Below are 120,895 nucleotides of genomic sequence, written 5' to 3'. Positions count from 1 at the left end.
ACCAGGGCTGCAGCCTCGCCCCCTCTGGAGGTCCTGAGGCCCTGGCCACTCCCTGTCCCTATGTCCGGTCCCAGCCCTCATGTCTTGCCACCCAGCTGCCTCCAGCTCACATGTGAGGGCATTTCAAGGCCACCCCTCGCCACACCGGGAGGTGGGCTGCTGGGGAGGCTCCTATGGCTGTACCCTCCCCTGAGCTCACCCCCACACCTGCTCATTAGGGCCAGCTGAGTGCTTGCCCCCTAATGTGTCCCCACTCTGGCCACACAGTGAGGTTGCTGCTGGCCACAGTGGCGACCTCAGGTGTGGGGTCACTTCCTCCAGGTGCAGCTGACAGGGTGCATCCCCCCCCCCAGCCCTGCTCACCATGGCTGTCAGGTACTGGGGGCCCAGGGTAGTGGTGTTGCTGGCAGGCTCAGAGGCCGGGTGTGTGCCAGCCCCTTGGAGGGGGCCGAGCCCCGCTGGTGGGTCTGGGGTGGGTGGTGCCGTCTTTGCTCACATGCTCTGGGAGTGGGCGGGACACCTGCCACTGGCCCTGCCCAGCTGCGCCCACTGTCCTTGACCTCCAGGCTCCTCTCTCTGGGCTCCAACTTCCTGCAGCTCCAGCTCTGTCCACCATGGCGTCCAGCCTGGCTCCACTGGGGCCTGCCCCTGAGGCACGCCTGGGCAGCTTCCACTGCCAGGGCCCTGGGCGGCCCCGGTCAGCGCCCTTAGACCCAGGGCCTCAGCTAAACAGCACCCTCACCGGGGCTGCACCACCTGCACAGAGGGAGGGGAGGCAAGCAAGGGGGCCCCATGCCCTCTGCCGCACCTGCCTGGGGGCAGAGGGGCTCTCGGAGGGGAGGTCCGAGGAAGGGCATCCCAGGGCACCCCGTGCAGGCTGTAGCCGCTGACAGCAGGCTCTGCCTTGGCCCAGCCTGTGGGGCCCAAGAGCACAATGTCTCCTACAGGGTGCGTGGTCCAGAGAGGTGTGGGCAGGTGTGGGAGGGGCGGGTGGGGGGAGGGGCAGGGGTGCTCTCACTGGGCCCTCACTGTGTCCCCACACAGGCTAGGGCTTGGGCACTGCTGTGCCAGGGGCACTGCTGCAGCTCCAGCAGGGCTAGGAGGGGCTGCCGAGCGCCAGGGCCCCTCCCCTCGCCCCCCACCCGCAGAGTCCCCACCAAGGAACGCTGGGGTGGGGGCGGGGGCAGTCACCTGCTGCAGAGTTCTGGTGCTGGGGACACTGAGGTGGTGGGAGGCGTGGAAATCCTGAGGTTGATTCCAGAAATCTGCCCCGGCCGCCCCGCCCCCACTTCCTTCCTCTTCACCCCCCCTCCCCCACCCGGTGTTCTCTACCTCCAGGGGACCCAGTACATACCCCACCCATGGTCATCCCTCTTCCCTAAGGACTCGGTGATGCCCCCAACTGCCCCAGGCACCTGTAACCCTGCTGCCCTGGCCACAGCCCCTTCTTGGTCACTGCCAGCCCCACCGGATCTACGTGGTGGCCCCCGGGTGGCCTTCAGCCCAGTACCCCATCAGGGGCTCCAGCTCTGCCCAGGACACTGCTGGGGGAGACAGGACCAGCTGGAGCCTGGCCTTGGCCGTGGCACCCTGGCCACCGTGCACCGTCTCTACAGTTCCTGCTGTCCACTCTACCGCCGGCGCTCCACTGGGGAGGGAGCCGGCATCGCCTCGGGCAGCCTGCGAGCAGGAGCCCAGCAGCTGCCCCTGCCCTGCAGGCTACGGGCTGCAGCCCGCCCGGGTGCAGTGGGGAGGCCTCTAGGGGAGGGACCCCCGAGGTGGGTCCTCGAGCCTTGACGCACACAGCTCCCTTCTGCAGGACACCCCCCCCCCCCCCGACAGCACTGTCAGCCCCGCGGCTGAGCTTGCTCCTCGGTGGCCCTGGAGGGGGCGGCCGGGGATCAGTGTGGACATCAGGGGCTGAGGGAGAGACATGGGCGTCGTGGGCAACGGGAGGAACCTTGGGCTGGAGGCCTGAGATTCGTCTGCAGCAAACCATGCAGGGGCAGGGCTGTGACGGTGACTCGAGCCCCCAGCAGCGTCCGCAGTGTGGACGGGCCAGGCTGAGTGAACGGCCAGTCTCCCTGGAGCAGCTGCCCGGGCCCAGCTGCCCCTCGGGGGAGCCCCAGCTGGGGACCAAGCCTCCGGGCACCAACTCCTCCCCACCGCGCCCCCTCGGCCTCACCCAGCTCCTGCCCCACTCTGCACAGCTCCGCCAAGCCACTGGCCTGTTGCAGCCCCTGCTCCACCTGCAGTGCCCGCTCCCCTGGTAGGTGCGGGAGCAGCAGCCAGGGCACACAGAGCTGGGCACAGGATAGAGGTGGCCCCTGCCCACTCTCCCACCACTGCCCCTCTCGGGGGGGTCACTGGCCATGGGGACATTAGCAGGTGCCTGCTTTGAGCTGGCTCCCCAGCCCCCGGCACTGCGCACCTTTGCCCCCGAGGCTGGGGTGCCACACCTGGGCTGGCCAGGCCTCACCTGCATGGCCTCCGTCACCGCTGTCTGTCACCTCCGAGGCACAAGAGTTCTGTAGTGGGAGCAGACCTGGGTGCTAGCCAGCGAGGCCTCCGAGCGGCTTCTCTCTCCCCGGGCAGGCCAACCTGGAGGCCAGGTTCCCATGGTGGACACAGCAAGCCCTACAGCGAGGGCAGGATACCAAGGGGCGCCTGCAGGGAGGGGCCCCAGGGGCCTGTCGCTCTGCGCGAGCCTGCTGGGGTCCCCGCTGTGGGTCCTGGCCTGGGCAGACCGGAGCTGGCCTGGAGCTCACCTGTGTCCACAGCCCTGAACCGGCCAGTCTCAGGCTATCGGCTGGAACACAGCCGGTCCTGCCAGTCGGCTCAGGGTCTTCCTCCGGATCTTTCCTGGGAGATGGGGGGGGGGGGCTGCAGCTCCTCGCCCCTCCTCCTCGGCTCCCACTGCCCACAAGCCCCGAGCAGCTCCCGGGCATTGCTGTTGGAGGAGGCCATGGTGGGAGGCCTGCTGGTAGTGCCACCAGGCCTGCCGTAGTGGAGAGGGGGCCCTTGCGTGCACCCTGGGATCAGGGTGGGGCCCATAGGCAGGCGCAGACCCCAGGACCCCGGCTGGCTTCCCCTCCTCCCACAGCCTCCATCTTCCTGTGCCCGCCCCACCCCCTTGGGGCTCAGTTACCTCCTGCCCCAGACTGGTCCCAGGAGCTTCCACACCTGGCCACACCTACCCCACCCAGGCCTGGAACGAGCCTGCTCCTCCTCCGGACGGGAAGCCCCCTCCTCCCAGGCCCGGGGGGAGGGGGAGGGGGCACCCATCCCCAAGGTGCATGGTGTGCTTTGTGGTCAGGTGGTCCTCTGCTGGGGGTCCTTGGTGGGGCAGGGGCAGGGAAGCCCAGGACCCGGCCTCCAGACGGGCTGGGGTGTGGACGGGTCCCTTGGCTGCCTGGCAATGGCTCCCCACCCTTCAGGCCCGCCTCCAGCCTGTGACCACCCGGCCCGCCCCTGCCCCGCTGGCCTGTTGCTCCGTCGCCCTGGGAACTATGCATCGGAAAATGCTGGGTGAGGTGGGCAGGAGGACAGGCCGGGGCAGGCTGTGGGTGCAGGGCGGATGCTGGGGGCAGACGCCTCTCCTGGGAGGGGTTTCTGTGTCCCACACCCTGTCCTGCCTGTTCCCTGCTCTCAGTCCCCACCCCAGGCCCAGGAACACCGAGTGTGGGGTCCCCACAGGGCCTCAGTGGGCGGGGAGACCCGCCCGCCCTGGCACCGACCTGTGCCCCGGTGCCCCAGCTGTGGGATACCCTCCCAGAGGTCCCAGGACCAGCGCCATGGCGGCCCCTGGCCTTCTTCCAGCCTGCATGCCCCCTCCCCACCCTGTCCTAGGCCTCCACCCTGGACAGGTCCTGCTGGGTCTGCCCGGGCTGTGGCCGCGAAGCAGAGGCCCCGTGAGACTCCAGCACTTTCAGTTCTCCTGCTGCCCCTGGCTCCTCCTGGACCCCTGCCCAGCAGGACCCTCAGGCCCTGTGGCCCCCTGCCCAAGAGCTCCTCCCATCCACAACTGGCAAGGTGGCCGCCCACGGCAGGCTAGGAGACAACAGTGCTGGGGCCTACAGCCGTGCAGCCCAGGCCACCTTCTCTGTGTCCACTCGTCTCAAGGTCAAGTGGACACACTGGGCACCCGTGCAGAGGCCCCACCTCACCTGGCGCCTCCCATCTTAGCTGAGGACCAGGGTCTGGCCCGGGTTCCCTCCTAGCCTGTAGTGGCCACGGCCCAGGGGGCCAGCGTCTGCGTCAGCACAGACGGAGCCAGACGGCAGCATCCCCATGGGAGTGACTCCCTGGTGGACACACAGTGGCCAAGGCCAGCCTGGCAGGGAGGGGCCCGGAGCGCCGTAGCAGGGCCGTGGCGCAGAGAAGGGAAGCACGCGGGCCCCGTCGGCAGGGAGACCCAGCCGCCCCAGCCTGTGCCTTGGCAACAGAGATCAGTGGGGCACCTGCCCCGCAGCCCCCTCGGGGAGGGGCCACAGAAACCGGCTCCCGCTGGCCTAGAACACGGAAAACAACCAGAGGACTGGGGGGGCACCTCGCGCCCCCTCCCCAGGTTCTAGAGCAGGCCGCCGGCTGTCCTGGCTCCGTTGTTGAGTGCCAGGCCCGGGACCTGCACCCGGAACTTCATTTGGCAACAGGGTTTCATGGCCCGGTGAGCCGCGGAGGAGCTGCCGCTGCAGGCAGGGCCGCCCAGGGCGGCTGCACCCGCCGGGGCTGGGAGAGGCGGCGAGGCGTCGCCGCGCGGCGGGGAGAGCAGCCCTGCCCTGGGCCCCTGCCACCGCCAGCTCGAGTTTCTGCTCTCAGAGACGCCCAGCATGGGGTCCTCTGCCAGGCCAGTGCCGGGGTCGGACCTGGGGGCCGGCAGTCTGATGCCCTGTGGTCTGGGGGAGGAGGGGCCGGCGGCCTGATGCCCTGTGGTATGGGGGAAGAGGGGGCCGGCTCAGCCCTGCGGGTGCGACCTGGGCAGGAGGGGCCCTCGGCAAGTGTCTGACGGTGCTGGCCTCGGGGGCCACCCGGTGGTCAGCCCAGGACCCCAGCTGTCAGGGCAGGTCCTCCTGCTTCTCCCTCACGGGGCTTTGCTTCTTAAAAACTTGCTGATCTTCATTTTATTTGAGGAGGGCGGGGGAGAGACTCTTCCACCCGCTGGTTCTCTCCCCAAACAGCCAGGGGTGCGCCAGGCCAAAGCCAGGAACGCAGAACTCCGGCCCCACCTCCCGAGTTGGCGGCAGGGACCCCAACACCTGAGCGATCAGCCACCACCACCCAGGGAGCCCGCTAGCAGGAAGCAGGGTCAGGTAGCAGAGCCAGACTGCCACAGGGCCCCGGGCGCCCCGAGCGGTGACATAACCTCTGCTCACTTCTCCCCACCACGGAAAATACCCCTCTCCATGACCTGGTTCACAGGGGGCCCCTGCCCTCAGCCTGTCCTCACCTGTCCCTGCCCTCACCCTGTCCTCACCTGTCCCTGCCCTCACCCTGTCCTCACCTGTCCCTGCCCTCACCTGCCCTCATCCGTCACAGGACCCCTGCCCTCACCCTGCCCTCACCTGTCACAGGACCCCTGCCCTCACCCTGTCCTCACCTGCCCTCACCTGTCCTCACCTGTCCCTGCCCTCACCCTGTCCTCACCTGTCCCTGCCCTCACCTGTCCTCAGCTGTCACAGGGGACCCCAGCGGTGCTCCCAGCCTCGTCAGCGGCCATCTCTCGGTGGCCCAGGCAGATGACCCCTCTCTCCCTCACGGGCATGAGCATGGATGAGAGCAGCCGGGTGACACCATGGGGGAGGGCGTGGCCGGTGTGACTGGGGTCGGAGGAGTGGGCTGTGCCCTGGGGAGCCTGTGGCCGTATCTCAGCAGGTGCCTGAGAGAGACGCCCGTGGCTCCCCCACCCCGTGCGCACAGGCAGTGTGTGGAGCGCCTCCTCGCGTGGGCCGCAGCCTGGTGATAGACAGCTTTGTCCCGCCCTGCTGGGCCCGGCTGAGCTCGGCTCTCCCGCCACACTGCGGCTCCCCTGCTCCCCCGCCCCGGCCAGCAGACGGGCACCGAGGTCTCAGCTCCAGCCTCTGGCCTGCCCGGGGCCCTTGGGGGCATCTGGGGACTGGACGAGAGGAGGGCAGCGCTCTGCCTCTCAGATAAGCTCTTCACACCCTGGAAGGGATTTGTTAAAACCACAGCTGCGGCTCGTGTCCCTGCCTGTGGTCCGAGGAGGCCCCGGCTGTGTGGCTGTGTGGCCGCGGACAGGACAGCCAGGAACTGCCCCCCGAGCGCCTGGTGGTGCCGCAGCTGCGATGCCAGTAGAAGCCACGCAGGCCACGTGTGCCGAGGGCCCAGCCCGGACCTCCGCCTCCTCCCCATGCTTTGTAAAACGTCTCATTTCCTAGAGGGCAGAGACAGACGGACAGACGGACAGATGGACGGACGGACTTCCCATCGCTGGCTCAGCCCTCCTCCTAAAGCCTGCAGCTCCGGGGCAGGAGGGGACACAGGGACCCCAGTCCTGCAGGACCTCTGCTGCCGCCCAGGGCGTGCAGGAGCAGGGAGCTGGAGTCTGGGACTCAGGGCGGGCACTGACCCCTGGAGGCGGCCACCTCAGCCCCCGGGCCCCACGCCCGCCGCTCTCTCCAAGCCCACTCCCCCGCCTCCGGCCGTCTGCTCCAGGCGACTCCCTCGGCACGTGACTCGGCACCTGGCTCAGCGCAGCCCTTCCTGGTGCCTGGGCAGCTTCCACGGCCACCGCTGGCGACAACCTCGGTGGCACCCTGGGGACAGCCGGGCTGCACAGCCCTGGGGTCGTCTCGCGGCAGAGACTGAACCTGCACTGTTACCCTCCCAGGAATGGGGGTCCCGTCTGCCCTCCCCCCGCGGCAATGCCAGGACACGAGAGGGATTTGCCACAGGGGCTCCCCATGGCGTAACCTAAACCACAGGCCTTGCTTCCGGTGGGGAAGGCGGTGGGGCGGGCGCACGGCTGGCTTCGGGTGCAGCAGGTTAAGCCGCCTTTTGGGACCCACACCCGTATCAGAGCAGGGGTTCCATCCCGGCTACGCCACTTTCCATGGGCGTCCTGCGTACACACCTGGGAGGCATCGGTGGTGGCCCGAGATGTCCCCACACCTGTGCTGTTCATGTGGGAGACCCGGATGGAGCTCCTGGCTCCTGGCTTCAGCCTGGCCCATTTGGGGAGTGCGCCAGCAGATGGACGCTCTCTGTGGAGCCGCCTGGTACAGCCACAGCTAAGGTGCCACCCTGGCAGTCACTCTGTAGGGTGGACATCGGTGGGTGGTGTTGTGTTCCCCATAGGGGAACCCCTGGGTCTGGGAGTGGAGGCAGCAGGCGGGAGACAGAGCTAGGGACCTTGTCCATAAAGCTTCAGGTACCAGCAGGTCACTGGGGACCTCTCGGGCCCGTGGACAGAGCATGAGGCCAGGCTGTGCGGGGCGGCTGTGGGAGCCGGCCAGCAGCCCCCAGGGCACCTGGCACCTGTTGCTGCTGCTGGGCCTGAGCAGTGCAGCCACCGCGAGGCCTGGCCGTCCTGAGAAGGGCGGGTGACCAGGGACCCAGACATGGAGGGGCGGGGTCACCCCGGACACGGCCGTCCTGAGAAGGGTGGGTGACCAGGGACCCAGACACCGAGGGGCGGGGTCACCCCGGACATGGCTGTCCTGAGAAGGGTGGGTAGCCAGGGACCCAGACACGGAGGGGCGGGGTCACCCCGGACACGGCCGTCCTGGAAGGGTGGGTGACCAGGGACCCAGACACCGAGGGGCGGGGTCACCCCGGACACGGCCGTCCTGAGAAGGGTGGGTGACCAGGGACCCAGACACCGAGGGGCGGGGTCACCCCGGACGCGGCCCGGGCTGGTGAGAAGGCCAGGGCGGGGCGGGGCGTTGGTGCGCAGGCCGGGCTGTGCCTGGGGAAAGGCAGCGGCAGCAGGGGCGGTGCTGTCCTTATCTTCCAGGAAACCTGGCAGCCGGGATGGGAGGAATCCGTGGAATGAGCTCAATGTGAGGAGTGAGCGCATCTGAGGGGCCTTGTGGGCCGTGGCAAAGGCCGTCCGGCCCCAGGGCCCTGGCCGCTCTGGCCACTCGGCACGCAGGCTCTGGGAGCCGCTGGGCCCGGGAACCCAGACAGACAAAAGCCGCTGCAGGTGAGGGGAGGACCCAGTGATCTGCCCCAGAGCAACACCCACATCCTGTGAGCCCTCCCCTCCCCTCCTCCCCTGCTTCCCCTCCCACGCCCTCTCACCAGATCAGGTGCACGCCGGTGGCGGGTAGGTCCTTGCCTCTGTCCAGACGAGAGCCAGGCACACAGCAGTCCAATCCAATCCAGGCGTGGCGGCCCCTGGACAAGAAGACCTGGGCCAGCTTCTCGTGGGGCTGCGGGCTCTGGCCTCCCTCCACCCACACCTGGGCTTCACCCTCAGGGGTGACCGGGCGCTCCCGGACCCATCAGGGCGGTGCCTGTGAGGACCCGCTCTGAGGATAGGCAACGGCGCCAGGCTGCTCCCGGCCAGACGGCCTGCGGAGGCTCGGGGGGCCCCGGCGCCGGCGTTTCCTGGCTGCTGCCCTCCTGCCTCTGGCCTCCCGAGCCCCCTCCGAGCCCCCTCCCAATCCCACAGGCCTTCCAGTCTTTTCCGACAGTCTCTGTAGCTTACAACCGGGCCCCACACCCCAGAGGCCCCGGCCGTGGCCGGTGCAGGGCATTGCTGGGGAGGTGGGGGTGAGTTAGAGCTGAGCCCCAGCCGTCAGTCATCGCGTTCGTCCCCTCCTTTGCCACTGGAAACCGAAAAACAAGACACAGACGTCAGGGGGGTGCCTGTCACAGCCCCCGTGTCCCCCAGCCCCGCCCCCACGCCCCAGGTGACAGGCAAGGTGTCCTCTGGCCTAGGCTCTCACACCTGGGTCTGTGCCAGCAGGTGCATTCTCGCAGCCCCCACCCCACCCCCAGCTGTTGCACACCTGCCCTGGCCTCCCACGTGTCTGACCATCCACCTAAGCACCGGCCGTCCCTGAGCAGCCCCCTCAGGGTCTGTGGACAGCAGGCAGGGGCCTGAGACGCTGGGGCTGGGCGCAGATCCCCCTGCCTCTCCGGGCCCCTCTGGCCGGGTGCAGAGCTGTCAGCAGCTGGGGCCGAGACCCGGGGGGTGGAGTCGTCTGCAGCCTCCCAGCTGCACCTGCTCCTGCCCGCAGCCCAGCCCTGGGCTCTGCTGGTGCCTGGCACCCACGCACACCTTCACGGCCAGCGAGTCGGTAACTCCCAGCTTCCCAGCCGTGTGGTTCGCCTCTACCAGGGCCCAGCAGCAGCCGCCCTGTGTCTAAAGGGTTCCGAGTCTGCGCAGATCCCTCCGCCCAGGGACCCGGAGCCGGCTGGGCCCAAGCTGCCTGCCCTGAGCCCCGTTCAGAGGAGCTGGCCTGAGAGGCTTCCAGGATGTCTGCCGTGCAGCCCAGGCTCGTGTGCGGGGGCAGGGCGCGGGGGCATTCTCTCCCCTAAATGGACCCTCGGCCAGTGGGCATTGGAGGCAAACTCGACGGACAGCTGTCCAAGACTCGGGCTCCGTCTGCTTCTGGTCTGACATTCTCAGCTTTGCTTCACCCCTCATGGCCACAGAAAGGCTGCCAGGGCAGCCGTGTGTCTGCAGTGTGCATGGCCGTGTGTCTGCAGTGTGCGTGGCCGTGTGTCTGCACCGCGCGTGGCCGTGTGTCTGTACCGTGCGTGGCCGTGTGTCTGCACCGTGCGTGGCCATGTGTCTGCACCGTGCGTGGCCGTGTGTCTGTACCGTGCGTGGCCGTGTGTCTGCACCGTGCGTGGCCGTGTGTCTGTACCGTGCGTGGCCGTGTGTCTGCACCGTGCGTGGCCGTGTGTCTGTACCGTGTGTGGCTGTGTGTCTGCACCGTGCGTGGCCGTGTGTCTGCACCGCGCGTGGCCGTGTGTCTGTACCGCGCGTGGCCGTGTGTCTGTACCATGCATGGCCGTGTGTCTGCACCGCGCATGGCCGTGTGTCTGCCGCGCACCTGCAGGCACCCGACACCTGGGGGTCTTCCTGAAGTGGTGTCACAGGTGCCCCCTGCCCTCACAGCAGGACACGGGGTCATCACCCCCACCCATGCCCGCTTCTCACCCAGTGCTGATGGGCGCACGTTATGTCCCCCAAGAGCTGTGCTGAAGCCTAGCTCTGCACCCCAGAATGCGACCTCGCACCGTGGCTGAGAGGAGGTCACAGTGGACGGGGGACAGGCCTGGCCGCTGGTGTCCTGGTGGACAGGGGCAGTGAGGACGCGCTGCAGGGGTCCACGCAAGCCCGGGGCACCCTAGGGAGCTGGCCGAGAGCCCACAGGGAACCAACGCGGTGACACGGTGATCTCGACAGCTGAGCAGCACGTGAGCCGGAAGCCGGGTGCTGAGGGGACACGAAGGACACGGGGAAGGAAGCCACGGGAGCCAGGGGACACCAGGCAAGGCCAAGAACTCCTGCCGGCCGGGCCTTGCTGCTGCTGGCGGCGGCTGGTGCTGCGGGGGTGGAGGGGAACAAAGCCCGCCAGTCAGGGGAGAAACAGAACCGGTTTCCCGGCACTGGGGGGCCGGGGGTGGCAGCCTGGCAGAAAGGGCTCAGAGGCGAGCGCCCAGGCTGGCGGCCCCACCGGCCGGGCTCCAGGGAGCAGCGCTGGCAGCAGCAGGACAATGGGGCATTGTTGTACGGCTGTGGGGGCCGCGGACTCCGCCGGGCCTGAGCTGCTCACCGGCTCCCCACGTCCCCGCGGAGGGGCCCGCCAGGACGCTCGGCCACAGCGAGCGAGAGGGGCAGAGAAGGCGCCCTGGGGCAGCAGAAATAACCCAGCCTGCTCTGCAGGAACACGGGCCGGGCACAGAGAGCAGGCAGGGTGCGAACAGCACAGGGGCCGGCGCTGTGGCGTAGATGGTAAGGCCGCCGCCTGCCGCACGGCATCCCATGTGGGCACCGGTTCGAGTCCCGGTTGCTCCACTTCTGATCCAGCTCTCTGCTGTGGCCCGGGAGTGCAGTGGAAGATGGCCCAAGCCCTTGGGCCCCTGTACCCACATGGGAGACCCGGAAGAAGCTCCTGGCTCCTGGCTTCGGATCGGCGCAGCTCTGGCCGGCCGTTGTGGCCATTTGGGGAGTGACCCAGCGGAAGGAAGACCCCCCCCCCATATATACGTATGTATGTGTATATATACATGGGGACGCGCTGCAGGGGTCCACGCGAGCTCTACGTAACTCTGCCTTTCAAATACATAAAAAATAAATCTTAAAAAAGGGGGAATCTAGGTGCGGCTTTCTCATAAAACGTATTTCCCACAGACTTTTTGAAGACCCCTTGTATCCATGGGCTTTAAAAAATGTTTTATGATTTATTTGTTTATTTGTTTATTTGAAAGGCAGAGTTACAGAGAGAGGTCTCCCATTCATTTGTTCACTCCCCAAATGCCACAATGGCCAGGGCTGGGCCAGGCCAAAGCCAGGAGCAGGAGCTCCATCCGGGTCTCCCAGGTACTTGGACCTCCTCCGCTGCGTTCCCAGGTGTGTTAGAGGGAGCCGGGTGGGAAGTGGAGCAGCCGGCACTCAAGCCGGTGCTCACACACGATGCCAGCGCCGCACACGGTGGTTGTGTCACAACGCCATTCCCTTCAAACAATTTGTTTAAGATTTATTTTTATTTGTTTGAGAGGCAGAGCTCCGGGGGTTGGGGGGGGGGGAGGTCTTCCAGCTGCTGGCTCACTCCCCAGATGGCTGCAATGACCAGGGCTGGGGCAGGGCGAGGCCAGGAGCCAGGAGCTTCCACATGGGTGCAGGGGCCCAAGCACTTGGTCCTTGCTCCACTGCTTTCCCGGGTGCGTTAGCAGGGAGCTGGATCGGAAGTAGAGCCGCCGGGACTTGAACCAGCACCCGTCCAGGATGCTGGCACTGCAGGCTGGGGCTTTAATCCACTGCACCACAGCACCAGTCCCCCTTTCAGAATGCTGCCTCAAGGTAAACCGATCTCTAATCTGCCATAACCCAGTGGAGCACCCTGGTCTACCCCGCCGGAGCCAGGGGGGCCGGGTGGGGCGGGATCCACTGCGGCCACATCTCACAGCGCACACGGCGCACAGGGAGCTCCGGGCTCGTTCGTGAGAGCAGGAGGAAGCCTCACGCAGACTCTGCTCCGAGCTCGCCGAGCGCGCTGCCTTACGTTCAGAAACCGCTAACAGCAGTCCCGGGAGGCTGCAGCTGCCTGCCGCCGGCGCTGCCCACCACGGTTCCCAGGGCTTGGCCGCAGGCACGGCCAGGGTGTTGTCCGGCCTTGCATTTTGCCTGCAGAGCCCAGGACCCTGCACAGCCTTAACTGGGCACCAGAATGGTGATGGTGCCTCCAGGGTGCACACAGGTGGGGAAGGGGCCGGCCCTGGTGAGCCCCAGGCGTCAGAACTCTGAAGCCAGCCATGGGCCACGCACACCGCACCGTCTGAGGTGCCCGGGCCCCGGACACTCAGCCCGGCTTGTGCACCGAGGCTGGAGGCGCTGGCTCCGTCTACACACGGAAACCCACGGATCCACCATCAAACGCCTGTTTCCTTCCCGGCACCTTACCCGGCGCTGACAGCCAACGGGAGAGCTGGGCAACTGTTCACAGCCGCGGCTCCCGGGCGTGGAAAGTTCTGGAAGGAAACACGGGACACGAAGGGGTGAAGGGCCCGAGGGAGGGGCGATGCCGGCCGACTGGGGGCGAGGGCTCCGGTGCTTGGGTTCCTGCGGCCGGGCCCTCTCTGTCTCCCTGCTTCTCAAATGCCAACAGAGCCCTGTGGGGAAAGAGACGGTGGCCTCGCTGTCCACCTGAGCAGCAACGGCTCCCCCCGAATGTCCCTGCAGTGCCCACACGGGCACGCGCTTACCACGCCCGCCGCGCGCCTTTCTGGAATTTTCCAGGCAGCTTTCGGAGCGCGACGGCACGGGCGGCGCTTTGTGCGTGTTCCAGAGACCAGAAAACCAACGGGCTTCCCGCAGCGCCCGGCCGCCCTGCTGTGTGGCCGCGCCCCTGTCCTGCCCCTCATCCCAGCACTTGGGTCACTTCGGGCCCTTTGATCTGTTCTCCTTGAGCCGTTTTGTTACTTGAAAGGATTTGCCAGGCGCCTGCCTAATCCGCCCGAGTTCAGCCATGGGTGTGCCGCCGCGCCCTGGCCAAACCCCTGACGGGCTGGGCTGCAGCGGGCCGCCTCCAGCGCCGTTCGCCCCTGCTGGTTGGGGCTGGCTCCCTCCCCCATCGCTCCTGCTTGCAAACCAGCCCGTTCTTGTCTGAGCATCTCGCTCGACATCACCCACATACCATGAGATTCACCCCTGTGAAGCGCACAGCGGGGCCACCGCCCGTGACACCGTATCCTCGGCTGTAGACCCAGCTCCCTGCTAACGCATGGGCCAAAGCCCTGGGTGCCTGCCACCCACCCCTGGCTCCTGGCTTCAGCCCGGCCCAGCCCTGGTGTAGAGGAAGTAGGGCCGCAACCGGAGACCAAGCGAGGGAAGCGGACCCCACGCTGACCGTGGGAGCCGGCTGCGCCCCGCGCTGTGGTGCCGCAGCTGCCGCGGTCACCCCAGGTGACTCCCTGCTCACGTCCAGGGAGGGGACGTCCCAGGCTCCGCTTTCCAAGCTCCAGTCCTAAATCCTCGAAACCTGCCCCGGGCGTCTCTGTCATGAGCACGCCGACCCCGACCACAGGAAGGCCGCCGCACAAACCGCCAGCGCTGTGACGGCTGAGGGATGCCGCCGAGGAGCCAGCGAGTGTCAGGTGGGAGCCAGAAATCAGCCTGCGGGCCGAGGAGAACCAGCTTCTACAGAGGGAGCGCAGCCCAGACCCTGATCACGCACAGGGGGCCCGGCCTCCCCAGGGGAGGCTGCCCGGGACAACCCTCTCTCGGCACCCACGGGTGGCCCCCAGGGGAGGCTGCCCGGGACAACCCTCTCTCGGCACCCACGGGTGGCCCCCAGGGGAGGCTGCCCGGGACAACCCTCTCTCGGCACCCACGGGTGGCCCCCAGGGGAGGCTCCCCGGGACAACCCTCTCTCGGCACCCACGGGTGGCCCCCAGGGGAGGCTGCCCGGGACAACCCTCTCTCGGCACCCACGGGTGGCCCCCAGGGGAGGCTGCCCGGGACAACCCTCTCTCGGCACCCACGGGTGGCCCCCAGGGGAGGCTGCCCGGGACAACCCTCTCTCGGCACCCACGGGTGGCCCCCAGGGGAGGCTGCCCGGGACAACCCTCTCTCGGCACCCACGGGTGGCCCGGCCTGACCACACGGAGCAATAAAACCGTCACGTCCTTCCTCCAGGGCGGCGCCCCAGGGAGGCTCCTCTGCCCGCCCAGGGGGCTCCCCGTGTGACAGCACTGAGCAGGGAACGCCGGGGAGGAATCCACTCACCGACACAGCACACCTCTGTCCTGGGGGGGGGGGGGGGGGGCACGGCGGGAAGACCTGGGCCCTTCCCTTGTCAGCCGCAGTCTGAGCACTGGGCGCTCGGCTCTGCCGCCCGCCCCGCCGGGGGCATCCTCTGCACTTACCCACGGGGCCTCGCCGTCCCCAGGCTGAGTGACGGGCGCTCTCTCTCAGGTTCTGCCCCCCCCCCCCCGTTCTGCCGGACCCCCGGCCCAGCACCCCTGCCACCCTGCTGACCGCCGCTCTCTGTCCCACCCTGAATTCTTTCTCGTGAGGAGCCTGCCCCTCCCGCCGCCGCCAACATAAAAATCGTAAGAAACTTGGTTTTGCTGCTCAGCCTCGGGAGATGGCTCCCGCTGGGCCGGCTGCGTCACCCAGCGGCTCGGTCCCGGGAACGAGGGCGGCTTCCCCGCCCCAGGCCCCAGGTCCAGGTTCCAACACCACTGTTGCTGTCCTTGGAGAGTGAACCAGCGGGCGGAAGGCGCTCGCTCTCACTCTGCCTTTCACAAAACCATCCATCTTCAAGAGCCTAAGGTGCGCAGGGTGGTGATTCTCGGCTACGTGGAGGGCCGCAGAGCCGTCACCCTGTCCAGCCTGTGTCTGTCTGCGCTCCTGCTGCTCCGGGCCGTGCGCGTCGGCAGACACGTGGCCGCGGGGCCTTCCGTGCCCACCGTGCTGGTGACGGCGTCGCCCTTTGTCAGCTGAAGGACATTCCACGGCATCAGGTGCCACACTCTCCCACGGAGCCAGGCCGAGCGAGGCCACAGCAGGGGTGTGCGAGCACTCGGCCGCACGGTGGACCCAGGAGGACCCAGGAGGACCGGGTTCCATTTTCCCAGGCGGGAACGCGCATGTCAGTTCCTCCACGTTCTCACTGTCGCTGCTTCTTCTGCCTCTTTAAAACGCAACTACCGGGGCCGGCGCTGTGGCATAGCAGGTAAAGCCACCGCCTGCGGTGCCGACATCCCACACGGGCGCCGGTTTGAGTCCTGGCCCCTCCACTTCCGATCCAGCTCTCTGCTGTGGCCTGGGATAGCAGTGGAGGATGGCCCACGTCTCTGGGCCCCTGCACCCACGTGGGAGACCAGGAAGAGGCTCCTGGCTCGGCGCAGCTCCGGCCATTGCAGCCATCTGGGGAGTGAACCAGCAGCTGGAAGACCTCTCTCTCTCTGCTTCTCCTCTCTCTGTGTAACTCTGGCTTTCAAATAAATAAATCTTAAAAAAACAAAAAGAAATGTGGACTTGGGAAGTCCTGAGACCAGCTCGCTCCCACGAGCTCAGGATAACCACCCCACAGAGAGAGAAAGAAAAGGAAAAGAAAAAAGAACTAAGAAGAGGAAAAGGGAAAGGTAGAAAAGAAAGAGAAGAGAATGGAAAAGCGGATCGTTCATTAAGTCGCTGGCTCCGTGCTGGCGACGCGCCGTGGGCTCCCGCGGGCGCCGCCACACCGCGTCTCCCTGCCTTGCCTGCACCCGGGCCCCTCAGGCGTGCTTGGGAAATGGAATTAAACAGTAAGTGTGCAGACAGCCTCAGTCCACAGGTGTCCCAAGACTCGCACGACCCACGGCTCCGAAGCACCCGCACCTCTCCCGTCCTCTGCCCTGAGGGCGTCCCCGGCGCTGATCCGCCCGGCGCTGGTTTCCGCCGGCCCCTCCAGCAGGGGCGTCTCTTCGTGAGGCGCCGAGTGTTCACGTTGACGTCCCGTTGGGCTGCTTCCGGAGCCACGTCTGGGAGATTACGGCAGCAAACACGGTGCCCGGTCCTGTGAGGGCAGCAGTTCCAGCTCTGGCCCCTGGGCCTCAGTCCAGGTCCCGTGCAGAGAGCCACTCGTCCAGTGCCGGGCCTGGCCTGCTGATGGCCTGGTCCTGGTCCCAGGCCGGCTGCGCCGGGACGGTCCTGCGCCGGTGCCAGGCTGTCTCCAGAACCGGAGCCGTGCCGTGAGACGTGGAGTGGGGAAGAGGGGCCCCGCGGCTCTCGTCTTTCGGGATTATTCGAGCTGTTCTGGAGCTCCTGGGATGTCAGCCTGGGGTCAGCTCGCCCCCTGCAAGCAGGGCAGCGGGGATTCTCACAGGAGCCCTGGTCTGCGGCTCCTCTGGGGACCCCGGCGTCTCCGTGCCACCAGCACTCACAGCTTCCGGCTTGTCCGCACACGGCGGGGGCGCTGGGCACCTTCACCACGGCTCCTGCCGGCCAAGCGGCGCCCTGGAAATGCTTCCTGTCCCACCAGACTGGACACAGGGACCAGGCGGTGCAGGCCCCCACCCCCCAGCTGCCGGGGCCCCCACCCAGGGGTCTGCAGTTCGTTCTCACGCCAAACGGCGAGAAACGCAGCGTGAGGGCTCTGGCGCCCAGCTACTGAATTTTGCTGTTTTCTGCCAACATAAAAGATTTGCCGCAGCCCACGTGTGCAGTGGCCTGAGCCCACATTCTGCCTGGCGGGGAGCCCACGGTGCGCCTACGGGGGAACAACTCGGACACCGAACACCTCTAGGGTTTCATTGCTATTTACCTACTTAATTAATGTGAAGGGCAGAGAGAGGGAGAGTTCCGATCTGCTGGCTCCATCCCCAGTGCCCACAGAGCTGGGGCGGGGCCTCCCCCGTGGGTGCGGGGGCCCAGGCGCCTGGGCCATCTGCTGCTGCTTTCCCAGGCCGTTAGCGGGGAGCTGGGCCAGAAGTGGGGCAGCCGGGACTGGAATCGTTGTTCAAACGGGATGCCGGTGCCGCAGGCGACTTCTCACACCGCCGCGCCCGTGCCGGCGCCTGCTCGGGTTTCCAGGCAGCTTCAGAGAAGAGTGCGTCTCAGAGACCCCCAGCCAGGTGCACGCAGGAATGCTTCATGCTGCTGTCCTCAGAAATCAGTAAAGGCTGCGGGGCCTCGGTGTGCGTCCCGTGGCTCGTGAGCCGCTCGTGTGAGGACGTGGGCTGTGCCGAGCTCTGGGCTGGCGAAGGCGCGGGGGCCTGGGGCTGCACCCAGCGGCCGCCTCAGAGCCCTCCTCTCAGTCACTCGCGCATTCCCTGTCCACAGAGGCTGAAATGAAAACAAAATCCAGGGGCCGGCACTCTGGCATAGCGGGTAAAGCCACCACCTGCGGTGCCGGCCTCCCACATGGGTGCTGGTTCCAGCCCCGGCTGCTCCTCTTCCGACCCAGCTCCCTGCTGTGGCCTGGGAAAGCAGCAGAAGACGGCCCAGGTGCCTGGGCCCCTGCACCTGCGTGGGAGACCCGGAAGAAGCTCCTGGCTCCTGGCTGCGGCCTGGCCCAGCCCTGGCTGTTGTGGCCATTTGGGGAGTGAGCCAGCGGATTGAGACCTCTCTTCTCTCTCTGCCTTTCTGTAACTATGCCTTTCAAATAAATAAAACATCTTTAAAAACCAAACCCAGAACCCTCGCACTCCGTCCACAAGGACGCGAACCGAGAAACCTTGTGCTGAGACGCGCTCACCTCTAACTCCGTTCTCCGTGAACGTTTTGGAGCCCTGTGTTCAGAACGTTTCCGAAACCTCCCACCCGGGGCCGCTGCTTGTGGGTTAGCCCTGGGGACGTCCCTGGGCGGCCTGGGCACGCCTCACGCTGGACGTCTCCACCAGGGCCTCACTCTTCTGGGATCAGGACAAAATGTCAGCGCCTTTGCTGCCACCTGCTGGGCACTCGCGAGACAGGACCGGGAAAAGAGGAGGTCGCCGTCGCAGCCCTGGAGGGCGCCAGCCACCCTCCTGCCCCTCACCTGGCCGGGCGGGCGCAGACACCGAGGGGCCACCCGCGGCCCATCGCAGGCTGTGCCGCAGGGCCCCCACCCGTCCCGTCCCCAGACGCCCTTTGCGGAGACGTTTTCAAATGAGCGTGCGGCCGGTGCTGCGGCCTGCGTCTGCCAGGTCAATCCCGGCAGCTCCCTGCTGTGCCCTGCGAGAGCGGCGAGGACGCCCAGGTGCCTGGGCCCTCCTGGGAGACACAGAAGACCTGGCTCCAGTCCGGCTGCGCCGGCGGTTGTAGCCACTTGAGGAGTGAACCAGCAATGGCAGACAGCTCGCTCACTCTCCCTCCGTCTGTACTCTGCCATTCAAATGAACAAGGATATCTCAACACAAACAAAGCTAACAAATAAGAAGCGTGCACCAATGCCCACGCCCCCACGTGCCCTCCCTCACAGATCCGTTCCCGCCCCCACGAGCCATCCGTCACCAGACTCGGGCGTTTCTTGTCTCGGGTGAAGGGAGCCCGCGTGATGGTTTGGGATGAGTCTCCCCCGCTCCTGGCCGTCGCTCTGCTGTCCTCTGCCGAGCCACACCCACCCACCATGGCACACGTGTGGGCGCTTTCTAGTGACTTCCGGGCCTGGCCTCCGCGCGGCCTCCTCTCTGGGCGGAGCTGGGCCCAGCCCTGAGCAGCGGCCACGGCAGTCCGTGGGAGTCGGCCCCGTGCCGCGTCCTCCGAGGACGGCCGGCGTGAGCGCCTGTCACCGCGGGGTCTCGGCTCCGCCGTGGCCGCGGCTCCTCGAGATGAGGCCTTGCTGGCCTGTGACTTACACGTTGCCCCCGTCTGGGGCCCGTCTTCTCGGTCCGCAGCAGTGTGCCCGGGAGCGAGGGCGGCCCGACCTGGGCTGGTTCAGGGCCCTGATGGCGCCTCCGAGCGAATGTCGGGTCCTCGCGTAACTGATGGATCACAGAGGGCCGGGCCCTTACCAGAGACCGGTGTTGTCTGAGGCAGGGCTCAGCGCCACCAGCAGCAAAGATCGTCCGGAAAACCCCCCAGCGCTTGGCAGCGGAACGCCAGGCTGCCAGATCGCTCATGGCGCTGCCGGGGCTACCAAGAGGGGAACCACCGCTCGGCTGCCGCGACCACGGGGATGGACCCAGCGCCCAGCCCCACGAGACCATGGGGTGGACCCAGCGCCGGCCCCGCGACACCACGGGATGGACCCAGCTCCAGCCCCACGAGACCACGGGGATGGACCCAGTGCCGCCCTGCGAGACCACGGGGATGGACCCCAGCGCCGCCCCGCGAGACCACAGGATGGACCCAGCGCCAGCCCCACAACACCATGGGATGGACCCCAGCGCCAGCCCGGCGGGACCACAGGATGGACCCCAGCGCCAGCCCGGCGGGACCATGGGGATGGACCCAGCACCGCCCCATGAGACCACGGGGATGGACCCCAGCGCTGCCCCGCGAGACCACGGGATGGACCCAGCACCGGCCCCGCGACACTATGGGGATGGACCTAGCACCGGCCCGGCGACACCACGTGATGGACCCAGCACCGCCCCACGAGACCATGGGATGGACCCAGCGCCGGCCCCGCGAGACCACGGGATGGACCCAGCGCCCGGCCCCGCGAGACCATGGGGTGGACCCAGCGCCGGCCCCGCGAGACCACAGGATGGACCCAGCGCCGGCCCCACAACACCATGGGATGGACCCCAGCGCCAGCCCGGCGGGACCACGGGATGGACCCCAGCGCCAGCCCGGTGGGACCACAGGGATGGACCCAGCGCCAGCCCCTCAACGCCACGGAATGGACCCAGTGCCGGCCCCGTGACACCACGGGGATGGACCCAGCACTGGCCCGGCGGGGCGCCGCCATGACACTGCTGACTGCACAGACGGAAGAGGAGTCCCAGGACAACCCGGCGCCAACAGACTCGGCAACCGAGGCAACTGGGACACGTTTCTGGGGAGACACCTGTCGCTGAGGCTCACGCACCCTGGAAGGGGTCCCGTGTGGAAGGCGCAGGTGCCCGCGTTGGGGAGGGCTCTGTGGATGCCAGCCCGGCCGGGAGGCCCCCCCCACTGGCGCTGTGTCCCCCGTTCCTGAAGCAGGGCTGCTGGGGCCTCCGGCTGCGGTGGCTCTGCCTGGCCCCGGGAACCTGAGCACAGATGCTGTGCCTCTCCGTGTTTAAGTGGGGGGGTGGGGGGGGCTGCTGCCTCTCTGTACCTCTCAGTGTTTAAGCAGGGTGGGGGTGGGGGGACATAGCACCCCGTGGGGTCTTGTTGCTTCTTTACGTCTCGGTGTTTAGGGAGGGGGTGTACCTAGCACCCCGCGGGGTCTTGCTTCTTCGCGGCTGCCCAGCCCCTGCCCGTTCACGCAGGGCCAGCCGTGTACAGCTCTGTGAGCGCGGTGCAGCCTGGCAGGCGCCGTGCGGCTTTGCAGTTTGCCGTCGGTTGTTTGTTTCTGCTGTCTCTGCATGACTCCGCCAGCTTCCGTTTTGCTCTGCGCTTGGCCCGGGAGCTGTCACTGCTGGTCGTGTCGCTCTGGTTGCTTCCCGTGGCGCCTGCCCAGCCCCCCGCCACGTCCTCCCGCCGCACAGGGGCCCCGCGAGGCTGCTCCCCCTCTCCCTGGCCTCGGGGCTGCTGTGGCCGTCCGCTCTCCGCAGCACGTTACAGAACCCACAGGAAGAAGCCAGACACGCACCCACTCACCGCCTTGCTCTCCTCCATCCGCTGCCTGGGACCAGCTCCCGGCCGCCGTGGCTCCGGCGTTGCTGATCCATTCTCTCCGCTTCCGACGGCGCAAACTCTATTTCATCCTCACTCCTCCATTTAAAAGCAGCGGCCGGGGGAGAGAGCAGAGAGCTGTCGCATCCGCTAGTCCACGCCCCAGATGCCCACATGGGCAGGGCCAAGGCCAGGAGACCAAGGGGGCAGGGGGTACCTAAGGCATCCCACGGTGGGCACCTGCGGAGCCTGACCACGGCGGGAAATGCCCCCCCCCCGTCCCCCTTTGCAAGCACCTCTGATGGACAGGCTTTGTCTTGACTCCTGACTGCACTGCGTCCGGCAGCGAACGCGCGGTCACCTTTGTCCCTGCTCCTCGTACAGAGTGCGTACTTCCACCTGGCGTCGCTGCCAGAGCCGCGGTGCCGGGACTCCGCGATCTAGGGTCTGGCTTTTGTTTCGTCCCCACCCCCTCGGGGGCAGAAGTGTGACAGCCACTCAGGCACCGCCTCCTCCTCACTGGGCTGTCTCACTTCTCCTTTTCGGTCCTCTGCGGCCCTTCACTGTCGGATCTTCCTTCCGCAGCGGCTGCCTGCGGTTGCCACACCCACGGCGCCCACGCCTCTGTGGTCTCAGACGCCCAGCTCCGCTTCTAAAAGCCCAGCCTGGTCCTCCTCGCGCTCGTCTACTTTACAGGAGAGGCAGGGAGGGGCAGAGCGAGAGAGAGCGAGAGAGCGAGCACGCACTTCCTTCTCCGGGTTGCCCCCCCCTCCCCCAGCCTGCCACAGCCAGGGCGGAGCCAGGCCAGGGCCTGGAACCACACCGCACCGGGTCTCCCAGCGAGGCAGGCCCCAGCCCCCCAGCGTGCACTGCGGCTGGGAGCAGCACTGGAAGCCAGGCAGGACGGACCCAGGTGTCCGACGGGGCGGGGAACCCCTAGGCGCGTCTCCCCAGCGCGGTTCCTTTTGGGTGGCTCCTGTCTGTACAGCAGGCTCGGGCTCTCTGGCTTCTTGAGATACGGGTGAAGCCGCACCGCTCTGTCGCCGCGTCCCCGCACTGACTTCCCTCTGCCCGCAGCTGACCGTGTCTTCCCGCCGGTTTGCCCTCTGCCAGGCACCCGGTGTTTTTCCTCGTTAGGTGCTAATACTCTGCTGCCTGCACCGCTCCGGCCTCGGCAACGTCTTGCCCTTGTCTGCCAGGCAGGACCCCTGGCCTCTGCCCGGAGCTCCGTGAACCCAGGGGGCGTCCATCCTGGCTGGTGGGAGTGGGCAGCCTGCTCCGCCCGCGGGGCCTCTGGTTGGCGCCTGGTCCAGAGCCATCTCCAGGCTCGGGTGGCTGCCTGCCCTCTGCTGAGCAGGGCCCAGCTCCGTCCTGAGGGCCTCGCCGTGCAGCCCCTTCCCCTGTGCAGGCCTCTGCCCTCCACTCCTGCCATCCCTGGACGCCCGCTGCCTTCCAGCCTGGGGTCTGCTGGGCCAAGGCAGGGCACCCGCTCCACGAGGCTCAGCTGGCTGGCGCCCTGCCAGTCCGCTGCTCCACTTCCTACCCTGCTGATGCTCCTGGGAAAGCAGCAGAAGATGCCCAAGTGCCTGGGCCCCTGCACCCACGTGGGAGACCCTGAGGAAGCTCCTGGCTCCTGGCTTGACCTGGCCCAGCCCCGGCTGCTGTGGCCATTTGAGGAGTGAACCAGTGAGCCGATGGAAGAGCTCTCTCTCTCTCTCTCTCTCTCTGCCTTTCAAATAAATAACAAATAAATAAATCTTTTTAAAAATTCTCTTATGCACTTTGCTTGGATGGTAAATTGGTCCCATCTTAGAAAAGTCCAGTTCCATCTTTTTTAACCTCCAAATTCAACATTATTGCTGCTGTTTTTTTTTAACTGTAGTAAAATAGAAATAAAATTACATATTTAAATTGTATTTTCCTCGAATTTTACTTATTTATTCTCATCTACTTGGAAGGCAGGGCATCAGAGACAGAGAGAGAGATTTTCCACCCGATGGTTCATACCCCAAGCGCTTACAACAGCCAGGGCTGGGCCAGGCATGGCCGGAGCCAGGAGCTCCACGCGGGTCTCCCACGTGGGTGCAGGGCCCCCAGTGCTCGGGCCTTCATTGCTGCCTCCCAGGTGCATTAGCAAGGCGCTGGGTTGGAAACGGAGGTGTGGGACTCTGGCACGGGCCGCCCGGGCCACAGCGCCGGCCCCGGATCCGCCATTTCTAAGTGTGCAGCTCTGGGCATCGAGCACTCTGGCCGTGTTGTACAGCCATCGTCACCGCCGTCTCCAGAACTCTCCATCTTGCAGCACCCAAACCCCACCCGCTCGGCAGAACCTCCCCAGCAGCCTCGCCGCACGTCCTGGCTCTCCCCCGCCTGCGTGGCGCCACGCACAGGCGCATCTGTGTCTGTCTGAAGGACAGCTCACTGCCACAGGGTTTCCCTTCGATAAGGCTGAGTAACGCGTGTCATCTGTGTGGCCGCCAGGACAAACGCCGATGCGTGTCCTCCGTGCAGAAGCCATGACGGATGGCCACGTGTGTCCTCTGTGCAGAAGCCATGATGGACGCCCACATGTGTCCTCTGTGTAGAAGCCATGACGGACGCCCACATGTGTCCTCCATGCAGAAGCCGTGACGGATGGCCACGTGTGTCCTCCGTGTAGAAGCCATGACGGACGCCCACATGTGTCCTCCATGTAGAAGCCGTGATGGACGCCCACATGTGTCCTCCGTGTAGAAGCCGTGATGGACGCCCACGTGTCCTCCGTGTAGAAGCCGTGATGGATGCCCACATGTGTCCTCCGTGTAGAAGCCATGACAGACACTGACCCGTGTCCATGTGGAAGCCATGATGGATGCCCACGAGTCCTCCGTGTAGAAGCCATGATGGACACTGACCCGTGTCCTCTGTGTGGAAGCCGTGACAGATGCTCACGCATGTCCTCCATGTAGAAGCCATGATGGACGCCCACACGTCTTCCGTGTAGAAGCCGTGACAGACACTGACCCGTGTCCTCCATGTGGAAGCCATGATGGATGCCCACGAGTCCTCCGTGTAGAAGCTATGATGGATGCCCACATGTGTCCTCCATGTAGAAGCCATGATGGACGCCCACACGTCTTCCGTGTAGAAGCCATGACAGACACTGACCCGTGTCCTCCGTGTGGAAGCCGCGACGGATGCTGACGTGTTTCTGCCGTGTAGCTGGTATGGATGATGCTGCAATAAACTCTCGTGCGGTCTTCTTGTCGGACACGTTTTCAGTTCTCCCGCGTGTGACACCTAGGAGCAGGCTCGGGGGCGCGGGCACCTCCCCACTTCACTTTTCGGGATCCCGGACGGTTTTCCACAGCAGCCTCAGCCGCGGGAGAGGGCTCCTGACGCCACATCCCCCCCCCCCACTGCTGTTGCTTTATGGCAGCCACCAGTGGGTGTGAAGTGGACCCGCTGTGGCGCTCCCCTCCCCTCCCCGACGGCTCACGGCTTGCGTTGCTGTACTGCGAAGTTGTGTCCCCACAAAATTCCTGCTGAAAGTTACTCACCAACCCAACACTTTTAAAAACGATTTGCTTATTTATTTGAAATGCAGAGTTACAGAGAGGGAGAGGGAGAGGGAGAGGGAGAGGGAGAGGGAGAGGGAGAGGGAGAGGGAGAGGGAGAGGGAGAGAGAGAGAGAGAGAGAGAGAGGTCTTCCACCCGCTGGTTCACTCCCCAGATGGCCGCCATGGCCGGAGCTGCACTGGTCCGAAGCCAGGAGCTTTCTGTGGGTCCCACGTGGGTGCAGGGGCCCAAGGACTTGAGCCATCCACCACTGCTTTCCCAGGCCACAGCAGAGAGCTGGCTTGGAAGAGGAGCAGCCGGACTCGAACTGGCGCCCATGTGGGATGCCGGTGCTGCAGGCGGAGGCTCTACCTGCTACGCCACAGCGCTGGCCCCAACACTGTTAAGAGGTGGGAGCAGAGCAGGTGGCCCAGCAGGTGCGGTGCCGACACCCACAGCAGAGTGCCCGGCTCAACTCCTGGTCTGCTCCTGACTCCAGCTCCTGCCAGTGCAGACCCAGGCAAGCAGCAGTGATGGCTCAAGTCCCTGTCCCTGTCCCCCGCACGAGGGAGACCTGGATGGAGCTCCCGGCTCCCAGCCTCGGCCTGGGCCAGCCCTGGCCCTTGCAGGATTTTAAGGAGTGAATCAACACATAGAAGCTCTCTTTCTCTTCCTACCTGTGTCTCTCTGCCTCTCAAATAAATCCAAAAATTTTTAAAAATATTTTTCCAAAGACAGGGTGGGGCCAAGACCTCACGGGTGGGTGAGTGACCTTATAGAAGGCCAGCCGGCCTGCAGCACTCCCTCTGCTATTGATGAGTGACCCAGCAGGGGTGCTTGGGCTGGGGCGGGGGCAGCCCCCCCCCCCCGTGTGCGTGTCCCCTCTGCATCTTCTTTGGACCGTCTATTCAGAACCTAAGCAGCGGGGGATACGGCAGGCTCTGATCGCTGGGTCTGTGGGGGCCCCAGGCTCCGCGCTTCCCAGCGTCCCTCAGCGCTGCCCCAGCTCCTGCCACAGCCGAGAAGCCCCTGCTGGCCTCCACGCCAGGCTCTGGGGGTAACTGGGCTTTTCTCCTGGCTGCTGTAAGTTGTTTGGCTTTGTTTCTGAGAGGCAGAGAGATGGAAAGACCCCCCCATCTTCTGGTTCAGTCCCCAGATGCCTGTAGCAGCTGGGGCGGAACCAGGCCACAGCTGGAAGCCAGGAATTCCACCCCGGTCTCCGCAGGTGGCAGATGCCCGGGTACCTGAGCCATCACCATGGCATCCCGGGACACACAGCAGCAGGAGCAGGACCGGGAATCAAACCCAGGCTGTCCGCCGCGGAGCACCGGCTTCGACACACCGGGAGGCCGCAGGTTGTGAACGCCCCCGGGGCCCAGACAGAAGCCCCAGCGTCCTCTGCCATCATCTGCCAGTCACGGGTTCTTCTAGGCTGGGCACAGCCTGTTGAGGCGCCAGATGCCGCAGAGGGGCCGTGCCGTGCGGGCCACGCCCCTGCCGCCTGTGCCCGAGGACCTGTGCAGACCCAAGGCTTTGGGCTCCCAGGGAAATCCCAGTCCATGGCTCACCCGGGCTTTCCTTTTCTGTTTTGCAACTTCAGGTGTGTGCGCCTGCGGGCCCGCTGCCAGGTTCTCCCTGGGGAACTGCCAACAGCACAGGCCACCTTGCTCTCCTGCTGGGACTGCTGGAGGCAGAGGGAGCCCCAGCTGGGGTCCCCACTGCTGTCATCCTTGCCCCTTCTGCAGTAGCTCGCCCTGGGATGCTGAGAGGGCTTACCCTGAGACGCCCCGCCCCTGAGACGCCCCGCCCCCGAGGGCCTTACCCTGAGACGCCCCACTCCCGAGGGCCTTATCCTGAGACGCCCCGCCCCCGAGGGCCTTACCCTGAGACGCCCCGCCCCCGAGGGCCTTACCCTGAGACGCCCCCGCCCCCGAGGGCTTTACCCTGAGACGCCCCACCCCTGAGGGCCTTACCCTGAGACGCCCCACGCCCGAGGGCTTTACCCTGAGACGCCCCACCCCTGAGGGCCTTACCCTGAGACGCCCCATGCCCGAGGGCTTTACCCTGAGACGCCCCGCCCCTGAGGGCCTAACCCTGAGACGCCCCACTCCCGAGGGCCTTACCCTGAGACGCCCCACGCCCAAGGGCTTTACCCTGAGACGCCCCACCCCCGAGGGCCTAACCCTGAGACGCCCCGCCCCCGAGGGCCTTACCCTGAGACGCCCCACGCCCGAGGGCCTTATCCTGAGACGCCCCATGCCCGAGGGCCTTACCCTGAGACGCCCCACCCCTGAGACGCCCCGCCCCCGAGGGCCATACCCTGAGACGCCCCACTCCCGAGGGCCTTACCCTGAGACGCCCCACTCCCGAGGGCCTTATCCTGAGACGCCCCGCCCCCGAGGGCCTTACCCTGAGACGCCCCGCCCCCGAGGGCCTTACCCTGAGACGCCCCGCCCCCGAGGGCCTTACCCTGAGATGCCCCGCCCCCGAGGGCCTTACCCTGAGACGCCCCGCCCCTGAGGGCCTAACCCTGAGACGCCCCACTCCCGAGGGCCTTCCCCTGCGATGCCCTACCCCCGAGGGCTTTACCCTGAGACGCCCCGCCCCTGAGACGCCCCACTCCCAAGGGCCTTACCCTGAGACACCCCATGCCCGAGGGCTTTACCCTGAGACGCCCCACTCCCGAGGGCTTTACCCTGAGACGCCCCACTCCCGAGGGCCTTCCCCTGAGATGTCCCACCCCCGAGGGCTTTACCCTGAGATGCCCTACCCCCCGAGGGCCTTACCCTGAGACGCCCCGCCCCCAAGGGCCTTACCCTGAGATGCCACACCCCCAAGGGCCTTACCCTGAGACGCCCGCCCCCAAGGGCTTTACCCTGAGATGCCCTACCCCCCGAGGGCCTAACCCTGAGACGCCTCACCCCTGAGGGCCTAACCCTGAGACGCCCCACCCCTGAGGGCCTAACCCTGAGACGCCCCGCCCCCGAGGGCCTTACCCTGAGACGCCCCGCTCCTGAGGGCCTTACCCTGAGATGCCCCACCCCCGAGGGCCTAACCCTGAGACGCCCCACCCCTGAGGGCCTAACCCTGAGACGCCCCGCCCCCGAGGGCCTTACCCTGAGACGCCCTACCCCCTGAGGGCCTTACCCTGAGATGCCCCACCCCCGAGGGCCTAACCCTGAGATGCCCCGCCCCCGAGGGCCTTACCCTGAGACGCCCCACCCCTGAGGGCCTAACCCTGAGATGTCCCGCCCCCTAGGGCCTTACCCTGAGATACCACACCCCCAAGGGCCTTACCCTGAGACGCCCCGCCCCTGAGGGCCTTACCCTGAGATGCCCCACCCCCGAGGGCCTAACCCTGAGACGCCCTACCCCCCGAGGGCTTTACCCTGAGACGCCCCGCCCCCGAGGGCCTAACCCTGAGACGCCCCGCCCCTGAGGGCCTAACCCTGAGATGCCCCGCCCCCGAGGGCCTTACCCTGAGACGCCCCACCCCTGAGGGCCTAACCCTGAGATGTCCCGCCCCCTAGGGCCTTACCCTGAGATACCACACCCCCAAGGGCCTTACCCTGAGACGCCCCGCCCCTGAGGGCCTTACCCTGAGATGCCCCACCCCCGAGGGCCTAACCCTGAGACGCCCTACCCCCCGAGGGCTTTACCCTGAGACGCCCCGCCCCCGAGGGCCTTACCCTGAGACGCCCCGCCCCTGAGGGCCTTACCCTGAGATGCCCCGCCCCCGAGGGCCTAACCCTGAGACGCCCCGCCCCCGAGGGCCTTACCCTGAGACGCCCCGCCCCCGAGGGCCTTACCCTGGGACGCCACACCCCTGAGGGTCTTACCCTGAGATGAGACGCCACACCCCTGAGGGTCTTACCCTGAGATGTACCGCCCCCGAGGGCCTAACCCTGAGACGCCCCGCCCCCGAGGGCCTTACCCTGAGACGCCCCGCCCCCGAGGGCCTTACCCTGAGACGCCCCGCCCCCGAGGGCCTTACCCTGAGACGCCCCGCCCCTGAGGGCCTTACCCTGAGATGCCCCGCCCCCGAGGGCCTAACCCTGAGACGCCCCGCCCCCGAGGGCCTTACCCTGAGACGCCCCGCCCCCGAGGGCCTTACCCTGAGACGCCCCGCCCCCGAGGGCCTTACCCTGAGACGCCCTACCCCCCGAGGGCCTTACCCTGAGACGCCCCACCCCTGAGGGCCTATCCTGAGACGCCCCACCCCCGAGGGCCTTACCTTGAGACGCCCCACCCCTGAGGGCCTAACCCTGAGATGTCCCGCCCCCTAGGGCCTTACCCTGAGATACCACACCCCCAAGGGCCTTACCCTGAGATGCCCCGCCCCTGAGGGCCTTACCCTGAGACGCCCCGCCCCCGAGGGCCTAACCCTGAGACGCCCTACCCCCCGAGGGCTTTACCCTGAGACGCCCCGCCCCCGAGGGCCTTACCCTGAGACGCCCCGCCCCTGAGGGCCTTACCCTGAGATGCCCCGCCCCTGAGGGCCTAACCCTGAGACGCCCCACCCCCGAGGGCCTTACCCTGAGACGCCCCGCCCCCGAGGGCCTTACCCTGAGACGCCCCGCCCCCGAGGGCCTTACCCTGAGACGCCACACCCCTGAGGGTCTTACCCTGAGATGAGACGCCACACCCCTGAGGGTCTTACCCTGAGATGTCCCGCCCCCAAGGGCCTAACCCTGAGATATCCCGCCCCCAAGGGCCTTACCCTGAGATGTCCCGCCCCCGAGGGCCTTACCCTGAGATACCACACCCCCAAGGGCTTACCCTGAGATGCCCCGCCTCTGAGGGCCTTACCCTGAGATGCCACACCCCTGAGGGTCTTACCCTGAGATGTCCCGCCCCCGAGGGCCTAACCCTGAGATGTCCCGCCCCCGAGGGCCTTACCCTGAGATACCACACCCCCGAGGGCCTTACCCTGAGATACCACACCCCCAAGGGCTTACCCTGAGATGCCCCGCCCCTGAGGGCCTTACCCTGAGACGCCCCGCCCCCGAGGGCCTTACCCTGAGACGCCCCGCCCCCGAGGGCCTTACCCTGAGACGCCCCGCCCCCGAGGGCCTTACCCTGAGACGCCCCGCCCCCGAGGGCCTTACCCTGAGATGCCCCGCCCCCGAGGGCCTTACCCTGAGATGCCCCGCCCCCGAGGGCCTTACCCTGAGACGCCACACCCCTGAGGGTCTTACCCTGAGATGTCCCGCCCCCGAGGGCCTAACCCTGAGATGTCTCGCCCCCGAGGGCCTTACCCTGAGATGTCCCGCCCCCGAGGGCCTTACACTGAGATACCACACCCGCAAGGGCCTTACCCTGAGATGCCCCGCCTCTGAGGGCCTTACCCTGAGATGCCACACCCCCGAGGGCCTAACCCTGAGATGTCCCGCCCCCAAGGGCCTAACCCTGAGACGTCCCGCCCCCAAGGGCCTTACCCTGAGACGCCCCGCCCCCGAGGGCCTTACCCTGAGACGCCACACCCCTGAGGGCCTTACCCTGAGACGCCCCGCCCCCGAAGGCCTAACCCTGAGACGCCCTACCCCCCGAGGGCTTTACCCTGAGACGCCCCACCCCCGAGGGCCTTACCCTGAGATGCCCCGCCCCCGAGGGCCTTACCCTGAGACGCCCCGCCCCCGAGGGCCTTACCCTGAGACGCCACACCCCCGAGGGCCTTACCCTGAGACGCCCCGCCTCCAAGGGCCTAACCCTGAGACGCCCTACCCCCCGAGGGCTTTACCCTGAGACGCCCCACCCCCGAGGGCCTAACCCTGAGATGTCCCGCCCCCTAGGGCCTTACCCTGAGACGCCCCGCCCCCGAGGGCCTTACCCTGAGACGCCCCGCCCCCGAGGGCCTTACCCTGAGACGCCCCGCCCCCGAGGGCCTTACCCTGAGACGCCCCGCCCCCGAGGGCCTTACCCTGAGACGCCCCGCCCCCGAGGGCCTTACCCTGAGACGCCACACCCCCGAGGGCCTAACCCTGAGATATCCCGCCCCCGAGGGCCTAACCCTGAGATATCCCGCCCCCGAGGGCCTTACCCTGAGATACCACGCCCCCGAGGGCCTTACCCTGAGATACCACACCCCCGAGGGCCTAACCCTGAGATGTCCCGCCCCCGAGGGCCTAACCCTGAGACGTCCCGCCCCCGAGGGCCTAACCCTGAGACGTCCCGCCCCCGAGGGCCTTACCCTGAGACGCCCCGCCCCCGAGGGCCTTACCCTGAGACGCCCCGCCCCCGAGGGCCTTACCCTGAGACGCCACACCCCCGAGGGCCTTACCCTGAGACGCCCCGCCCCCGAGGGCCTTACCCTGAGACGCCCTACCCCCCGAGGGCTTTACCCTGAGACGCCCTACCCCCCGAGGGCTTTACCCTGAGACGCCCCACCCCCGAGGGCTTTACCCTGAGACGCCCCACCCCCGAGGGCTTTACCCTGAGATGCCCCGCCCCCGAGGGCCTTACCCTGAGACGCCCCGCCCCCGAGGGCCTTACCCTGAGACGCCACACCCCTGAGGGCCTTACCCTGAGATGCCCCGCCCCCTAGGGCCTTACCCTGAGATACCACACCGCCAAGGGCCTTACCCTGAGATACCACACCCCCAAGGGCCTTACCCTGAGATGCCCCGCCCCTGAGGGCCTTACCCTGAGATGCCCCGCCCCCGAGGGCCTAACCCTGAGATGCCCTACCCCCCGAGGGCCTAACCCTGAGACGCCCCGCCCCCGAGGGCCTTACCCTGAGACGCCCCGCCCCCGAGGGCCTTACCCTGAGACGCCCCGCCCCCGAGGGCCTTACCCTGAGACGCCCCGCCCCCGAGGGCCTTACCCTGAGACGCCCCGCCCCCGAGGGCCTAACCCTGAGACGTCCCGCCCCCGAGGGCCTTACCCTGAGACGCCCCGCCCCCGAGGGCCTAACCCTGAGACGCCCCGCCCCCGAGGGCCTTACCCTGAGACGCCCCGCCCCCGAGGGCCTTACCCTGAGACGCCCCGCCCCCGAGGGCCCAACCCTGAGACGCCCCGCCCCCGAGGGCCTAACCCTGAGACGCCCCGCCCCCGAGGGCCTTACCCTGAGACGCCCCGCCCCCGAGGGCCTTACCCTGAGACGCCCCGCCCCCGAGGGCCTTACCCTGAGACGCCCCGCCCCCGAGGGCCTTACCCTGAGACGCCCCGCCCCCGAGGGCCTAACCCTGAGACGCCCCGCCCCCGAGGGCCTTACCCTGAGACGCCCCGCCCCCGAGGGCCTTACCCTGAGACGCCCCGCCCCCGAGGGCCTAACCCTGAGACGCCCCGCCCCCGAGGGCCTTACCCTGAGACGCCCCGCCCCCGAGGGCCTTACCCTGAGACGCCCCGCCCCCGAGGGCCTTACCCTGAGACGCCCCGCCCCCGAGGGCCTAACCCTGAGATGCCCCGCCCCCGAGGGCCTAACCCTGAGACGCCCCGCCCCCGAGGGCCTTACCCTGAGACGCCCCGCCCCCGAGGGCCTTACCCTGAGATGCCCCGCCCCCGAGGGCCTAACCCTGAGACGCCCCGCCCCCGAGGGCTTTACCCTGAGACGCCCTACCCCCCGAGGGCCTTACCCTGAGACGCCCCGCCCCTGAGGGCCTTACCCTGAGATGTCCCGCCCCCGAGGGCCTTACCCTGAGACGCCCTACCCCCCGAGGGCTTTACCCTGGACGCCCCGCCCCCGAGGGCCTTACCCTGAGACGCCCCGCCCCTGAGGGCCTTACCCTGAGACGCCACACCCCTGAGGGCCTAACCCTGAGACGCCCCGCCCCCGAGGGCCTTACCCTGAGACGCCCCGCCCCCGAGGGCCTTACCCTGAGACGCCCCGCCCCCGAGGGCCTTACCCTGAGACGCCCCGCCCCCGAGGGCCTTACCCTGAGATGCCCCGCCCCCGAGGGCCTTACCCTGAGACGCCACACCCCTGAGGGTCTTACCCTGAGATGTCCCGCCCCCGAGGGCCTAACCCTGAGATATCTCGCCCCCAAGGGCCTTACCCTGAGATGTCCCACCCCCGAGGGCCTTACCCTGAGATACCACACCCCCAAGGGCCTTACCCTGAGATGCCCCGCCTCTGAGGGCCTTACCCTGAGATGCCACACCCCCGAGGGCCTAACCCTGAGATGTCCCGCCCCCAAGGGCCTAACCCTGAGATGTCCCGCCCCCAAGGGCCTTACCCTGAGACGCCCCGCCCCCGAGGGCCTTACCCTGAGACGCCACACCCCTGAGGGCCTTACCCTGAGACGCCCCGCCCCCAAGGGCCTAACCCTGAGACGCCCTACCCCCCGAGGGCTTTACCCTGAGACGCCCCACCCCTGAGGGCCTTACCCTGAGATGCCCCGCCCCCGAGGGCCTTACCCTGAGACGCCCCGCCCCCGAGGGCCTTACCCTGAGACGCCACACCCCTGAGGGCCTTACCCTGAGACGCCCCGCCCCCAAGGGCCTAACCCTGAGACGCCCTACCCCCCGAAGGCTTTACCCTGAGACGCCCCACCCCTGAGGGCCTAACCCTGAGACGCCCCACCCCCGAGGGCCTTACCTTGAGACGCCCCACCCCTGAGGCCCTAACCCTGAGATGTCCCGCCCCCGAGGGCCTTACCCTGAGATACCACACCCCCAAGGGCCTTACCCTGAGATGCCCCGCCTCTGAGGGCCTTACCCTGAGATGCCACACCCCTGAGGGTCTTACCCTGAGATGTCCCGCCCCCAAGGGCCTAACCCTGAGATGCCCCGCCCCCGAGGGCCTTACCCTGAGATGCCCCACCCCCGAGGGCCTTACCCTGAGATGCCCCACCCCCGAGGGCCTTACCCAGAGCTGTCCCGCCCCCAGCAGCCTGCAGCCAGGGCTGGACTGATGGGGGCATCAGCCTGGACCCTTTGTCTCTGGAGAGGAGAGCCTCAGGGGTGTGCCCGAGTGTCGGGGGGAGTCAGGCTAGGGCTGGGCCTCCTACCCCGTTTCCAGGCACAGACCACAGGCCCCTGAGCTACCGCTGCCAGCTCTGCTTCCCGGGAGCCGGCCCGAGGCACGTGGCACCAGGAAGGTCCTGGGAGGGTGAGAGGGGCCGGCCCCCCGCGGCGGGCTGGCGGTGAGGCCCTGGCTCTGGAGGGGTGGACACTGTCAGGCCCGGCAGCGGCACCAGGGCAGCTGCCAGAGCTTCGCTGCTGAAACGCTCGCGGGGCAGCAAGGTCAGAGCTTAGCCGCGGCACCTCAGGGCGCCTCGCAGCACAGAGCGCTCCCGGGGCCGGGCGGACGGGCGGCCAGCACAGGCGCGGCTCCTGGCTGTGGTTCTCAGATGCCAGCTTGCCCCGAATGCAGACCGCTCTGGGGCGGCCGAGACTTTGCACCCACAAGCCCCCAGGCGGCCCGAGGCTACGGTGCAGAGGGGGCTTCTAGAGTCCAGAGAAATGGCATAGGCGGGCTGAGGCCACTCCAGACACATCCGCTTGCTTGTGTTTCTTATTGGAGCCAGTTCCCTCCCCCAGGGGCTGTCGGTGCAGGAGAAGAGGAGCCGGCGGTGAGTCTCGTCCGGACGACCGTGCAGGCGCCCTCAGACCAAGGTGGGAACGCGGCTTCCCGGGCTCCCTCTCTGAGGAAGGGACGCGGGGCTCAGGAGACGCTGGAGTCCTGGCTGGGGTCGCTCCCCCAGGGGATCATGTCCCAGCTCAAGGACCCATCACTGGGCGGCCGGCACTGTGGCGAAGCAGGCTAAGCCTCTGCCAGTGGCACCGGCATCCCATGTGGGCACTGGGTTGAGTTCCAGCTGCTCCACTTCTGATCCAGCTCCCTGCTATGGCCTGGGAAGGCAGTGGAAGGTGGCCCAAGTGCTTGGGCCTCTGCACCTGCGTGGGAGACCTGGAAGAAGCTCCTGGCTTCCGATCAGTGCAGCTCAAACATTTGTGGCCATCAGGGGAGTGACCAGCGGATGGAAGACCTCCTCTGTCTATAACTCTACCTCTCAAAAAAAAAAATCTTAAAAAAAAAGAAAGCTACAGTGAGCAAGATTAGAAAACAAAAGAACACATTGGAACAGTCACACTTAACAGTGGCCACAGGCCAGCACTGTGGTGCCGCAGGTTACGCCACCGTGGCACCAGCATCCCATACCAGCGTGCAGGTTTGAGTCCCTGCTGCTCCACCCTCTTCCTCGTGCAGCTGCAAAGGCCCACATGCTTAGGCCCCTGCACCATGTGGATGGCGCTCCTGGCTCCCGGCTTCAGCCTGGCTCAGCACTGGTTGTGGTGGTCATTTGGAGAGTGAACCAGCAGGTGGATCTGTGAGCGTGCGTGTGCGTGTGTGTGTGTGCGTGTGTGTGTCTCCTGCTCTGCCTTTCAAACAGATTTTTAAATTTTTATTTAGTTAGTCGAAGAGTTACACAGAGAGGAGGAGAAACAGAGCGAGAGAGATATCCTCCATCCACTGGTTCACTCTCCAAATGGCCGCCAACAGCCAGGATTGAGCCAGGCCAAAGCCAGGGCCCAGAGCATCCTCCAGGTCTCCCACATGGGTGCAGGGGCCCAGGCACTTGGGCCATCCAACACCAAGTTCCCAGGCATGTTAGAGGGAGCTGGATCAGAAGTGGGGCAGCTCTCCGATCACCTTACAAAGGCGGTCAAGTCAATAGAGTGGCGCCATTTTGGACATATATAACAGCTGTGCCAGCTCGTGTCTGTGCAGGGCAACCAGCTGAGTGGAGACTCCTGACTCTGGTGGGGAGAACTAAGAGGGGCTAGGAGCTCGTGACTGTGTAGTTTCTGAACACGGACTGTGAAAAAAACTGAGGGTGTGGCTGGGACTTTGAGCAGTCCAGTGGGAGACACCACAAGCTTAGGGGTTCCTGATTACCTAGTGAGAGACATTGGTGGGGAATCTGAACTTACAGGGAGGACTGCACAGATCCTTTGTGTGGTCCTTGGGACAGAGCAGATGAATATTATACCCCCTGGGGCTAGCACTCGGGCTCTGGACTCCACTGAGGAGAGCTCAGCTGAGCAGAATATACCTCCCTTCTGATTAAGAGAGAGAGAGAGCTACCACGCCAAGCCTGGCTGTGTCACCTCACGCACACCCTTAACCCTGGAGAAATGAACAGACCTCTCTGGCCACACACACCACAAGCCTCTAGGGATTCACTGAAGGTAGACATTCCACTTATCTACAGAGTCACAGTACAATGATAAAGTCACCACAGCAGAAAAAAAAAAAAGAAGATGAAACCAATGGTTATCTCCACAAATGCTGAACAAGAACTGCAGCAATCCAAGAAACAAGAACAGGGAAGACAACACGACGCCCCAAAAGGAACACAACGCTTCAGTACTCGATTATGAAGACGACAAGATAGAAGAAATGCAAAAAGTGGAACTCAAAAAATTGATAAGATTACATAGAAGTAATCAAAGCAAACATACAAACTACCAAAATCCATGCAGCACACGCATGAAAACTCCCATGAAATTGAGGTCGTAAAGAGGAATCAAAATGGAATGAAGAATTCAATGGAACAAATAAGAAATGCAGTGGAGAGCCTTAAAAACAGAATCAGTAAAGCAGAAGAGAGAATATTGGACTTAGAAGACAAAGCACAGGAAAGTATATGGTCAAAACAAAGAAAGAGGAAACTAGAAAACTAAAAAACACTGTTGGGAATCTATAGAAACTATATAAAAAACAAAACAAAACAAAATTTGGGTTCTAGGAGTTCCTGAAGGCAAGGAGAGAGAGAAAGGATTAGAAGGCCTTTTTAGTGAGATACTAGCAGAAAACTTCCTGGGTTTGGAGAAAGAAAGAGACATCCAAGGCCGGCGCCACAGCTCACTAGGCTAATCCTCTGCCTGCGGCAACGGCACCCTGGGTTCTAGTCCTGGTCGGGGTGCTGGATTCTGTCCCGGTTGCCCCTCTTCCAGGCCAGCTCTCTGCTGTGGCCTGGGAGTGCAGTGGAGGATGGTCCAAGTCCTTGGGCCCTGCACCCACATAGGAGACCAGGAGAGGCACCTGGCTCCTGGCTTCGGATCAGCGCGGTGCGCTGGCTGCAGTGCGCCGGCCACAGCGGCCATTGGAGAGTGAACCAATGGAAAAGGAAGACCTTTATCTCTCTGTCTGTCTCTCTCTCACTGTCCACTATGCCTGTTAAAAAAAAAAAAAGAAAGAAAAGAGACATCCAAGTACTGGAAGCTCATAGAACCCCTAATAAACATGACCAAAAGAGATCCTCACCATGACACGTCGTAATCAAACTCACCACAGTGAAACATAAAGAAAAGATTCTAAAATGTGCAAGAGAGAAACATCAGATTACTCTCAGAGGATCCCCAATAGACTCACAGTGGACATCTTATCAGAAACCCTACAGGCTAGGAGGGAATGGCGAGATATAGCCCAAGTCCTAAGAGAAAAAACTGCCATTCCAGAATATTATATCCTGCAAAGCTCTCATTTATGAATGAAGGTAAATAAATACTTTCCATAACAAACAGAAATTGGAAGAATTTGTCACCACTCTCCAGCCCTGCAAAGATGCTTAAAGATGTGTTACACACAGAAACACAGAAACACGGTCATCAATACGAAAGAAGAGAAAAGAAGGAAACCTTCCAGTAAACGATCACAGGAAGTTCAAAATATAAATTGGGAATATTTTTGGAAAAATGGCAGGGCAAGTCATTACTTATCAATAGTCACATTGAATATAAATGGCCTCAACTCTCCAGTTAAAAGGCACAGCCTGGCTGAACGGATTAAAAAAACAAAACCCATCTGTTTGCTGCTTACAAGAAACACATCTCTCCAACAAAGGTGCACGCAGACTGAAAGTGAAAGGTTGGAAGAAGATATTCTGGCCAGCGCCGTGGCTTAACAGGCTAATCCTCCGCCTTGCAGCGCCGGCACACCAGGTTCTAGTCCCAGTGGGGGCGCCGGATTCTGTGCCGGTTGTTCCTCTTCCAGTCCAGCTCTCTGCTATGGCCCGGGAAGGCAGTGGAGGATGGCCCAAGTGCTTGGGCCCTGCACCCGCATGGGAGACCAGGAGAAGCACCTGGCTCATGGCTTCGGATCAGCACGATGTGCCAGCCGCAGCGGCCATTGGAGGGTGAACCAAAAGCAAAAAGGAAGACCTTTCTCTTTGTCTCTCTCTCACTGTCCACTCTGCCTGTCAAAAAAAAAAAAAAAAAAAGAAGAAGAAGAAGAAGAAGAAAGAAGAAGAAGATATTCCATGGCAACAGAAACCAAAAAAGAGCTGGTGTAGCCTTAGTATCAGACAAAATGGACTTTAACACAAAAACTGTTCAGAGAGACAAACAGGGGCACTACATAATGACTAAGGGATCAATTCAACAGGAAGATGTAACTATTATAAACGTATATGCCCCTAACTACTGGGCACCTGGCTATTTAAAAGGTATGTTAAGGGATTTAAAGGGAGACTTAGACTCCAATACAATAGTACTGGGGACTTCAGTACTCCCCTTTCAGCAATGGACAGGTCAACCAGATAGAAAATCAACAAGGAAACAGCAGATTCAATCGACACTATAGACCAAATGGACCGAACAGATAGCTACAGAACTTTTCATTCTTCCAGCAGTGCATGAATCTTTCTCTAGGACTGACCACATCCTAAGCCGTAAGGCAGGTCTCAGCAGATTCAAAGGAATCAAAATCACACCACGCACCTTCTCAGACCACAATGGAATGAAGCTGGAAATCAGCAACTCAGGAATCCCTAGAGCACAGCAAGCACATGGAGACCGAACGACTCCTGAATGAAGAGTGGGCCATAGGAGAAATCAAAACAGAAATTAAAACATTTCTGGAAACAAAGATGGCAATACAACATACCAAAATTGTGGGATACAGCAAGAGCAGTGTTAAGAGGAAAGTTTATAGCAATAGGTGCCTACATCAAGAAATTGGAAAGGCACCAAATAGATGAGCTATCAGCGCATCTCAAAGATCTAGAGAAACAACAGCAAACCAAACATGAAACTAGCAGGAGAAAAGAAATAATTAAAATTAGAGAAGAAATCAACAGGATTGAATCCAAAAAACATTACAAAAATCAGCCAAATGAGGAGCTGGTTTTTTAAAAAAAAAAAAAAAACTGACCCACCATTGGCCCAACTAACCAAAAAAAGAAGAGAGAAGACCCAAATCAAAAAATTAGAGATGAAAAAGGAAACGTAACAACAGACACTACAGAAATAAAAAGAATCATCAGAAATTACTACAAGGACTTGTATGCCAGCAAGCTGGGAAATCTATCAGAAATGGACAGATTCCTGGACACAGACAACCTACCTAAATTGAACCATGAAGACACAGAAAACCTAAAGAGACCCATAACCGAGAGGAAAATTGATTCGGTAATAAAGGCCTTCCCAACAAATAAAAGCCCAGGACCAGATGGATTCACTGCTGAATTCTACCAGACATTTAAAGAACTAACTCTGATTCTTCTCAAGTTATTCAAAATAATTGAGAGGGAATTCTCCCAAATTCTTTCTATGAAGCCAGCATCACCTTAATTCCTAAACCTGAAAAATATGCAAGAGAAAGAGAATTACAGACCAGTTTCCCTGATGAACACAGACGCAAAAATCCTCAACAAAATTCTAGCCCATCAAATCCAACAATGCATCAGAAATATCCACCCAGGCCCCGTGGGATTTATCCCTGGTGTGCAGGGATGGTTCAACATTTGCAATTCAATCAATGTGATACACTACATTAACAGACTGCTGAACAAAAACCATATGATTACCTCAATAGAAGCAGAGAAAGCATTTGATAAAATACAACACCCTTTGATGGTAAACTCTAAGCAAATTGGGTATAGCAGGAACATTCCTCAACACAATCAAGGCAATTTATGAAAAACCCATGACCAGCATCATACTGAAAGGGGAAAAGTTGGAAGCATTTCCTCTGAGATCTGGTACCAGACAGGGATGCCCACTCTCACCACTGCTATTCAATATGGTCCTGGAACTTTTATACAGAGCCACTGGGCAAGAAAAATAAATCAAAGGGATACAAATTGGGAAGGAAGAAGTCAAACTATCCCTATTTTCAGACATGATTCTTTATATAGGGGATCCAGAGAACTCCACTAAGAGACTATTGGGGGGCTGGTGCTGTGGCATAGTGGGTAAAGCTGCCACCTGCAGTTCTGGCATCTCATGGGTGCCAGTTCGAGCCTCACTGCTCCACTTCCGATCCAACTCTCTGCTATGGCCTGGGAAAGCAGTAGAAGATGGCCCAAGTCCTTGGGCCCCTGCACTCATGTGGGAGACCTGGAGGAAGCTCCTGGCTCCTGGCTTTGGATTGGCATAGCTCTGGCCGTTGCAGCCAACTGGAGAGAGAACCAGCAGGTGCGAGACCTCTCTCTCTGTGTGTGTGTATGTGTGTGTGTAACTCTTTTAAATAAATAAATAAATCTTTAAAAAATAAAAAAGAGACTATTGGAACTTACAGAAGAGTTTGGTAAAGTAGCAGGATATAAAATCAATGCACAAACGTCAACAGCCTTTGTATACACAGACAATGCCACGGCTGAGGAAGAACCTCTGAGATCAACCTCATTCACAATAGCTACAAACAATCAAGTACCTTGAAATAAACTTAACCAAGGATGTCAAAGATCTCTACAATGAGAACTACAAAACATTAAAGAAAGAAATAGAAGATACAGAAAAAAAGAAAAAAATCCTCCATGTTCATGGATTGGAAGAATCAATATCATCAAAATGTCCATTCTTCCAAAAGCAATTTACAGATTCAATGCGATACCAGTCAAATTACTAAAGACATTCTTCTCAGATCTAGAAAAAATGATGCCGAAATTCATATGGAGACACAGGAAACCTCGAACAGCTAAAGCAATCTTGTACAACAACAACAAAGCCGGAGGTATCACAATACCACATTTCAGGACACACTACAAGGCAGTTATAATTAAAACAGCTTGGTACTGGCACAAAAACAGACAGGTAGACCAATGGAACAGAACAGAAACATCAGAAATCAATCCAAACATCTACAACCAATTTATATTTGATCAAGGAACTAAAACCAATTCCTGGAGCAAGGACAGTCTATTCAACAAATGATGCTGGGAAAACTGGATTTCCACATGCAGAAGCTTGAAGCAAGACCCTTACCTTACACCTTACACAAAAATCCACCCAACATGGATTAAAGATCTAAATCTATGACCCGACTCCATCAAATTATTAGAGAACATCAGAGAAACCCTGCAAGATATTGGCACAGGCAAAGAATTCCTGGAAAAGGCCTCAGAGGCACAGGCAGCCAAAGTCAAAATTAACAACCAGGATTACATCAAATTGAGAAGTTTCTGTACAGCAAAAGACACAGTCAGGAAAATGAAGAGGTAACCGACAGAATGGGAGAAATTATTTGCAAACTATGCAACTGATAAAGGATTAATAACCAGAATCTACAAAGAGATCAAGGAACTCCACAACAACAAAGCAAACAACCCACTTAAGAGATGGGCCAAGGACCTCAATAGACATTTTTCAAAGGAGGAAATCCATGGCCAACAGACACAGAAAAAATGTTCAGGATCACTAGCCATCAGGGAAATGCAGATCAAAACCACAATGAGGTTTCACCTCACCCCGGTGAGAATGGCTCACATCCAGAAACCAACTAACAACAGGTGCTGGTGAGGATGTGGGGAAAAGGCACACTAATCCACTGTTGGTGGGAATGCAAACTGGTAAAGCCACTATAGAAGTCAGTTTAGAGATTCCTCAGAAACCTGAATATAGCCCTACCACATGACCCAGCCATCCCACTCCTCGGAATTTACCCAAAGGAAATTAAATTGGTAAATAAAAGAGCTATCTGCACTCCATGTTTATTTCAGCTCAATCCACAATAGCTAAGACATGGAATCAACCTAAATGCCTATCAACAGAAGACAGGATAAAGAAATTACGGGATATGTACTCTATGGAATACTACACAGCAGTTAAAAAAAATGAAATCCAGTCATTCACAACAAAATGGAGGAATCTGGAAAACACCATGCTGAGGGAAATAAGCCAGACCTAAAGGGACAAATGTCCTATGTTCTCCCTGATCGGTGACAACTGGGCACCTAAAAGGAAACCTGCAGACGTGAACGGGCACTATGAGAAGCAGGGACTTGATCAGCCCTTGTCCTGACTGTCGAGGAGCAACTTACTATTTTATATGTCTTAGTATTTTCCTTTTCTACTTATTACCATTGGTTGAACTCTTTACTTAACACAGAATTATTCTTAGGTGTTCAAATCCAATTGGAAATGGATCCCTGTAAAAAGTAAGAGTGGGAATAAGAGAGGGAGGAGATGGACAGTTTGGCACACATTCCCACGGACTTACCCCTAAGGGTAAAACTGCAAGTACCAATGCCATCTTACTAGTTAAAGTGATCAGTTTAAGTGCCTAACTGATGTAAAGATGGGAATACGTGTCAAAGGGATCATATACATAAGCTCTGGTCAGCCACTCCAACGGCCCACAGCCTGCATGTGGTCATGCCATTCCTGATTACCACTGTTCCTCATTCCTCCCCCATCTGAGCAAGCACTCCTGTGGTCTCCCATTTTGAGCGCTGGTTAGTCAACGACGGGTAAGATCCCCTGGGGGACAACCTAAGACAGGCACAGCCACGAATGGAGACCACATGGAAACGGGGTCAACAATGGTGTGGCCAAGAATCATGCCTCCCGTTGTTCAAAAATAAACGAAAAGGGGGAAATGTGGTGGAATGAGAAGGCCAATCCAGGATGGCCGCTGGCAACAGAGCCTGCCTGGCAACAGGCTGTGATTGGATGGCTTCGGAAACTGCATAGCAACAGGGTGTGATTGGTTAGGGCATAGACAGCCCCTTGACCGGATTGGCTGCCTTGGCTATTTAAGCTGCTGTAGCAACTGAAATAAACGAGTCTGCAGGCTGTTTGCTTCTGGCCCACTTTCACCCGACTCCTGGGTTCTGTGTGGTGACTCCACGCCTCTTGCCCCCACCACACTCCTCTCAGAACGAATCCACAGCAACAACCAGTGTCTGCTAATAATAACTGATATAATTAAAAAGGAGAGAACGATCCAACATGGGAAGTGGGATACACAGCAGACTCATAGAATGACAAATGCCCTAAACAGCACTCTGGCCTCAGAATCAGCCCTTAAAGTATTCGGATCTGGCTAAAAAGCCCATGAGAGTTTCTCAGGCATGGAAAGCCAAGACACTGTGGCAAAAACAAAAATGGCCTACATAAAAGATCTCTGTGAGTGAGATCCCAGCAGAAAGAAGGGGCCATCAAAGAAGGAGGTACCTTTCTCTGAAGGGAGGAGAGAACTTTCATTGTGACTATGGCTTTGTCTAAATACTGATGGAGTTTGTGGACTCAAGAGGCTTCCATAGCCTTGGCAGCTCATGACAAGAGCCTCGGGTGATCACTGACGTCATAAATAAGAGTGTCAATTGTTGAATCAACAACGGGAGTCACTGTGCACTTACTCCCCATGTAGGACCTCTCTCCTTAATGAGTTGTACTATGAGAATTAACGGCAAAACTAGAGCTCAAACAGTACTTCGTGTGTCTGTGTGGGTGCAAACTGTTGAAATCCTTACTTAGTATAGAGTTGATCTTCTGTACATAAAGATAATTAGAAATTAATTTTAATGAAGAATGGGATGGGAGAGGGAGTAGGAGGTGGGACAGTTTGGGGGTGGGAGGGCCGGCATGGTGAGGGGGGAGAACTGCTATATTCCAAAAGTTGTACTTATGAAATTTATATTTATTAAATAAAAGCTTTCTAAAAACAAACAAACAAACAACAAACTAGAAGTAAATGTTAAAAAAAAAAATCTGTGAGAAAGTGGCTATGTTAGCTACCTATGGGGCAGAGACCCGGGAGACAGGGAGGGAGGGATGTTTTTGTCTTCATGCCCTTTTGCCCCTTTTCGATTTTAAATCATGTGAATGTTATTACCTAATCAAAATAAATAAATAAAATGTAGGAAATAAAAGAAGTGGAGCAGCCAGGATGTGGACTGGTACTCTTATGGGATGCCGGCATTGCAGGCAGCAGCTTAACCCACTGTGGCACAGCACTGGCCCCACTAACAAATCTTTAAAAAAGAAAAGCAGCTGGCAGGACCAGCGCTGTGGTGCAGCGGGTTAACGCCCTGGCCTGAAGCGCCAGCATCCCATATGGGCACTGGTTCGAGACCCAGCTGCCCCACTTCCAACCCAGCTCCCTGCTGTGGCCTGGGAAAGCAGTGGAAGCTGGCCCAAGTCCTTGGGCCCCTGCACCCACCTGGGAGACCTGGAAGAGGCTCCTGGTTCCTGGCTTCGGATCGGTGCAGCTCTGGCCGTTACAGCCATCCAGGGAGTGAACCAGCGGGTGGAAGACCTCTCTCTGTGTCTCTACCTCTCTCTGTAACTCTTTCAAATAAATAAAATAAATCTTAAAGAAAAGATCACTATTAGGAGGAGTCCACCCACCCTAGCCAGGATCACAAGCTACAAAGAGCACAGCGTCTCGGCTGGAGCAGCCCCGCCTAGCAGTAGTGCCAACACTGAGAGGACGGGGCGACGTCACCATTTTCCCACTCACTGGTCAGCTCCCTACACGACCTGAGCGGATCCAGCGTACCACGAAGGCCTCCACCTGAAGCCCCGCTCCCGTCCTGACAAGGTCTCTGTCTGGTGATGTGGTCACGGTCCCTTTTCCCTACAGGCAGGAGGTCAGGGTTTGCATGCACCTGGTGAGGGCTGGGGGGGACAAAGGTGCACAATCACGTGGGCACAGAGGCCAGCACAGAGCCCTCGGCCCTGTCTCGTCTCAGTCTATTCTGACGGGCGTGGGCTGCTTGCCTCACAGAGGACACGCCCATCCGCTAAGCCAGCCTGACACGCGGGCAGCAGCGGGAAATCTGAGCGCACTCGGAGCGGGAGAAGCCGGCCGAGGCTCGAGGCGGGCACCGCGGCAAAGGCTGTGGCAGGCCTGGGCATGTCGGGCATGTCCCTCCACAAAGAGCTCTCTGGGTTTCACAGCTCACAACACACTCGCCGGGCCACGTGGAGGCCTCTGCTTCCCAGAGGGGAGTGGGACGAGGACAGGGGCCGTGACACCGAGTCCCGCCACTTAGCCCCTCGTACGAGAAGTACCCACCTGTGTGAGGGTGTGGGGTGTGGAGTCTCCGAGCCGGCAGCCCAGGCCCTCAGTTCTGAAGCGAAGGTGTCCCGTCTGCCATGAAGTGAGTGGACTGTGCAGCCCTGGCCCCGGTCAGGAGCCGGCGCATCAGACCCGGCAGGCCCCCGGTCGGCGGGCTCCATGAGAACCCAGGGTAAGGCCAGGTGGGCACCTGGGTGCAGGCTTGCGCAGGCCAGAAGGCTGCACGGGTGGGTGTCCCAGCCCCACCCCGCCCACGCCCTGGCCTCACAGAGGGGCCCTGAGACAGGTGACGGAAGTGGTCAAAGTCCAGGTCTGCTCACGGCAGCCGGTGTGCTTTGCTGGGCTCCACCCAGGCCCAGCACCGGGACATGGGGTAGGGCAATCCCTGGCCAGAGCTTCTGCCAGGCACTGGGCCATCCACCTCACAGGCCCAGGACGGCAGCTCACGTAGGGAGGGACTAGGCTGGTTGGTCAGGGTCTGAGAGGACCAGGAGACAGAGAGGAAGCACCAGATGGACACAGGGCGTGGGGTCTGTGCTGAGAGCCGATGTCTACCAGGAGACGAAAGTACTCATGGACCAATGGTTTGGTCAGCAGACACCAGCTACCCAGAATTCCCAGAGCCACCAAGGTGCAGGGGCACGGGCGGGCCATGGCGCCCTCTCCCAGCAGAACGTCCTATCTCCAGCGGTGTAGAACTTAGAGGCCTCTGACGCTTCACCAGCCACAGAGCCACGTGACTTAGGCGCTAGCCGGGCCCCTCCCCCCTGCAGAGGTCACCCGGGGTCAGCTGTGCACTCACGTCTCCTGCTCCCTCCCAGGAGCCACTGCTGGGCAGCGCCGTCCTGGCGACAACATCTCAGGACCGTGCTGACACGCTCCAGGACGAGGTCCACTCCAAATCCATGGGGTGACCGTCCAGGTCCAGGAACCACGGGGTGGGAGCAGGAGCAGCTCCCACCACCCCGTGACCCGCTGGGGAACACGCCTCCTGTCCCTGCCACTTCAGGGGTCCTGGGCCCACAGAAGAGCCGTGGCCGCCCCACCCCCAGCCCGGGTGGCACACAGCTGTAGTGTGGCAGGGGTCCCGGACCATCAACAGGCCGCAGCTGGGAAGAACTCACGTGGGCAAAGTGGAGCCAGAGCTGGGGTCCAGGAAGGCGCCGTCTCTCCGGCCCCAGGGCCAGCAGCTGCAGCAGGGCTGGGTGTGTCCCCCCAGAAACCGCACCCAGTCAGAGCCCTGGAGAAGCAAGTCCAGGTCGGGCCACCTCAACACAGGAAGTGGGGGCCGAGGGGCCAGGCGCAGATGGTGGCTGAGCTGCAAGGCGGGACCCTTCCCCAGAGATGCCCTTGGCCCCCAGGGGCCAGCTCACCCACGGGCAGGGGGGGCATGAGACCCAAGCACCCGCAGCGCCAGCCCTGGGCCGAGGGCCGGGCCGGGCAGCAGGGCCAGGCCACCATCAGCAGGCCAGGCCTGGGCATGGCCCCACCCTGGACACCAGCCACCACCAGGTTTTCTTGCCCACGGACACTCACTTCCTCCCCTGTCTCGGCCAAGCTCAGAGCCTGGGGCAGCAGCAGCCACCCTGACTCGGGGACACAGAAACGAGGCAGGACCCACAGGAAGACTGGAATTGCTTTTATTGGGGGCAGAGGCCGCAGGGCCCCTGCCCATGGTCAGGTTAGTGTTCTGCCCTCACAGAGGCGCCGCGCACCTGGCACCTCCACCTGCCGCCAGCCCAGGTTAGTGGAACATGCAAAGCTCAGCCAGAGGTGGAGCAGGGGTGGGGGCCACGAAGGGCAAGGGCTGGGTGGAACGGGGAGGGGGAGGGGCACCAGTGGGGTGCTAGGGGTCAGGAGACAGCCCGGCCAATGTCCCCGGGCCAGGTAGGAGCTGAGTCGTCTGGGGGCTGGGGCTCCCTGGGAGCAGGCCTGGCCGGTAGCACCCCGGCAGGAGGACCCCCCAGCCACACCCCACGGGGAGTGCCCGCTTCCCACTCTGGTTCAGTCCGTGGGCCTGGGGCAGCAGGAGAGACACGGAAGGCACTTTCTAGGGAGCTGAGGCTGAAGCCAAGAGGCCTGGGTCCTGGGGCCGTGTGTGGCGGGGAAGGGGGCGTGAGCAGCTGTGGGAGCCGGGCAGGGACTGGACCGGGCTGTGGCCGCGCCCAGGCCAGCTGGCTCTGAAGCCTGAACCCTCTTCTTCCCATGGGGAAGCGGCTGCTCCGGGCAGGCTAGGAGAGACGCTGGCCAGGGACATCTGCCCTTCGCCAGCAATACCCACGGGCCTGCCCTGGCAACACGCCGGGAAGCAGACGCTGGCCGGCCTGGGACGGCCCGGGGAGTCCTTGGCAGCTAGGGCTGGCAGGTGGGCACGGGGGGGGGGGGGGTGCTGGCTCTCATAGGACTGGGGCTCTTGCCTAGACAGAGCCCTCCCTGGGGAGAGAGGAAGAGTGGGTTGGGGGCCCGGCTCTGGACCCTCCAAGGCACCTGGCTGTGGTGAGTGGCAAGGAGAAGGGAGTGGGGAGACCCGAGGAGGGTGAGGTGGTCAGTGAGGCTGGGCTGGCCCTGCCCCCCCCACTACAAGCTGCCTGGACAGCGGAGAGAGAGAGGAAGAGAGAGAGAGAGGAAGAGAGAGAGATTAACGTGTTAGTCTGGTCTTTTTTGGTTAAACTTGAGGCACAGCTTGGGAGGAAGACACCTTTAAACGTTCGAGAGAGACCCCGGCCCTGGGCAGGGAGCCTGAACGCATGCAGAGCGGGAGGGGCAGGGTGCAGGCAGGGGGTCAGGCCACTGCAGACTCGGGGCCCCCCAGGGAGGCCGAGGGCCCCGAGGCGTAGCGGCGGCCATAGCCTGAGGAAGAGTAGGAGGAGGAAGAGAAGGTCATGGAGAAGCCGGAGCCGGTGGCGTCGAAGCTGCCGCGGCGGGAGCCGGCGCGGGAGCCAGTGCGGGAGCCGGCGCGGGAGCCGGCGGTGGAGCCGGAGCCGCTGACACTGTAGGGGCTGTAGTAGCCCTTGCTGGACTGGGCGGAGGCCTCCAGCAGCCGCAGCCCCGTGCCCTCCTCCACCATGCTCCGGTCCAGCGCGTCCTTGTAGGAGATCTTGAGCTTGGTCTTGGGGCAGGTGAGGTACTTGGAGTAGGCGCTGACGTCACGCAGCTTCTGAGCAGTGCGGGCATCCACGGTGCCGCGCTGCAGGGCCTCGTCGAGGGACACGCGGCCCGGCACGTCCGGCTCGATGAGGCCCCCGGTCAGGTACTGCACCTCCAGGAAGCGCTGGCCCGCCTCGTAGTAGAGCCAGCCCTTCTTCAGGGCCTGGGCGGCCGACATCTTGGTCTTGGTGCGCGGGTCCTCGAAGCCGCAGAAGGCCTTCTGGGCCAGGTTGATGCGGTCCACCATAACCTTGTCCACCAGGCCCTTGTTGACGGCGTCGGTGACGGGGAAGCGCTCGCCGGTGACGGGGTCGATGATGCCCCCGGTGCAGGCCTGCGCCTCCAGCAGCCGCTGCCCCGTGATGTTGTCCACCAGGTTGCGGTGCATGGCCTCTGTGACGGACACCTTCTCCAGCGTCTCTGTGTCCAGGATGCCGGCCACGGGGCCCGTCTCCTCGCTGGGGTCGGACCAGGAGGTCAGCTGGGTCCTGGAGACGGCGGGGCTGATGGGGTAGGAAGAGGAGGAGCCCACGGAGGAGGAGCGGGAGCGGAAGCCGCCGGCGTTGCCAGACAGCATGTCCGCGAACTCGGTGATGGAGAGCGTGCCAGCGCGGTACTGGTCCAGGGCCGAGCGGTCGATGAAGTTCTTGGCGATGGCGTCGTCGATGTCGTACTGGCGGCCGGAGCGCCGGTCGATGATCATGGACTTGACCACGCCGTCTGAGGATGAGATGGTGATCTCCTCCCACTCGCACTCCTGCTCGGACAGCTCCAGGTACGTCTGGTGGTCGATGAGGCCCTTGCGGTAGGCCTCGTACACCGACATCTCCTTGCCCGTCTCGGGGTCCACGATCACCACGCGGCGCTTGCGCACCGAGGACTTGGACGACGTCTTCCGCTCGCGCTTCCTCTCCTTGAGCGGCAGCAGGCGCAGGCCCGTCTGGGGGTCCTCCACGCAGCGCTCCATCAGCTGCAGGTAGGTGAGGTTCTCCTCCGTGTTGGGGTCGAAGAAGCCCTTGGTGTCATCCGAAGGGTCGCTCAGGATCTCGTTCATCTCCTCGTCGAACAGGCCGCGCTTGTAGGCCACCTCCACGGGCAGCCGGTGGCTCTCCTCGGGGTCGATGATGCCGCCTGTGGCGATCTGCGCCTCCAGCAGCCGGATGCCGTGGTCTTTCAGGATCAGGCCCTTCTTCATGGCCTGGAAGAGCGAGATCAGCTTCCCCGAGTACGGGTCCCGGTAGCCCGTGACGGCGCGCTCGGCCGACAGCAGCTTGTCCTTGAACTCGGGCCCCACGATGCCCATGCGCACGGCCTCCTCCACGGTCAGCTTGAGCCCCTTGATGGGGTCGATGACGTAGCCGGTGGCCGCCTGCGCCTCCAGCAGCTCGAAGGCCGTGCCGGGCCGGATGATACCTTTCTTCATGGCCTGGTACACGGACAGCCGCTCCTTGGTGGCGTCGACGAAGACGCCGGCGATGCAGCTGGTGCCCTCGAGGAACTTCTGCAGGTTCTTGGAGACCTCCTCGATGGACGTCAGGCCCTCCTGCAGCTGCAGCGCCGTGGCCTCGTCCATGACCTGGGAGCGCACCAGCTCCTCCACGGTGATCTGCTTGCGCAGGCCGCGGAAGGTCAGCTTCCGGGCGTCGGAGAGCGGCAGCAGCAGCTGGCCGCTGGCCTCGTCACGGCGGCACCGCCGGAGCAGCTGCGTGTAGCTGAGGCGCTCGTCGGTGGAGGGGTCCACGTAGCCGCGCACCTCGCTGGGCTCCGACAGCTGGTCGTGCGTGTCCTTGTTAAGGTAGCCCCGCTGGTAGGCCACCTCCAGCGGGAGATGGAAGCCCAGGTGAGGGTCCACGATGCCGCCGGTGGCCAGCTGGGCATCCAGCAGCCGCAGGGCCTCCTCGGCGGGGATCAGCTCCTTCTTCATGGCTTGGAAGAGTGAGATGGTCTGCTCGGTGTAGGGGTCGCGGTAGCCGGTGACGGCCCGCTCTGCCGAGAGCAGCCGGTCATGCAGCTCGGGGCCCACCAGGCCCTTGCGCACGGCCTCGTCGACGGTCAGCCGCTCGCCCTTCACCGGGTCCAGCAGGAAGCCCGTGGCCGCCTGGGCCTCCAGCAGCAGGCGGGCCACCTCCGCACTCAGCAGCCCCTTCTTCAGGGCCTGGTAGATGGTCAGCGTCTGCCTGGAGCCAGGCAGGTAGACCCCGGCCACGGAGCCCGTGCCGTAAAGGTAGCGCCAGGCAGACTCGGCCTCCAGGGCCTCCCGCAGGCTGCGGGTGCCCTCGCGGAGCAGGTTGTAGGTCTCCAGGGAGATGATGCGGGCCTCGTAGAGGTCCTGGGCGGTGAGGCGGCGGCGCACGTAGTCGTAGGAGGCCAGGTTCTGCTGCCGGATGATCTCCGTCTTCTCGATGATCTCGATGATGATGATGATCATGCGCTCCTTGGTCACGCGGCCGGCCTGGAAGTCGGCCAGCAGCCGGGCCCGCTGCTCCTCGGGGATCATGTCCGACTGCATCACCTCCCACAGGGACATGGTGGAGCCGCCGTGGCTGCCGCCGCCGGGGATGTCGATCTGCGTCTCCTCGAACGCCCTCCGGGTCTCCTCCTCGGTGTACACCTGCTTGGTCTCCACCACCTTGGGCCTCTCGGCGCCCTTGAGCGGCAGCAGGCGCAGGCCCGTCTCGGGGTCCTCCACGCAGCGCTCCAGCAGCTGCAGGTAGGTGAGGTTCTCGTGCGTGTTGGGGTCGAAGAAGCCCTTGGTGTCGTCGCTTGGGTCCTGCAGCACGCGGTTCATCTCCTCGTCGAAGTAGCCGCGCTCGTAGGCCACGTCCACGGGCAGGCGGTGGCTGTGCACCGGGTCGATGACGCCGCCCGTGGCGATCTGCGCCTCCAGCAGCCGGATGCCGTGCTCGCGCACGATCAGGCCCTTCTTCATGGCCTGGAAGAGCGAGATGGTGGAGCCCGAGTAGGGGTCCTTGTAGCCGGTGACGGCCTTCTCCGCTGACAGCAGCTTCTCGTGCAGCTCGGGGCCCACCACACCTGCCTTCACGGCCTCGTGCACGTAGAGGCGCTGGTTCCGCACGGGGTCCAGCAGGAAGCCAGTGGCTGCCTGCGCCTCGAGCAAGAGCGTGGCCGTGCTGGCCCGGAGCAGGCCCCGGCGCATGGCCTCGTAGATGGTCACCTTCTCCTTGGAGTCCTCCAGGTAGATGCCGGCCAGGCAGCCGCTGCCCTGCAGCAGCGTGCGCACGGAGTCCACCTCCGAGAGGTCCTTGACCGACGTCTTGCCGTCCCTGAGCTGCTCGAACTGGGCTCTGCTGAGGACGCGGGCGGCCAGGAGCTCGCTGGCCGGCACGGGGGCGCGGAGGCCGCTGAAGGACAGCCTCTCCTGCCGCCGGGTCTCCACCTCCTCCACGATGGTGATGAGGATCTTGATGACCTTCTCCACGGTGACCTTGCCCGTGCGGAACTGCCGCAGCAGCTCCTGCCGCTGCTCCTCCGTGAAGTACTCGGAGCTGATGAGCTCCCACACCGTCACCGGCCGGCCCTTGAAGCTGCCCACGGGGACCTCGACCGCGGCCTTCTCGAAGGTCTCCCGGGCCTGGGCCTCGGAGTAGACCTCCTCCTGCCGGGCCCGGGCGGCCTTCTCCGAGAGTGGCAGCAGGCTCAGCCCAGTCAGCTGGTCGGCCCGGCACCGCTGCTGCAGCTGGCTGTACGTGACCGGCTCCCGCGTGCCGGGGTCGAGGTAGGCCTTGACGTCATCCGCGGGCGCCGAAAGGGCCCTGCTAGTCTCCTCATCCAGGTAGCCTCGGGCACAGGCGACGTCGGGGGGCACACGGTGGCTCTTGCTGGGGTCCACAATGCCCCCAGTGGACAGCTGGGCATCCAGCAGGCGCAGGCCCTGCTCCCGGGGCAGGAGGCCTTTCTTCAGGGCCTGGAACAGGGAGACGCTCTGCCCCGAGTAGGGGTCCCTGTAACCCGTCACGGCCTTCTCGGCCGACAGCAGCTTCTCATGCAGCTCGGGGCCCACCAGGCCGGCTCGCACGGCCTCGTCCACGGTCAGCCGCGCGCTGGTGGCGGGGTCGATGATGTGCCCGGTGCCGGCCTGGGCTTCCAGCAGGGCCACGGCCACGTCCGGCTGCAGCAGGTCCTTCCTCAGGGCTTCGTACACGCTCATCTTCTGGCCCGCCTCCTCCAGCCACACCCCGGCGATGACACCGGTGCCCCGCAGGGCCCGCCGCACGGCATCCACCTCGGCCACCTCCCGCACAGAGCGCTCGCCGCGCTGCAGCTGGCGGTAGAGGTCGTGGTCGATGACCTTGCTGTCCAGCAGCTCGGCGGCGGGCACCAGGGCGCGCAGCCCCTCGAAGCACAGCTGGCCCCTCTGCTCGTGCTCCTCCACCACGGTGATGACAATCTTGATGATCTTCTCGACCGTGATGCGGCCCGTGCGGAACTGCCGCAGCAGGTCCCGCCGCTGCTCGGCCGTGAAGTACTCTGAGTTGATGATCTCCCAGATGGTCACCGTCTTGCCCCGGAACTTGCCGAACGGCGCCGACACGGTGGCCTTCTCAAAGACGTCCCGGGCCTCGGAGTCGGTGTAGACAAGCTCCCCGCCCTTGGCGGCCGCGTCTGTGAGCGGCAGCAGGCGCAGGCCCGTCTCGGGGTCCTCCACGCAGCGCTCCAGCAGCTGCAGGTAGGTGAGGTTCTCGTGCGTGTTGGGGTCGAAGAAGCCCTTGGTGTCGTCACTCGGGTCCTGCAGCACGCGGTTCATCTCCTCGTCGAAGTAGCCGCGCTCGTAGGCCACGCCCACGGGCAGGCGGTGGCTGTGCACCGGGTCGATGATGCCGCCCGTGGCGATCTGCGCCTCCAGCAGCCGGATGCCGTGGTCGCGCACGATCAGGTCCTTCTGCATGGCCTGGAAAAGCGAGATCTGCTCGCCCGTGTAGGGGTCCTTGTAGCCCGTGACGGCGCGCTCGGCTGACAGCAGCTTGTGGTGCAGCTCAGGACCCACTACGCCCTCCTTCACGGCCTCGTTGACGGTCAGCCGCCGGTTCCCTACGGGGTCCAGCAGGAAACCCGAGGCCGCCTGGGCCTCCAGCAGGATGAGGGCAGTGCCCGGGCTCAGCAGCTGCCGCCGCAGGGCCGCATACACGCTCAGCTTCTCGCCGGTGGGCTTGAGCAGCAGCCCGGCGATGCTGCTGCTGCCCTGCAGGTAGCGCCGCACGTCCTCCCTGCGCGCGAGCTCGGCCACCGTGGTGCGGCCCTGCGCAAGCCGCTGCAGCTCCTCGCTGCTCAGGATGCCCGCCTCCTGCAGCTGCTGGGCTGGCACCCTGCGCCGCAGGCCCTCGAAGGCATGCTCGGGCTCTGCCGCCACCACTGGGCCATCGGGCACCTCGCGGCCGTTGGGCAGGGCTTTGGCGGCGGTGGCGGCGGCCTGCAGGGCAGTGATCTCCTCGGAGTGCGCCAGTGCGGCCCGGTGCTCCTCCTCCAGGCGCTGCAGCCGCTCACGCAGCCGCTGGTTCTCCTCGGCCAGCAGCTTCTCCTGCTGCTGCCGCTGCTGCTCCAGGCGCTGCAGCTCCTCCTGCTTGCGCCGCACGCCTTCCTCTGCCTCGCGCTGCCGCCGCCGGGCCTCCTCCATGCTGGCCGCCAGCTGCTGCCTCTCCTGCTCCATCTGCTGCTGCTGCCGCTGCTGCTCCTCACGCAGCAGCTGCGCCTTGGCCACCTCATCCTGGAACAGCTTCTCCAGCTTGGCCTTCTCCTCCTCCACGAAGCGCTCCCGCTGCAGCAGGCGGTCCTTCTCCGACAGGAAGCTCTGCTGCAGCGCCTGCGTCTCCTGCAGCATCTGCTCCTGCTGCGCCGTCTGCATCTGGGGAGAGCGGGAGGGAAGGCAGGCGCGGTGGGTTAGCACCTGCGGGGGCCCCGGCAGCGCCCACCACCCACCCCGGGGCAGACCCAGGCCTGCCCGCCTGCACGCAGGGGGCCGGTACCTCCTCGGACTTGAGCTGCAGCAGCCTGGCCTCCTGCTTGAGCTTCTCCTTCTCGCGCTCCAGCTCGGCGATGGCCTCCCGCAGGTGCTCGGCGTCGCGGTCGCTCTGCTGCCTCTGCACCTCCAGCGTCTGCACCAGCGTCACCTTCTCCTGGGTGGCGAGCTCGGTGCGGTGCAGCCTCTCGCCGATGTCCTCTGCCTGCTTCCGGAAGCGCTGGGCGTCCTCCTCGGCGCGGGCCTGGGCCCGGCTCAGCTCGGCCACGCGCAGCTTGAGGCGCTCCGCCTCGGCGCTCATCTCCAGCTGCCGCTGCCGCTCCGCCTCCAGCGTCCGCTGGAAGCCCTGCGTCTCCGCCGCCAGCTGCTGCTCCATCTGCTCCTTGTCCTCCTGCAGCCGCCGGGCCTGCTCCTGCGCCAGCTCCTTCTGCTGCTGCAGCAGCTCGGCCTCGGCCCGCAGCCGCGTGGCCTCCTGCACCGCCTGCATCTTCTCCTTGAGCATCTTCTCTGCCAGGGCCCGCTGCTGCGCCAGGTCCTCCTCGGCCAGCTGCCGCAGCCGCGCCGCCTCCTGCGCCGCCACGCTCAGCCGCGCGGCCTCCTCGGCCACCTGCTTCATCTTCTCGGCCTCCTCCTCCAGGAAGCGCTGCGTGTTGTCCTTGTCGCGCAGGATGAGCGCGCGGTTCTCGGCCTCGATGCGAGCCTTGAGCTTGCCCAGCTCCTCCATCTGCACCCGCAGGGAGAAGAGCTCCTCCTCGGCCTGGCCGCGCTGCCGGGCCGCCTCGGTCACCTCGGCCTTCAGCCGCTGCAGCTCCTCGTCCAGGATGCGCTTCTGGTGGTCCGTCTCCTCCAGCTGCAGCCGCATCGTCGTCAGCTCCTGCTCCACCTGCGCCTTCTGCCGCAGCGCCTGCTCCGCGAACGTCTTGTGCTTTTCCATCTCCGCGTCGGCCGCCTGCTTCTGCCGCAGAGCCGCCTGCTCCGCCTGCGCCCGCCGCGCCGCCTCCTGCTCCGCCTCCTTGCGCAGCTTCTCCGCGGCGGCCTGCGCCTGCGCCCGGGCCTGCGCCTGCTCCTCCGCCGTCTGCTTCAGCCGCTCAGCCTCTTCCACCTGCTGCCGGGACTGGGCGGCCTCGCGCTCGGCCTGCTCCCGTGCCGCCTCGGCCTCCTCGGCCGCGCGCCGCGCCGCCTCGGCCTCGCCGCGCAGCCGCTCCAGCATGCTCTGCTCCTGCTGCAGCGTCTGCTGCAGCTCCTGCTCCCTCTGCTGCACGGCGAAGGCGTGCGCCTTTTCCTCGGCCTGCAGGCGCTTCTGGGCGGCCTCCTGGGCCAGCTGCAGCTGCCGCGCCGACTCCTGCTCTGCCCGCTCGCGCAGGCGCCAGGCCTCTTCCACCTTGGCCTTGAGCCGCTCCACCTCCTCCAGCGCGGCCTTGCGCTGCCGGGCGGCCTCCTCCTCGGCCACCAGGCTCTTCTGCACGCGCTCCTCGGCCTCACGGCGCCGCTGGGCCTCCTCGGCCGCCAGCTGCCGCTGCCGCGCGGCCTCCAGCTCCGCCTGCTCCTTGCTGCGCAGCGTGTCCTCAGCGTTGCTGCGGATGCGCCCCAGCTCCAGCTCCAGCTCCGCCTTGCCCGCCGCCGCCTTCTCGAAGCTCACCTTCAGCGCCTGGATCTCCTCCTCCACCTGCCGCCGCTGCCGCAGCGTGTCCTCCACCAGGCCCTTCTGCCGCTCCAGCTCGCTCTCGGAGGCCTTGCGCAGCTGGGCCAGGCGCTCCTCAATGTCAGCCTTGTGCTGTGCCGCCTGCTCCTCCAGCCGCCGCCGCTGGAAGCCCTCGTCTTCCGCCAGCCGCCGCAGGCGCTCGTTCTCTGCCTCCTTCTCCTTGAGTGCGATCTCCGCCTCCGTCTTGAGCCGCGTGGCCTCGCTGATGGCGGTCAGCTTCTCGGCGAGCACCCGCTCAGCCTCCGCCCGCTGCCGCGCCGCGTCCTCCTCCGCCCGCTGCCGCTGCCGCTGCGCCTCCTCGGCCAGGGCGCGCAGGCGCGCGGCCTCCTCGGCCAGCTCGCGGAAGCGGCCAGCCTCGGCCTCCAGCCTCTGCTTGGATTTCTCGCTGGTGCTGCGCGACTCCTCCTCGGCCCGCGCCTTGCTGGCCAGCAGCACTTCCATCTCGGCCCGCACCTTGGCCAGCTCGGCTTCCAGCTCCTGGCGCTTCTGCGTGGCCGCGGCCGCCTCGCGCTGCAGCCGGGCCAGCTCCTCCTCCAGCAGCTGCCGCTGCTGCTCCCCCTGCTCAGTCTCGGCCCGCAGCCGGATGAGCTCCTGCTCCGCGGCCAGGCGCTGCTGCGCGGTGCCCTCGGCCAGCTGCCGCTGCTTCTCCAGCTCCTGCTCGGCCAGCTCCCGCTGCCGCACGGCCTGCTCCTCGGCCTTGCCCCGCCGGCGCGCCTCGCGCTCCGCCGCCTCCTTCTGCTTCTCGGCCTCGGCCTGCGCCAGGCTCTTCTGCTGCGCCACCTCCTCCGCCTGCAGCCGCAGCCGCAGCGCCTCGTTGGCCTTCAGCTGCCAGCGCTCCAGCTCCCGCTCGGCCTCCTCGCGGGCACGCTCGGCCTCCGCCTGCTGCTGCGCCCGCCGCTCGGCCTCCTCACGCAGCTGCGCCACGGCCACGTGCTCCTCCTGCAGGGTGCGCTCCAGCTGGGCCGTCTTCTCCGCGAAGGAGGCCCGCTTGCTCTGCAGCTCCGCCTCGGCGCTGCGCTGCGCCGTCTCCAGGGCCACCTGCACCTGGCGGGCCCGGTCCGCCTCGGCCTGCCGCAGCCGCCGCTCCGCCTCCTCGGCCTGCAGCCGCAGCTCCTCCAGCGCCTGCAGGGCCCGCTGCTTCTCCCGGGCGGCCTCGGCCTCGGCCTTGACGCGCAGGGCCAGCTCCGCCTCCGCGTGCCGCTTGCGCTGGCTCTCCTCCTGCACCTGCCGGCGCAAGCGCTCGGCCTCCTCCTGCGCCTGCCGCTTCTGCGCCTCGGCCTCCTCTGCCCGCGAGCGCAGCGCCTGCAGCTCACCCTCGGCCCCGCTGCGCTGGCGCTCGGTCGTCTCCAGCTGCAGGCGCACGGCGCGGATCTCCTCCTCGATGCGCACCCGGCTGCGCTCCGCTGCCTCCACCTGCTGGGCTTTGGCCTGGATCTCGGCCTCCGAGCTCTGCCGCAGGTGCTGCAGCTCCTCCTGAATGCTGCGCTTCTGCTGCTGCGCGTCCACCGCCGCCTCCTCCCGCCGGGCCACCTCCTCCTGCATGCGGCGCTGCAGCTCCTGCGCCTCCCGCTCCGCCTGCGCCTTGGCCTGCGCGTGTGCCTCGGCCAGCTGCCGCTGCTTCTCCAGCGCGGCCTCCACCTCGGCCAGCCGCTCCCGCTCCTCGGCTCGCTGCTGCTCTGCCAGCCTCTGTGGCCGTGGCAGAGAGGAAGAGAACCAGAAAGAGCGTGAGCCCGGAGCAGGCGCCAGGCGGGTCACGTGACACGGCACCACCACGGTTCACTCGGACAGCGCGGTGCGCAGGGGTCAGGGAGGACAGAGGTCCCGGCCCGGCCGAGGAGACAGCGTGCACCCGCCCAGGGCACAAAGGCAGCGAGCGCAGCTGGCCCCACCATGCTCACCAGCCTGGGGAAGGAGGCCCAGGCGTCCTCCCCTCTTCCCGCAGACAGGCGACGGAGACAGACAGACAGACGGGGGAGAGAGAGAGAGAGCAAAGCAGGAGGCTCGTGGGGCCCACAAGCCACACCCACCACGCAGACCTGCCTGGGCTCTGCTGGACACTGGGGCGTGGCTCTTACCACAGGGCCCCTGACCCCACCCCAACCCTAACCCGGCGGTGCAGACCACAGCCAGCTCCGGAGGGGGCTCTGGAGCCTGCAGCTCCAAGCAGAGGAGGCAGGGCTGGCTGCAGGCGGGCCCAACGGCAGCGGGGCCCCGGGAAGGCAAGGAGGAACCCGCTTGCCGAACGCCTTGCCTGCCTGACTGCTCAAAGAGGACCAGGCAAGGAGACCAGTGCGGACGCCGCAGGAGGGTCAGTGGGAAGCAGGAGGGACGGCACAGAGGAGAGAGGGGCACCAGCCACCGCAGGGAGCAGCACAGCACCAGGCCAGGGAGAGCCGCTGGTGAGGCAGCCTGGGGTGGCGTGCTGGGGGACAGGCACCAAGTGGCACCAGGCAGCAGGAGTAGGAAGAGCTACCACCAACTAGCAGCCTGGGATGGGCTCCTGTGCGCTGCATCTGGGGTGCCGCAGGCGGCAGGATGGTCTCCCCGTGCCCACCCGGCCCCCACCCCAACCCGGCTGTACCTCCTCCTCCTCCATGTGCCGCAGGGTCTCGCTGATAAACTTGATGTACTGGCTGGTGAGCGTGGTCAGCTCGCTGTAGCGCGTGCGCAGGTCCACGTACTGGCGGGAGGGAGCGCCAGGGTGAGGCCCGCCAGGAGCCACATCCCCGTGGGGCCCAACCAGCCCCTCACCCAGCTCAGGCCCGCTGGCCCCGGTCCTACCTCCTGGATGACGCTCTCTGCGCCAGACTGGACCTTGGGCTTCTTGGCCGGGGACGCCACTGGCTCCAGCTGTGCCTTGTACGTGACCAGCTGCAGCTCGTAGTCCTGTGGGTGCACGCGAAGGTCGGCCACTGGCTCCGCCCACCAGGCCTGCCCCCCAGCACCCACCCACGGGCTTCCCCAGCGTGGCCAGGCCTGGGGGCCGCACCTTGATGGCATTGATGTACTGCTTGGCGAACCTCTGGCACTCCTCAACCTTCTCGCCATGTTGCTCAATCTCCTCCAGTAGGGCCTGGGGGGGGCCGGTGGTCAGCACAGCCAGGCGCAGGCGTGCCCCCCACCCCCACCCACCCCGACCGGGCCCACCTTCTCCTGTCGCAGCTGTTCCCGCACATCTCGGCTGTTGGCAAGCGGCACGGCCTGGGCCTGCTCCTGCCGCCGCTTGGCATCCTGCAGCCAGGCGGCCAGCGGGTCGGCGCTCTCGCGGTAGTAGCGCAGCTGGCGGCCCAGCTGCTCGAGCTCACGCTGCCGCACGTCGGTCTGCGCCAGCACAGCCTGCCAGCGCTCCAGCAGCTGGGAGACCCGTTCCCGCCAGCGCTCCACCTCCACGTCCCGCTCGCCGTGCCGCTGCTGCAGCCGCTCGCCCACCTCCTGCGCCCCCCGCAGCTCGTCCCGCAGGGCGTCGAACACGGGCTGCTGGGCCTCTGCCTGGGCCCGCAGCTTCTGCAGTGAGGAGGGGTGGAAGCCATTTCAGCCAGGGACCCCCACCAAGCACTCCCCGCACCCGCTCAGACAGAGCCCGGTCCCAGTACCTTCAGCGAGGCCTTGGTGGCCTCGAGCTCCGGGAGGGTGGCAGGCACGGCCTGAGCCTCCTTGAGCTGCTCCTCGTGGGTCCTGAGCACCTCCTCGGCGCCTTGGGTGCTGCGGATCACCAGGCTGATGGTCTTGAGCCTGGGGAAGGGAGGGGCTCGGTTAGGACGGGCTGCGTTTGGAGAGGCAGGCCCATGGCGGTCCAGGCAGCTGGACGCTGCCTGCCGAGCCGCACTCTGTCCAGGCCAGCGTCCCGTGGCCACAGGCTTCAGGGAGAACAGGGACACGAGGAGGTGCTCAGGGACACCCGAGCTCCAGCCTGAAGACCTCCACGGAGGCCACACAAGGGCCTGGGCAGGTGGAGCCGGCAGCAGTGCGGTCGTCACAGTCAGCCCCACACTGGGTAAGGGAGACACTCAGCGTGGAAAGGGCACCCCGTAGCAGCCTGTGACCCCCCCTCCAGCAGCACACTGTGTACAAAGGGATAAAAGGGGACGCCGTGCTGACCACACAGCAGGAGACCCACACAGCAGGTGGGCCAGTCAGAACCGACAGGGCAGGCGTGCAGGCAGGCCTCCCACGGCACCTCTGAAAGTCGGTCCCCAGGAATGCACAGAAGCACACAGCAAGCGAGGACAGCTGAGGCCCTGTGGCTGGACTGGGGACTGAGGGGCAGGCAGAAGAGGGGGCCCGGCCACTGCCCTGTGAGCCCCGGGCAAGGGGAGGAGACTGTGGGGCATGGAAGGCTGCGTACGCTGCCCCTAGTGCCTCCACTGTCCCACCCTCTGCACCTGCTGCCGCCCAAGAAGCCCTCCCTTGGAGCCTGTAGAACCCCCCGCCGTGTGACCAACCCCTCCCCACCCCGAATCCACTACCCAGGGATGTGTGCACCCTCCTGACCTCCAGCTCCTCCTTGGGTCTGACCCCCTCCCCAACCCTCCCTTCTACCCCCAAAGGCAGGTGTCCCTGGGAAGTCCTGTGGCTGCCACCTCAGCCACCAGCCCTGAGCCCCATATCTCCTGGCCAGACGACTCCAATTCCCCAAGGGCCTTCCTCGGCTCAGGGCGCTTCTCTGGGCACAGCCCCCGCCACAACCCGGCCCCCACACTCACTTCTCCAGGCACAGCCCCCGGCCCGGGCCCCGGCCCCACACTCACTTCTCCAGGCACAGCCCCCGGCCCGGGCCCCGGCCCCCACACTCACTTCTCCAGGCCCGGGCCCCGGCCCCACACTCACTTCTCCAGGCCCGGGCCCCGGCCCCACACTCACTTCTCCAGGCCCGGGCCCCGGCCCCCACACTCACTTCTCCAGGTAGATGGCAGACAGGCTGCGGACCTGCTCCAGCTTGCCAAGCGTCAACTCCAGCTCCGAACGCAGAGTAGGGGCGGCGGGCGAAGGTTCGGGCAGCGCCAGGACCTTCTCGGCCTCGGCAGAGAGCCGGGCGACCCCCTTGCCGAGCCCCTCCACCTCGGCCTGTGCTTTCTGAGGAGGAACCCAGCAGAGAGCACGCTGACCACCATGGCCCGACACATGGCGCCCGCGGAGGGGGAGGGGAGGGGAGGGGAAGGTGGGCGCCTGCCTGCTGCTCGGCGATGCGCTGGGCGCACTCCCGCGCGGGCTCCTTGTCCAGCGGCAGCCGCAGTCGGTGCACCGTGCGGGTCTCGCAGGCCTCCAGCTGCAGTCGGATGTCCTTGAGTTCTGAGATGCAACGCTGACAGCGGGACTCCTCCTGCTCACCTGGGGGCACGTCTGGTCACGCGGCTGCCCGGCCCCCGTGCCCACCCCCGGGTGCCGCCCACTCCTTACCCTGCTCCACGCTCTGCAACAGCTGCTGGTAGTGGCGGCTGCAGGAGCCGTACTCGCGCTCGGCCGCGAGCCGGTCCTCAGGCCCGAAGCCCCCTGCATCCTGGCTGTCCCGCAGGAAAGCCTGGTAGTGCAGCTCCAGGCTGCGCAGGGCTTGACGCTGCTCCTCCGGCTTCAGGGTGCGGAACTGGGGGGGGAGGGCACGGGGTCTGAGCATGGAGGGGGCCCCGCCTCTCCCCCACCAAGGGCCCGTGGTCAGCGCGGCATCGTACCGTAACCAGGGACCAGGAGCGGATCAGCTGCACGTCACGGCTGAGGCTCTGCCACGCCAGAAGACTCTTCATGTCCACGTGCAGCTGGTGCCACAATGTGACCAGGGCCTGGTGCTGGGCCTCCAGCCTGGCAGGTTAGGGCCAGAGTCAGGGCCGTCTGGGGCCCCACCGCTGCCCGCCCACTCCAGCTGTAGCTCCCTGGGCCACCCACCTGGCCACAGCCTCCTGAGCCTCCAGGTTGGGGGGTGGCACGAGAAAGCACACAGAGGGCATGGCCGCCTCGCTGCCGGAACTGCTGAGCACCTTCCAGTGGGACGGCTGCGCGGGGCCCACCAGCTGGCACTCGTCACCCTTGTGCACGGTCACCTGGGACATCAGAGTCAGTGACGATGTGGCCACACCCACAGCCCCGCTCACCCCTCCCACGTGGGCCCCGCCAGGCGCAGCCCTCACCTCCACCTGCTTGTAGTCACACACGGCCAGGAGGGGTATGTGGCCGCGCACGGGGTAGGCTGGGTTGCGCGGTTTCAGCTGCACGATGGCCTTGGCCCGCTTTGCCAGGCCTGAGAGGTGGCCCTTGTACTCGTTGAGCTGCTCCTTCTCATCCTGTAGGGGAGGGGCAGCTAAGGGCGACATGCCTGGCACCCAGGAGCACAGGACCCACCCAGGATCTGGGGATGGCCAGGTCTGTGTGTTCTTCCCAGTGCTGCAGGCTGGGAACACGGGGAACCGAGAGGCTAGGTCCCCGGAGAGATCCTGCTGACCCTGGCCTTTCTGACCAGGTCTGGAGCCCCCACTGCCCACAGCCGTCCCCACGTCCCCACATCCCCTGGGTGGCCCAGTCTGGCTGAGCTATATTCCCTCCTCCCTCCTAACCCCATGGGGGGGGGGCCAAACCTCACCAAGGACAGGTCAGAGCCCAGCCTGGAGTGGCCTCAGCCTGAGCTGCCTGCACCTTTGCCGCTCACTCCCAATGACGCTATGGCTGAGGCCCAGCCTTTGCTGACCCCAGGGACCAGCCTCGGTCCCCCTTCCCTCCATCACTGTCCACCGAGCACACTGAGACCCCACTGGGTGTCCCCTACCTCCACCCCAGGACTCACGGGCCCCACACCTAGTGTACTCGGCCTTCCACGGCCCTGCAGGCTGTGGGTGCGTGGGCCCGCCCACAGCAGCAGCGCCAGCACCGCCTCCAGCCTCACTCCTCTGTGGGCTCCCCAGCTCTGCTGGCCACCAGCCACCTCCCAGTCCCTCCCTGCCCCGCAGCGGACTCCGGCCGGCCCCACCTGCGCATCCCGCAGCAGGTCCTCCAGCCGGGTGACGGTGACCGAGCGGTCGCAGCTGTACTTCCTGCGCAGCGTCTCCTGCAGCTTCCGCAGCTGCTCCTCGGCCTCCCGCACATCTGAGAAGAACTGGGGTGGCGGGAGGGGTCACAGGGCGGGCCTGGGGTGGGGACGCGGAGCCCCTGGAGGGCCGGGAGCAGTCGGGCCCCCACCTGGAAGTAGGCGGTGTTGTCTTTCAGGTGCGCCTCGATGCAGCAGCACAGCTGAAGCGTCCAGCTCCACTGGGTCTGCAGGGCCGCCTGGAAGGACTGCGAGAAGAGGTGGAGCCTCATCAGGCCCCGCCCGCCGCCCGGGTCCCGGGAGGGCCCCGCGGCCCCGCACCCACCTCCACTGTGGGCCTGGCGGGGTGGTCTTCGCGCAGCAGCCGGTCTCCCACGTTCTGGATCTCCTTGACTTTCTTCTCCTTCAGCTCCAGCTCCCGCATCAGGGCCTGACAAGGGGCACAGGGGCTCAGGGACCGTGGTCTGCCCCCGAGGGGCTCCCGCGGCGCAGCACGGCTGGGGGAGCCGCAGGCAGGGCAGGCCGTCCTCACCGAGTAGCTCTCCTTCTTGGCGGCCATGTTGGCATTGCGCTCGCTCCAGTCAAAGCCGACCTCCTCCTCCTCCTTCTCGTTCAGCCACATCAGCTCTTTGGTGGCGGCCGCCACAAAACCGTGCAGGCTCTCCAGGGACCGGAGGCGGGCCTTGGAGGAGTTCTGCGGGCAAGAGGAACGCGTGGGAACCAGCGCCAACCCGCGGCCCGCCTCCCCCGCCCCCGCCCAGCCCAGCCCCCGCCAACCCCCTCACCAGCAGTTTGGCGTACTGCAGGTCCAGCCGGCCCAGGCAATCCCGGTAAGCGCCCCGGGCAGCAGGTGAGAGCTGGCCCTGCAGGAGACGACAGGGGACAAGGGGAGGGTGAGGCCCACGGCAGGGTCCCCAGACTGCCCCCCGCCTACCCCCCAACAGGCGCCACTCACCTCGTCGTTCCGCGCCCGCTCGATCTTGGCCCGGAACTCCTCGATGGACTGGTGTAGGCCTCGGTGGCTGCCCAGCTGTGCCTCCACGCTGGGCAGGTCCACACCCCACTCAGCTCCATCCAGCCGCCGCTGGTTCTCCTCCACCCACGCCAGCAGGTCCTGCAGGTAGCGCAGGGTGGAGTCCTCCAGCTCCGGGCGCCTCTGTGTGCTCTGCACAGTCACCTGGGTCACAGGGGCAGCCACGCCCGCCTTCAGCCGCAGGTTGAACTCGGTGCGGATGGCCACCAGGCGCTCATGCAGGCGGTACACCCTGGGGCGGAGGAGTCGGGAAGGTCAGCGGGCCCAGCTGCCCAGCGCTGGCTGTCGCTGGGCGGGGCTGGGGGAGGCCCCACCTGCGGTACATCTGCTCGCCCTGTGGGTGCCGTCCATCCTTGAGGGTCTGCACGTCGTTGAACAGCAGTCGGATCATGCCATCGGCCTTGTCCAGGTCCCGCTCCACCTCCCCTGCCCGCTGCGGCACCTTGCCTGTGGCCAGCAGCCGGATATCCTGCCAAGCGGTGGTCTGTGACTCAGCCTGGCTGGCCCACCTCCCGACCACACGGGGACCTTGTCCATGGTGGTCACCCCTGCCCGCTTCCCCAGCCCGAAGGCCAAGGCCTCAGCTGGCCAGGACCCTCATCTCCCCCCTTCTCTCCCTGCCCTACAGACACACTCTGGACAAACCGTCCACCTGCTGGCTCTGCAGGGGCCAGTCAAGTCCAGAGGAGTTCTATTGGGTCCCAGGACTGAGAGCCCCTCACAGCCACAGAATCCCTCCCCTCTACAGGTTCCCGCCCGGGCACACCCAGCCCTGCGCCCGCGGTCCTGTGTGCTGTGGGGAAGGAGCAGGCCCGGGGGCGGACAGGGCAGCCTCTCTGGGCCCTGCTGCTGCCCAAACAACTCTCCTCCAGCGCAGACAGGCAGAGCTGGCCGCGCACCAGAAGGGAGGAGCTCAGCTTGGCTCCCGAACCCAAGTGCCCCACCCCTGCCTGTGGGCCACCCCTCTCCGGGCTCTGGGGTTCCACCCACTTCCCTCCTGCCTCTGGCCCCTCCCCGCCCTCCCCTCACCGACTGCAGCAGGGCGTCAGCCTGGTTCAGCTGCTCCTCGCACAGTCCGGCCTCCATCTGCAGCTTGCTCACGATGCGCTGAAGACACTCCAGCCTGCAGCCCCAAGCCCCCAAGATGCCTTGAGCCGGTGGGCCCGCCGCGCTCCCGGCCGCACAGCCCGGCTGCCCTCCGGCTGCAGGCTCCCTGCCTGTCTGCGGGCCACTGCCCCGCGCCCAGCTGCCTGGGGGGGGGATTTCCTCGCCAAGCAGTGACTCACCGTCCTGCGGCTCCCTTGCCACCACAGGGCCCCACCCGCCAGCCGCCTGCCCACACCCACCTCTCGAATTCACTGCGGAGCTGCTTCTCCCGCTCCAAGATGGCCACGTGCAGCTTGCCCCACTCCTTCTCCACGTCCAGGGGGTGGTAGCCAGGGGGCACCTTGAGCTGGCCTGCCTGCACTGCCCCCTGTGGGCAGCAAAGTGAGCTCAGGCCTTAGCGGCAGAGGGGTGGGGGTACCAGGCCCGGGGTCCCCAGCCCGCTGGTCCCAGAACAGCCCGTCCTAGAGGCAAGGCCGGCCGGAGCTCCAGCAGGGCCCCAGGCCCTGGGGCTCTGCGTGCCCGGCACTCACCTCCAAGGACTGGTAGATGGCCTTGGACCGGTTCTTGTCCGCCTCCTTGGCTGGAAGCTCCGTCTCCTTGAACTTCAAGAACTGGCACCACAGGATCTGTAGGGATGAGGGGATCAGCAGCCCTGCCGAGGCAGGCACGGGACCCCCTGCCCACCAGCGGAGGCAGGCCCACCTCGATCTCCTCGAAGCTGGAGGGGAACTTGCGCTCCTCAAAGGCAGCTGTGTGGTGCCGGATCCACTGCAGGAGCAGCAGCACCAGCTCCCGGTACTCCTGCCAGCGCAGCTGCAGCTCCTGCAGGCACAGGGCCGTCAGGGCTGTCGGGGCCACCGGGCTCCACCGCCCACCCCCCCCTCCAGGCCCCAGGCTCACATTGGCCTTCACCCCGTCCTGCACGTCGGGCACACGGGGCATGGCGTCGTACAGGGATGAAACGTAAGTGATGATGGACTTCTCGTCAGGCTGAGGGACGTCCACGTCTGCGGGGGAGGGGTGGGGTCAGAGCGGCCCGTGGAGTGGCTTCCGGACGTGGGGGCAGGGGAGGACCGGGCCGACCCTCATACCCTCGGGGTCCAGGAGCCGAGTCACTCCCAGGTCCCGCTCGGCCACAGAGAAGGCCTGGTCCAGGTTCTCCAGGTTGCTCTGTCGGTACACCCTGTTCATGTCGATGAGCATGGGCCTGCAGACACACAGGCAGTGGGTCACGCACCCTGACAGACGAAGAAGAACCCTAACCCTGCCTCTCCCTGCCTGCCCCACTGACAGCCACCAGAAGCAGACTCTGTTCCCCACCCTAGGACCCTAGGAGCCCAAAGCCTACAGCAACACAGGCAGAGGCTCCCAGCAGCCGCCCTGCCCACCAGGCCTCAGGCCTCCGAGAAGCTGCACTGTTCTCTGGCTGGGGCTGGCTGGGGTCGGGCCTGCTCGCCTGTGCCTCCTGGGAGCAGCTGTTGGCACCCACACCCATGCCCACAGGCCAGGCCCCAGACAGGCAGGCATGATCCCGCCGGCCTCCCTGCCCCCATCTGTCTGCAGTCTCCTGGCTGAGGTGTTCCAGGTGTGCACACATGTGCGCACGTGTAAACACACACACACACACGCACACACCCCTCCTGTGGGCCACATACTTGTGCCGATGGATGATGGCGTTGAAGAGGCGGCCGTCCCGCCAGCTGGAGGTGAAGTTGTCACAGCGCAGGCCCTGGTAGCCCTCCACCATGCGCTGTGACCAGAGCAGCAGCTTCTCTTTGGCCGTCATGTCCTCCGACTGCCCGCTCACCTGGATGTCTGAGATCTGCCCCATGGCACACGCAGGAGGCTGGAGGTTAGCCCTGGGGCCCAGCCTACCCAGCCCACCCCAGCAGGTGTCCACAACTGCTCACGGCTGGCCAGCTGAGGCACAGCAAGACTCCCAGCGCCACACCAGGGCACTCCAGCCAGTAGCTGCCACAGAACTGCCACCAGCAGGCAGGTGCCCTGGGCTCCCATGAGCTCTGGGTGCACCCCTGAGGCTGACACAGAGCTGAGTGGTGGACGGCAGGCACAAGGGTCACTGCAGGCCCCAAAGCTGGCCCAGACCCTCCAGGCATAGGACAGGCTGTCAGGGTAGGGTAGACCAGGTCACGCCCCCTCTGCGGCTGCAGGCGGGGTGTCTGGGGTCTCTGTGGACCGGGCTGGCGGGCACCCCTGGCCGCCCTGCCCGGCCCTGCACTGGGAGCCACCCTCAGGCCTGGTTCTGTCTGCCTGCCTCCCTTGTGGGTGTCCCCGGCCTCCCTGCTCTGTCGGCTGGCAGCCTGTGTGACTCAGCGAGCGTGCCAGCCCGGCTCTGCCTGCCCAGATCTCAGATTTGTGGCTTCCTGTGCAGCCAGCACAGGCAACACTGAGTCAGCTGGGGCAGCTTCCCTGCAGGCCCTGCCCCGTCAGCACCCCAGGGCCCAGGAGTCTGTGCAGGGCACCTCCCGAGCCGCCCCACCCTGCAGACTCGGGCCAGCCCACGTCAGGGCTCCCCCGGGGGCAGCGGCCCACCTGGAAGTGCAGGATGATGGTCCAGATCAGGCCGAGGGTCAGCTTGGGGTTGCCGTCGGCGATGTCATCGTTCCTGATGTTCACCAGCTTCACCTGGGGGGGCAGGCAGCGGTCTCAGCCCACACAGCGGGGCCGGCGCGGGGCGGGTACCTGGCGGGGCAGGGGCCTCACCTGGCGGTGCCGGAGGTAGTCCAGGGCGATCTGCACGTTCTGCAGCTTGTGGAAGCGCATCCTCCCCTTCTCCCGGGGCTGTGAGGGGAGGCATGGAAGGTCAGGCTCTGCAGGCCAGCTGCAGCCCCAGCAACCCACCCCGGCAGCCGCCACGACACAGGGCAGTGGCCACTCCCGTACCCCGGGTTTACCCCCCCTCCCAGCCTAGGGGCCAGGGCAGGCCCAGCAGGGACTAGGGGAGTCCAGTGACCCAAGCTGGGGTGAGGAAGGAAAGGGGTAGGGAGGAGACAATAGCCAGGAAGCCTTGGGTGGAGGGCAGAGGCACTGGGGGGGGTTGCTCCTCCTGCCCGGTGGGCGTGGCCACTGCAACTCCTGGTGGGTCCCAGGCCCAGCCCCGGGTACTGCAGCAGGCAGGACAGCAGGCATTCTGACACACAGCCATCTACCACCCAGGAGCCAGGCGTGGGTCAGGGTGGACTGGCTGCCAGCCCCAGGTGAGCTGGGCTTCGCCGTCCTGGGGCGCCCACGTGCCGCCGGGGCCAGTGGGCACAAGCACTCACCAGGCGCAAACTCCTGATTACGTCCCGCTCCCTCCGCTCCCTTGGCTGCCCAGCCAGAGCAGGGCAAAGGGTAAAGGGCAGAGGTCAAGGTTCAGAGTCCAAGCAGCAGAGAAACCAAAGCAGAGCAGAGCATGAGGTTACTGTGTTAGGGCTCCAGTGTGGAGGGCAGCAAGGGCCGGAAGGGCCATGGCTCGGGGCTGTGGCCGCTCTCGTGTTGGGCCCTTGGCTGGGAGGTCTGACACCCTGGACTGGGAGGCACGTGGGCGAGGCCGGGCTGCTCCCGGGGAAGAAGCAGAGGGGGCTGAGCCGGACAGAGTAGGCAGGTGGGAAAGGGCCCGGGGAGGGCAGGCAGGCAGGGCCGTCCAGTGGACACAGCAGGGCACAGGAGAGGGCAAGGGCACACGTACCAGGCTGTCCCCCGAGAGGACCTCCAGCAGGGAGATGAGGTTGTGGCCATCGCGGAGGTCTTCATACAGGTCACTGATGTGTCTCTGGGCCTGAGGGACAGCGGGGGCTGGGATGACGACAGACCACCAGAGCCACCAACGCGGTCCCGGGTGGGGACAGACCACGGAGCTGGCACTAGCCCCAGGGGCAAAGGCAGGGAGGGTCCCTCAGAAGCCCCAGAGCGTGCCCCCGGCCCCCAGACACCTACCTCTGCCCTCCAGTGCTACCAGGAGAGACCAGGAGGAAGAGGAGGAAGAGGACAGAGACAGGAGCAGGCGTGGAGAGGAGAGGACAGAAAACAACCGGTTTCAGAGATGAAAGGTGAGCACACGGGCAGTGGGGCAGTGCGGGTGGGCGGGGACAACCCCAGCCCCCCCAGGCTGCTCAGCCTGGGGACCCCCCCCCAAGCAGGTGCCACCCACCTTGATGAGGTGCTTGTTGACCCACTTGGTGAAGGTTTTCTTCTGGACACGGTCCCGCTCATCTGGGGAAAGAAGGTAACCACTGCGCTGACAAAGCAGCCAGGCAGCCCAGCCTCGCCCGAGGGCCTGGCCTCCACCACATCACAGGGGGACCCAGTCCGGCGCCACTACTCAGGCTTCCTCCTGTTTCTCCCAAGGGAGGGAGGGAGGGGAGCAGGCGGCGCACCCAGAGCCCTGGGCACACAAGTCCCGGCCTGCCCCTGCCCCACATGCTGCCCGAGACGAGCAGGGCACCGCGTGGCCGGGACCCAGGCTGCGGAGGGGGCTCCAAGACAGGGCAGCAGCCCTCACCATGCTGCACAGAGCCCCCACCCTCCCCGCCCTGCACCCAAGGCTCAGGGGCCCCGTGGGCCAGCCCAGTCCATGCCCCCCACCACACACACACACACACACACACACAGCGTCCCATCTGAGTCTGTCCCTAGAACTCGGACCCCTGGAGTCAGGGCGCCCCCAACCCCAGCGCGCTGCAGCACAGGCCCGCCCCGCCCCGCCCTGCCCAGCAGGGGTGCCCGCTACCTTTCTTGCCCTCGGAGGCCCTAAGCACAGCCAGGTAGAGGTTGTCCTCCGAGCTGGTCCTCTTGTCGCCCAGGCCCTGAGGCTCCGGCACACGGAGCCGGTGCTGAGACATGGCTGCCCCTCCCCTGGCCACCAGGCCCTGGGCCTCAGACGCTGGCTTCTAGGCAGCCCCTTGTGGCACACGGCAGCGGAGGCTGCAGCCACACAGGCCGCTCTCGGCACAGGCTCAGGTCAGAGCACCAGTGCCTGTGGCCACTCCCTGCCTGCTGCGCTCCCTAACAAGGAGTCCAACCCAGGCGCCCCACCTCGCCCTGCCCACCCCCCCCCCCCAGAGCAGGGAGTGTCCCAGCGGGAAGGAGAATGCGGCCCCTCCCCCCAAGGCCACGCCCTAGCCCGCCAGAAACAGGAAACCGGGGTTTCCTCACCCACCCTGCCCGCTGCAGCAGGACAGGGGAGGACCTAGAACCTAGAGACGGGGGTGGGGTGGGGGGTGGGGGGGCTGGCACTGCTGCCACGCACACAGCCCCTCAGAAGGACCCCTTCTCACAAGGAGGGCCCCCTCCCAGTCTGGGGTCCCAGAGTGTGATGTCAGAAAATACTCTGAGGCCTCAGCCCAGGGCCACCCCCAGGCTGCCCACCACCCCGTGGGGTCTCCAAGAAGCAGCCCCACCTCGAGTGACACCTGGGCAGGGGGAGGGGCCAGCTGCTGGCCTGTTTCTTGTAGCCCCTAAACCACACCTCAGATCTGTATTAAGCGACCATGCCCCCCTCTCTGTGGCCCCTCCGCCTGGGGTCCTCCGCCTGGGCTTCCTGGAGCAGCACCCGCCCGGAGCCCAAGCCCAGGCAGGCAGAGAGCACACCTCGGGCAGAGCGGCGCATAGCTGAGCGGTGAGTCACCAGGCAGGCCGTCCCACCAGGAACTGCAGGCCACCTCCCCACGGGGGGGGGGGGGGGGGGGGGCGCCGCGGGGGCAGTGGGAAGCCCCCAAGGGGCACTGCCAATGAGTCAGGGCTGGGAAGGGGGCAAGCGCTGACTCACTGAACAGGAAGCCACACCTGGGGGTAGGACGGGCGGAGGGGCTGTTTGTGGCAGGGTGAGGCCTGCAGATAGCAGCTGCTCAGGGCAGTAAAGGTGGATGCCATGGGCAAAGGGCGCCAGGCCCCAGGGCCTGCCTGCTGGGGTCTCCATCCCCCTCTCCCTCTGGTCCAGGAAGGAGCACCAGTGGCCAGCAGCTGGAACCGCCCCACCCACCCAACCACTGTAGGAAAGAATGCACCACCCCAACCACAAGAATTTTCCAGCTGTGTGCGATCCAGCTGCAGGCCCCAGTGCCCTAGCCTGTGTTCCCGGAACAGCTCACCCTCCCACTCCTGCTGCCCCACGGCCGCAAGAGGGCACCAAAGCCCCATGGTGGGGAGGGGGGCTCCCAAGCCGGGGCAGGTGGCCGAGGTGCTCCCTCAGGCCCGTGGCCACTGTCTTACACCTGTGCCCACGCTGGAGGTGAGTGCTGCCAAGCCTGAACTACGCCCGAGCCCAGTGCAAGGTATAGGCACTCATCTGGCCCAGCTGCCCCACCCCATTACTCCACAGACATCAGCTGGCCACCTTCCAAAGCCCCACATCTGGCTCTGCTGGTCAGTGGTCCCCGTACAGCATACCCTGAGGCCTCTCACGCCCTACTCCTCCCAAGAACCCGGCCCCAGGAGCTGTCCACACAGAGATCCTCCGGTGTTCAGCAACCAGTGGAACCGGATGGGTCTCCTGCCTGCAGGCATGGGGTTGTCATTCTAGTCTTGGGCACAGACACCCTGGGAATGGAATGGGATTGGGCGCGGGGGGGGGGGGGGGGCCCTTGGGAACAGCTGGAATTGGAGCAGCCAGAGCCTGTCACGTGAACCCCAGCCCCAGGCACGCGCTTTCCCACGTTCTCGGGGCAGCTACCAGGGAGAGCCCAGGGACTCGTCCACCCTTTAACCTTCCCTCCCAGCCCTGTAGACGCCCCTCCCTCCCTGTGCACCCTGTTCAATTTCACACTTCCCCCAGGCCGGCTAAGCCCAGGCCACAAGGACTGCAGGACGCCCACCCGGACCAGCCAGCACTGGTGCACCTGCATTGCTGGTGTCCCCAGCAGGAGCTGCCCACGGCCCTCGGAGGACGCAGTGACAGGCAGGAGGCACAGTAGGCGGAGCCAGCTCAGGGCTGGGCGGGGGGGGGGGGGGGGGGAGGGAAACTCCCAGGACTGTGGGGAAGGAAGGCTGTGGGTGGACAACCGCGAATCCCCAGGAGGCCTGGAGTCCCGCCTTCCGTGCCTCCCTCCCACCCCACGTGTTCCAAAGTCTGGCGCCTGGCAACCAAGGCCACTGCCCAGGCAGTGGGGGCGGGCTTCCTGCCCACCCCCTCCCATCCCCACCTCCAGAGACAAACAGACCTCCCTAAGCACCTCCCCCCTCCCCAGGTGTTTCCGGAGCTCAAGGGGGTGTGGGGACTAGGCACTGCCCCCAGGCGAGCCCAGCGGAGCCCAGCCTGCAGGTCCCCGTAGAGACCCCGCCCCGCCAGGTGACCGCCCCCCGCCGCACACCAATCAGGGCCGAGAGCTCTACGCACCTATGCAGCACAGCTGCTGGTAGAGGTAGCCCCTGCGGGCCTGCTCGCAGCCCCCGTCCAGCCAGTGCGGCCTCTCCAGCACAACCTCTCTCTGCAAGGCGAAGGTGCCCCCCGCCCTCCATGCGCCTGTCGCAGCCATGGGCCTTGGGGTCGCCCACGGGACCTCGGGGCAAGCTGGGCGGCGTCTCCACTTCCAGCCCTGCTGCCGGCTCTGCTCTCCACATCCTCCCCCGCCAGCCAACAGTGGGCCTGAGGCCCAGACTCGAAGAACCGGCCCCTGACAGAGGCCCCACCCAGCACAGGCCAGGAAGCCCCGCCCCAAACCACAAGGAGAGAACCTCCCGCGGCCCGGGGGATGGGGACCGTCCTCGTCCTCAGGGACCGCAGCCAGGGAAATCCCCTGCAGCCCCCAGGGGACGCCCTTGTGCAGGGAACTCCCCTAGACATCTGGACTCCAGCAGGACCCAGGAGGAAGGTGCGGGCCGAGCAGGCGCAGGGGGCAGGAAAGAGTCCGGTCTGGCCCCACAGCACAGGGGCAGTGAGTGAGCCAGGTGCAGGCTGAGGGCGAAGCCCCTTCCCCACATGGGGACAGGGCAGGGACCCAGTGGGTGGAGGGAGGGAGGAGGGGCCAGCGTCTGGGGAAGGCACCTCCTCCCGTGCACGTCACTGAAGTCCTGTGTCTGCAGCTGAGTCACGGGCTCCTGGGAGCCCCCAGACGGCGCCCAGGAGCCCCAACCCACACCCTCGAGCCTTGAGACCTGGCAGGCCCACTAGGGGGCAGCCCTGGCCAGTGCCCCACAGCGGGCAAGTCTGCAGGTAGGCCCGAGCATGGCCTTGGTGTCCCCCAGGGCAGTCCCTCCGGCAAGAAGCCCAGTGCCCGCAGCCCCACCCCGTCCTGCGCTGGGCACGGCTACCGCCTCGGACTGTCACCCAGGAACCGGTGACTTTGAGCAGGGGAGGGCAGAGTCCAGCCTGGCTGCCTGCCTCGTCCTGGGCCCTGGGTCCCGGCTGAGGACACGCAGGCACCTGCCTCACCTCTGCACAGTTCAACCCCACACTCTGGGTGGGGAGGCCTTGAGGCTCCCGCGGGGCCCAGCACACCCCGAGTCCTGCACAGGCGGGGTGCTGGGCACCCGCTGGCCTCTGCCGCCCCTCCTGCGGTGGCTAGGGAGGGGCCTCTCTTCGGGGGACAGGTGTCCCTGCACTACCCTTGTCCTGAATCCAAAGCCCACCCAGGCTCTCCTTCCACCCACGTGCCCAGCAGAGCCCACCCTCCCCAGAAGTGAGCAGGGTCTTCAACCAGCATGGGAGGCAGGGCGGGGGGCCAAGCGGCTTTCCCAAACAAGCTGTGGCAGTCAGCTCAGAGACCGGAAGAGGAGGGCACGGGAAAAGCCAGGGGAGGAGGGAGGCGGACCCTCCGCCCTGTCCCGCCCCCGGCATCCTGGCAGGGGCGGCGGCCAGCCGGCAGCGACGGTGGCTGCTGCCGCAAGTGGTGCTTACCTTGCTCGTCCTGCGGCCCCCGACGCCCCCTGCGCCAGTGCCACACGGCGGCCAGGGTGACGACATGGCCCACGACCACCAGGGAGGGGAAGAGGCTCCCAGACTGCTCCATGACCGCCACACAGAGCAGGCACAGCAGCCCTTGTTGCGCCAGGAACCTGCTGTTCCAAGGCCAGACAGTCCCCTCCCTGGGCGGAGGGAGAGCGAGCGAGGGGGCGCCCCGGGACCAGGGCCCGCCCTGCCTGCCCGCTGGCCACCCCACCGCACTACCACCGCAGCCTGGGGACGGTGTCCCGGCCCGGCCCTGCTGCACCAGCTGTGCTCTCCCCCGCCCTCCTCCTGCCCTCCTTCCTCCAAGGCTCTTGGCCGCTCCCACTCGCGCTCCCCACACGGCCCAGCTCAGCTGTCCCTGCGCAGAGCTTAGACGCTCAAGGTTAGCGAGAGCCTTAACCCCTGCGTACCCACAGCCACAGCCACACCCGCCCGGAGGAGGGGCCAAGCTGCAGCCCCCCCAGCACAGCCTGGGCGGCCCAGACCCGAGTCCTCCCACCCGAGCTGAGCCCAGGCTTTCCTCCCCACCCCCGCCCCCACCAGGGGGGCCCCAATACCCCAAGGGTGCCCTGGAGACAGCTGCCAGGCGCCGAGGGTGGATGGATGCCAGTGTCCTGACCAGAGCTGCCCCCTACCCCAGGCCCAGAGCCAACAGACCACACGCCAAGGCACACCCTCTCGTCCCCAGGCCGCGAAGGGCTGAGAAGCAGGCTGTGCTGAGGGCGGGGAGACGGAGCCTCACCCCAGCCCGGCCCCAGCCCCCAGCCCCCAGCCCCCAGCCCAGGCTGGGCTCCCGCAGACTCCCAAGGGCCGCCCCACCTACCAGGCACGACCTTCATTGGGGACAGCAATAGGGCCCACAGGGCAGACAGGGAGCGGGCGTGGGCTGTGGGGAGGGTCACAGGCCCCTCAGCGGCAGCAAGCCCAGCAGCAGCGGCCTCCGCTCGGTGGGAGGAGGGCACGGTCGGCCTGCACTGTCAGCAGCAGTTGTGGGGGAGGGGAGCGGTGGGCAGGGGCCCAGGCGGATATAAATATCCAGGGAGGGCAGGAGAGGCCCGTCACTCGTCCACACTTAGAACATGACGTGCAGCGCGAGGGCACCGGGCGCGGCCTGCGCAGAGCCCCGTCTGGCCAGGCGGTGCCGCCGACTCTCCCCAAGCCCCCACCTGGAGATGCCACTGGTGAGGAAGCACCTGGCTGTGCCATCACCTGAGAGCACGGCGTGAGCGCTCCGGCGCTGCCCCCGGCCCCTCCCGGCTGCTGCTCCCCCTTCACACAGAGGGCTCTGTGCCAAGTCACTCAGCACAACGCTGGCCCCAGCGAGGACAGGACACCCACCCAGGGTCACACTGCCCGCCCCGGGGCTCAGGCTCCTGCCCTGCATGGGGTGGTCTGCCCTGCCCTCCACCAGGCCCCCGCGGTGTGTGAAAGGCAGAGCCAAGCCACGTCCTCCATGTCCAGTGTTGACCTGGACCTCAGCACCCGAGGAAACAGGATGGGTGTGCACGTGGGTGCATGTGGGGCTGGGGACCACAGCGTCTGCCCTCTCCTCCCTGGGCCTGCTGGGCCAGATACCCCCAGACACACGGCATCTGCCCACCGGCGGTACTTCCTATGTGTTAAATACCACTCAACTTCCATCCTAAAAAAATCCAAAGGGGCAGGAGCTGGTCTGTGTCACACAGGCCGTGACGTCAGCCCAGGAGGGCCACAGGGCACCCAGCCTGCGCCTGCTGCAAGCCACAGCAGCGGCTCTGGGCCTCCTGCTCTCCAGCCCCACACTTCTGCTCTGGGTGGCCAGGGCTTGGGCTGGATCAGGCAGCCCGGAGGGGCAGTAGCACTGGTCACCCACAGGCAGGCCAAAGAGGGCTTAGTTTCTGGTGGAGCCCAGAGTGGCAGGTGGCCAGCAGCCAGGCGGGGCTGAGCCAGGAATGCGTGGTCCCGGGCCCTCCAGGCCTGCCACCCCACCGGCTGCAGGAAGCCTCCAGGGAACCTGCACCCACAGCCCTGAGAAGCGGCTCCTGGAGGCCGGAATGCCCCAGGCAGGCAGTGGGAGGTCTGGGACAGCAGCAGCTGCACTTCTGGGACACCCCCAGCCCATCCCACCAGGGCCCCCCGGGGTGGCTCTGCGAGGGGCCCTGCCCACCCCTGCATCCCTAAGCTCTGATGCCCCAGCGATAGGGCTGCAGGCATCCGTCCCCTCCCCCCACACCCCTGCCCTACCTTGGCCCAGCTGGATCAGCTCCTCCATGCTGTACCTGTCCATGGCTGCCGCTCAGGCCGGGCTTCTCTGAGAGCCGGCAGAGAGGAAGGCCAGGCAGGAAGGAGGGAAGGGGTGGGAGGCAAGGGAGGGCTCGCTCCTGCCCTGGCCTCCCCACCCAGCTCTGGGAGCAGTGGCTCCTCCTCACAGCCACCCTTAGTCAGCCCAGCAGAGCCAAAACCTCGTGGACCAACCACGTGGACCAGCTCAGGGACAGGGGCCTGCCACAGCCCCTCACCCCTCAGGCCCCAGCCCACTGCCCACTGGTCTTCCCGACTGTGCCTGCCCCGCCCAGCCCAGCCCACAGCCTCCCCTTCCCTCTCAGGCCTCACCAGCAGGGCCCTGCCACCCCACCCACCCACATTCCAGGCATCCATGCGCCCGGCACATGCCCACACGGCCACACGAGACAGAGCCCTGCACTCCCCCCCCCCCCGAGATCCACATTTCTTCAGAAAGGGCCCACGGCCAGGTCAGCCCTAGGCACCAGGGGTTCCGGCCCCCACAGCACCACAGCCAAGGGTCTCCCAGTCCCTGCATCCCTCCCAGCCACGCCGGACCCCAAACCACAGACCTGATCCCACTGCTGCTCCCCGAGAGTATCTGCCTGGGCCCTACACACCCCTCAGCAGGCGAGGCCACCGCGGGCGTGGCCAGGACCCCACCACATGCCACCTGCATGTGCCCCCCACGTGTCGGGGTCCCTGTGCACCCCCAGCTTGTGACCCTAGGGAACACCAAGAGACAGGGCGCGTGTTCCTCCCTGTTACCGTCTGGAACATAAACAGGACGCACAGGTGAACTGTCCCCACCTTCTGCACCAGGCACACCCCCCCCAGGCAGGGGCCCCCTCCGCCAGGCTGTCTCCTCCTCTCCCACCAGGCCTCAGCTCCGGGCTCTTCCTCACCTGACTGCTCCCCTCACTATCCCCCCCCAGCTCAGCCCCACGTGTGTGTGGGCGCCCTGTGGCAGGTGTGTGTGTGTGTGTGTGTGTACACAGCTCAGGGGCCCTGACCACCCAGGCCTCACAGGTAGGGACTGGGTACAACAAGCAGGCCCCAGCCAGGGTTGGGTGGACGGAGGCTACCCATCCGGCCCTCCTGTGTGCTCTGCAGGGGCTGCACACAGGGAAGGCTGGGGTCTGCGTGGCTCATACACGCTAATGGCATTAGGCAGGGTTAGAATCAGCCCAGCCGGGAGTGGAGCCTCACGGCCCTGCCACCACGTGGGTTGGGGCCCAGCCCTGGCCCCGTGCCGCACCCAGCCTGCGGGCAGAGGGGAGGGAGGGCCTGCGCCTGCGGCCCTGACTCAGACCGGAGCCTGGGGCAGGAGCACATTTCCTGTTGGAAACTCTGAGCTGCCACCAGCGGCTGTGGCCGGGAAGACTGAGTCACCTCTGTGGGGACCGGGTGCCCTCTGCCCCACCCACTGCAGCCACACCCAGCCCCTCTCCCGGCCCGATTGCCAACTGCAGGCCCAGCTGGCCCAGCCTGGCCACAAGGAAGGAAGGAGGGAAAGGAGGGGTGGAGCTCCACTCACCACACCCAGGACACGACAGGGCCTTAGCACTGGAGGGGGGTGGTCCCCCAACAGTGCAGAGCAGGAAGGGCCCGGCGGAGGGGCCGGCCTTGGAGGAAGGCCCCAGGGGCTGGCTGGGACCTGAGCACCCGCCGAGCGCGCTCCATCCCGCGTCCCCTCTAAGGAGGCACTGTCACGTGCCAAGGCCAGAGCGCGCCAGACAGCGGCTCTCACTCCACGCCCTCACTGACGGACCCAGATGGGCTTTCTCGGCAAGGCCCGGGTGGGTCCAACCCAGATGAGGCCAGGCCTGGGGGGCGGTCTCACACCCTGCTAGATGTGCCCCAACCTCAGGCCTGCCCTGGGTCCCCTAACCCCGACTGCCTTGCGATACCCCTGCCCACTCCTCCCCCTTGCCCCTCCTCCCCAGGCCTCACGCCTCTGCTCCTGAGCACAGCTGTGTGGGCATGGCTACAAGCCCAGGTCCTGCCTGGGGACAGAGGAATGCCACAGAGAAGCAGCAGAGTGAGCGAGGGGTCCCTGGCAGCCCCTGGAGCCTGGTGTCCACGTGGGAAGGACCAGCCCCCAAGTCCCCCGCTCCCCACAACCCCGCTCCAGCCTGGGGTCTGTCTCTCCCTAGCAGACCAGGGCCACCCACTCCGCCCACAGCCGCGGGGGCAGGGCCAGGCCACGCTGCCTCGTACCAGCAGCCCCTCCCTGCGCAGGGGCTCACAGCAGTCTGGGCACTGACACGGGGGGAGAAAGGGCAGTGCCGAGACGGGGCCTGGGCAGGAGCAGGCGGGGCGACACCCACAGCTGGCCCCTCCAGCCCGGGCTCCTCCTGGGCCTTCCGCACCCCAAGGTCCTGGGCACGGCGTCCAGGCCAGGGCACTCAGCACCCTCAGGCAGACAGGGTGCCATCTGCTGGTGTGAGCAGAGATCCCACACATGCACTGCCCGCCCCAGGGGCCTGCACAGCCAGGGTCCCCCTTCCCACCCAGTGTGGCTCGGGGCCAGAATGCAGCTGACCTGTGACTGGGGCAGGCTCCGGGCCCGGCCTGGCCAGGGTCCCCAGGGTGGTGGCGGGCACCACAGGGGTCTCAGGTACCCCCTCCTCAGGGTCCTTCCGGCGGTAGACCCTCCGCTCCTCGCAGGCGGGGTCTTCAGCCCTCAGTGGCCCCCGCTTGGGTGGGCAGCCCAGGGGACCCTGCACAGCCTGCACGTGGGGCGTGCGGCGTGCGGGCATCACCATGGCGACAGGACGGCGCACGCGCTGCAGGGAGGCGGGCACGATTTCCGGTGGCAGGTGCAGGTACTGGCGCAGGTGGGCAATGCCCTCATTGGTGAGGTACCAGTAGAAGTGGCGCCAGGCAAAGGTCTCCCGCACCAGGCCCCGCGCCCGCAGGGAAGCCATGGCACGCATGACCTGCAGGTTGGTGACTCCAGGCACGTGGGGGTGCAGGCTGCGGGGCCGCCGGTCCTTCTTGGCCACCATCACCCCCTCGCGGAAGAGCACCTCATAGATGGCCCGCAGCTGGTCCAACGGCATAAGCATGCCAGCCACCATGGCTGCCGGGAGCTGGGTGGGTGTGCAGGTGAGCGCGGCGGGGCACAGCGGCAAGGCTAAGAGGCTCCCTCGGCACGGCGTGCCACAGGCTCCGGGGCGCACGCCGGGATCTGTGGATTCCCCCGGCACTGCCTGCTTGCCGCTGCCTGTGACCGCCTGCGAGCCTCAGGCCCGCCCTCCAGACGCCCGCCCGGCCCCTCTGACTCAGCAGCAGGGGCGGCCCCTCCCACCACAGCCGCCGCCGGCCCCTTGCAGAGTGAGGGGCACCTCAGGCAGCAGCTGCCCCCTCCCAGCCCAGGCCCCGCGGCTCCAGTGTCAGATATGACATCAGTTTCTAAACACTTCCTCCAAGATTCCTAAAACTGTCGGGGGCGCAGGGTGGGTGGTGTGCACCAAGAACCAGAAGGAAAAGATGGCAGAATGGGGGGGGGAGGGGTTCTCAGGCCCAGGGGCGGCTGGGGGGTGTGGTCCCAAGAGCTGGGGGATTCACAAGGGCCTGGGGTGGACGGGGGTCAGAGAAAGGAGGTCGCTGGGGGGGGGGGTCTAGGGAGCAGAGGTCTGTCCGAGGACATGGGCAGCAGGTTGCAGGCACCGAGGGCTGCTGTCCATCAGGCAGAAGAACAAGGCTCCCACCTTCAAATGCCGGTCTGGACAGCCTCCAGCCTGCACACTTCCCTCGCCACAGCAGGTCGGGGTGGCAAAGAAACACCATGTTCCCTGTGGGAGAGGGGCTCAGGGCAGCCCCTGTCCACCCCACCTCCAGGCCAGCTGTCAGGGGCCAGGGGCTCCCAGCTGCCCCAGGGAATCAAAGAGACTGAGTCCTGCCAGCCCAGGCCTGGCGCCCAGCCGCCCGCACAGCCTTCCTACCCTGGGCGTCCGAGGGCCCTGTCTGTGGGCCAGAGGGGCTGCAGGGGGAAGCAGGAAAGGGCAGGAATGGGCTTCCCTGTGAGGCCTGGGGGCCAGCCACACCCAGCAGCACCTACTTCCCACACTGAGGGTCCAGCTCCAGACACCCTGGCCCTGCCCCACCCCACAGCACGCGGTGCCCCATCCGCCCCACCCGGATCTGCGCTCCCCCCAGGCTGACACACCCATTCCCACCAAGCACTGCAAGCCCAGGAACTGATTATAAATAGGGCGGGGGCGGGGGCTCTCACGGTGGGAGGCGCTGGCCAGCTGGCCAGCGGCCAACAAGGCAGCGCCGCGGGGGCGGGTTTATGGGGCTGTCACCATGGCTCCACCAAGCAGGCTGCAGACAGCACTCCAGACACACACACACACACACACACACAAGCACGCACGCGGGCTGGGGCCGCCCAGTGGAAACTCTGAAGGCACAGCTAACTGCTCCCAGAGCCCTCCCGTGCCAGCTCACTGCTGCGCCACCAGCTTCCTACTCTCCCCCCACCACCACACCCCGCTGGGAAGGGGGCCAGCTCCGGGAGCAGGGGCGCCAGCCCATGGAAGATGGACGAGGAGGACCAGGACCAGAGTGGCCAGCAGCCCCGCCTCCGTGAACACCCTCCAAGCCACCAGGGCTCTAGCTTGGCAACCAGAATCAGCTGAGGTCCAGCAGCCGGCACAGCCCTGTGCCCACCCAAGTTCCTACTCTCTGCCCTGTGTCTCAGCCCACATGCATACACACTGACCAGGGTTCCCCCACACTCCCTAACCCAGTGCACCCAAATCTCCACGCCCCCACAGCATCCCCAAACGATCCCTAGCCACATCTGAGGCTCTGGGCAGCACAGCTCCCAGGCCAGACGGCTGCCAGGTAGCCAGCCTACCCAGCTGGTCATCCGCCCCCACGGCCAGAGAAAGGGGGCGGGGCCGGGGACTCTCCCCTCCCCACCACCAGCAAGAGCAGCTCAGACCTGGGGGAAAGGGAGCAGCTTGGAGCAGGACGTTACCCACCAGCTGCAGCGCGCACAGCCCTGCCCCTCTGCACCTGAGTGAGGGGCACAGCCCCCAGGGCTCCAAGCTGTTAAACGCCCCTCGCTCCCCCACCCCACCCTGCCCCCCACCCTGCCCGCAGCCGCTGCGGGTGCTGACTCAGCACTGGGAGGGCCAGGGCGCAATGGCTGGGCGGCCCCTCTCCCCCGACTCCCCGCCCGTGGGGTTTCCAGGGCAACTAGTTCGGACCCTTGGGCAGCCCCCAGCACCCACAGGCCGGGACAAAGAGCCGCAGTGTGGACTTGCCCGGCCAGCCCGCCAGGCGCCTCTGCTCCAGCAATCCCCCCTTCCACGCCTGGCTGCAGGTCGAGCCGGGTGGGGAAGGAAGGGGCTGACCGGCTGCTGCCGGCGAAGGCTGAGCTCTCGCCCCGCCCCCGTCCCCGCAGCCCGCCCCGCCCCCGACACTCACTGCAGGGCTGCAGCGCGTTGGTGGCCGGAGCTGCCCCCCACCCGCCCAAGAACCGACCTCGGCTCCCTGCGGAGTCGTTTCGAGGCAGGAGCTAAGATACCCCCCAGGCTGTAGCCCAGCACCCCCCAGGGCTGCTCTGGGGGCCGCGCACCCTGACAGCTGCCGGGCAGGCGCCTGCCCCTGGTGGAGGTCACCGTGTGGACTGAGCCCCCGCCTCGGGCGCTGCCCCCGGACCGCACCTTTGAGGGAACTGATCTCGTGCTGGATGGCTCGCGAGGGGTCCATGCCTCCGCCGGGGCCGAGGGCGGCCTTCCTGCCGCCACTCGGAGTCCAGCCCCGCACCACACTGCCCAGGCCAGAGCCGCAGCCTGGAGGAGGGGCCAGGAGGTGTGGGGCGGGGCTTGCATGCCAGGGGCGGAGCTTCAGCTGATCGATGCCGGACAGGCGCCAGGGCGCATGCTCCCACCCAGCCACCCCACCCCACCCCCTTCCTGGCTGGCTTCTCCCCCTCACGCAATCTGGGTAACTCCAGCCACCCTACCTGGCCACAGGGCCAGATACAGATGCGCCCAGACAGTCCACCACACAGTCCCCAGCTGGCCGCACGAGCACAGGACCTGTCCCTGGCCATGAACCCCCTCCACGCACTCCCTGCAGGAGACACCCTGCTGGTGGGCTGCAGATGACCCCCCAGTGGGCATCCTCCAGGGCAGGGACTGGAGGGCCTCCGTGGTCACGCCCCAGGACCCCAGACTGACACATCCCAAAGCCAGCGGCTGTGCCTGCCCCTGGGCCCTCTCCCCTCAGGCCCAGCCCTTCCCTAAGTGCCACCCTGCTGGGTCCCTCCCCCTCCCATGGCTCAAGGAGCTGTCTGCACTCCGGCAGGGCAAACTCCCCCTGTAAGTCCCACCCAGGCGGATCCTGGGAGGCGCTGGGGTGCTGCCTCACTCACCACCCAGTAGCTCAGGCCAAAACCCCGGCTGTCATCGGACCCGTCGGCCTCCCTCTGTCCACCTGTCACTGTCTCCACTGCCACCAGGCTGGCACCTGCAGGGTCCCGACTCCACTGCCCACCACCACCATGGACCTCAACAGCTGCTCTGAGCCGAGCACCCTGGCCCTCTGCGGGGCAGTGGGGCGTGGGAATGGTGCCCGACCCAAGTCTACTCCCTCCTCTGTCCTCACCCCAAGGGCCCCTCTGGCCACTCAGGCCCCCCCCTGCCCAGGTGTACACCCCAGGGCCGCTGGGTACCAGCCTGGGGCCGGGGCGGAGAATGTGACCATGGCACAGGGAGGGGAGGTCCAGGGCAGGGTGGCATTCGGGAGACGCCAGCCGCCAGACTGGGGTCAACGGTAAAGCAAGGCACCGAAGCACAATTCTCACTCAACTATTTCCGGAGCAGCCCAAGTGCAGCCTGCACACGACGAATACTTTGCTACGAAGCCTCAGAGAGCACTGAAGAGAGATTCAGGAGCAGGCCTAAGAGCTACGGAGGAGCTCGAACAAGCACAGGCAGCGGCTAAGCCACGCCTGGCACACTCCGATACCGCAGTGCCCGGGACCCAGTCCCAGCCACCGCACGCTCCCGCCCAGCTCCTGCTCACACAGCCAGGAGGCAGCAGGTGATCACGCCCGAGTGCTTGGGTTCCTGCCCCTCACACGGGGGACTCCGACTCGTTTCCTGGCACCCAGCTTCGGCCTGCCACAGTCCCAGCTGTCGCAGGCATTTGGGGAGTGAACTAGCGGATAGAAAAACCTCTGTTTCTGTCTCTCCCTCTTTCTCTCCCTCTGCCTTTCAAATAAATGATTTAGAAAGCTGGTGCTGGTTCTGTTTTTTGAGTGCTTAAGTTACAACACCATGGTTGTAAGCTAGTGAAAAAGCAAGGCACAGCCCGGTGCGATGGCGCAGGTGGGCTGAGCCTCCGCCGGCGGCGCCGGCATCCCATATGGGCGCTAGTTCATGTCCCGGCTGCTCCTCTCCCAGTGCAGCTCTCTGCTGTGGCCTGGGGAAGCAGTGGAGGATGGCCCTAGTCCTTGGGTCCCTGCACCCGCGTGGGAGACCCGGAAGAAGCTCCTGGCTCCTGGCTCCTGGCTTCGAATCAGTCCAGCTCCAGCCATTGCAGCCATTTGGGGAGTGAACCAGTGTATGGAATACCTCTCTCTGTCTATAACTCTGCCTCTCGAATAAATAAATAAAATCCTTAAAATAAAGTAAAAAAGCAAGGGTACACATACTTCAGGCCTTCATGTTAAGAGCACTGACCCTGCTCTTAACATCCCCCCTCTCAAGCAAGGTGGCCCACCTGGAGGTGGCCACAGCAGTCTGAGGACAGCATGGCAGCTCCGAGGCAGGGCCACAGGGCACCCAGGAGCCCGCGCCCTGGTTGCTTCTCAGCGGGAGGACAGACAGGCTGCAGCTGCTGGGCAGAAAGGAAAATGGCTGTGCAAAAGCCCTGGGGTGAGAGGAGGCGCAGCAGGAGCAGGCGCCAGAGGGCTGCAGGCAGGGACGTCACCAGAACAGGCAGCTGCCAGGCACAGGGGGGAGCCCGGGGCAAGGAATGCGGGCAGGAGGGACCGGAAGCTGGGACCCTGGCTCTCCGGCATGGCAGGGGTGGGTGGGGCGGCGAGAAGCAAAGCCTTGGCCCTCTCTCCAGAGCTCAGCAGCTACCTCGCTGTCCAGATGTCCTGGCCTGCGTCCTTGTCAACCCCTCCGCGGCACACAAGCGCGCTGCACTGAGGGGCCTGTGGTCTGTCCCGTTCCGTGAGCTGGAGGGACTGCCCACTGCAGTGGGCTTAGCAGCAGCAGGTGCAGCAGGAAGGCCCTCAGTTTCCAGCTTGCCCTGACCACTCAGGGGTCCTGCGGAGGGCCCGCATCTGACCCAGCCCAACTCCCCACACCCTGGGCAAGGCCCAACCCTCTGGAAGCTTCCGGCAAATTCTGGGAGGCAGCTCACAACCTTGGTGCCCAGAACCCAGGCCAACCTCTGACACTAAAGCCAGCCCCCCCCCCCCCACTTCACCCCACTGTTTGGACACAAGCAACCATGTCCCCCATACCCCCAGTCCCCCAAGTCACCAGGCCTGGCCACTGGACCAGGCCAAAGAGGTGGTTCTACCTCTGAGCCTTGCCCACAGCCACCCTGCGCTGTGTGGACGTGCTGGTAGTGGGTGGAATGGGGCCATGTGCAGGGGGTCCAGGGGACCCATACAGAGGTGACATGGGACAGGCTGTGCCAGCAGACCCTGGGCCCAGAGGAACCCACTGTAGACTGTCCCTCCCCGCACATGACTCCCGCTGTGCTGTGCCTGGAGTGGGAGGGCAGGAGCCATCTCACCCGCACTGCCAGGCCTCTGCCCCATTGCTTCAGCCCCACACGGCCTTGACCTCTGGGTGGGAGGAGAGCCCTCCTCCACGGGGAGCCAGCCCTGCCGGCCTGCTGCCCTGTGGGCCCTGGGAGTCCCTGCGAGGGCCCAGGAGGCACGGGGGCTGTCACTCTGGGCCCCATCTGTCCCTCTCCCCTGTAGTCTAGCAGATTATTGTCAATACCGGGGTCTACCACACACCCACCTGGGGATGTCCTGTGTCCCACCACGTGTCCCATCCCTCAGGAGGCCCCATCATCTGCACCGTCACCCCCAAATATCTGTCACGCCCTCCTCTTCCCACTGTCTCCACCACCAGCGCAGTGGGCCCAGCCACCACCCTGCTCACCTCCCAGACAACGGTCTCCTGGCTGCCCCTGCCCCTCCACCACTGGACACACAGGGCACAGGCTGGGTGGGCGCGTGGCCCAGAGTCAAGATGCCGCTGGGGACCCCGCATCCCATGTCACAATCCCTGGGTTTGAGTCCCAGCACCATTTCCAATTCCAGCCTCCTGCCAACATGCACCCTGGGTCCCTGCCTCCCACATGGGAGACCTGGACGGAGTTCCAGGCTCCGAGCTTTGACCTGGCCTGGCCGGGCATTTGGAGAGTGAACCAGCAGATAACGATCTCTCTCTGTCTTTCCAATAAATAAATAAAAATTTTTCATTCGATAAAAACCAACCAGCACTTCTGGCGGGCATGTGGCCTAGCAGCTGCCGTGGGCACCTGAGGGGTGAGCCAGGCGTGGGAGCTCCTGCCCTCTATCTGTCCCTGATTCTGACTGAGAAATGAAGATAATAGTGAGTGGTCATTTAAAATGGTGACAGTGCTAACATGAGCATCAACGTTCCTCTGAGCCCACCAGGACAGGAGGTGACACCAGGTGTGGGAGGGCACGAGGGAGCGGACAGGCACAGCTCTCATCCCAGCGCAGGACACGTTGAGGCAGTCACACTGTCAGCCATGTTCCCACCGGCACCAACAACAAACCCACCACACGCCACTGCAGGGCTGCTGTCTGTGGTGCCGGCATCCCCTACACGCACCACACTGACCAGCAGCTCCTCTTCCAGTCCAGCTCCCTGCCAACTAACGCACCTGGGGAGGCAGCAGAAGACGGCCCGAGTGCTTGGGCCCCTGCCACCCGTTGGGAGACCTGGACGGAGTTCCAGGGTCCTGGTTTTAGCCGGCCCAGTCCCAGCTGTTGTGGCCATTTGGGGGGGGAGGAGGGCGAAGAGCTCTCGCTCTCTAACTCTGCCTTTCAAATAAATAAACTTTGGGGTTTTTTGTTTTTTTTTTGTTTTTGTTTTTTGTAAAAAGGAGGAGGGACTCGATCCCAGGCACTTGGGTATGGGATGCGGGTGACCCAACAGCAGCTTAACCCACTGTGCCCCAAGACTCGCCCACACATACATTTTTTAAAGACCCAAGGGATTTCTCATAGCCAGCAATAACTACCAAGAAAAACACAACAGGGAAAACAGCCTTGTCAGCGATGCAGGAGATAGACTATTCTGGAACAAGATAAGTCGGAACCTACGCGGGGAAAGCCAGCTGCACCAGGACCCTCTGCTCCCACAAGCAGGGGTCCAGAAACTCCCCCCACAGCCTCCAGCCACAATGCCCATCAGTCCCCCCCACCCCGCCAGTGCACTGCACGACAGGGCTGGTTAATACTTGCCTCATTTACTCACTTACACAGTTTTTTATCAGATGGGCAAGCCGTATTGTTTGTTTGAAAGTATAACACTGGTACAGTGGTCAGCCGCCCCAGGCACTGCGGGGGGGGGGGGGCTCCCGTCAACACCAGGCAAACCTCTCAGAATTCACAAAGCTTTGGGTCAACAGGAAACTTCCTAGGGGCGGGAGTTGTGCTATAGCGGGTTAAACCACCCTCTGTGATGCCGGCATCCCATATCCGAGCACTGGTTCAAGTCCTGGCTGCTCCACTTCCAATCTAGCTCCCTGCTAATGCACCTGGGAGAGCAGTGGGAGATGGCCCAAGTGCTTAGGCCCCTGTCACCATGTGGGAGATTCAGATGGAGTTCCAGGCTCCCGGCTCTGCCCAGCCCAGCCTTGGCCGTTATGGCCATTTGGGGAGTGAACCAGTGGGTGGAAGATCTGTCTCTCCCTCTCTCTCTCCACTCTGCCTTTCAAATAAATAAATAATTTCTAAAAAGGAAGGAAGGAGGGAAGGAAGGAAGGTTGGTTGACTCTCCTGATCACACCCAGAAGACACCAGCGAACACAGCCCTTTCCTCCCACCCCCTCCCTGCACCACCCCGTCCTCTGTCCCCGCTCCACACACACAAGGAGAAAGAGAAAACCACTCTTACTGGCTTCCTGTTGAAACCAAGCAAATACGAACGTGATTCCCCGTTTCCCTCCTTTCATCACTAAAGTTGACACCTTACGTACAGCATTCTGACCCCTTGCTGTTCTATCAATCTCCCGCCTTGGCGGTCCCCATTTCTCCCTTAGACCTCCAGCACCAGTAGCCTGCGTAAGCCCAGCGCCAGAGCCAGTACCTGGATGGCAGCTCCATCTCCCGCCTGTGCGCCCAGCACCAGAGCCGGTACCTGGATGGCAGCTCCACCTCCCGCCCGTGAGCCCAGCGCCAGAGCCGGTACCTGGATGGCAGCTCCACCTCCCGCCCGTGCGCCCAGCGCCAGAGCCGGTACCTGGATGGCAGCTCCACCTCCCGCCCGTGTGCCCAGCGCCAGAGCCGGTACCTGGATGGCAGCTCCACCTCCCGCCCGTGAGCCCAGCGCCAGAGCCGGCACGCGGATGGCAGCTCCACCTCCCGCCCGTGAGCCCAGCGCCAGAGCCGGTACCTGGATGGCAGCTCCACCTCCCGCCCGTGCGCCCAGCGCCAGAGCCGGTACCTGGATGGCAGCTCCACCTCCCGCCCGTGCGCCCAGCGCCAGAGCCGGTACCTGGATGGCAGCTCCATCTCCCGCCCGTGCGCCCAGCGCCAGAGCCGGTACCTGGATGGCAGCTCCACCTCCCGCCCGTGAGCCCAGCGCCAGAGCCGGTACCTGGATGGCAGCTCCACCTCCCGCCCGTGCGCCCAGCGCCAGAGCCGGTACCTGGATGGCAGCTCCACCTCCCGCCCGTGCGCCCAGCGCCAGAGCCGGTACCTGGATGGCAGCTCCACCTCCCGCCCGTGCGCCCAGCGCCAGAGCCGGTACCTGGATGGCAGCTCCACCTCCCGCCCGTGTACGCTGTGTATGTAGTTTTGACGGGCACGTTCACTGGCCCAGTTCCCACAGCTTTACCATGGAGCCCAGAAACGTGGATTTTGAGATTTTAGCCAATATGGTGGGTGAAAAATGGCACCTTTGTGTAAATAAAACTAATTTTTTATTGAAAAACTGAGCTACAGAGAGAGAAGAGACCGGGGGTGGGGGGAACAGAGAGAGAGAAAGACAGAGACCTTCCATCTGCTAGCTCACTACTCAAAATGGCCACCACAGCCAGGACGGGGCCAGGCCGACGTCAGGAGCCCGGAATTCCACCCAGGTCTCTGACAGGTGGCAGGAGCCCAAGTACTCGGATCAGGCTCCACCGCTTTCCCAGGCAGTGGAGACCCTACGGAGCTCCAGGCTCCTGGCTTTGGCCTGGCCCAGCCCCGGCCACTGCAGTCACTTGGGGAGTGAACCAGCAGATGGAACATCTCTCTCTGTCTCTCCCTCTCTTTCTCTGTAGCTCTGCCTTCCAAATAAATAAAAATACATGTTTTAAAAGGAAGCACACGTGGTCTCCCACACATCAGGCACACGGCAGGCCGACTCGGGCGGCAGGGTGAACAGTGGCCTCATCAGGAAGTGGGTCTTGCAGAAGTGACTGCGTTACAGACGCTGCGTGAGAGCGCCCTGCACTCTCTAGGGGGCCTCAGTTGTTCCTGCAAGAGACAGACACGCTGGGCAGGTGCTGAGGGACGCGGCCTGCTCCCAAGACTGGCCGAGGAGGCCAAGCCCCACTCCCCACGCAGGGTCAGAACCACAAGGCCACACCCACGCAGGGTCAGAACCACAAGGCCACACCCACGCAGGGTCAGAGCCACAAGGCCGCCCCCCCCAAACACACAGAGTCAGGCCCAGCCCCACCCCACCCCCCAGGGTCAGAGAGATGAGAGGCCACCCCCCACGCAGGATCAGTGACAAGGCCACTCCCCCAACACACACAGGGTCTGAGCCATGAGGCCACGCCCCCATGCAGGGTCAGAGTGATGAGGCCCAGCACCCCCCAAGGAGGGTCAGAGCAACAAGTCCACTCCCCCAATATACACAGGTCAGAGCGACAAGGCAGAGCCATCCCCCCAACACACAGGGTCAGAGGGACAAGGCAGAGCCGCTCCACCACACACAGGGTCTGAGCCATGAGGCCACGCCCCCCCCCAAGGAGGGTCAGAGCAACAAGTCCACTCCCCCAATATACACAGGTCAGAGCGACAAGGCAGAGCCACCCCCCCAACACACAGGGTCAGAGGGACAAGGCAGAGCCGCTCCACCACACACAGGGTCTGAGCCATGAGGCCACGCCCCCCCCAAAGAGGGTCAGAGCAACAAGGCCACCCCCCCACACACAGAGTCAGAGCCACGAGGCCCAGCCCCCCCACCAGGGTCAGAGAGATGAGGCCACCCCCCATGCAGGGTGAGAGTGACAAGGCCCAGCCCCCCCCAAAGAGGGTCAGAGCAACAAGGCCGCCCCCCCACACACAGGGTCAGAGGGACAAGGCAGAGCTGCCCCCCCACACACACACAGGGTCAGAGCAGGCTCGTGCACCTGTAGAGGGCAAACCTAGAGCGCCTGGCCAGGCTCTGCTGTGACAGCCCCACACGCTGACGCAGAGGCACTGCCAGGCTCGTGCCGTGACTGAAGCCGGGGAGCACGGAAGTGGCTCTGGGATCGGGCAGCAGACGGAGCCTGCAGAAGCTCCAGGCCCCGGTCACGTGCTCAGAGTGTTGACAAGGACAGGTGTGAAAGATGCCGCCGGGAGGCCTCGGAAGGAAAGGAACACGGCACGGGAACCGGGGCCGGCGGACCCTGCGGTAAAGCTGCGCCAACGGGGCTGAGCTGTGTTCCGCCGCCAGGTACAAGGCCGGACTGGCCGGCACTGCGCCTGGATTCATTCAGCTGAAGATGCCCCAGCAGAGGGTGTGGCTCGGCTGCCGCTTGCAGCCGAGAGCAAAGTGCAGGAAGAAGGAGAAACTGAGGCAGGAACTGAAAAGCCAATCGGAGCCCACACAGCTGTAAAGGGGGAGGCACCTACAGGCTCCTCAGAGGCTGCTCTGCCAACAGGCCCTCAGCGTGGCCTGGGGGGGGGGGGGGGCGGGCGGTGCTACTCATGTGATCCACAGCAGGCCGGCAGACCTCACCTCACTCACGGGACCAAGACCAAAGACTGACCACAGCCGAGCCTCGGGCCGGGTCCGCAGCCCGGGGCAGAGACAGGGGCCGGCAGGGCCGCAGAGGTGGAGTTTGCCCTCCTGGGCTTCTGTTTATGCTTTTATGCCTTCTGCTTCTCCCTTTTAGAGGGCCCATGCCTGGGCTATGCCAGGCCAGAGGCTGTAACGGGAAGTACACAGTTTGCTTGCCAGTCTCAAAAGTACACAGGCAGGCGAGAACTTTGTCCCAGAACAGCCCCTGCTCAGTCTCACCCAGACCTGACTTAGACAACCGAGATGAGGGGCCTGGGGCTTTTTTAAAAATTTATTTGAAAGGCACAGTTAGAGAGACAGAGAGACAGAGAGAGACAGATCTTCCATCTGCTGCTTCTCTCCCCAAATGGCTGCAACGGTCAGAGCTGGGCCAGGCCGAAGTCGGGAGTTTCTTCTGGGTCTCTCACCTGGGGGCCAGGCCCAATCTGGGACTTTTGAGCTGATAAAATCTTAAACTTAAGAGTTGGTTGACTGGGGCCAGTACTGTGGAGTAGTAGGCAAAGCCACCACCTGTGACACTGACATCTCATATGGGCACTGGTTCGAGACCCGGCTGCTGCATTTCCAATCCAGCACCCTGCTCCTGTGCCCAAGAAAGCAGCAGATGGCCCAAGTGCTTGGGCCCCTGCACCCACATGGGAGACCCAGAGGAAGCTCCTATCTTCAACCTGGCCCAGCCCTGGTCATTGGGGCCATTTAGGCAGTGAGCTAGTGGATGGAAGATCAATTTCTCTCTGTCTCTCTGTGTCTCTGTGTGTGTGTGTGTGTGTGTCCCCCTCTCTGTAACTCTGCCTTCTGAATAAATCTTAAGAGCTGACTGAGACTTCTGGGATTCTTGGGGTGGGGCGAATGTATTGTGCATGTGGGACAGACACGAATTTTGGGAGGCCAGAAGGCAGATTTTAGCAGGTTGAATGGTGCCCCTCAAAAATACATCCATGGGGGTCAGCACTGTAGTGTGGTAGGCTAAACCTCTGCCTGCAATGCCAGCAGGCATCCCATATGGGTGCCGGTTCTAGTCTCGGCTGCTCCACTTCCAATCCAGCTCTCTGCTGTGGCCTGGGAGAGCAGTAGAAGATGGCGCAAGTCCTGGAGCCCCTGCACCTGCGTGGGAGACCCAGAAGAAGCTCTTGGCTTCAGATCGGCACAGCTCCAGCTGTTGTGGCCATTTGGGGAGTGAACCAGCGGGTGGAAGATCTTTCTCTCTCTCTCTCTAACTCTGACTTTCAAATAAATAAATAAAATCTTTAAAAAAAAAAAAAAAAAGGAAAGAAACTGAGTGTCTGTACCCATGTGGGAGACCTGGATTGAGATCCCAGCTCCTGGCTTCAGCCTGGCCCAGCCCCAGCCACTTGGACCCTTAGAGAAACTTTCTTGTTGCGCCGGCACACAGCCTGCTCTGCGAACCACCCCAAGTCACCATGGTGACGACACAGAAGCTCAGCTGTCTCTTGAGGTGGACCCCATGCCTGCTCCTGCAGATCAGCAAGTGGTCATTCGTTTAACAAGAAGGCGCAAAAAAAAGTTTTTTCAAAAGGTCAAAATACACACCCATTCATAAAACAAAAGCGGAGTAAAGATAGCAAACCCAACACTGGAGATACCAGCTGCCTCCCACCTGTGCACACAGACCCCACCTCCACCCCGTCCCCCCAGGACCCCCTGGGGAAGCCTCCCACCTGTGCACACAGACCCCACCTCCACCCCATCCCTCAGGACCCCCTGGGGAAGCCTCCCACCTGTGCACACAGACCCCACCTCCACCCCGTCCCTCAGGACCCCCTGGGGAAGCCTCCCACCTGTGCACACAGACCCCACCTCCACCCCGTCCCTCAGGACCCCCTGGGGAAGCCTCCCACCTGTGCACACAGACCCCACCTCTACCCCGTCCCCCCAGGACCCCCTGGGGAAGCCTCCCACCTGTGCACACAGACCCCACCTCCACCCCGTCCCCCCAGGACCCCCTGGGGAAGCCTCCCACCTGTGCACACAGACCCCACCTCCACCCCGTCCCCCCAGGACCCCCTGCAGCCTCCCACCTGTGCACCACAGACCCCACCTCCACCCCATCCCTCAGGACCCCCTGGGGAAGCCTCCCACCGGTGTACTGCAGACCCCACCTCCACCCCGTGCCCCCAGGACCCCCAGGGGAAGCCTGGCCACCCCACCAGCCCCCTCTGCTTCCCACCACCCCGGTGCCCTGTGGTGACCTATCCCACAACCCTGCCTGCCACCAGCCTGCCCCCAGATGCCGTCCGGGCGCCTGCCTTTCCCACAGCACTGGCCCTGGGTCTGCCGCCCTTTAGGAACCAGAAAAGCCGGCAAAGTGGCCTCCACCCGCTTCCTGGTCCCAAGTCCCCTTTGCCTTGGGAAAGAAGCAGTAAAGGTCCCTGCCAAGAGCCGCCCAGCTGGGAGGGCCTTCCCACAGCTAAGCCATGACCCCAGGACCCACAGAATGGAGGGAGAGAAAGAGGGGCCCGCAGCCCCCGACTCCTGAGACAGCACCTTCCTCCACTGTGAGAAGGAGCACCTGACCCCCGCCCTCCTGTCCCCTACAGACGGCCCGGTAGTTGGGTACCTGACCTCACCATCCACACCCCCACCGGGCACACACAGCACCAGCTCACCCAACCCTGCACCTGCCCGTCCACTGGGTCACGGACATCACAGTGGGGGACCCGGGCATCTGAGCTGCAGCCAGCATTAACTTCCCCAGCCTCCTCAGGTCCCTTCTCAAGGTGCTAGAACCTCGGCCCCTCTGCGGCCTCACACGCCTTGCCATCCCACAGCGAGCCAACAGCGGAGGAAGCGCCCCAGCCCCTCCGAACCACAGGGCCTCCCTGGCAGGCGGCCATCAAGCTGGGCCCCGGAGAGTAGGGCTGGGTAAATAAGAGCTCATCTGGCACCCAGCCTGGGCCAGGGGATGCCCATGGCCCCTGTGGCCAAGGACGGCCTTCGAGGCCTCTCCTCTGCCCAGGGACGGCAGGTCAGTGTTATGCCAAGGCCGTGCAGGCAGCACAGGCCCTGGGCCACGGCTCCATACCAGAGGACACCCACCTCCAGGCTGCCACACCCCAGTCTGGCTGAGGTCCCTGACCCCAAGCCCCCTCCTGGCTCATCACCCACTCATCCACTGCCCGGGCCCGGGCCCTCTGCCTCCTGGCTGCCTGTTCTCACCAGCCCGTGGGCTCCGGGGGGCCGCAGGTGCAGAGCTCAGGGCCCTGCCTTCCCTACCCACGGCCTGAGGCCCGGTCCCGCGGCCCTGCCCACCAGCTCAGTCCGGTACTTTCTGGCATCCTGGCCTCTCCCATACTTCCGGCCTCAGTCGTTTCCAACCTCCCCCCCCCCCCAGTGGAATCCCCGTCCTGCCGCCTCCGTCCCTTGGCCACTCCCCACTTCCGCTGCACCCGCATAGCTGAAGAGTCTCACCCCCAGGACCCCTGCAGGAGTCCAGCTCCAGGAGGGGGGATGCGGTGCTCCTGTCTGTCCATCCCACCCATTTTATTTAAAAGGCAGAGCGACGGGGGGAGAGAGGGAGAGAGGGAGAGAGGGAGAGGGAGAGAGAGAGAGAAGGATCTTCCATTCACTGGTCCACTGCTCAAATGCCATCATCAGCTGGGGCTACGCCAGGCTGAAGTAGGGGCTCCACCCAGGTACCCACGTGGGTGTCAGGAGCTCCACCCAGGTACCACGTGGGTGTCAGGGGCTCCACCCAGGTACCACGTGGGTGTCAGGGGCTCCACCCAGGTACCACGTGGGTGTCAGGGGCTCCACCCAGGTACCACGTGGGTGTCAGGGGCTCCACCCAGGTACCACGTGGGTGTCAGGGGCTCCACCCAGGTACCACGTGGGTGTCAGGGACCCAAGACCTGAGCCACATCTGCTGCCCCCAGGATGCACGTTACCAGGAACTTGGAATTGGAGGCAGAGCTGGCACTCGAACCCAGGCACGCGGGCATCCCAAGCCGTGTCCTAACCACTGTGCGAGATGCCTGCCACCAAGGGGTGACTCTTTACAGTGAAGACGCAGCTGGAACTTCCCACGCAGCAGACGGAGGCTGGCGGCTGTCGCGCTCACCGACACCAGAGGGCAATTCAGAAGCCACGGCGTGTGCGGCACTCTCCTAGAGTGGCCAAGTAGATGGAATGCCGTGCTTCCGTGGAACGGGGTATTGTCACTGGCAAAACGGGTTCAGCGGGGACAGACGATCTTTCCAACAATTGGTGCTGGGACAGCTGGGTTTCCACACGCTGAGAAGAGACCCCCAACTGCACTACCTGCAAAGTCAACTCAAGATGGAACTAAGGTTCCACGTAAGAGTGAAAACCATAAACTCTCGGAAGAGAACAAACAGCTGAACCTTTGTGACCTTTGCATGTGGCATCAAAAGTACAGCCAACCAAGAAAAAAACTGATAAACCGGACTCACGTTAACGAAAACAGACTTGCCTCAAAGAACATCACCGAAAAGGTAAGAAGGTGGGCAGGTGCTGTGGCGAAGGGGCTAAGCCTCTCTGCCCACGGCACTGGCACCCCATGGGGGCCGGCTGCTCCACTTCTGACCCAGCTCCCTGCTAATGAGCCTGGGAAAGCAGCAGAAGATGCCCACGGGCTTGGGCCCCTGCACCCACGTGGAGACCTGGAGGAAGCTCCCAGCTCCTGGCTTCAGCCTGGCCCAGCCCCAGCGTTTGCGGCCATTTGAGCCTGTGGATGAAGATGTCTCTGTCTCTCTCTTCTTCTCTCTCGGTATCTCTGCCTTTCAAACAAGTAAATAAAGACTTTTTTAAAAAAAGTAAAAAGGTAACTCAGAGAATCAGAGAAATTATATGAAGAACACTTGTAATTCGGTAATAAAAACATAGAAACCCAGTTTTAAAATGGACAAAGGCTCTGAACGGACCATTCTGAGCAGACCAAGGAGCCCAGGAAAAGACGCCACACCTCACCAGCTCTCGGGGAAGGCACCACTTCACACCCACTAGGACCGACTGTCTAACAATCAGAAAGTCAGATAACAACAAGTGTCGGCAAGGACGTGAAGAAACCAGTCACCCTGCAGAGCCATGCAGCCACTCGGGGGACAGCCTGGCAGCTGTCCGAACGTCTAAATATAGAATCACCACGCAGCCCAGCAGCTCCAGCCCCAGGGAGCTGCAAACACACATCGCAAAAACGCGCACGAACGTTCACAGCGGCGTCACTGACAGCAGCCCGAGTGGAAGCAACCCAAGTAGCCATCCACGTGGCCTAAGTGCACGAATGAAGGCCGGTTTATGCACACCACGGAGCGGTACACACAGGAGAGGGAGTCACGCATGGCACAAACCGCTGAACCGCTGTGCTGAGCGGGAAGGACCCGATTCCGTCTCCAGGGAACGCCCATCACGGGCCCATCCCTAACAACGGAGAGGACGGTGCTGCTAGGGCTGGGGGGCCCTGTGTTCTGGCGTCCGTCCCACTCTGGGAGGCACTGGAAACCACCGTATCGTGTACTCTGATTGGGGAAGTGGTGTGGCATGAGGCGCATCTCAATAAAGCACCATCAGAAACAACAGGAGGAGCAGGTGTTCAGCCTGGCGGCGAAGGTGCCCGTCCCAGGCTGGAGCGTCTGGGTTCTACTCCCTGTGTCAGGCCTGCCTCCGGTTCCCAGCCACGCAGGCTCTGGGAGGCTACGATGACTCAAGCAGTTGGGCTCCTGCCACCCACATGGGAGCCTGGATTATGTTCCCAGCTCCCAGCTTCCACACAGCCCAACCCGTCTTCGCAGGCATCTGGGGAATGAACCTGCAGACGCAAGCTCTCTTCCTCTCTCTGCTTCTCAAATAAATAAAATCTTAAAAATAATGAGCCCGGCCTAGCCTGGACTAACATGGAAAGTCAGCGGCTCCGGCGAGAATCCCCGGGCAAGCCTGCTGTGACGGGGAGGCCACACGACGGTTTGTTCTCTCTCACCCCAGCCAGTGAGACCGGGGGTCAGAGCTGGGATTTCTCCACTTCCACAACTCAGCATGTCTCACTCAGCACACACAGCCCATGGCGACGCACTTCCACAAGTCAGCATGTCTGTCTCTGGACAGCGGCGCGCGCGGCCACGGGGCTCTCGGGATGGCCTCACAGGCTGCCAGCTGAGCTCCAGCCACTGTGGACAATGCCTGCACAGTCACTGCTCACCCATGCAAGCTCCCTGCAAACACCAGCCGAGCGCCGGGGCCAAGCAAGGGACACAGATAACAGAGCCGGGAGTCCAGCCGGGGAGGAGGGCTGGGGGTGGCGACGCGCCAAGAGGGTGCCAGCACAAGGGCTCCAGGCCAGCGTGGCCCAGGAGGGAGGTGGGGCCCCCTCCGACCAGGCCTTGCAGAGATCCCGGGCCACACACGGGCACACACCCCGTGGACACACTGCCGCTCCGTCCAGCCCCTCTCCAGCCTCACCTGCTCTCCAGGCCAATGCTGGTCTCCCAGACAGGCGCCTTCTGTGGGCTCCACCCCCCGACAGTGCTCCCCTTGCCCTCCCATCCCTGGCACAGCGGCCTTCAAGGTTCCACCCCACATGCCCAGGGCCCCCTGGCTGGCTCCACTCCCCATCCCTACCCCGCACCTGTTCCGGGACCCCCAGGGCCGGCCCCTGTGCCTGCAGCACCGCTTGGAGACCATCACTGCTTCACCTCGGCTGGCCACTCTAAGCCTGACCCCAGGACTCTCCGGGCTCCCAAGGCACAGCAAGACAGCCCAGCCTCCGGGACCCGTCTCGGGCCAGGCTGGGCCATCTGTAAGTAACCTGCCCCTGGCCCGACAGCACAAGCAGCTCGCCCATGCCACAGGCCGACAGTCTCAGCCCCCCAGGAGCCTGCCCTGGCCCAAGGCTGACAGGACTGAGACAGCCGCGTGGCCCAGGCAGACAGGAAGTCACAAATGCCCTGGCAGCAATGGTGACTGTCACACAGGGAAGCCTGGGGATTTCCAGGAGGGAGCCAGGAATGACGCGTCCAGCAAGGGCCTGAGCTGTGGGGAAAGGTCCTGGGGGCCACACAGGGAAGGCCATGTTTCTGGTGTGGGGGGAGGTCCTGGGGGCTACACAGGGAAGGCCATGTTTCTGGTGTGGGGGGAGGTCCTGGGGGATACACAGGGAAGGCCATGTCTCTGTTGTGGGGGGAGAGGTCCCTGGGGGCTACACAGGGAAGGCCATGTCTCTTGTGGGGGGAGGTCTCTGGGGGCCACACAGGGAAAGCCATGTCTCTGTTGTGGGGGGAGAGGTCCCTGGGGGCCACACAGGGAAGGCCATGTCTCTTGTGGGGGGGAGGTCCCTGGGGGCTACACAGGGAAGGCCATGTCTCTGTTGTGGGGGGAGAGGTCCCTGGGGGCTACACAGGGAAGGCCATGTTTCTGGTGGGGGGGGGAGGTCCTAGGGGCCACACAGGGAAGGCCATGTCTCTGTTGTGGGGGGAGAGATCCTGGAGGCTACACAGGGAAGGCCATGTCTCTGAGGGCAGGGGAGGTCCCTGGGGGCTACACAGGGAAGGCCACGTCTCTGGTTTTTTTTATTATTATTATTTGAGGAATGGCCTGTATTGAGCAACGTCCATCAACTCTGCCTGGAACAGCAGCCCCCAGCTCTCCCCGCACGCGGGAAGGGAGGGAGAGGAGGCTATGTCTCTGTTGTGGGGGGAGGTCCTGGGGGCCACACAGGGAAGGCCATGTTTCTGGTGGGGGGGGAGGTCCCTGGGGGCTACACAGGGAAGGCCATGTCTCTGTTGTGGGGTGGGGCTGGGGACAAGTGCCAGAGGGGCGTGGAGGCCTGCAGACAGAGACCACACCTCCTCAGTTTGGTGGCCGGTGGGCAGGGGTCCTGGGCCTGCCTCCCTCCCTTCTGGGAGCCCTTAGCGCTGAGGTGGGCCCAACATGGGGGCACTCCTGCCTCCCCTGCCAGCTGTCTCCCAGCCACTCAATGGGACAGGACATCAGGTGCCACGCCCCTGCCTTCCCTCACTGGATACAGTCCCTCCCCCCACCCCTTCCCCACTGCCCCACTGGCCCCTCCACCCAGGCACAGGGTGGGCAGGGCTCCAGCCCTCCAGCAGGTCTAAGCAGGTCACAGAGCTCAAGCCTGAAAAAGGGGTGAGGGGCACGGGGCCACCTGGGGCCTCCCCAGGCTAGTCCTCCGCCTGGGCTGTGGCTCCTGGCCATGGGTGCCAGCCTAGCCCCTAGGAGGACCCCAGGAGACTCGGGGTGTCTGGCACCCCAGAGGCTCTCCTGACCTGCCGCCCCTGCTCAGCCACTCTCCCACCAGTGCCACAGACACACCAACCTCCCCGCCAAGCCCAGAAGACAGGGGCCACAGCGGCCCCCGGGAACCTCGGGAGGCCTGTCAGGCTCGCACCTCGGCCAACAGAGGAAAAGCTCCCGGGCCAGGGTGGCTTCAGCACAATGCCCAGCCACTGACCCCGCCAAGGAGAACCCCGGAGGAAAGACCACTCTGCCCAGGTCTCCGTGTCAGCAGAGCAGCCAGCTCACACCAGTTCCCCCTGAGGCCTGCCGGGAAGGCTGTGGCCCGAGCAGGCAGCCCCTGCCCTGCCCTGCACCTGTCCAGGTGGGCCCGCAAGGCTTCCCCGAGGGTGCAGTGGTCCCACAGGCAGACAGGCTAAGGGTCAGGCACACAGCACGTCCACCCTGCCCGGCACAGCTGTCCAGAGAGTGGAGCCCCAGGCATAGCGAAATCAACCCTGCCCGGGAAGCTCAGGCAGGGCCCGGGCAGGACCTCTCTCCCTGAGCTGCCCTTGGGGGCAGAGCCAGCAAAACAGCGCCTGGAGCTGGAACCTGCTCTGCCCGCCTCTGCCGGGGCCCCACCTCGACCCTCCCCAGACCTCTAAGCCTCCGCCGGCCAGGAGCCAGGGCCGCCCCACGCCTGCTCAGAGCTGGCCCAGCCAGAGCAAGTGGCTGACGGTGACAGTGGCAAGGACACTGGCAGCCCCAGGGGCTCCGGGAAGGCATGAGGAGGGCAGGGGGCCAGCGCTTCCCAGGCTGGAGAGGGGGCGGAGGGGCGAGGAGGGGGCTCCTTCACCCACATCTGTGCCCCCAGGGAACAGGCGAGGCGTCCCATGAGGGTCCCTGCCAAGGAATGGTGGCAACCCGGCTCTGGCCACTTTCGGGAGGTGAGGAGAGGCGGCAACTATGCCACCCACTGCCAAGCAGCTGCAGCCACCCGGAGGAGGGACAGCGGAGGCTCGGCCCTGACCCACATGGCTGCTGGGCACACACAGGGACACCGGCTCGGACCGGGACGAGCGGTGCGCCCCCACCCCCACCCCGCCCACCTGCGCCGCACGATGCCCTATTAAGGGCATGGCCGCGGGGGCTCAGCAGAGCGCGCCTGCCCCTTGCCCGGGCACCAACGGCGGCCGCGGGGGCCGCGCCACGCCGGGACGGCCGGCAGGGTGGCGGGGCTCGGTCTGGGTGGCGACCAGGACGGCCACCGCGGACACGGTGGTCAGCCGCCAGGCTGTCGGGCTCCGCGACCCGGCGCGAGCTGGACGGACATCGGGGCGCCCGTACCTTTGTACTTCTCCCGCACCTCCTCGTAGGCCTGGATGAAGTCCTGCTCGTCCGGCGGCGGCGCGGCCATGCCGGCGGCGCGGGACGCGGCGTGGAGGCGCAGAGCGAGCCGCCAGCCCCCTCCGGCCGCTCTGTCCTCGCGGCCGCGCGCGCCGCTTAAAGAGGCCGCCCGCGCCCCGCCCCCGCGCCGCCCCCGCACCCAGGATGCCCCACGGGCCGGGGCGGGGCTCGGCCCCGGAGGCTCGGGGTGCTGCGGGGCTCCGTCCCACGCGCGCCCGCTCCGGCCCGGGTCGCCCCGAGACCGGGCAGCACCCCTGCCCGAGCGCCCTCACCTGGCCGCCAGGCGCGCCCCCTCCCCGCTCCCTCCCTCGCTCCGTCCGCCGCCGCTGCTGGTGGGCGTCTCCCTTCGTGGCCGCGCTGCTGGGCGTCTTCAGTATCCAAAAACCACCCGCGAGCGCCGGAGCGGGCAGCTTCCCCAAGAAGGGAGACGCCTTGCTTTCCCTGCCGAGACCGGCGGAGCCCCGTGTCCCGCCCGGCGCCCGCAGCGACCTCCGCGCTTACCCTGCGCCGCCGCGAGGGTCCCAGGCCCGGGAACCCGTCCTAAGAGACCCACCGGTGGACGCACAGGGGCCCCTCCCTGGGGGCCGGCCGCAGGGGTCGTGACCGCCCGGATGGGGAGCGTTGGAGGCGCCTGCACTCCGCTCCCGGCTCCAGCACAGTTCCCCGCCCGCAGGCTCCGTGCACCCCCGGCCTCCCGCAGGGGCCCACGCTGCCCTGCGGACACCTCCTACCGTCGGCCGGGGGTCCTGCAGCCTGAGCCACGAGACCCTCAACTGCCTCTTCCCTGGCACAGCCGGGAAAAGCACCCGAGGTGGCCGCTTTCCAAAGGGCACCGTCCGCTGCCCGGCCCCTCTCCTGGGCCTCCCGCTGGGCCAGACCCACCTCCCCCACCCCTTTTTGGCAACGACGGGGAGTGGGGGGGGGCAAGGCCAGACCCCGGCTAAGGGAGGAGCTGGGGCTCTGGACACCTGGGCACCTCCTCCTGTCCTGTTCCCATGCAACTGAGACCACAGAGCTTACTGAGCTCTGTCCCCGGAGCCCAAGAAGTTACCACTGGGCGTCGGGGCGCTGGACTCTTGCCATGAAGCCAGCGGTGGCAGCCGGAGAGGCAGAAGCCCATCCCCGGGCCTCACGCAGCCGCCCGACAGGACCAGCAGGTGGCACTGCGCCGTCGGCCCGCACCTGCACCCCGGAGAGGCGCTCCCCGACCGGCCGGCCCCGGGGACCCGCACACGCACACCGCAAGCGCTCCGCCGGCCCGAGTGTGGGCGGACAGCTCGCACGGCCACACTACCTGCAATGCGGATGACCGCTCGCTCCGCAGGGTCCAGGACGCTCCCGTTGCCCCCAGAGCCGCCTCCGCTTCTCCGGCTCCGCTGCGTCTTCCCAAGGTTCCAGGGCAGTGTGTCGCCAGGGCTGGGCGAGCCGCTGCCTCCGCCGGAGCCGTCTTCGGCCGCTGGCCGCACCTCGGAGTCCTCGGCCGACATGCCTCCTGGCGGGGGGGGGGGGGGGGGGGGAGCTGGTCACCGCCGGTACCGCACGCTGGCCCCGTCCCATCCTCATCGCCTGGACGCACGCCCCTCCTACACCTGCCCCTGTTCTCAACCCAGGCGTGGACAGCCCTCTCCCCCTAGCCCACCCAGCAGACACCCAAAGTGGCCCCTCGGGCGCTGACCTCACCCCCTCCAAGGGCATCACCAGCCCTGACCACACACAGTCGCCCACTCCCCGGCCCAGGAGCCCACCCGAAACAGGACCCCGATTACCCTCACTTGCTCCCTGTCACGCGCGCCCTCCCGTCTGCACCCCAAACCGGGACGCCCCTCCTCCGGTCCGGAAGCAGGTGAAGCTGCAGACAAGCCCCGGCCCCCCAGCACCCCAACCCCACGCCGCCCGAGTCCCGCCACCGCTCCGCCGAACCTCCAGACCCACGCAGCCCCACCTCGGGCTCCGCAGTGGAGCCCTATAAATAGCCGGGCCCGCAGCGGCGTGGGAGCTCGGCTGCAGCAAGGCCGGGGCAACCCACCCGCGGCTCCTCCCGCACGCAGCCCACGCGTGCCCACTTCCCGAGAGGCCTGGCGTGCTGGAGGTGAATGGGGCTCTGTCTCGGCGGGGGTGGAGAGTCGTGGGGGCACAATGTGGGCTCTGTGCCTCCGCCCTCGGCCCCAGGGCTGGGGAGGAGACGGCGGGCGCCGAGCCGGGGGGCCTCCCGCCCCGCCCCCGCCCCGCCCCCGCCCCAGCCCCGAACCGCGCCTCCGACAACCCTCGTCCCAGGCACCGCCCGTCCAGTTCCGCAGTCTCCCGCGGGCGCCCGCCGCAGCCGCGAGTTCCGGGTCGCCTGCGGCCGAACCCCACTCAAGCCCACTTCGCACCCCCCGCACGCCCCGCGCCCCGCGCCCCCGGTCCGGCCCTACGTGCCTGGTGGCCCCGCTCTCCGAAGCTCGGTCGCCGCAGCCTCGCCGCTCCGGCCGGGAGCTCCGCGGAGGCAGCGCGGGCGGGGCCAGCCCGGAGCCCCGCCCCGGCCCCCTGCGAGGGCCGTGCGCGCCACCCCGCCGAGAGCGAGCGGGGCCCGCGCGATCCGCGCGCGCGTGTGCGCGGGGCCGCACGCACACCTACGGCCGGGGCGGGTCGGTTGGCCAGGGGACGCGGTGGCGGCGAGCGTGCGTGGCTCCCGGGCGGGGTCCCGCCCCGCACGCCCGTGCCCTGGCCGCCGCAGAGGTCGGATGCCGCGCCGGCCGGCCCTTCCTTCCGCCTGGTTTCACGCACAGGTTTATTCACACACGTCACAGCCGCGCCCGGGCGAGGTCCCCCGGCCCGCCCGCCGCCCGCCGCCCGCACACTGCTGACCTCTGCTGGCCGGACCCGCCCAGGCCGGGAGGGGGCCTCGGCCCTGCGCGCCCGCCGCAGGCCGCGCGCTGCAGCAGCAGGCGGGGTGTCCCCGGGGGAGGGAGCCTGGGGAGCAGCAGGCCAGAGAGCCGCCTCTGGGGTCAGGTGTCCGGGGAGCTGTCCAGGAGCCCCAGGGGGGGCCCGGGGGACGCCGGGGACGCGCGCCTGCAGGTGATGAGGTGCGTGGGCAGCGCCTGCGTGTCGTGGAAGATGACGAAGATGCTGGGCTGGCGGAGGCAGTCCACAGCGCTGTCGTAGCGCAGCAGCGCGTGGCCCGAGGCTCGCGGGGGCGGCGCCCGCAGGCTGCCGTGGCCCAGCCCGTAGTCGCCGGTCAGCACCCGCGCCACGAACACCGCCTTGTGGCCGTCGGCGTCGGGGGGCGAGTACCGGTCCTGCACCGACAGGGAGGCATGCTGGGCGAAGTACACGCCCTGCCCGTAGAGCGTGCCTGCGGGCGGGAGGGCGCGGTCAGGCGGGGAGCCCGGCGCCCACCGCCCCACCCGCCGCCCGGCTCAGGCCTCACCGTTGCGGCCGCAGAAACTCCGGTTGAAGCCGTGCGCGCAGATGTCCCGCACGGCGGGCGCCGAGGTGCCGTGATACAGGACCCGCTCGGCCGGGCGCCGCACGCAGCGCTGCTCCAGGCGCTCCCGCTGCAGCTCGTACTGCTGCTGCAGCAGCGGGTTCCACACGCGCTCCACCTGCGGGGCGGGGCGGTCAGGCAGGCTCTGGGAGGCCCTCGGCCCTGTTCACAGCCTGGCGGTCAGGACCCCTCCCACGGAGGGGTTCAGAGTCTGGGCGAGACCTTGCAGCCCCCGCCGCACTCCACCCCCGGTTCTCCGTCCACCGCGGGACCTGGCCACCCCCACGGGACACCCGGTTACACAGCAGGGCTTCTACAGAGGCCTGGCTTCCTCCAGGGAGATCCCACAGCCCACAGCCAGGCCTCTGCAGAGAAACCCTGAGCCCCGGGACTTCAGAGCCTCTGCCTCTCCCCACGCCCAGAGAACTCTGGGCTCCCAGGCCCGGCCCAGGCGGGAGAGGCAGAGCACCCAATAACTGCCCCAGAGCCACCCCGAGTTCTGGAGCCGTCCTAATTCGTGCCTTCAGAGGAAGGCAGAGAGGCCCGAAGGCACAGAGCCAGGCTGGCTGAGAGAGGAACCGCAGGGAAAGAGGTACTTGGGTTAAGGGGCCTTGCCCACCAAACCCAGTGAGCTGGTGCGGGCTGGAGTCAGAGCCACAGAGGCGGAGGGCACCGGAGGAGGTGTGGGGCCCAGGCAGGGGCTGGAGCATGAGAGGACACAGAGGGGAGGCCCAGCGGCCCCAGGAGAGCATCTGTGACATGCCTGCGGCAACAGGGGACCCCCTGCCAGGGAGGCAGTGGGACCACCCGCTAGGGAGACACTGGGGCCACCCGCTAGGGAGACAGTGGGACCACCTGCTAGGGAGACAGTGGGTCCACCCGCTATGGAGACAGTGGGGCCACCCGCTAGGGAGACAGTGGGTCCACCTGCTAGGGAGACTGGGTCCACTGCTAGGGAGACAGTGGGTCCACCTGCTAGGGAGGCAGTGGGTCCACTGCTAGGGAGACAGTGGGTGCACCTGCTAGGGAGACACTGGGGCCACCCGCTAGGGAGACACTGGGGCCACCCGCTAGGGAGACACTGGGGCCACCCGCTAGGGAGACACTGGGGCCACCCGCTAGGGAGACAGTGGGGCCACCCGCTAGGGAGACAGTGGGGCCACCCGCTAGGGAGACAGTGGGACCACCCGCTAGGGAGACAGTGGGTCCACCCGCTAGGGAGACAGTGGGTCCACCCGCTAGGGAGACAGTGGGACCACCCGCTAGGGAGACAGTGGGTCCACCCGCTAGGGAGACACTGGGACCACCCGCTAGGGAGGCAGTGGGACCACCCGCTAGGGAGACAGTGGGACCACCCGCTAGGGAGGCAGTGGGTCCACTCGCTAGGGAGACAGTGGGTCCACCCGCTAGGGAGACACTGGGGCCACCCGCTAGGGCAACAGTGGGACCACCCGCTAGGGAGACAGTGGGTCCACCTGCTAGGGAGACAGTGGGGCCACCCGCTAGGGAGACAGTGGGTCCACCCGCTAGGGAGACACTGGGGCCACCCGCTAGGGCGACAGTGGGACCACCCGCTAGGGAGACACTGGGGCCACCTGCTAGGGAGACAGTGGGGCCACCTGCTAGGGAGACAGTGGGTGCACCTGCTAGGGCGACAGTGGGTCCACCTGCTAGGGAGACAGTGGGTCCACCTGCTAGGGCGACAGTGGGTCCACCTGCTAGGGAGACAGTGGGTCCACCTGCTAGGGAGACCTCCACCTCCAAAGTGAGAGAAACCCTCTGAGGACACGCACATGTATGCACATGCACTCACACATGCACACATACATACGCACATAAATGCATACATGCACCATACATCCATGCAGCACACATATACATGCACACATATACACACGCACATATATAGATACATACATACATACACTCACATAAGTGCACACAATGCATGTATACACACATGCACACACAATACACATACATACATATACAGAACATGTGTATGTGCATACTAACACATGCAATACTCATACACACATACATTTACACATGCATATGCACACATTTATATGTGCGTATACACATACGTGCGCACACATACACACATGTGCGCGTACATGTATACACACATGAATACACATACAAGGTCAATGCACAACATTGGGTTTCCAACCACCCACATGGAATGCTGAAAACATGGAGAGATTTTCTTTTAACTTTCCCCCAAAAAAGGTTTGTTTGTTTGTTGTAAGATTTATTTATGTATTTGAAAGGCAGAGTTACACAGAGAGAGAGAGAGAGATCCTCCATCCACTGGTTCACTCTTCAAATAGGTACAACAGCCAGATCTGTTCCAGATCAAATCCAGGACCCAGGAGCTCCCCCCACGTCACCCACATGGGTATCAGGGACCCAAGCACCCAGGCCGTCCTCCACTGCATTCTCAGATGTATTACCAGGGAGCTGGATAGGAAGTGGAGCAGCCGGGACTCAAACTGATGCTCATATGGAATGCTGGTGTCACAGGCAGCAGCTCAACCTACACGACACTGGCCCCCAAACTAGTTTTTAAGAAAAAATAACATGGCCAGTGTTGTGGAATAGCAGGTTCGACAGCAGCCAGTGACACCAGCGTCCCATATGAGTGCCAGTCCTAGTCCCAGCTACTCCACTTCCCATCCAGCTCCCCACTAGGACGCCCAGGACAGCAGCAGGAGGTGGACCAAGTACTCGCCGCCCCCCAGCCACGTGAGCGACCAGGATGGAGCGCCAGGCTCCCAGCTTCCACCTGGGCTGTCCACAGATGTCGTAGCCATTTGTGGAGTGAGCTAGTAGCTGGGAGATTTCTTTATCTTTCCCTCTCTCCATAGCTCTGCATCTCAAATAAATAAATACATCTTTTTATATATATATAAAAGACAAAGAGCAATATCTTCAAAAATAGGAAGGAAAACATGTGGAACCTAAGCACTGCATCCAGAGAACCTCCACAGAGCAGTGCAGACAGGCAGGGAGGTGTCGGCACATGCAGGGGTGGGTCGCCCGCACCAGCTTGCAGGATGCACACACTTGAAAGGCCAGGACACTCCTCCTAAACAGGAGGACCTACGCAAGGTGGCACACGGAGTAGCCCAGGAGTCACGACCCACCCAGAAAAAATGAGAACAAGAGGAGGAGCCACTGGGCCTTGGGTTCTGGAACATTCTCCCCGGGGCCAGCAGTGTTCAAAACTAGGACTGCACTTCCCTCTCTCTGGGTAGAAACTTCGCGTGACTGTGGTGTATCTGAGCCTCCAGGTAGCGACAGGACACTACAGGGTGTGTGTATGAACCTGCTGTACCTGCTACAGGTACTGCACCTGACCAAACTGTGAGATGGAAGTGGAAGAGGAGGTGAAGAGAAAGAAGGCAGGGCCATTCTCATCTTCCATGCAGGAAGGCAAGAAGCAGTGTCAAGTCGTGAGGTGGAAAAAAAAATTCAAGTGTGCCAACTAACATCATGAAGCTGCTCGCTAAAAGAACCAAGTGCGTATAATTCACAGTCAGCAGACAGCACAGTGCTGCGGGGTGGTGACAGAGGCGTTAATTGTGACGGTGACAGTGGCGGTGGTATTGATGGTGATGGTGGTTACGATGACGGCTTTATTGATGGTGACAGTGGTAATGGTGACAGAGGCATTATGGTTACAGTGGTGGTGGTGGTGCTATTGTTGATGGTGGTAGTGGTGGTTACATTGGTGATGGTATTGATGGTAATGGCAGTAGTTGTTTTGTTAATGGTGATGTTATGTTAGGTAGGAAGTCAGAACTTTAGCCTATGTGTGTGTGAGAAGGGCCTGAGGACCAGCACCTACTGGGGAAGCCCCAGAAGCCCAGCATCTCCCACTTCACAGTCCTGCCCAGACCCTGATGACCTCCCAGGTGCTCCCAGCCCTCCCCCCAAGGACAGCTCCCAGGAGAATGCTCTCTACAGGACCAACGGGGCTACCTGACCTGATAACAGGGGGCACTAAAACCATCTCAGACGCCCAAGGGGAGCCCCCCTACTCTGCCCAGGCCAGCAAATCTGGGGAGGAATTTGCTAATTTTCACCCAACAAACCCCATTCTTTGTCCTGGAGGAAAGGGGGAGGTGGTGGAGGTGGTAAACAGACTCCCTTAAAAACCCAGGGAGTCCAAGCAGACCGCACACTCAGCCCTGGGCTCCCTGCTGAGGCCTGCCCGGGTGTGTGCTCTCCATCAACCATGTGACCTCGCTCTCCCCAGTCCCAGTGACTGGGCGCTCTCTCTCTGTCCCTTCCATTCTGATGGATGCCCTGTCCCCAATAAAGCCTTATCACGGTCTCACGCCTGAATTCTTCCTGCATGAAGACAAGAACCCCGCGGCTTCCGTGGCCTTTTCTCTGGTGCCAGTTGTAATGGCATTGAAGACAGTGGTAGTGGTAACCATGGTGTTAATGGTGGTGATGGTTACAGTGGTGGTCACGGTGTTAATGATGGTGATGGTGGTGGTATTGTTGATGGTTATGGTGGTCACAGAGGTGGTGGTATTGTTGATAGTGGTGGTGATGGTTGTAGTAGTGGCATTGAAGACAGTGGTAGTGGTAACCATGGTGTTAATGGTGGTGGTGGTCACAGTGGTGGTCACAGTGTTAATGATGGTGATGGTGGCGGTATTGTTGATGGTTATGGTGGTCACAGAGGTGGTGGTATTGTTGATAGTGGTGGTGATGGTTGTAGTAGTGGCATTGAAGACAGTGGTAGTGGTAACCATGGTGTTAATGGTGGTGGTGGTCACAGTGGTGGTCACAGTGTTAATGATGGTGATGGTGGCGGTATTGTTGATGGTTATGGTGGTCACAGTGGTGGTGGTATTGTTGATAGTGGTGGTGATGGTTGTAGTAGTGGCATTGAAGACAGTGGTAGTGGTAACCATGGTGTTAATGGTGGTGGTGGTCACAGTGGTGGTGGTATTGTTATGGTGATGGTTATAGTGGTGGCATTGAAGACAGTGGTAGTGGTAACCGTGGTGTTAATGGTGGTGATGGTCACAGTGGTGGTGGTATTGTTATGGTGATGGTTGTAGTAGTGGCATTGAAGACAGTGGTAGTGGTAACCGTGGTGTTAATGGTGGTGGTGGTCACAGTGGTGGTGGTATTGTTATGGTGATGGTTATAGTGGTGGCATTGAAGACAGTGGTAGTGGTAACTGTGGTGTTAATGGTGGTGATGGTTACAGTGGTGGTGGTATTGTTATGGTGATGTTTATAGTGGTGGCATTGAAGACAGTGGTAGTGGTAATGGTGTTGATGTGGTGATGGTGATGGTGGTGCCCGTGCTTCCATGGCCTCCCCTAGTCCCTTCTCAAGTCTTTTCCCTTCACTGCCCAGACAGTCTGGGTGTTCCTGGGGCTCCTCTCTGGCTCCTACCAGCTATTTTCAGCCCCTTTTTGGAAACAGGCCCATGCTCAGGGCTGCCAAAGGTGGTGAGAACACAAGAAGAAGCTACTGAGTGAGCTCTGGCTCTCTCCCTACTGAACTGGCCCTGCTAGAGGCATGGCAAGGAATAAGCAAGCCTCACGGTGGCCACAAGGTGGCAGAACTACCCCGTGCTCCAGATAAGGAACCGCCAGTGAAGAGGGGGCCACACAGTCCTGGCCATAACTGGCAGAGCACAGAGCCTTGTTCAGGCCCCCTAACCTATTCCCTTCTGTCTCCCTAACCCAGATTCTGTGACTACCCTCTGGGTAGGAAGCAAGATTGGAGAGGCCTGGTGCTCCCCACGGCCCCGAGCGTCCCGCCTGCCCTCCCTGAGCAGCTCCTGGCCAGCAGATGCAGTGACCACCCACAGACTCTATAAGGTGTGAATGGCAGAGCCCAGGAAGCCATGGGTCAGTGATGTGGGATGTGGACTCACCCGAATGATGCGAATCCCGCTGTGGGCAGCATCCAAGGTGTCATAGAAGGCCCGCGCCACATCCTGGAACTCTCTGGTGCTCTCTGCTAGACCCTCCAGCCTGCCCAAGGGCCCCTGCAGCCCCTCATCTGGCACTGACACATGGAGAGAAGGAGGTCAAGAGCCATGCCTTGGGCACTCGCCCCTCATAGCCAGCCCAGCCACCTCTCCCAGTCCAAGGTACAGACTCACAGGTGGGCTCTGCAGCCACCAAAGGAAAGGCCTCACTCTGATCCCAGGGGCCAGCAAGCAGTGCAGCCAAGTGGCGGGCCGCTCGGGCAGGCTGGGCCCCGAAGCCGCGGAGGACGGCACAGTCGCTGCGCAGAGCCACACTCACATCATGGCGCTTCTCCAGGCGAGCGCACAGCTCCACGGGAAGCACACGGCCCCGCAGCCCCACAGTCTCCTCCCAGAGCTGTGCCTCCAACGCAGCCTCCAGGGCCAGGCCCAGTTCGTCCACGTCCTGATCGGAGGCCACATGTACAACCAGCTGGGCCCTGCCACCAGACCCATCGCCACAGGGCTCCTGTGCCTCCAACAGGGAGATGGCCAGGGCCCTCTGCAGTGCAGCAGCCTCTTCCTGCTCAACCAGCTGGTCTTGCGGTTCCAGCGACCGACAGAGGGCCAGCTGCAGCGCGGCCTCCTCCTCCAGCCTCCCAGGGACTCCAGTGCTGGGGGCCACAGGCTCCACCAGCTGCTCCTCGGGCTCCTCCTCCCCCACCTCCAGTGGTAGCCACTCCTCCCTGTCCAGGCTCTCCAGGGTGGCCAGCAGCTCTTGCACCTCTTCTGTGAACAGAGAAGGCCACTGGGTCAGGGATCAGGCCCAGCCAGAGTGACCCTGAGGGACAGGATGCAGCGCGATGAGTAAAAGATGGAGAGGGAATTTGGGGAACACAGGGTGCCCCTGGGAAGGGCAGGGGTACAGAGTGGGCACAGGGAAAGGTCAAGAGAGGGCCTCGGGTTAGGCGGGGGCTCGCTGGGCAGCCTACCCAGGTTCTCATTCTCCTGGTCACTGCCTGTTCTATCTCGGGGCGCCGGGGTGTGGACTTGGCCAGGGAGGATCTGGAGGGCTTCGGTGGGATCCACCTACGGGGAGAGGATGTCAGAGTCCCAGACCTTTGATGAGGGTAGGGGAATTGGTGCGGGTGTAAGAAATGGGAGGGTGAGGCAAGTCTCCATCTCTACCTCTTCAGGGTCCAGGTCCGGGTTGGCCGCGGCCAGCCGCTCTGTCCCCAGGACACACTGGAACTGAGCCTCTAGCTTCTGAAGAAGGCGCCGCCCCTCGGGGCCCAGCAGGAACCTGGTGCTGCCCGGGTGCCTCAGGCACAGCACGTGGCAGCTAATGGTGTCCAGCAGGCTCTGTAGAAACTCATCGGCTGCCTGGCATGGGGCCAGCGCTCCACACAGCTGCAGGGGCACCGGGGAGGGGCAGTGTGCAGGGCAGGGTACAGAGCCCCAGGCGGACAAGGGCGCCGAGGTGAGGAATTCTGACGGGGCCACTCACCCGAAAGCCGGTCACGTCGGTCTCTTCAAGGGGAAAGAGGGCGACATCACCCAGGCTGGCCAGAAGCTCCTCATGGTAGAGCTGCAGGAAGCGCATGGCGCCCGGCTCTGCGGGCAGCACCGTCTCCACCACCCCCTCCTGCCCTGGCAGCCCCACACTGGTCTCCACCGGGTCCTCTGGGCCCAGAGACCCCACAGAACCCGCCCTCAGAGAGGCCTCCGATTGCCCTGGTGCCCTCCCAGAGCCCGCTGCCGCAGGCTCTGCACCCTTCAGGTCCCTGGCCAGCTCTCCAGCTTCCAGGGGAGCAGGCTCAGTGGCCCCAGGTCCCGGCACGGACGGGCGGTCCCCCGCGCGGGCATTCTCGGCAAGCTGCTCGGGTTCCAGGACATCGTAGTGAGGGACGAGGTCCAGTTTCGAGCCTTGCAGCCAGTGGTCCCGCTGTAATACCCGTTCTGCCACTTGGGGGGACAGAGGGAACAGGAAGCTGTCGGGCTCCTGGAGCAGGGGAGGGGGTGGGGCGGCCAGCTGGGTCTGCCCATCCCACTCACCCTGCCACTGCTGGAAGGAGATGACGGTACCCAGGGGCCCGGGCAGCCTGCGCAGGCCCTCCACGGGCCCGCCGCCACTGTGACGCTCATTCTCCAGGTACAACTGTAGCAGCAACTGGTCCTCGGGGGGAGTGTCCCCCACCACACGCACTGCCCGGGCCTGGGGCACGGGGACCAGCGACACTGAGGCCCCGTCTAGGTCCAGATGCTGGGCCTGCTGCTCCAGGACAGCAACTTCTGTGGGGAGGGTGCAAGTTAGCTCAGGGCACTTCACAGCCAGCACCCCGGCCCAACCCTGACTCTCACCTGCCGCAGAAAGGGGCCTGGGCAGCTGGACCAGTGCCCGGTCTGGCCGGGGACTGGCCAGGGCGCGACAGGGCTGCACTGGGTGTCCCACGGCGCGGAGCAGGGCCTGGACGTGCTGTTCCACACGCAGGGGTGCAGTGTCCAGGGGCAGTCCTTGAAGCAGCAGGCGTGCAGGGGCACGAGGTGGGGCTGGCCGCAGGCTGAGCTGGGCACCGAGTAGCTCATGCTCCGTCTGGGCCAAGACCCTCTCCGCATCTGTGGGCAGGGTGTCGGAGCTGCCAGGATACCAGGGTACCCAGGCTGCCCCTTCAGCCTGCCCCCTCACCTGCGAGCTCTTGAAAGGTGAGGATGCCCCCACAGCCGAGTCTCCGCCAGCTGAGCACAGGTCCCCCCCCAGAGCGGCGGCGATTCTCAAAGTAGAGCAGGAGCAGCTGGTCGGGCACTTCCGGGGGCAGTTCTTGGAGCTCCACAGCAGCCTCCGCCCCCACCTCCTCCATCACAACCCTAGGATGACAGCTGAGAAGGAAATGGCGCCTCCACCCCTCGAGCCCCCTCCCCAGGCCCTCTGCCACATTCCCTGCGCCCCAGGCAGCCCCATCTCCCCGACCCACACTCCCCCTGCCTGTACCACGGCTTCAGCCGGGCTCCGGGGCCTGCCCTCTTTGCTTGCCTTGCGGGCTGGAGGCCTGGAACCAGGAAAACAAAAGTGAAACTGAATGAAGGCAGGCGGAGGGAGGGGCCAGGCCTGTGGCACTGCAGCCTGGGTACTGTGGCTCAGGTGTTTTCTCTCTGGCTGGGCCCTCCCCCAACCTGACCCAGAAACCCCCAGATAGCAGGATGGGTGGGAACACCCTCCGGGGGTGCTTCAGGCCCTTCACTTCTCCCTGTGGCCCCGAAAAGGCCAATCATCCTCTGAATTAGGACCCAAGGAGCCTGCGTCAGCGCCCAGGCAGGGGCTCCAGGCCAGCTCCTGGCCGCTTTCCCAGATGCTCTGGGTGCATTACGCCTGCGAGGGACCCACAAGGGTCCTGCTGAGTGAGCAGCCCCCACACTTGAGCTTGAGTGCTCCTGTTCCAGCACTGTGGGCCCCTCCAGCCTGAGCACCCACCTAGCCATGCCCTCTTAGCTGTCATTGTCACTGCTATCATGGCTGACCCCAGGAGGGGACAGGCACCTCAGTGACACACCTCACTGCCGCGGCTACGTCCCCTCAACCAGGGGACACGGGGGTGCGCACAAGGCCCATGAACACGCCAGGCTGTGCCTTTGGAATCCACACTCCTGCTCCAACCAGCTCCCTGCTGCCAGCTGCTTCACTTCCAGCCCCTCAGAGGACTGCCCTCCAGTGGCCGGCACTGTGGTGCAGCAAGGTGAGCTGCTGCCTGCAACGCAAACATCCCATCCGAGCACTGGTTCGAGTCCCAGCTGCTCCACTTCCAATCCAGCTCTGCTAATACAGCTGGGAAAGCAGTGGAAGACAGACTAAGTGGCAGACAGACCTCTGCCACCCACGTGGGAGACCTGAATGGAGCTCTGGGCTCCTGGCTTCTGGCATCCCAGCATTGTGTCTATTTGGGGAGCGAACCAGTGAAGGGAGAACTCTCTCTCTCTCTCTCTCTCTCTGACTCTTTCAAAGAAAATATCTTTAAAAAAGAGTTATGCTCACTACTGCTTTCCATCCCCCACTGTCCTTCACTCCACCTGAAACCCCACCCCACTGCTGCTCCTCCAGGGGGCCAAGGGCCAGCTCTGCTGCCCCACTCTGGTCCGAGCCAGATCCGCACCTGAACCTGACCTCTTACTTAACCTCTGCCACGCTCGCCCACCCTCAAGGTCAGTCTTCCGGGGGTCACTGATGGTAAGAGCTGGGGTCCCGGGAGAGCACTGTGCTGCGGCCAGTCACGCTGCTGCTTGGGACTTCTGAGTCACACCCAGGAGGACCTGGGGTCAAGTTCCACCTGCTGCCCACCCAGCTTCCTGCCGTTGCCACTGGGAGGCAGCAGGTGAGGGCTCAAGGTCTCGCAGCCCTGCCGCCGTGGGGAAGAGTCGTGTCGCAGGTGTTAGACGGCAGGAGCGCACAGCGGGTTGAGCTGGGTTAGAAGTATTACGGTACCCTGCAAGAGAGCAGCAGCCAGCCGGGCCTCTCTCTGCTGTGTAACGCGATGGCAGCCCGGAGCCAGGTGTCCGAGGCAGACTGCCGCTGGCTGGGGCTTCTCCGTCACGAGAGGCTCTCTTATTGCCGGGGTTTTTACCGGGCCTTCCTCCCTGCCGGGGGCCTAGGGCATCTCCGCAAGACCCAGGTGGAGCTCCCAGCTTTGGCCCGGTCCAGTCCTGGCTGTTGCATTTGCAAAGTGACCCAGCAAGTGGAAGCTCACTCTTTCTCTCAGTGCCACCACCCAGATTGCTAAGTGTCCAGTGCTTTCTGTGGACTCATGGTTCAACTGGGGTAGCTTGAAATCAGTACCACCACCTCCACGTGCAAAGGTGTGGCCGGGCGTCCCCTCTGCCAGTGGAGCCAGACCACCCAGGCACAAGGCGGAGCCTGAGCCCAGTCTCTCAGGGCTGGGAGAGGCGATAGCCTGAGGAGGGTCCCAAGGCCCCAGGTGTCGAGGGCCTGCCCAGCCTCAGGCCTGCGGTTGATAAGGTCTATACCTGAGCCCTGCAGCGTTGGGGAGAAAATGCCCAGGATTCCTGATTTTGGAGGGGCTTGGGTGAAAAAGGGAGCTGAACGCTGTGTGCTGAGGCCAAGGAGGGAGGGAGGGTCCTCGGCTGCTTCAGCAAGTCTTCCGTTTAGGAATACATTCCTAAACTCCCAGAGCAGAAAGCCGAATTGGCTACACCAGGCCTCTGCCCCCAGAACCCCCCGGCTCCCACAGCCCGACCCCACCCTCGGCAGCCTTGCGGGGCCCGGGCTGGGGCTGAGACCGGGGACACGAGATAAACCGAGCCGGGTCTGGTCCGCGCGGAAACCCCGCATTCCCAGTCCAGCCCGCCCCGGCCCCGCCCCCAGCCCCGCCCCTGCCCCGCCCCGTCACAAGGCCCCGCTGCGTCTCCCCAGCCGCAGGCGCAGGCCCAGCAGAGCCGGCCGCTGAGCTGGTGCGGGTGCTGGCGCACCGGCCATCACCGCGCGGCCGCGCAGCGGACACAGTGCGCACCGGCCTGCGGCGCCCCACGAGCGGTGAGTCCCTGGTCCGAGCCCAGCGGTGTTTGAGCGGTTGCAGCCGCCAAGCCGGCCGCCCCCGCCCCCGCGAGGGCCCTGCGCAGCCCAGCAGAGCCGCCTGCGGCCCGGTCAGTCTGGCCGGCCGGTCGCGCGGCCCTCGCGGGGCCGGGGATGGCGGCGGCGGCGGCGGTGGGGGCGGGGAGCCGCGGCGGCCCGAAGCGGGAGGGGGGGGAGGTGTGCTGCGGCGGGGGCAGGACCCACAGCCCCGAGCTCCCCCCACCCCCGGCCTGGCAGGAGGGCCCCCCGGCCTCGGTGTGCGTTCCGCGGCCGCTGCGCCCACCCGCCTCGCCCCCAGTCCTGTTCTGTTCCTCACACGCCCTCTGGACGCCTACTTCTCCCCACACCCCCGCACCCCGCTGTTGCCGGTACCCCACTGGCAGACACCCCGGCGGCAGCGCATCGAGGCCTGCTACTCCCCCCCCCCCCCGCAACACCGGCGGGCCCTGCTCTGGTCAGGGGGGGCCAGGGCTGTCGTTGGTCACAGATGGTGTGGGGATTTCCTGGGATAGAAATAGCCCCCGACTCTGGCCCCTTAAAGCTGCTTAAGGGGCGGATGCGGAGGGGAGGACCTTGGCACACCCCCACACAGCCCAGGCCGCGCCCCCAGCCCCCAACGGGCTGAGCTGACCCTGCGGGCGGTGGGGGTGTGGAGGGGCCGCGGCGGCCAGCGAGCGCCTGCACGGCTCAGGATCCCGGGGCTGACAGCCATCCATCCCCTGCGCCCGGAGCAGCCCCTGCCCAGGGCAGCCTGCTTGGGCCTCCCGGCTCTATGGCCGCAAGCAGCCAGGGGGCAGAGGTCGGTTGCCCTCCTTCCTCCTGGGTTCTGGGCCGCAGGTGTGGCCGCCGCGGGGCTGGCTGCGGTGACAGGCATGGCTAACCCTTCTCTCTCTCTCCTCTAGGGGCAGTCCACAGAACCGGAGGCCATGTCCCATGAAAAGAGTTTCTTGGTGTCTGGGGACAGCTACCCTCCACCCAACCCTGGATATCCTGGGGGTCCCCAGGCCCCCATGCCTCCCTATGCGCAGCCTCCCTACCCTGGGGCCCCCTACCCACAGCCCTCTTTCCAGCCCTCCCCCTATGGTCAGCCAGGGTACCCCCACGGCCCCAGCCCCTACCCCCAAGGAGGCTACCCACAGGGCCCCTACCCCCAAGGGGGCTACCCACAGGGGCCCTACCCCCAAGGGGGCTACCCACAGGGGCCGTATCCGCAGAGCCCCTTTCCCCCCAACCCTTATGGACAGCCACAGGCCTTCCCAGCACAAGACCCAGACTGTGAGTTGTCGGGTGGGGTGGGGCGGGGCGGGGTGGGGGGGCTCTGAGTGGCGCTGAGCTTGTCCGTCTGCCCCTCAGCACCCCAGCACGGAAACTACCAGGAGGAGGGACCCCCGTCCTACTACGACAACCAAGACTTCCCCGCGGCCAACTGGGATGACAAGAGCGTCCGGCAGGCCTTCATTCGCAAGGTGGGTGGGCGGGGCCTGGGGGTGGGCGGCACCCGGCGGGGGGGAGGGTCCCGGCTCTGAGGCGCCCCCTCCCCAGGTGTTCCTGGTGCTGACCCTGCAGCTGTCGGTGACCTTGTCCACGGTGGCCGTGTTCACTTTCGTCGGCAATGTGAAGAGCTTCGTCCGCGAGAACGTCTGGACCTACTATGTCTCCTACGCCGTCTTCTTCGTCTCTCTCATCGTCCTCAGCTGTTGTGGCGATTTCCGGAGAAAACACCCCTGGAACCTCGTTGCCCTGGTAACCCCGAAACCTGAGCTCCTGGCCCCAGGCTTCCACGACCACACGTGTCTGTCTGCTGTGTGGGCTTGGCTGCCCTGCGCCCCCCAGGCTGAGCGCGCCCCCTCTTCCCCACAGTCGATCCTGACCGTCAGCCTATCCTACATGGTGGGCATGATCGCCAGCTTCTACAACACGGAGGCGGTCATCATGGCTGTGGGCATCACCACAGCTGTGTGCTTCACAGTGGTCATCTTCTCCATGCAGGTGAGGGGTCCCCCAGGGCGGGGCTGCAGCCCCGGGCCCGGCGGCCTCCCCCGGCTGGCCCACAGCCTGCCCTCTCCTCCCCAGACCCGCTACGACTTCACCTCGTGCATGGGGGTGCTCCTGGTGAGCATGGTGGTGCTCTTCATCTTCGCCATCCTCTGCATCTTCATCCGGAATCGCATCCTGGAGATCGTGTACGCCTCGCTGGGCGCCCTGCTCTTCACCTGCGTGAGTAGGGTGGGGGCTGCCCTGGGCGCCGGGGGGCCCGCGTGCCCAGCGGGCAGGCCCTCAACACCGCCGTGCTGTCGCCCCAGTTCCTGGCAGTGGACACTCAGTTGCTGCTGGGGAACAAGCAGCTGTCCCTGAGCCCAGAGGAGTACGTGTTTGCAGCCCTGAACCTGTACACAGACATCATCAACATCTTCCTGTACATCCTCACCATCATCGGCCGTGCCAAGGAGTAGCCTGAGCCGCCAGCTGTCCACGCGCTGCTCGAGGGGCCTGGCTGACTGGACCCTGCCCCTGGCATGGCGGTGCCATCTGTACTTCCCCTACCTTTGGTCCCGGGGCTGAGGGAGCCCCTCCCAGCACTCCTGTCCGTACACTGCAGATACTCCGTTTGGACCGCTCTGGCCACAGCATGGCCCCTCCAGCCTCCCCCTCCCACCAGGGGCTCCGGGGCTGCGTGTCCGAGCCTTTCCTGTCTACTTGTTGCATGAAGCCCGTCTGCCAGCCCACTCCAGGGTCTGGGGGGCAACACCAGGTCCCTGGGGAGAGGGATCGAGCCAAGAGGTGAGGGTGCACGTCTCCCCTCCTGTCCCAGCTCCCCAGCCCAGCATAGAGTCCCCCCCTTCCCCACCCCACCCTCGAGTGCTGCTCTACCTGGGGATGTGTGGGGCGGGGTCTTCCCCTTGTGCTGAGCCCTGAGGGCAGAGGACGGCATGTCTGGGGGAGGAAGCCTTCCTGCCATCCTGCTGTCACTAAAATCCCAATAAATGGACCTGCTCTCCGCCTTCTCCTTGCTCTTCTCACTGTCACTTGCTCCGCGAGCTGGAGAGGGAGCTGCGGCCACGCCTGCTGCTGGGAGCACAGGACTAACACTGCAGGTTAATGACAGCGGCTGATCCTTTGCTCTGCTTCTGCCCCCCCCTGCCTTTTCCTCGCCACCTTCCCAGGCACCCTGTACGGCGTGTGCTAGGACTCCCAGTGGAGGGACAGGGACCCGAGGCTGCCCGAGCTAGCTGAACAGGGTGCCCAGGCCGCGCGCTGGGAAGCGGCAGGGCTGTCTGCCACCTGCTCCCTCTGGACACAGCTCGGCAGGACGGTGGGTCTGGGAGCGGCTCACCTGCTGTCCAGGCCTGAGGGCAGCGGCCCAGGTCACTGCCCCCACCCCCGCTAGCCGTCACGCTCCGCAGGCCCCGGCGGGCCCTCCTGGCTGCTGTGCAGTCCATCTTGGTAGGGATTTGGACAAAGGTTCTCTCCCTCCCCATCTTCCCCACAAGAAACTGCAGACAGGAGCTGCTGCCCAGGCCTGAACCGAGACCAGCAGCTCAGCCAGGCAGACTGCCGTGCGCACACCTCCCTGTGCTTGCTACTTAGCTCCCGCCATGGGCGCTACGGTGTTACCCACCGGTCAGCCAGCTCCATGCCCTCCCCAGGGGGCCTGGCTGCCTTGGCCTGGGGCGTGACCCCGAGACCCTCGTCCCCACGACTTTCCAGCCACCTTGGCCTGAGAACCTCTCAAGGCTCCTCCCCACCACCCTGTCAGTCTGCTCATTTAACTGGGGGCAGCACTTTAGGGCGTGAAAGGGCCCCACATACCCCAAGCCAGCGCCACCCCAGCGCCCACAGGCACCCCAGCCGAGGCCTGCTCAAAGCTGAGTTTGTCCTCCCCAGACCGGCTCCTGTGCTCCAGAGCAAGCCGTGCTCCTCCCCAGACCGGCTCCTGTGCTCCAGAGCAAGCCGTGCTCCTCCCCTCGGCCTCTCGGGCCTGTCCTCCGCCAGGTCACATGACCCACCTCCTCAAACCTTTGTCCAGGCACCCTCAGGATGAAGCCCACACTCCTTAGTCCTGGCTCAGGCCCTGCCTTCTGCCCACTACTGACTCTCCCAGCTGCCTTCCCGCTCAGCCCCTCAGCCCCCAATCCCGACCTTGCACAACCTGAGCCAAAGCGGGCCCCGCCTCGCAGCACCGTAGCAGTCTGTGGCCTCTCAGCTGGGGCAGGGAGGGGCACTGCCTTCCCGGTGACCACAGCCCTTCCTGGAGTCTACCTCGCTCCCAGGGTGACCCAGGGGCTAACCGCGGTCGCAAGCCTCCATCGGGGCAGGCCACAGGCCCCTGGTCCTCCACCCCTTTTCCAGTATTTCCTTGAGCAGGTGCAGTTCCTCATCCAGGGCCCAGCAAGTGCTGTAAGCAGGCTGACAGGTGAAAAAGGAGCCCCCCGAGAGGTAGCTCGCAGGCTCCCCGGACTTGGCACTGAAGAGGAAAACAACACGGAGTTCACAGAATATCCGTCAAGCTGAAGGAGGAGGAGTTCAGGAATACGGATGGCACAGACAGTTTTGCTCGGGAGCTTCCCGAGGGAACAGACTCTGGCTGAGAGGGAGAGGCTGGGGCCGGAGGTCTGGGCCTGGGCCAGGAGGCCAGGGAATCCAGAGCAAAGGGAGAGCGCTCAGGAGGGGGGTCCACTGACAGAAGGTCCCAGAGCGGGTGTGGGGTGAGGACAGGTGAAGGGAGCAGCCAGAGAGGAGCCGTAAGCAAACAGTGGGGCACACAGTCGTCAGCAGACAGCACCCAGCACCCAGCCAGGTCAGACTGGGCGTCTCCAGCAGCTGCTCCTTGCCGTGGGGAGCCCAAGCACCTGACGGTCTGGCTGCTGGGCAACCAGATAGGTAGAAAGTGCCCAATTGATGAAGCTGACGGAGGCACAGCAACCATGAGGCCAGCAGGGTGAGAAGCAGCACCTCCACCCTGCTCTCTGGGGGCTGGGCAGGTCCTATCTGCCTGGCCTCGCTATGTGGGGCTGGCCTGGCATCGCAGATAGAGGCCTGGGCACTGCTAGAAGCTGGCCTGGCATCACAGATAGAGGCCTTGGCGCTCCGAGCATGAGCAGCACAGAACAGGAACCTAACAGGAGGCTACTCTGTGACAGTGAGGGATCAAGGCCCCCTCCAATCACGTCGGGGCGCAGCAAAGCAGCCGCGGAAGGGCCAAGCGGCTCTCCCTGGCCAGTCCCACTCGAATTATCCTCCCCAATGAGGTGTGCTGAGACACCCAGCCTCAGGACGAACCCCCTTGCTGCCAGCACCCACTCTGCTGTGAGAAGTCCTTCCTGGTGCCCTCTCGCCACAGCTCCCCCTGCTGTGCGCTTGCCCTCCCCCTCGGGGAGCAGTCACCTGACTGGTCCAACCACAGGATGTCCTGGGGGCGGCAAGGCAGGCCACTGACACAGGGAACTAAAGCCAAAGAAAGCAAAATTATTTTCAGTCAACATTTATTTACAGACGTCACAATTAAACCCACTGGTGATGACACAGGCGTCTGTGAAAATATCCGTGTCTCTAGCACATTCTCCCCCTCTTAAAAACCACAGGGAGGGCTGGTCCTGGACCTCGCCCAGCGCAGGTGCCCTGTGCCCCTGTCTCTGGCTCACCAGGGCCTCGCTCAGAATCCCTGGACTGGAAGCACCTTCAGGACAGGGGCTGTGACCTGTGAGTTTCCAGCGTTGTGCCTGGAGCCCGGCACACCACAGGTATCAAATACGGGGGTGGCCGATGTGGCGCAGCAGGTTAAGCTGCCCCTTGAAACACATCCCAAACGGCGGTGCCAGTCCAAGTCTCAGCTCCTCCACGTCCAATCCAGATTCCTGCTGACGCATTCCAGGGGCAGTGGACGATGGCCCCAGTGCTTGGGCCCCTGCCACCCAGGTGGGAGACCCAGATGGAGTCTGAGGCTCCTGGCTTCAGCCTGGCCCAGCCCTGGTAGTTGCAGCCATGTGGGGAACCGCCAGAAGATAGAAAATATTTCTCCCTGTCTCTATATCTCTCTCTGTTTCCCTTTCAAATAAATAATTTTTAAAAAATTTAAACACATGGAATGAATGAATGAATGAACGAACGAACTGCACACAGCATGAGCCACACAAGCAGTAACTGGCCCAGGACCAGGACAGAGAACACTGCAGACTTCTGGACCTTGGCTCAACCTCAGCATTAGTGGGGAGGCACTTCAGGAGTGAACAAACAAACAGCAAAACTGTCAGCCCAGGGGAAAGCTGGAGGCATTTGGGGAGACCAGGTGGGAAAAAGGGACGCCTGAGAGAGGCGTG

At 64.6% G+C, this 120,895-nt stretch overlaps 3 protein-coding genes across 10 annotated transcripts; 1 reads left to right on the top strand and 2 right to left on the bottom strand.

Annotated features, from left to right (window-relative positions):
- Positions 1-46,223: 46,223 nt before the first annotated feature.
- On the bottom strand, positions 46,224-101,072 carry PLEC (plectin). 7 transcript variants are annotated; one of them, XM_062187892.1, is made up of 32 exons: positions 100,880-101,072; positions 68,723-68,784; positions 68,261-68,350; positions 67,294-67,371; positions 67,123-67,215; positions 66,225-66,391; positions 65,661-65,776; positions 65,470-65,576; positions 65,272-65,391; positions 65,100-65,195; positions 64,809-64,936; positions 64,492-64,585; positions 63,777-63,931; positions 63,385-63,694; positions 63,215-63,292; positions 62,962-63,123; positions 62,755-62,859; positions 62,582-62,677; positions 62,373-62,498; positions 61,540-61,692; positions 61,298-61,452; positions 61,087-61,213; positions 60,818-61,001; positions 60,591-60,748; positions 60,315-60,493; positions 59,014-59,152; positions 58,568-58,924; positions 58,410-58,493; positions 58,202-58,306; positions 58,002-58,100; positions 53,726-57,106; positions 46,224-53,604 (listed from the first exon to the last, which is right to left on the bottom strand). In XM_062187892.1, the coding sequence occupies exons 1-32, from the start codon at positions 101,070-101,072 to the stop codon at positions 47,380-47,382; spliced, it is 13,722 nt and encodes a 4,573-aa protein (XP_062043876.1). In that variant the 3' UTR covers positions 46,224-47,379. The 7 variants fall into 7 exon arrangements, with proteins under 7 accessions (XP_062043876.1, XP_062043879.1, XP_062043880.1 ...); XM_062187895.1 differs by lacking the exon at positions 100,880-101,072 and adding an exon at positions 99,526-99,634; XM_062187896.1 differs by lacking the exon at positions 100,880-101,072 and adding an exon at positions 81,403-81,498.
- Positions 101,073-102,462: 1,390 nt separating this feature from the next.
- On the bottom strand, positions 102,463-112,105 carry PARP10 (poly(ADP-ribose) polymerase family member 10). Of its 2 annotated transcripts, none has more exons than XM_062187887.1 (11): positions 112,032-112,105; positions 111,687-111,865; positions 111,362-111,616; positions 111,056-111,292; positions 110,508-110,965; positions 110,189-110,410; positions 109,993-110,089; positions 109,196-109,789; positions 108,965-109,098; positions 102,995-103,169; positions 102,463-102,919 (listed from the first exon to the last, which is right to left on the bottom strand). In XM_062187887.1, the coding sequence occupies exons 2-11, from the start codon at positions 111,856-111,858 to the stop codon at positions 102,573-102,575; spliced, it is 2,691 nt and encodes an 896-aa protein (XP_062043871.1). In that variant the 5' UTR covers positions 111,859-111,865; positions 112,032-112,105; the 3' UTR covers positions 102,463-102,572. The 2 variants fall into 2 exon arrangements, with proteins under 2 accessions (XP_062043871.1, XP_062043872.1); XM_062187888.1 differs by having other exon boundaries at positions 111,990-112,052.
- Positions 112,106-114,443: 2,338 nt separating this feature from the next.
- GRINA (glutamate ionotropic receptor NMDA type subunit associated protein 1) lies at positions 114,444-120,618 on the top strand. Its single transcript, XM_062187886.1, has 7 exons — positions 114,444-114,539; positions 115,481-115,853; positions 115,932-116,044; positions 116,121-116,321; positions 116,439-116,567; positions 116,652-116,795; positions 116,882-120,618. The coding sequence occupies exons 2-7, from the start codon at positions 115,505-115,507 to the stop codon at positions 117,029-117,031; spliced, it is 1,086 nt and encodes a 361-aa protein (XP_062043870.1). The 5' UTR covers positions 114,444-114,539; positions 115,481-115,504; the 3' UTR covers positions 117,032-120,618.
- Positions 120,619-120,895: the final 277 nt, after the last annotated feature.

The sequence above is a fragment of the Lepus europaeus genome, chromosome 4, assembly GCF_033115175.1.
Source record: "Lepus europaeus isolate LE1 chromosome 4, mLepTim1.pri, whole genome shotgun sequence".
Lineage (NCBI taxonomy): Eukaryota > Metazoa > Chordata > Mammalia > Lagomorpha > Leporidae > Lepus > Lepus europaeus.
This window is presented reverse-complemented; position numbering and strand designations above follow the sequence as displayed.

What these genes read in the sequence shown, in the direction of transcription:
- GRINA (XM_062187886.1), top strand. Translation starts at nt 115,505, where the DNA reads ATGTCCCATGAAAAGAGTTTCTTGGTGTCTGGGGACAGCTACCCTCCA. An exon ending in GGCAGGCCTTCATTCGCAAG is followed by an intron (nt 116,045 to 116,120) that starts GTGGGTGGGCGG and finishes CCCCCTCCCCAG; the next exon opens with GTGTTCCTGGTGCTGACCCT. An exon ending in GCGCCCTGCTCTTCACCTGC is followed by an intron (nt 116,796 to 116,881) that starts GTGAGTAGGGTG and finishes CTGTCGCCCCAG; the next exon opens with TTCCTGGCAGTGGACACTCA.
- PARP10 (XM_062187887.1), bottom strand. Translation starts at nt 111,858, where the DNA reads ATGGAGGAGGTGGGGGCGGAGGCTGCTGTGGAGCTCCAAGAACTGCCC. An exon ending in GGTGGCTGCAGAGCCCACCT is followed by an intron (nt 109,099 to 109,195) that starts GTGAGTCTGTAC and finishes TCCATGTGTCAG; the next exon opens with TGCCAGATGAGGGGCTGCAG. An exon ending in GCGGGATTCGCATCATTCGG is followed by an intron (nt 103,170 to 108,964) that starts GTGAGTCCACAT and finishes CCCGCCCCGCAG; the next exon opens with GTGGAGCGCGTGTGGAACCC.
- PLEC (XM_062187890.1), bottom strand. Translation starts at nt 78,801, where the DNA reads ATGGTGGCTGGCATGCTTATGCCGTTGGACCAGCTGCGGGCCATCTAT. An exon ending in TCGGCTCCTGGACCCCGAGG is followed by an intron (nt 65,577 to 65,660) that starts GTATGAGGGTCG and finishes CCTCCCCCGCAG; the next exon opens with ACGTGGACGTCCCTCAGCCT. An exon ending in AGCGGGCGCGGAACGACGAG is followed by an intron (nt 63,293 to 63,384) that starts GTGAGTGGCGCC and finishes CGTCTCCTGCAG; the next exon opens with GGCCAGCTCTCACCTGCTGC.